This window comes from Ovis aries, chromosome 3, assembly GCF_016772045.2.
Source record: "Ovis aries strain OAR_USU_Benz2616 breed Rambouillet chromosome 3, ARS-UI_Ramb_v3.0, whole genome shotgun sequence".
Taxonomy (NCBI): Eukaryota; Metazoa; Chordata; class Mammalia; order Artiodactyla; family Bovidae; genus Ovis; species Ovis aries.
In genome coordinates this window covers 160,962,000-161,106,178 of record NC_056056.1, presented here as the reverse complement: position 1 = coordinate 161,106,178, position 144,179 = coordinate 160,962,000, and positions in this window count along the sequence as shown.

Below are 144,179 nucleotides of genomic sequence, written 5' to 3'. Positions count from 1 at the left end.
ATTGCTTTTTGTAGCCAGAAAGAAAGAGAGTTCTGGAACAGTGAATCAGAGGGAGAGTAGAATTCCTAGAAGAACTTTTTTTCCCATTAAGATAGAGAATATAATTATATGTATGCATGCATGCTAAGTCTCTTCAGTCATGTCTGACTCTTTGTGACTCTACTGACTGTAGCACTCCAGGCTCCTCTCTTCATGAGATCTTCTAGGCAAGAATACTGAAGTGAGTTGCCATACCTTCCTCCAGGGGATCCTCCCAACCTAGGGGTTGAACCCACGTCTCTTACCTCTCCTGCATTGACAGGCGAATTCTTTACCACTTGCGCAACCTGGGAAGCTCAATTATATATATAGGACAAGAGAAAGGAACCAGCATAGAGAGATATAGAAAATTCAAGAGAGAGATGGAACAATTAATAGATCAATATCTTGGGTGAAGCAAGAGGTGTAGGTCCAAGATCAAGAGAGAAAGTGAAGAGACTTCCCTGTTGGTCCAGTGGTTAAAACTTGAACTTCCAATGTAAGGGTTATAGGCTTGATCCCTGACCAGGGAACTAAGATCCCACATGCTGCATGGTGTGGCAAAAAAAAAAAAAAAAAAAAGAGAAAAAGGAAAAAGGGAGAGAGACAGAGAGGTAAGTGAAGCCATAGAGGAAAAAAGGGAACAGAACAGCTTTTTTCCTCTGAGACAGGAGGAGAAAAGATTAGTGAAGGATTGGAGGCAAGTAAATAGTGAGAAAAGAATTGAGAGGATGCTGAGCAGTAAAAAATTGATGCTTTTGAACTGTGGTGTTGGAGAAGACTCTTGAGAGTCTCTTGGAGAGCATGGAGATCAAACCAGTCAGTCCTAAAGGAAATCCTAAATATTCATTGGAAGGACTGATGCTGAAGTTCCAATACTTGGCCACCTGATGCAAAGAGCTGACTCATTAGAAAAGACTCTGATGCTGGGAAAGATTGAAGTCAGGAGGAGAAGGGGATGGCAGAGGATGAGATGGTTGAATGGCATCACTGACTCGATGGATATGAGTTTGAGCAAGCTCCAGGAGATGGTGAAGGGCAGGGAAGCCTGGTGTGCTGCAGTTCATGGGGTCTCAAAGAGTCAGACACGACTGAGTGACTGAACAACAACAATTTAGTTGATATCAATTTTATCAGGAATGTAACTTGCATAGGAGACAGTTGATCTCAATTTTATCAGGAGGCACCAGAAGATAGTGTGAGAATTTGAGCAGAAGAAATTTGGAAGAGATCCTGGAGAGTGAAACAGATGATCCACCTTAGATATTTGAGATACTTGACTAGCAGCACAGGTAACAAAATGGAAGGGAGAGAGTGTGCCTTTAAAGTGATTCTTCTGTGCTTGTAATTTTCTCAGCAATGCTCAGCCATCTATAAGATAGATTGGATAAAGCAGACAATGGGCTTTTCTAAAGAGGAAGATAGAACTGTGTGATAGAGAAAGAGAGTGAGGGTGCTCAGCACGCTCTTGAGAGCATGGCTGATCATGCCATCCCATTTGTGCGTAAAGAGACATGATCCAGGAAGGGGCTAATGGGCAGGAAGAACAGAACAGGAGGAGATTGGGGTTTGAAGGTGATGAGGATGAAGGTTAGGCTTGGGAACAGTGAGTGAATCATATGTGAAGAATGACAAAGCAGCCTAGAGGCAGAGAATGCTGAGATGTGGCTAGGCTTGAAAGTGAAAGTCACTCAGTCATGCCCGACTCTTTGCAACCCCATGGATTATACAGTCCATGGAATTCTCCAGGCCAGAATTCTGGAGTGGGTAGACTTTCCATTCTCTAGGGGATCTTCCCAACCCAGGGATCGAATTCAGGTCTCCCACATTGCAGGCGGATTCTTTACCAACTGAGCCACAAGGGAAGCCCAAGAATGCTGGAGTGGGTAGCCTATCCCTTCTCCAGTGGATCTTCCCTACCCAGGACTCGAACCAGGGTCTCCTGCATTGTAGGTGGATTCTTTACCAGCTGAGCCACAAGGGAAGCCTGTGGCTAGGCTTATGGAGACTAAAATATAATGAAGACGACAGTAGTGCATGTAGCCAAATTTAAGGACGTGTGGTACAAGAATGCTGAAAGATCACCAGCTTCAACACTGTGGGAGGGTGGGACTGTTAAGGAAATGTTAAAATTATGATGGAAGAGGCAGAGCCTAGAGAAAATGGAAAACGGGAAAAGTGGTAGGCAGCATAGACTTTAAAAGAAAGATTACTGAATGACGGCTTCAAACAAAAGTCTGGAAGTGATCATGGGGGCAAAGATGATATTGATTCTTTTCTTATCCAAAGTTTTTAGAGAGTGCTGCTGCTGCTAAGTCACTTCAGTCATATTTGACTCTGTGTGGCTGCGTAGACGGCAGCCCACTAGGTTCCTCTGTCTCTGGGATTCTCCAGGCAAGAATACTGGAGTGGGTTGCCATTTCCTTCTCCAGTGCCATGCTCCAGTTGCTTCAGTCGTTCTCATGCGACCCGACAGTCTGCAGCCCACCAGGCATGCATGGGATTGCTCTCATAGAATATTGGTGGGTAGGGGATCTTCCCCCGCCAGGAATGGAAGCCACCAGGATGCCCACTTCTCCTTCCTTGGATTCTCTACCACCGAGCCACCAGGGAAGCCCTATGAACTGATTCCTTAAATCTCTCCAAACTCTTCTCCATTTCCCATCTTTTTCACTCCAGTGACTCCATCCTTTCTGCGCCTGAAAGACGCCAGTTGCCCTCCTACCACAGGCCCTGGGACATGGGCCTCCCAGGCCCTCTTGCGCTCACTCCTCTGCCTCCTGTCAGCCTCCTCCCTTCTTTTCAGAGAGGCCCTCATTGATTTCCCTTGCTAGGCTATCTTTGATTCCTCTATCCTACTGTTCACGTCTCATCATCAGTGAGACCTGCCATTTCAGCTTCTTAAATAAATCCTCTCAAATCCATATCGCCTAGGCTATCTTTACCACCACCATGTATCAGTTCAACCTGTCAATGTCTCGTCCAACAATAATTTCTAGTCTTATCATAAAAGACTGACAGAACGTCAACCATCCCTTTTCTAGAGGCAAAGTTTCAAGCTGAGATATCTGATCCTAGACAGACCTTCCTAAGCATGACTCCCAACTTTTACTCAGCAAGTGGCAGACTTGCCCTTGAACTCTCACCTTCCCAATGGAAATGGAACAAGGAGTACAGAATGCCCATGCCTAGAAGTGTAGTTAAAGGTGTCAGGTTAGCATATTGGGTTGTGCAGTGAAGAGGTTTTTTGGGGCTTTGGTATCCAATACATCTGTATTCACAATCTAGCTCTTCCATTGACAAGCTGTGTGAACTTCCACTCTAGTACTGTAGATTCTTGGCATCTTGGTGTCCTCATAAATAAAATGGGAATAAGGCCCTATTTGCAAGACTGTTTTGAAGATAGTGTAAGTATCAAGCAGAGTGCCTGGTCCATCCTGGACATTCAGTGATAAATTCCTTCTATTTTGTTTTTCTTAGATTTTGCATAGGAAACAAGGATGTAAATCCCCATACACTTTGAAATGTGGCCATTACAGGCACAAGGACTGCCCTTTGCAGTGACTCTGAATTCAATCCACATGCTCAATAAAGCAAGGATGGGCAAGCTGAGTTTGAAAGTTCTCAAAAACTGAAGAACATTACAAATGCTATTCCTTGTTTACGCTATTGCATTGTGCTTATTTCTACATTTCCGAGAATGATACTATTTCAGAGATGCAAGAAGAGTCCTTAGAGGGTATTTTGGGGTATAATACAAGTAATTCTGTGCCTGAGTCAGGAGATAAGGATGGGAGGTTTGGATTTGCAGCTAATGAGCCATATGCCTCATAGTCCTGGCCCTGCTTACCTCATTGAGTTGGTAAGCCCTTGGTAGGATGAATCAAGGCTCCCCAAGAGCATGCCCAAGAGCCAGGAAATGGTTATTGTTTTGACCAGTCATCAGGGTTTTCCTTTGTTTAATGTTTTCAGACTTGCTTTTTTTCCAGTTGGTTTTGTTGAAGTCACAAGGGCAGAGTTATCAGTGTAGGAGGTGAGGAAGTGTGTCTGGGAAGCCAAGGAATTTGAGCAAGAAAGATAGTGTGCTTTGGAGACTGTGTGATACCACTTCTTCCGTCAGCCTCCTCTGCAGAATGCCAGTGAAACCACTCAGCGCTACAGTCATTTTGAAAGTCGATTTTTGAACTTTCAGATGTTATGTGCAGTTGGCCACCAGCATAGTCTCTTCCTAGGAAATTTGGTAACATGTGGGTAACTCAAATGGCAAATTATGTAATACTTAAGAAAGCACCTTAGAAGTCCTCATGACAATCAGAGACAAGCTGTTATTCTTTGCTTCAACACATTGACTTTGCAGATGAAAAATCTGAAGTGCACAAAGTTTACATGATTTGGATGTGGGTGTAGGGCTTCCCTGGTGGCTCAGTGGTAAAGAATTCAGCTGCTAATGCAGGAGACATGGGTTCAATCCCTGGATCAGGAAGATCTTCTGGGAAAGGAAATGGCTACCCACTCCAGTATTCTTGCTGGTGTAGTCCCATAGATAGAGGAGCCTGGTGGGCTACAGACCTCAGAGTCGCAAAGAGTTAGACATGACTGAACACACAGCAGCCTTTTAGTACTTTGTATTCCCCTGGCATTTAGGGCCTAGAGATTATATTGAAGGTATACTTACATGACAGGTATACTGTTATGTATACTGATAGGTATACTAAGATTTGCTTAGATGAAATGATTTCTTGGATTGTCTTTTGAGTGAACTGATAGAGAACATAGCTCCCTTCCTCAGTCCCTAGGACTTGTACCTCATGTTTATGGTGGCAAACTAGGAACATGCTGAGTAAAAACTTGGCAAAGGGGTGTCCATACGTTTTTATCTTGTTCAAATCAGCTTAACAAATAAAAAGGGCAATATTAACTTTCTGTTTAAGTAGCATAGAGTTTGGGCTTGCCAGGCGGTACTAGTGGTAAAGAACCCACCTGTGAATACAGCAGATGTAAGAGACAAGGATTTGGTCCCTGGGTCTGGAAGATTCCCTGGAGGAGGAAATGGCAATCCACTCCAGTTTTCTTGCCTGGAGAATCCCCATGGACAGAGGAGCCTGGCATGTAACAGTCCATGGGGTCGCAAAGAGTCGGACATGATTTAGAGACTAAACTTCCATCACCATTTTAGCCTGTTCCATGGAGATTTCTATGAGGACCCAGTGCTGCACTTGCTGGGTTTAGTTGCTTAGTCGTGTTTGACTCTTTGCGACCCCATGGACTGTAGCCTGCTAGGCACCTCTGTCCAGGGGAGTTCTCCAGGCAAGAATACTGGAGTGGGTTGCCATCTCCTCCTCCAGGGGATCTTCCCAACCCAGGGATCGAACCTGGGTCTCCCACAATGTAGACAGATTCTTTACCGTCTGAGACACCAGGGAAGCCCAAGCATTCAATAAGTGTTACCAATTATTATTATCGTTGTTTTGCTGCTGTTGATGATGTTGCTGGTGATGGAGAAATGCCTGTTTGGAGACTGTTTCCAACTCTCAGCCCAGTGCTCACTCCCAGAGTCAGTCTATCATACCTTCTTTCTTTTGCAACTTATTCTTTTGCAAAGCTATTGTTGATTTTATTATATCACAAATCCTAGAAAGGCAAATATGAGGGAATAGATTAGGATAAAACATGTCTGTAGCAAGCTTACGAAATTTTTAAAAAGCAAAATGAAAAATTAACACTCTTGATCTATCTAAAGTTATTACCACCACCAAAAGTGAGAATGATCAAGTGGAACTGACAAATGATAAATAACCATCCAGCCTGATTACTCTTAGTACCCAAACTCTTCCAGGCCCTAACTGAGGCATTTAGTTAGGATTTAGTGAGGTGCATTTCATTCTTCATTCTGATCTTCACTGAGTGTCTTTTATGTGAAGGCCCAGTTCTAGCTAACATTACAGCACTTCTTTTGTTTAGAACTATCCTGTAATGAAATGTGGAAGGAAAATCTTCTGAAGGAGAAGACACAGCTTTGTCTATAACACATACATAAAAAATTTCCTTCCAAGGGGAAAGTGAGAAACATTGAGGGAGGGAGGCAGAGTCAGAAGTCTCTAGAAATCTCTAGAAGTCTTCAGAAATCTCTAAATTTAATCTCCAAAGTCTTCTGGGAGGAGGAGGAATCTATACAGTGAGGCCCTGCAGGTGGTAATGGGCAGGAAATAGGGAGGGATTTCTAAGACAAGGGTATTGCAGGCCTTGGTGGCCTGGCAGTCATGTGGCTACTAGTTTTCTTTTAGTCCTGCACTGTAGAAATTTTCTTTGTTAGAATGTGGCTTCAGAAACGTATTGTCCAATTTTGCACATCTCCCTATCTCTCCCCTAATCTCTTGTGCTGTTCTGAAGAAACTTCCAAAAGCCTGCTAAAGAGAAGTTCTCTGCCTTCAGCATTAGAGAATTCTAACACTCACTATTCATCAATCATTCAAGACTTTTCTTCCTTTCTTCCTTCCATCCCCTTCCAAACTCTCTTCTGCATCTCAGGGTAGAAGCAGCTGAATTAGACCTTTCAGAATTCCATTTCCAGCAGGGTTCTGGGTTAGATTCTGCCAAAAAGAAGGACCTTGCAAGATTTGGAAGATAAGAGAAAGGAAAAGCCATTTTTCTCTGGTGGCAGCTGCAGGTAGACACATTGGCAGGCAGCAGACAGGAGATTTACAGTAGCTTCCAGGAGAGCTCCTGCAAATCACCTGCTTTGGTTTTGCAGTCAAGAGAGATTATCAGCAGGAATATTTCCCTATATTTCCCATTTACCCAAATTTCCTGAAGGCCAGCTATGGCTTTTCTTTTACCTTAGGACCCTAATTCTCTAAGTGTTGTGCAAGGCCTTGATTGTTAGCATTATATTGTAACTTAAAATAAATTTTTTTTAAATCCATCGTGCTAGGCTAAGTCCTAGTAAATCTCAGTGGCTTAATAATAATAAGTTTATTTTTGGATAATGTCTTAGTCTAATGGAGATAGAGGTAGTAGGGATTTGGGAGTGAGGGACTCTGTTTCCAAGAGCCATTAGGAGACTTAAGCTGATGAAGCTCTGCTATGCATCTTCAGCATGGCTCCAGGAAGGCTTAGGCATTAGCCTCCAGCTGAAAGACACGGAAAGAAGGTTGAGTGAGGTGATTTCATGCATCAAGTCTACACTGGCACATATCACTTCTTCCCAGATTCCACTAACCCATCACAAGCCAATGCAGTTGCAAGAAGGGATGGAAAATTTGGAGGAACTGTTCGCAGTGGCTCCTTCCACTTGGCCCAAGCCTTAGACCTTGGTGTTTCTAGGAGTTTTGAAACCAGATCTTTCTCTCTTTTTCTCTTTTCTCACTCTGCCCTTTTACTGCAAAGAGATCTTACCCATACTTATAACTTCACCTTCTACCTCTGCTCTTGCTTTCCTCTCTACCTGGAATGCCCTTTCCCTTTTTGTCCTTCTGGTGAATGCCCTCCAAGGCATAAGTGGTATCTTCTTTTTGAAATTGTCCATGAATATTCATTGTCTTTCTTACACATAGGAATAAAATACAAACTGCACGCTAAGTCGCTTCAGTCGTGTCCAACTCTTTCTGACCTTATGTCCCATTGGGTTCTCCAGGCAAGAATACTGGAGTGGGTTGCCATGCTCTCCTCCACGGGACTCTTCCCCACCCATCTCCTGCAGCTGGCTCCTGCATTGCAAGTGGATTCTTTAATGCTGAGCCACCGGGGAAGCCCATAAAACACAAACATGTAGCTGAAAAACTCAGTCTGATGACAACACATACACATATTTTTTAGACAAAATTATTTGGTGTTTTCTTTTCTCATCAACGTAAGTTCTTTGAGGATAAGGAAGACAAGTCATATATTCTGAGTGGCCCTGCACTGACTTCTCAAAACGTAATAGGTGCTCGTTAAATATTGTTTAAATGAACTGATAGATCTGGCTGTCTAAATATTGACAGATTGGAATAATTGAATGATAGTCCTAGTCATCTTCTCAAATATAATACAAATATTATTAATGTAAAATAGTATCTCTGTGGTTTGGTAATGGCATGTCCACGGTCAGTATTTAAACATGAGTGCAGAATGAATTGACTAAAAATAATTAATACTTTAAAGAATTTGTATTCAAGCGCTAAAATAACTCTCCCATAAATTTTTTTCTACAACTTGCAAGATCCTTGTGCAGTTGGCTTTCATCACAATAGGTCATTGACAAGGTATATATTCAATCCTGGCTCAGAGATTTCCTGCCCTTTTCATCTGCCCTACGTGGATTCCATCCCTTACGTTCTGTTCTCCTCTTTCCTCCTTTAATCATCCCTCCTGCTCTCTCCCCTTGCCTAATTGATCACCATCTTTATTGAGCTTGAAAAGTTGTGACAACAAGAAGAGAGAAAGAAACAGGGGAAATCCATGGATGGACAGACATTTTTCCTTCATAAATTTTTATTCTGGAGTGCTCCTCTCTACCCCTAAGGGTGTGATTTTTAACAGTTTTTTTTTTTTTTTAAGCAAGCTTTGGGTTTATTTAGGTAAGACATTACCAAGAAATATAATTGTGATGTAAACAATGTCTATAATTTGTCTTGGAGCCATTATTTTTTCTCTGAATTAGTACTAGATCAATACCCTAGTAAGTTGTCAGCAGCATTGTATTGATGTCTCTGTAAACAAATAAATTAACATTTTATTTAGTTTCACTAGGTATTCAGCTTGGCAATGGGAGAGGGGTGTAGAAAGAGATAAAAGTAAGTTCTTTGCCCTTAAATAATTTACAGCCTATACATTTGAGATGTTGATAATTTATGCCTATGGAAAAATCACAGCACTTCCTTTACAAAATTCTCAAATTCTGCTTTAGGGCTCATTTCAAATCATATACTTTTCTGTTCCTTTTTGTTACTTCTTTGGCTTTTAACTGCATCTCATCATCAGAACTTTTTCCATTCCTATGCTTGTATTGTCTGATTTATTAACTTACTCTACAAATATTTAGTGGGTGCCTACTCGGTGTGGGCCATTATAGCTTTTAGTGACACAGTAGAAGACAAAGTCCCTGCCCTAAAAAAAGTTGTGTTTCAATGAGAGAGAGAGAGACAGTAACCAACCAGACAAATGTAATCTTGTCAGTAAGTGCCATCAAGAAAAAATAAAGCAGTTTAAAATAATAAAAGGGCCAAAAAATGCTATTTTAGAGAGAATGCTCTGGGAGGTTATCTCCGAGGAGGTAACATTGAGTAGAGACATGATTGAAGCAGGAATTAACCATGACAAGAACTAGTCAACAGCATCCTAGGTAGAAGCAGCAGCAAATGTAAAGGGCCTGGGGCAAGGATGAGCTTCTTACATTTATAGAACAGGTAGAAAGGCTGTGTGGCTAGAGCTTAATTAACAGAACTAACGTGCATGGCTTTTTAGTTCATCTAGTCTTTTCACTGGATGGCATCACCGACTCAATGGACATGAGTCTGAGTGAACGCCAGGAGTTGGTAATGGACAGGGAGGCTTGGCGTGCTGCAATTCACGGGGTCGCAAAGAGTTGGACATGATTGAGTGACTGAACTGAACTGAACTGAATCTTTTCACATCCATTATTTTATTTGTATATCACAGCAAGACAGCTATCATTTTCACTTTACAGATGAGGAAACTGAAGCTCAAAGCTTAACCAATGACTTGTCCAAAGAGGTGGAACGTGGCTTTGGTCCCTAGGCTTAAGACTCCATATCAAGTACTCTTCCCATACTTCAGATAATGCTATTGTGAAGGTTATTTTGGGGTCTGGGATGCCCTTAGGACATGGGAAAGTCTAGAAAGTCACTTCCAGGGAAAAGAGGGCACAGAAGGGTCAGTAGCTAGCCTGATCCTACTTGGATCATAAAGTCAGATTTGGGGAAGGTCTCTTATTATTCCAGAGTTTTCTTGGGCAGTGGGATAATCTCTAGGATGTTATCCTAAAAGGAAGAAACTTCCAGTCTAGGATGGATTACCAAAGTAAATTTAGTGAGCAGATCTCCAGTACTCACTCTGGTACTTTTTGTGCATCCAGCCTGGAAAGGAAGCTCAGCAAGGACATCTTGCTCAGGGTCCAGATAGACATGCTCATGTGGTCCTCAGAGAACTTTAGAGGAGGAATGAAATCATTGGATTTACACCCTTTCCTCACTTCTTTGTTAAATTAAGACAAAATATAGGTGATAAGATAACACGTGTAGATGAAGGCAGACCTGGAATATGATTGTATTTATTCTTTCATGAGTGCTTCCTAGGTAAAGAATTTGCCTGCCAATGCAGGAGACTCAGGACACACAGGTCCAATCTCTGAGTCAGAAAAATCCCCTGGAGTAGGAAATGGCAACCTACTCCAGTATTCTTGCCTGAAAAATCCTATGGACAGAGGAGCCTGAGTGGCTACAGTTCATGCAAAAGAGTCAAACATGACTGAGCACACACACATGGACGCATTCCTTTGTAAAATATTTTTCGGGCATTTACTGTCAAACACTGTGATGGGTGCTGAAGATAAACAAGGTGTAATCCCTCCCTTCAGCGAGGCTGGGGTCTAGAGGAAAATCAAATATATAAACATGATCATCACATGATAAAACTGCCTTAGAGGAGGTGTCTGGAGAACATGTTAGAAGGAAAACAAAAAAGAAAACTTGCCCCCATTCTGTACTATCTTGTTGAGAAAAAAAATCTTGCAGCCCTGTTTCTGGTGGAGAAAGTACTCATTTGACAGAAAATTTATTTATTTATTTATTAGCCTTTCTCAAGTGACTTACTAAGACCTGAAGAATTTCTGAGAGTTCTTTGGATAGCCATCTGTATGTCATAGAAATAGTGTTCTTTCATTAGTAAAAGCAAATTCAAGGACTTAAGTTCATGGAATAAGGACTTACTCTGATAAAACCACAGAAATGAGCTACCAATGGATAGCTTAAACTTTCCACTTTTGGTAATATTTAGGAATAAAATAGAAATATATCTCTGCAGAGTGGGTGGGAAGATTTAAGGGCTGGACAGGCTTCCCAGTTGGCTCAGTGGTAATGAATCCATCTGTTCATGGGGGAGACGAAGGAGACATGGGTTTGATCCCTGGGTCAGGAAGATCCCCTGGAGGAGGGCAGGGCAATCCACTCCAGTCTTCTTGCCTGGAGAATCCCCATGGACAGAGGAGTCTTGCAGGCTACAGTTCATGGGGTCTCAAAGAGCTGGACACAGTTGAGCACACAGGCACACACACAAGGGCTGAACCTATGATTTTGAGATGTTTATGATTTTTATCATTGTCTGTGGTAAACTGTTACCTAGGAGACAAAATACAATTTGTATTTCTTGAAGTCATACAGTTGAGAGTCTATTAAGCCTGAGCAAAACTTCAGTTCAGTTCAGTTCAGTCGCTCATTTGTGTCTGACTCTGCCACCCCATGGACTGCAGCACGCCAGGCCTCCCTGTCCATCACCAACTCCCGGAGTTTACTCAAACTCATGTCCATTGAATCGGCAAAACTTAATGCTTAATAAATAAAATTTCTCTCCAGTTTTGCATGATTCTTTCTAAGTAACTTTCCCGAGCTGGGAACTTACATACCAAATACCTCAGAGTGGAAATTCCAGAGCTCTTTGTTTGTGGTTAAAGACTGATGCTTACCCTGGAAACTCCTCAAAGCCTTGCCTTCCTGTTGTAAATCCTCTCCGCTCCTGCCTCTGTCTCTCACATTTCACCTTCTCCTTACTCTTCAAACTTGACCCTCAGGATGGTTACCTCAGTGACTCCCTGGGCCCCACTGCACCAAGGGATGTTTAGTCTAGCATAAATTCTATGTCAGTCTGCCTTGGGACATGGCTGAAAACTTTGATTCTAGAAACTTCTCACCATGAGTTGCAGGCAGTCCAGACAGGCTCTGCTCATTCCATCAGGTCAGACAGCTTCCAGTCTTGCCATAACACCAAGTTCACTACAAAACAAAGGGCAGGGGATAAGGTGACTTTTATTACAAGCCTATCTGGAGACTCTGGAAGTAGAATGGAGACACCTTTGTGATGGATGAGCTACCAATGGATAGCTCATACCAACTGGCTGGGCTTTCCTCTCTGTTTCCTAAAAACTGACCACTGATTTGAAGTGAAAAATCATCTCCACACTGAGAACAGTGTCTCAGGTGAAGATGGGCATGGTTGATCTTTATTATTTATGGGCTTCATACTTGTGGATTCACCTCCTTACTAAAGTTTATTTGTAACCGCCAACCAATATTCTGACACTTTTGCGGTCATTCATGGACATGCCCAGAAGACTGAAAATTCGAGTTGCTATGGCACCCCACTCCAGTACTCTTGCCTGGAGAATCCCATGGATGGAGGAGCCTGGTAGGCTGCAGTCCAGGAGGTTGCTAAGAGTCGGACCCGACTGAGCGAATTCACTTTCAGTTTCATGCATCAGAGAAGGAAATGGCAACCCACTCTAGTGTTCTTGACTGGAGAATCCCAGGGATGGGGGAGCTTGGTGGGAGGCCGTCTATGGAGTCGCACAAAGTCGGACACGACTGAAGCGACTTAGCAGCAGCAGCAGCAGATGCACTATTACCAGCTAAAGTCAAACAAGGTGATCCTCTGTCTTCATACTGTAAACAAGCGTCCTTTTTTGTGGTCTCCTTAGTGCACATTTGTTTCCATCTGTGTGCTTACTTGTTGGCGATTTCAGTATTTAAAATGACTTTGAAGCATAGTGCTGAAGTGCCGGCTAGTGTTTGTCAGCGCAACAGGGCTGTGGTTTGTCTTAATGGAGGACATAGGTGCGCTAGATATGCGTCATTCAGGCATGAGTTATGGGGCCATTGGCTGTGAGTTGAGTGTTACTGTCAACTGTATATATTACGTAAGGTATCTTTAAACAGAAACACACATAACGAAAGGTTATGTATTGTTCAGTTAACGAAAATGTGGCCAGAGGCTCACAGAAATCTACTTCTGTATTTTGACTTCTGTATGTTGACTTCTGCAACGGGTCAGTATTCACTAATTCAGTGTTTGTAGAACAATTTATAGAACACAACTATAAGCAAATTTATAGAACATAACTGTAAGAGTATAATAAATATTATATGTGTGTGTATATATGGGCTTCCCTGGTAGCTCAGATGGTGAAGAATCTGCCTGCAATGCAGGAGACCTATATATATATACTTGATACTCATATATATTAACATAATATATATTTTAATTTAAGTGCTATTGATACAATACTGTATTTGTTTCAGGTGTACATCATAATAATTCAATATTTGTATAGATTACTCTCCATACAAAGCTATTGTAAGATATTGACTGTATTTCCTGTGTTGTACATTACATTCTTATAACTTATTTATTTTATACCTTTCAGATTGTACCTCTTAATCCTCTTCTCACTATTTTGCCCCTCTCTGTCTACACTGGTAATCACTAGATTGTTCTCTGTATCTGTGAGTCTTTTTCTGTTCTATTACATTTATAGATTCCATATATAAGTGAAAACATACAATATTTGTCTTTCTCTGTCTGACATATTTTTTATATGTTTTTTTGTTGTTGTTGTTAGCACCTAAAAGGAGCCACTTATAAATCTGTTCACTATCACATTAATCACATTCTGGAGAAGAAAATCGTGAAACTTGTGTGATCTTCTCTAACGAGTAAAATAAATGTGATTTTTATGAGATAAAATGTTCACAATTAATCAGAACCTTTTTACTGTATCAAAATTTACTTTCTCTCTATACAAAGAATGTGAAATTTCAAGGCAAGGAGACAAAGGAAGGCCACTTCCTAATCAGCCCCTGCATTTGTGGAGAACAAGGCTCATCCACTCACCACCGAGCTTTGTGGAACATTCATAATTCATGGAAGGGGCCATCTGAAAGCATTTCCCAGAATTGTCACAAAATCCTGTCAGCTCCTGCAGTGATGAAAAAGTTCAGTCTTGTGAATATGATTAAGGTGCATTGGAATCTAAGAAAACCATCAATAGCCGCTCCAGCTCGCTTCACGCTCTTGGAATATAGTCTGGAGAAGAAAGTCGGTTCTGACAGATGATTTCATGGCATTTTACTCAGTATGGGATGTATTTGAGAAGCAGTGTATCAAAATCTTGACCTTTGCTTTATTTTTTTCTCTATTGTTTATTTAAAAGATTAGAAGCACTCCAAAAACCTTTCTTCTAAATGTCTTCCCTTGCATGCAGCACCAAGAATTCTGAGCAGATTTGACACACACGCTGTCGGAGCATAAATCAGCCAAGAGGAGGATCCTTGTAAATTGCTCTCCCCTTTATAATTTCATCTGATTAGGGAAGAAGGGACAGGTGGGTGTACTGGTAGTTACAGATCAGGAATTGTATTTTCTTTTCAGAGCAGTGAGGTTGTTTTCACATGCAACCCCCTTCTGAGAGAACTATACAGGTTTTTATTATGCATAAAAATTCTTCTCTGGTGGCTTTTTGCAGTTTACAGAAAAAAGTGTGAACTAAAATTAGAAACTGCTTAGCTTTTACATATTATTGACTTCTTAGGCTTAGTGTAAAAAGAAATGAAGGGAGCCCACAATAAAATCTCTATTCCTTTGGTGGATTAAGATGAGTATGTAAAGTAGATTTGTGAAATAGACTCATTAATCACTGACACCCAATGTATTTGCTAGATCAAGGATGAAAGCATGTGGTCTAGGAGTTCCAAGGACTAATGAGTGATGTTTACGGTCACATTTGCAGAACCCTATCGTTCACTAGGGGCTTCCCTAATGGCTCAGGTGGTAAAGAATCCACCTGCAATGTGGGAGATCCAGGTTTGATCCCTGGGTCAGGAAGATCCCCTGGAGAAGGGAATGGCTACCCACTCCAGTATTCTTGCCTGGAGAATTCCTTGGACAGAGGACCTGGCAGGCTACAAAGACAAGACTGAGAGACTGACACTTTTGCTTTCATTGTTCATAATGTCTGCTTTCTAAATACAGATCTCTTGCATTTCAACTGTGAGGTCTCTTATAATGCAGAGGGTAAACAATGACTTCAGAATATACAATAATGGTATGATGATGACTGTATGCAGTCATTTTATGTCATGGCTTTTCACCTTTATAACAACCCTGTGGAGGGATCAAGTATTTATTTAAGTATTTATTCAATGCTGTTTTTGAACTCAATTGAAAATTTAAAAATTGTTTTAAATTGTGGTAAAATATATATAATATAAAAATGACCAATTTAACCATCCTGAGTGTACATTTTAGCAGCTTCAAGCATATTCACAGAGTTGTGCAATCAACGCAACCATCCAGTTCCAGAACATTTTCATCATCCCGAACAGAAACTCAGTATCTCTTAAACAACTCCCCCTCCCCACAGCCCCTGGTAATCTTGATTCTACTTTATGTATTTATGAGTTTGTCTACTCTAAAGACCTCATATAAGTGCAACCGTATAGTATTTGTCCTTTTGTAACTGGCTTATTTCACTTAGTATGGTGTTTTCGAAGTTCATCTGAGTAGCATATCTCAGAATTTCACTCCTTTTCAAAGATGAATGAATAATTACTTTTTTAACACCAACTACTATTCTGGACACTATTCTAGACCTGAGGTTCTTACTGGGAAGTGGTTGTGTTTGCTTCTCCCTGGGGATTTCCATACTCTGGGAGCTCTGCCATTTTGCCCTGACTTCTGGTTTCCAGAATCCATCCCCATGTCTTTTCCTTTTTCAAACCCAAACTCCAAACTTGAAACTCAGATTGCTACTCTCTGAGTTGAGCTGTAAATCTATAGTTCAACAGATTTACACTGATCACTTTATACTGATTTATACTGATCACTACACGTTAGCCCCCCAAAAGTATTGTAAAATTGTATGCTAGTGACATCCTGAAACCAGTGCTTCCAAGAGGACTTTTGATGGTATGCCAAAGGAAGTGTCATGGCACTGCATAACAGGGGACAGCCACTTTTAATTTATACCCAGGTCAGGTAGTGGATTTTCCTATCCAAGGGAATAAATCAAACTTTTCTCCCAGGATAAGAGGAAGCATCAAAGCAAATAAAAAAATATCTTATTCCCATGATTACTAAAACAGGCAACTGACATTTCTAGCAGTATACTGAAGGGAGGAATCTCCATGGAATCCAAAATAGACTATTCAAAGAAATCCATGAGAAGTCATTAAAGACTGAGGACTGGATACAAGGATGCAACCATCCTAATACAAAATTTCATGGAAAATACAAGAATAGCTGCTTAGTTGGGACAAAGTAAAGGTTAAAAAAAAAAAATGTGCTGGCAGGACCAGAAGAGGATTCTCTTTACCTTAATAGTCAAATATTTCATACAAATTCCTAATACATAGGCGAGCTTCCATGATGGCTCAGCAGGTAGAGTCCACCTGAAATGAAGGGGACACTGGAGATGGGGGTTTAACCTCTGGGTTGGGAAGATGCCCTGGAGGAGGAAATAGCAACCTACTCTGGTATGCTTGCCTGGAGAATCCCATGGGCAGAGGAGTCTGGTGGGATATGGTCTATAGGGTCCCAAAGAATAGGACGTGGCTAAGCATGCACGCAATACATAGGAACTAGAATTTGATGTAATATTACTATAATATTCAATAGCCTGTCATATTAATCCAGGTTTTTTAACTGTATAGTAAATGTGTTTTAATTCCATAATATTGGCTCAGTAATTCTGTACACATGTTTTGTTGTATTCAGAGAGCTCAAAGTTAAGGAATTCCTGTAGGTCAGGGGGTGGCTCTCAAACTTCAGCATGCATCAGAATACCCTGGAGGGCTTGTTAGAACTAGTTTCCTCCAGATTTTCTGATTCAGTCGGTATAGAGTGAAGCTTGAGGCTTGAATTTATGTCAAGTTCCCAGGTCATCCTAATGCTTTTGGTGCATTAACCCCAATGTCAGGACTACATTTTATGAATTCCTAGGTATATCTAGGTGTATATAACTCACCTAGATCAGATGAGTTAAAGTTTAATTGAAATTCTGATACATAAAGTGCTTTTCAAATCTGCTCATCTTTTGTATTTTCACTGTTATCAGAGATATTCAAACCACCATCAGTCTCTCACCTGAACTACAAAAGCCTCTAAATGGGTCTTCAATTTCCTATCATGTATCCCTCCAATTTCTCCGTTAAAAACAGCTATGGTTATCTTTAAAAAAACTAGATCAGACCATCTGACTCGTCTATGTAATATTCTTCAAACACTTTCCGTAGCACTTACTCCATAACACCCAGCTGCTTCTCATGGCTCTCCAGGGCTTGTTTACCATCATTAGGCTCTAAGTTGCTTGAGAACGGGATCCAGTCAGCATAGCACCTGAGAGGTGGTGGGGGTTCACTTGGTTGGCTCACAGAGGGGACAGGGGCAGGCAAGCTTTTGTTGAATGCAGTGTTTATTGTCTGGGTTCATCGACAGCTTTTAGAGTAAGGAGTCCGTCACTTGGGGCATTTGTTCCTTCAATTAATGCCATTTTGATGCCTTTGCTGTGAGTCATAACCACGCTTTCTCTGACTGCTGAAACTGTTAGTGGGCTGCGTCAGTACGGCCTAGTGACTTAACTAAAGTATAAGGCTTGGTTGGTATCAGCTCTCCTCTTCTACCCCTGTGCTATTTTGAAGAGTCTCCTGAGAGCGCTGCCCAAGGAGCTGAGGAAATGGAGTGAAGCTTTGATTAAATAATTAACCAGTGGTGTGTCCAGATCAAGGGAAGAGACTGTCCTTTGGCAATCTGCATTACATCCAAGGCTACATTTAGGGACTGTATTTAGTTTGGGATAAACTTTTTAAAAGGAGAGAGTAGGAAACTGTTCAGGAGAGGGCAGCTATAGTTTAGAATTTGAAGTTTGTCACAGGAAAGAGCTGTAAATGAACTCAGGAGAAATCTTTGGAGGGAAGCCACCATCTTGAAAAAGAATGATGTTTACTCTAATCGTCCTGAGGGAATGACAAACTTCAGATAAAAGTTACAGGGAAGCAGATTCTGGGTCAGGATAAGGAAGAATTTTCCAGAAAGTAGAGCTACTAAAAAATAGAAAGGAATTATTTTGTGGGGGAGAGAATTCCTCTTATACTGGAAGTGTTAGGGAAGAGATAGTGAGGAGGGTGGGAAGACAGAAGGTAGTAACATTTACTGTGAACTAGTAACTTTACTTATATGATTATTCAGAGGAAACCTTATTTTCTTGGCAGCAGACACTTTCAAACCCCTACCATCTTTCTGAGGGAGGGAATTTACTGAGAAGCCTACAGGGTGGGTATTGAGATGTTCACATGTTGGTGGAGCAGTAGATGGTCCTTGTTCAGCTGTTTAACAGACCTCTTTTTTGTTGATGTTGTTGCTGAATTCCATTTGCAAACTGAGGAGAGAGATCTATATTTATGATAGTGAAAAGAGGGTGGGGGGGTCTGGTTTAACGTGATCGTTTCAAGGAAGAAAAAAAATGTGAGGTAAGGTAGTTGCCAGTGGAAATAAATTTTGAGAGAAGAGCAGAGATGCTGAATGAGGAATTAGATGACCTTTATGTTGAAGGGTTTCCAGTACAAAATCTTTTCCTCCCACCTTCCTACCTAATCTTCTGCAAAATATACATTTCTTTATTAATGAATTGTGGCTTTAGCTATGTTTTTCAGAAACCAATACATGCTAAAATAGCCCTAAAATAGATTCAGAGGAATCATGATGGGTCATGGAAAAATAGCCCCTCCATACTATACATCTGAATAATCCTCATAGCAACAAGAAGCAGTGGGCATCACTGTCTTCGTTAACAGAAGAGTGAAATGGGGTAATGGGAAATAAGTCACTTTTTCTAAGTTACTAGATGATTCATTGGATTTTTTACTACCCCAGAGACAACTGGAAGGGAATTCTTTCTTTAGATATAAAGTTAGGACAGATTATTTCCAATATCATTTTTATCTCTTAAAATTTCATGAAGCAGAAAAGAGAACACGACAGTTATCTCACTTCTCTGAAAGTATAAGAACAGAGAGTTGAAGTAGGATGCAAATAAAGATTATTAGGTGGTTATTTCTTGGGGCTAGGTGCTATTGACAGGGCTTGCTCCACGGCTGCGTGACCAGTGCAATCACCTTGACGTGTGCTTATGAAAACCCCCTACTTGGTTTAATGCTCTACAGTTGCCATCTTGAAATTGTTAATAATGTTTAACCTTTAATAATTTTGGATAAGGAGCCCTACATTTTTATTTGCATTGAGCCCTGCAAGCTAGTGGCTGGTGTTGGCTAAGTTGAAGGAGATTTAGGCACCTGGTGCTGGCACACTGTCCAAAGAGTCTGACTGTGTTTCAGAATCCTGGTCTTGGAAAGGATCTGGAAATTATTCTATTTAGTGGATCTCACTGCTCTCTGTATAGCAGGATCACCTGAGGAACTTTGGAAAAAGATGTATAACCCCAGATATTCAAGATTTAATTTGTCTTGGTGGGGCATCATATTTTTAAAAAGTTCTTTAAATGATTCTGAGAAGCCTTGACCTGATTCATTGGTGCCTACTGTTGTACGTTTAGGGCTTCCCTGGTGGCTCAGACAGCAAAGAACCTGCCTGCAATGCAGGAGACCTGGGTTCGATCCCTGGGTTGGGAAGATCCCCTGGAGGGGAGGGCATAGCAACCCACCCACTCCAGTATTCTTGTTGGGAGGGAGAATTCCATGGTCAGAGGAGCCGGGCAGGCGGTAATCCATGGGGTCGCAAAGAGTCAGACATGACTGAGCGACTAAGCACACATTGTACCTTTAAACCAGATTTGTTACATTTTATTTATTAATTCAACAAATATCTGCCAAGGTTCTACTATATTTAGAATATTATAATACATTTTAAAAGAGATAGAAAAAATAAGTAAACCAAGGTTATTGTTCTTAAAGCACTTCCCTGGTGGCTCAGGTGGTAAAGAATCTGCCTGCAATGCAGGAGACCCAGGTTCTATCCCTGGATTGTGAAGGGAATGGCAACCCACTCCAGTATTTTTGCCTGGAGAACTATGGACAGAGGAGCCTGGTGGGCTACAGTCCATGGGGTTGCAAAGAGTTGGACACACACACACACACACACACACACACATTGTCCTCAAAAATCAAACAGTATAATGGACTTTCCAGTTGGCTTGACCATCCAATTCATTGTCTTGGTTCTCTGGAGATGCTGCTGGTCTCTTTTCCCTCTCTTTCCATACTGAATCTTTAGCACTAGTATACAGCTTCCTCCTCATGGATGATCTTGAAGGCTTTAAACATTATAACAGCACATATATGTATATATATTTTTCAGTGAAAATGTTTACACTCCCAATGTATTAGTATCCATGCTTTTAGACAGTAGTATATTACTGGAAGAATTGGCATATGCATTTAAAAAGGCCCATTGTTGGAAGAAACTTTTTTTTTTTTTTTGCAATATGCAGTCCCAATGTTATATTTTAGAGCAAAGCCTAAATCTCCCGCAAGATATCATCACCACCTGGGGTGTAATTTAAATTTTAGATGTTTTGTACAGTCTCATTTTTCTTAGTCTGAAACCAACAAAGCATGAACTCCAAACATACACAATCATACAAATGCAGTGTGGGTGCAGCAGAGCACCTGTTTTTCATCTCAAAAGGAATTCTTTATTGTCAATATATCTGAAAGATGGGGAACAGGAAATTCATTCTTAATGTTTCTCTTGCTTTGGGATATTTTTGGCAATAGCACCATGAAATGTTCTTGCTGTGGCCAAAAACCGATGGCAAATCTGTTTAGGAATCCACCTGGGTATGTCTTCCCAGATCCAAGTTCACTGAAACTCCACACCCCAGTTAAGAAGTGGCTACTAAAGTTAAAAAAAAAAATACACAAGAAAAGAAGAAAAGCGGCTACTATTCCATCCTTAGGATCTCCTGCTTTACCCACATGTCCCATAGCGGAAGTTCATAGCTTCTTTGAGTTCAGTCAGTTCAGTCGCTCAGTCATGTACAACTCTTTTCAGCACCACAGATTGCAGCATGCCATGTTCCCCTGTTCAACACCAACTCCCTGAGCTCGCTCATACTCACACTCGAGTCAATGGTGCCATCCAACCATCTCATTCTCTGTCATCCCCTTCTCCTCCTGTCTTCAGTCTTTCCCAGAATCAGGGTCTTTTCCAATGAGTCAGTCTTTGCATCAAGTGGCCAAAGTATTGGAGCTTTAGCTTCAGCATCAGCCCTTCCAATGACTATTCAGGACTAATTTCCTTCGGAATTGACTGGTTTGATCTCCTTGCAATCCAAAGGACTCTCGAGAGTCTTCTCCAATACCACAGTTCAAAAGCATCAGTTTTTCAGCGCTCACCTTTCTTTATGGTTCAACTCTCACATCCATACACAACAACTGGAAAAACCATAGCTTTGACTAGATGGACTTTTGTTGGCAAAGTAATGTATCTGCTTTTTAATATGCTGTTGCCACCAGGGAAGCCTCATAGCTTCTTTATGAAGGACCAATTAGATCTCTAAAGAGTATGAAAGGAATCCTGGGTCTATCCAGAGAAAGGACCCATAGTTTAAGTCAGGTGGTAAAGAATCCACCTGCATTGCAGGAGACCCCAGTTCAATTCCTGGGTTTGGAGAAGGAAATGGCTACCTACTCCAGTATTCTTGCCTGGAGAATTCCATTGACAAAAGAGCCTGGAAGGCTACAGTCCAAGGAGTCGAAAAGAGTCAGACACAACTGAGTTACTTTCACTTCACTTCACTTTATTGACTCTCCTCAGTAATTCAGTGCTATGCTTAGTTGCTCAGTTGAGTGTGACTGTTTGAGATCCCATGGACTGTAGCCCTCCAGGCTCCTCTGTCCATAGGCATTCTCCAGGCAAGAATACTGGAGTGGGTTGCCGCGTCCTCCTCCAGGGGATATTCCCAATGCAGGGATTGAACCCAGGTCTCTCGTATTGCAGGCAGATTCTTTACCATCTGAGCCACCAGGGAAGCCCTTAGTCTAAAGTCTCAGTCTGGAAACAACACTGCATTTGACAGTAGAAGGTCCACTTCCCTGCCCTACCTTCCAGCCATGATCCAGGCAAATGATCATGCACCGATGACTCAGTGGTAATTCCAGAAAGGAGGGCAGGGCCGCTTTGTCCCTTAGGTGAGAGTCTGGATATTTGGCTTTGTAGGGCCTGCAACAGATACAATTCTGAGAGTACCCTCTTTTTCAAGAGAAAGAAGACAACAGTATAAACCAAGTAAGTAGATAAATGATAGAATAGGCAAAGAATTCACAGCTAACTATCAGAACCTTGGAGCTCCGGCATTTTAAAAGATCTTTTAAGGTAATTTACCAGAAATGCTTAGGGTCAAAATGCTTCCTGGTTGCAGCCTGGCTTTTTCTAACCACCTAGAATGATGCATCTCTGAGCAGCTCTCAGCACTCATGGGGACCTGAAGCTGAAGCTTCCTTAGCTTCAGGGTGAAGTGGTCCAAACTGATTCTCATCTTTCCTTCTGCCAGAGCTGAAAAGCTGATTTGCTTTGGTATATTTACAACACAGGGTTCCTTGCTGAAGCGAGCGTTATTAGCTTCTGTTAGAGACAACACAGTTGCCTTCCATATAAAAAGACTTGCTCCTCTTAACAGAACTCTAATCTTACCACTGCTTAATTCTTGATCTGGTATAATCTGCTTCTGGCTTAGATCACAAAACCTTGTATTCACTCTAAGTGACTTCCATTGCCACACAGATGGGAAACATCAACTCTTGGCTCCAAACTTTCTCCCTAAAAGGATGTTTCAGTTTTTCCTGCCACATGTGTGACCCTGCCTGAAGGATAAGCATCTGTGAGAAGAGACTGTGGCCACAGAGATATTCTGTGTGGTTGGTGCACCCTAAGGACATGCTGGTAAGAAGCACCAGCAAGCATGTTCCATAGTTGCCATCCAAGTGGTCAGCATCAAGAATCTTGGTGATGGATTCCAGGATTCAAGAACAGCCCCAAACTGCTGTATATTCAGTGTGTGCATGCATGAGTGTGTGCTCAGTTGTTCTGACACTTTGCAACCCCATGACTATAGTCTGCCAGACTCCTCTGTCCACGGGATTCTCCGGGCAAGAATACTGGAGTGGGTTGCCACTTCCTGCTCCAGGAGATCTTTCCGACCCAGGGATCGAAACTGCATCTCCTCAGTCTCCTGCATTGGCAGGCAGCTTCTTTATCACTGAGCCTCCTGGGAAGCGTATTGCATGTGGAAGGCATTTGTTCTGGCCAAGTGAAGCCTGGATACACCTAATGGTTGGAAAGACACTCATGAAAAAAATTTAAAACTAGAATCACTGCTGCATCATGATAAACCTGGAGTTGGTCCTCTTTAAATGAGGCAAAAGCATAGCATCCAGGGTTCATTCCATGCCAAACTCTGTGGAGCATGAGTGATGGTGAGAAAGCCTGTTTAGGTTAACAAGAACATCAAATGGCTAGAATAATTCCATATTTCTCTCTCTCAATGGAGGTTCTGTTTTGTCTGCTTAAGTCGAATAATTACTTGGTGCTGCTCTGAATTTCATCTAAACATGTGTTTTCATGTTAGGTTTGTCCTGTCTCTTTAAGCTTTCACTAGCTTCTCTGGATTATTGGAGAGAAAAGGGGGAAATAGGGTCCTATTCCCAGTCTCTAGAAGCAATAAGAAAAGAATGAAAGGGGGAGGGGGAATGAATGGAATTCCAAGGAAGGCCCAGGGCAAACAAACTTAAAAGAGCTGTTGAGTCCCAGAGCAGGTGCTTCTGGCCTCCAGCCAGCATCTGCAAACAAATCCTGTTTCTGTCCCAAACTTTGACCCCCACCTGCTTTCCCACCATGAGTGTCAAATAACTGGGACAGTTCTTTACATTTTGTAGAAAAGCAAGTTGCTTAATATATGTAGACCAATTGACCAATATAATATCTTGGTCAATTTTGGGAAAACAATGAAAAATATTTAAGGTGCATCAAGAAAGCTTGCTTTAAAGAGAAGCATGCAGAAGAAAAAAAGAAAAACAATTGAGTTTGGGCTCCTGATAAAATAATCATTGCTGTGGACAAGGCTATGAGAAGTAGAGGAAGGCATGGTTGAATTTTAAGTTTGTGCTCAGTATGTGCCATGGAGAGTCCTGCCTATTGTCACACAGCTGTCTCCGGTGTAAGCTACTATTATTCCAGTTCTACACATTATATTGGTTTGAATATACTTTGCGCCCCCAAATTTATATCTGCTGGTGTCTCAGAATGTGACTTTATTTGGTAATGAATCTTTGTGGACAAAATCAAGTGAAAATGAGATCACACTGAATTAGGCTGGATCCCGACCCAGTGACTGGTGTCCTTCTAAGAAGAGGGATATTTGGGCAGAGAGGACACCATGTGAAGACAGAGACACAGGGGGAAGTCCACGTGAAGATGGAGGCAGAGATTAGAACATGCATTTCCAAGCCGGGGAGCAATAAGCATGCTGGCAGCATCAGAAGCTAGAAGAGTCAAATAAGAGCCCAGTGGCTCAGATGGTAAAAAATCTGCCTGTAATGCAGGAGACCTGGGTTAGATCCCCGGATCAGAAAGATCCCCTGGAGAAGGAAATGGCAACTCACTGCAATATTCTTGGCTGGAGAATTCCATGGACAGAGGGGCCTGGTGAGCTACAGTGCATGGGATCGCAGAGAGTCAGACACGATTATGTGACTAACCTTTTCATTTCTTTTAGAGGCTTCAGAGAGAACATGGCCCTGGGGATACCTTGATTTTGAGATATCTGTCCTCCAGAACTGGGAGAAAATACTTTTCTGTTGCTATGGGGCAGCTGGTTTGGGGTAATTTGTTTTGGCAGTCCCAGGAAAGTAATTCACAGATGAAAGACTCCTGGTTCCTAAAGTCCTGCTCGAGTTATTTGTGCAATTTTGCCTGGGTAAGGGATGCTGCACGTTGAACCACACAGAGTCAGTCATGGGAAGTGACTGGCTTCATAATTGACATGCTTGGTTTTGTCTACTTGAACAGATCCGTTGAATTCCAGAGAGAGATGTAAAGTCTGAGGACCGTCATAAATTGCAGCCACAAAATTCATATACCTATTTATTTTTCTTCTCATTGTATCCTAGAAAAGATTCAGAGTGTCTTTCAAAGAGGCTAACAATAGAGCAAGATAAAGTCAATTAAAAAATAAGAAAGATGACACAGAGGGAAGAAAAACAGTGATAGGAAACAGCAGCTATAAACCCACATGACATACTGGCCTTCCTCTCCTTCCTCATCCCTGTCAGGCTGAGAAGGTGGACCCTCTTGGTAGGAGTGAGAAACTTCAAAGTGAGATAATGCCAACTTTGATTTTTTTTTTCTCTAATTTGCCTAAATTCAATGAAAATTTCAAGCTGTTGCTTCAAATAAAAATGAGCTCTAATTATCCTTCTGCTTTTCATATCATTTTCAATAAGTCAGCATTGCTGTTCCAGTTGATCCACCAGAAAGCAGTGAAAGAAACCTCACATTTTCTGGGGCCTCTGCATCCTTTTAAACGTGCACTTCTGAAATGTTTAAAAACAAGTCTGCCTTTGGAGCATTTATGTGGAGAAAAAAAGGGGAGAGTCTGGAATGGTTTAACATGCTGTTGTTTGTGGTTTATCAAATCAGGCACGCACACTTCTATTAGAGCAGAGACAAACCAGCCTGGCAGTTATTGCTTCATCTGATACTGAGCCTTTTCTGGGTTTTTTTGGTCATCTTCAGCCGCGTATGAAAAATTTATCCTGCTCTGTCTAAGGGAGCAACCGTATAAATAAACAAGCCTCCTTTGTAGGAGGCTTAACTCTAGAATAATTCTATATTGTTCTCTGTGGGGCTTCCCCTGCTGAACAGACCCCAAACCATCATCTGGGGACCCAGGCTACATAGACTGCCTTGGGTTAAGTTGTGCTGCGCAGATAGGAACCTCTACTCATGTTTTAAATACCAAATATACAAATGTGCTTTTTTTTTTAAGGGCATCCTATTCATATGACTCTGGATGTAAATGAACTTTATTTGGAGAATATTTTACAAAGGAAGGTCAAGGAAAATGGTCTACTCCTAGCTCAGTGCTTGTTGATTGTATAGTCATACTTTGACAGCGAAGAACAACAATGCCGTAGATGCATTACTGATTTATTCATTTTTCAAAAGGAAGTGTTTTAGATTTAAAAACAGCTCCCCTGCAACAAGGCAAAGTACCCCTTAAGGTTATTTAGTCTGTTGATTGCTGGTGTTAAGTCAATGACGATCTGGGCTTTTCACAGAGTGATTACTCTTAATGAAAAATTAACTGTAGTCTTCTAGTAAAGACAGCACACAAAAGCAGACACACTGGGTGGTATGACCTGACCCCAGATGTGGTGCTCGGGTGAGAGAGTTCCTGTAGATGGCAGTGTAGCACTTCAGCAGTGGATCTTGCTGGGTGTTCCTGGGATGTGGATGAGATGCAAAGGATAAAAGCTGCTGCGAGAGCAGGCTTTGCCCTCCAGCCAGCAATTTAACTAAGTTGCTGGTTCGCTATTCGATTTCATAGTTGCCCTCTAAATGAATCTTTTCTGAACTCAGCGAAAGTACAAATTGTTCCTTCATACACCCCAAATTGTCCTTTTGGTGAAGTGGGTTTTTATTTTTTATGCCTTCTATTTTTTGAATTTCAGTTATTTTGAAAGGGCGATAGGACTTAAACATTCCTTTTCTTGAATTGTAAATGCAATTAGCTTAGCTGCGGAGCACTCTTTGAGAATGAAACTCTCCTCCATTGAGATGATCATAAACTACATTTCGTACAATGCACCAGAGCACAATGCAAAATGAAGATCTTTCTATATTAACCCTATGGCTAGGTTTCCAGGATGATTTTTCTTTTGTTCTGATTGTTTTCCTTCCTTCATTTTTTCTAAAGCCTTTTAAAAAATTGTCCTCCCTTCTGCTCAGAGGAAATGGATGACTGGGAATTGAAAAACAATCTAGAAATCACAGACTTAGGTAATTTATAATAAAATGAAAGTATGATGTCAATTATTTTCTTAATTGTTTTGACCTTTAAAGCCAGATCAGGGTCATATTCTACTGTGGAGTAAGTGAGTGATGGCAGTTGTGAAAGAATTTGTGGAGTTGTGCTAGTCATTCCAGGTTAAGTTTTCCTCTCCCACCTCCCCAGACATTCCTCATTGAGTCAGCAAGCAGCTGTGCACCAGCAGCGTCAACAGCACACAGTCATGACGTACTTGCTCCTGTAATGGAGCTATGTTCCCATGAACTGGAATATCTGTTGTAGCTGATAAAGAGTTTTCATCCTCTAACTTTTGCCATTTAGCCAAAAAATGTATGTATATTAAGAAGTGGCAAGTTTAGATATGAATGATGCATCAGAATCTGTTGTTGATATAATTGGGATGGAAAGTTTATAGGCAGGATCTGGTATGTAACAGGCAATCAATGCCTTCTGTTGAATAAATGAATTCTTAAATGGAAGTAAAAATAATGAGTATACTAAGGGTTGAAGAGACATTGACTAGCTATCTAAAAGCCCAGAAAAACATCAGAAAGGCTTATGAGCAATGGGAATTTAGAGATGAGGAGGCCAAAGTAGGGGGGGGAGGGAAGGAGGTAACCAATGGTGCTGGGCTTATGCCCTTAGATATAGGAAGAGGGCTACAGAGGAGATCAAAGAATCTGGAAGGATGAAGGAAAGGGGGTCAAGATGCATTGAGATGCATCAGAGGAGATTAACAAAAATCTGATGATGCAACATTGAGTGGTGAAAGAAAGATTAAGGAATCTGGAAATTTGGAAACACCATCAATAGGAGGCAATTGCACAGGTGGCAAACTAGGCCTAGAGGAGAGAAAGGCTGAAGGATGTTAGGAAACAGCGAGTAACTCATCAGTTAGGGGCAAAGGCAGTGTTAGTATCACAACCAAGTGTTAGCAGGCCTTCCACGGCAAAGTCGATGCTTTCTTTCAAGACTTGACATGAGGGAATGTTTGTGTGGAATGAGTCCATGAGGGAGCTTTCTTTCTTCCAGGATAAAGAAAAAAGAAAAACAAACAAACAATTCTCCATTTTTCTGATCTGCTAAAGTAAGAAATTACTATGAAGAGGTGACAAGAATATACAGAAGAACTATAGAAAAAAGATCGTCATGACCCAGATAACCACGATGGTGTGATCACTCACCTAGAGCCAGACATCCTGGAATGTGAAATCAAGTGGGCCTTAGAAAGGATCACTATGAACAAAACTAATGGAGGTGATGGAATTCCAGTTGAGCTATTTCAAATCCTGAAAGAGGATGCTGTGAAAGAGCTGCACTCAATATGCCAGCAAATTTGGAAAACTCAGCAGTGGCCACAGGACTGGAAAAATTCAGTTTTCACTCCAATCCTAAAGAAAGGCAATGCCAAAGAATGTTCAAACTACCACACAATTGCACTCATCTAACATGGTAGCAAAGCAATGCTCAAAATCCTCCAAGCCAGGCTTCAGGAGTACGTGAACTATGTTCAAGCTGGTTTTAGAAAAGGCAGAGGGACCAGAGATCAAATTGCCGACATCTGTTCGATCATCGAAAAAGCAAGAGAGTTCCAGAAAAAAATCCACTTCTACTTTATTGACTATGCCAAAACCTTTGACTGTGTGGATCACAACAAATTATGGAAAATTCTTAAAGAGATGGGAATACCAGACCACCTGACCTGCCTTCTGAGAAATCTGTGTGCATGTCAAGAAGCAACAGTTAGAACTGGACATGGAACAACAGATTGGTTCCAAATCAGGAAAGGACTACATCAAGGCTATATATTGTCACCCTGCTTATTTAACTTATATACAGAGTACATCATGAGAAATGCTGGACTGGATGAAGCACAAGCTGGAATCAAGATTGCCAGGGGAAATATCAATAACCTCAGATATGCAGATGACACCACCCTTATGGCAGAAAGTGAAGAGGAACTAAAAAGCCTCTTGATGAAAGTGAAAGAGGAGAGTGAAAAAGTTTCCTTAAAGCTCAACATTCAGGAAACTAAGATCATGGCATCTGGTCCCATCACTTCATGGCAAATAGATGGGAAACAATGGAAACAGTGTCAGACTTTATTTTCTTGGGCTCCAAAATCACTGCATATGGTGACTGCAGCCATGAAATTAAAAGATTTTTGCTCCTTGGAAGAAGAGCTATGACCAAGCTAGACATATTAAAAAGCTGTTTTTAAAATAACATGTCTGATACAGAAAAGTAATCAAATATACTTTGTAGACAAAGTCCCATATACTCAGAGGTACGGTTTTTCCAGTGGTCATGTATGGATGTGAGAGTTGGACCATAAAGCTGAGCACCAAGGAACTGATGCTTTTGAACTGTGGTGTTAGAGAAGACTCGTGAGAGTCCCTTGGACAGCAAGGAGATCCAACCAGTCCATCCTAAAGGAAATCAGTCCTGAATATTCAATGAAGGACTGATGCTGAAGCTGAAACTTCAATACTTTGTCCACCTGATGCAAAGTACTGACTCATTAGGAAAGACCCTGATTCTGGGAAAGATTGAAGACAGGAGAAGGGGATGACAGAGGATGAGTTGGTTGGATGACATCACTGAATCAATGGACATGAGTTTGAGCAAGCTTTGGGAGTTGGTGATGGGCAGGGAAGCCTGGTGTGCTGCAGTCCATGGGGTTGCAAAGTGTCAGACATGACTGAGTGACTGAACTGAACTGTACTGATTATGCAGGGTTCTGGGCTATGCCATGGAGACATGAAGACAACCCAGATTATCCCTTCTAGGAGTTTAGAGTCTAATTGGGAGGAGGTGGATTATTAGAGAATAAGCAAATAAATGCTTTCATTCATTCATATGTTGTCTAGAGTCGACTTTGATGGGCTGCTTCATAATAACTTTCATGTTGGGGGGCCATTCTCCATGGACCACTCTGCGTGTCTCATTAGCAGAGGTACTGACAGTCTTTTTGTTCTGGATTATCTTTTCAGGGATGTTTGTATAGAAAATGGCCTGGAAACATTAGAATTATGTTTGTATGGAACAGAGAGTGTATTTGTCTACTTGTCTGTACAGTTCAGTTACTTAATCGCGTCCGACACTTTGCAACCCCATGGACTGCAGCATGCCAGGCTTCCCTGTCCATTACCAGCTTGCTCAAACTCATGTCCATCAAGTTGGTGATGCCATCCAACCATCTCATCCTCTGTCATCTCCTCCTCCTGACTTCAATCTTTCCCAGTATCAGGGTCTTTCCAATGAGTCAGTTATTTGCATCAGGTGGCCAAATCAACTTCAGCATCAGTCCTTCTAATGAATATTCAGGACTGATTTCCTTTAGGATGGACTGGTTTGATCTCCTTACAGTCCAAAGAGCTCTCAAGAGTTTTGTCCAACACCACAGCTCAAAAGCATCAATTCGTCACCTCTCAGCTTTCTTTATATTCCAACACTCACATCCATACATGACTGTTGTATATACTTTTCTGTATAGTAAAGATAATTTGCTCTTCTGGGGCAAAGGTTGAGCTAGGTTTGCTCGTAGCACTTTATAGAAGACTTGGGATCCCTAAGTCTGGTAGTCCTCAGCTCTGATGTAAACCCACTGCATGCTCAGCATCCACCATGGCCGGTTCACATTGTTTCAATATTTATTTATTTACTTGGCTATGCCAGGAATCAGTTGCAGTGCACAGGATCTTCAATCTTCATGGCAGCATGTGAGATCTTCAAGTAGCAGCATGCAAACTCTTAGTTGCAGCATGTGAAATCTAGTTCCCTGACCAGAGAGGGACCCTGGGTCACCTGCACTGGGAGCTCGGAGTCTTAACCACTGGACCCCCAGGGAAGTCTCCCACATTGTCTGTAGGTGATGTGGGCCTGGGAAGGAGAGCGCACGGCGTGAACGCAAAGCTCATGCTGCTTGTCATGATATGAGTTCTTTGTCTCTGACCCAGGAGTCTGATGTCTTCTGCCAGCACGTACCAAAATGTGACTAGGTAACTTGTTACGCTGCAAACAGGGGGAGAAAAATCTCAGACTTTTCACAGTTCTGGACAGTTCAACCCCTGATTTTGTAATACATTTGAATACTGTAATACTTGAAAAAAAGAACCTGTTAGGGGGACCATATCTTCCAATCTTCCATTTATATTTCATTTTTGGTCTTGAGTGACTGTATCTTCATCTTTGTTGATATAAAATGAAGGTCTGGGCTGCTGAACTTATCCAAATGGCCTCTGTGCCCTTTTCCTGAAGAGCTGGGCTGTAAAACAAACATTTGGAGAGGAAAATTGAATCTCATTATAATGAAATAACTGCAATGTTCTCATTTGCTAATGCTCCCATTCATTTGTAATTCAGCCCACAGTACCATGAGAGATATTCTATTTGGAGGTGTATGATGACAAATTAAATAAGTAGAATATGTGTTTGTTAAGATAAACAAACAATAAAATGTTACTTTCATACTTTACTATTAATACATAATTCAGGAAACTAAAATTGACTTCTTAAAAGCAAAGATTACAGTCTAGTAGTGCCAGATTCTAGAAATCAGGGGTCAATGACCTCTAAGCTTTAATTCTTAATTTACAATTCCCAAGGAATAGTGGTCCTTGTATGCGTGTGTGCTTTCCTGTTTTTTGTTTGTTTTCTTTTAATCATTACTAAATGTGTGCAGGTTCAGATACCTTGGTGTAGAACATAGGGGAAGATACAGAGAATATTTCATTTTAATGAAAATTGCAGAGTTTCTAGGTATTTAGGTAAAAATTGGAGCTCAAACTATTGCTTAGAAAAGGTAGTTTTACCAGGACAGGCAGATAAGGGCTGTCATAACATTTATTTGATGTAGCAATCAAAGCAAAATGATGCATGAGGCTTAGTAAACCACGTGACTCTATATGAGAAAGGAGAGGAGATAAGGAAGTAAGGGTGAGAGCAGAGGGCACCAGCATTAATTGCTAATTGTTGTATATTCCATAGCAAGAAATAGAGATGGCCAGTGTAAAGAAAGCTGAGTGCTGAAGAATTGATGCTTTTGAACTGTGGTGTTGGAGAAGACTCTTTAGAGTCCCTTGAACTGCAAGGAGATCCAACCAGTCCATCCTAAAGGAGATCAGTCCTGGGTGTTCATTGGAAGGACTGATGTTGAAGCTGAAACTCCAATACTTTGGCCACCGGATGCGAAGAGCTGACTCATTTGAAAAGACCCTGATGCTTGGAAAGATTGAGGGCAGGAGGAGAAGGAGATGACAGAGGATGAGATGTTGGATGGCATCATTGACTCCATGGACATGGGTTTGGGTGGACTCCGGGAGTTGGTGATGGACAGGGAGGCCTGGCGTGCTGCGATTCATGAGGTCGCAAAGAGTCGGATATGACTGAACGACTGAACTGAACTGAGGAGTCAAATCTCTATATCTTCAGCACTGCTGATATTGCAGTTTTTCAGAAGATGTATCATCATTTGAGCTGGGGATTTCCCCTCGTTTCTTCTGTAGTTCCCATCATGGAGCTCTTGTTTCTAAACACAGTGGACTGGAATAGAGAAAATGAGAGCCTCCATGGTCCCATTTGTGCGTCTGTTCCAAGATCCTTTGCCAAGAGTAGGCCACTGGGCATTCTCGGCTCCTTTCCTCATGGCCACACCTTTTCTTGACTGGAGTTTTATCATCTTTTGGGTGGCCAAACGATGGATCAAAGGGAAAGAAGGTTCTCATTTCAGCAGAGTAGACTTAAGTCACCCGTTCTGTTTCCTTTACTCCATTCCCTTTTATTAAGGGTGTCCTAGGTAGCTCAGATGGTAAAAAATCTGCCTGCAGTGTGGTGTCTTGATCCCAGAGTTGGTAAGATCTCTTAGAGTAGGAAATGGCAAACTGCTCCATTATTCTGGCCTGGAAAATTCCACAGACAGAAAAACCTGGCAGGCTATATGGTCCATGGGATTGCAAAGAGTCAGACACAACTCAGCACAGAAACACACACCTTTGAGAAACTATTGCTCCAATCAATCATCATTTTTATATATCCATTTAGGCCAAGGAAGTGTGCAGTTTCTATTTCCCAAAACGTCATAAATATATTTTATGTATTTTCTCCAGAAACCTCCCCAAAGCATCAAGATATCATTTAATTAAATTTACTCTGGGACAAGATGTCACATTTCTTATATAACCTCTCAAAGTCCCCAGTTCCCCCTCCATGCTCTACTCCTAGGTTCATCTTTTATTCTCATGAAGAAATGAAAGTCTTTCTTCCCACCAAATGAGTCTCTTCTTCCTGTTACCCTAAATAAATTAGTTACTCAAGGTATATAAGAAACAGTTTCCTCTTTCATTTTTCTTTTTTCTTCTTAATGTCAGCCAAAGGGACTTCTTCCAGCAGCCTGTTAAAATCTAACTCATCTTTGGCAGCTTCTGCTCAGCACCTCTGTGGGAGCTTTTGTAGTTCCTTCTAAAACTCCAAAACAGATTAATTTTCCTCTTTAATATGCACCACTTCTCCACAGTTCCACAGGGTTAACAGGATACATAGGAATGAATCAATGCAAGGCTCATACCCACAACATATAAGAAACTTCAGTATATTTCTTTAAAACATGTGACCAGGAAGCAGTTTATAACATAAACATTAATTCCCATAAACCATAACATTTCCCAAACAAAGTTGGTTTTTCTAAGTTCCATTACAAACTGTATTCTAGACTCCTGCCACACATTAAAATTACTCAAGGAGAGTCTTAAAATCTCCTTATTTTCCAGATCCTACTCCAAGCCAACTAAATATCTAGGGGTGGGACCCAGGTATTGATCATTTTTTGAAAAGGTTTAAGAAATCACTGATGGAAATCCAAACTAAATTTTTTTTTCCAGCTGTAAATGATAACAGATTAAATTGTCTAGAGGAAGAGGATAGAATGACAAAGGAAAGAGAGAAGCAGATAGAGGACTCCTGATTTCTACACTTTTAGGGTCTCATAAGGGCTTCTCTGGTGGCTCAGATGGTAAAGAATCCTGCAATGTAAATCCTGCAGGTAAAGATATCCTGCAAGGAGGGAGACCTTGGTTTGATCCCTGGGTTGGGAAGATCCCCTGGAAGAAGTCATGGCAACCCACTCCAGTGTTCTTGCTTGGAGAATCCCCATTCAGAGGAGCCTGGTAGGCTGTAGTCCATGGGGTAGCAAAGAGTCAGACACTGCTGAGCGACTAAGGACAGCACAGGGTCTCATAAACACCTTGCATTACTCAGAATTTACCACCTGATACCTTAGAAATGAAAACTCACTTGGGATAACTTTCCTAAGAAGAAGTTCATTGTGCATTAAGCTTTTCATATTCCAGAAAGGAAAACAAACCTTTAAGAGCCCCGTGTACCTAATTAAGTACAGCGAAGGCCCAGTCTGCCCAAGCATTCAGATCTCTCCCTGTCTCTCCTCACCCAATTCTCCTTCAGAGAAGGAGAAAATCAATGAAATAGCAAACCCAAATGAAGTAGGATTCAATAGTAAATGAAATGTGTTAATGAAGGGTATTTTTTTAGAGGAACAAAATTATTACAATTCTTCCTTATTTAAAAGCTTGCATTTAAGTTAAAATAGTGTCCATGCTTAATGAAAACTGTCTTAGCGTCCTGCATGTCACAGTGAATATATACAGACATACAAAGATATTTACCTTGGAACCTTATGTCTTTTCTAAGAGTAGTGATATTATCAATTCCTTTATGTAGGTTCAGAAACAGGGCCCTGTGCTCTTTCTTATCCACAAAGGAATATGCTGGTACGGTTCATTTTCCCGACGTGCTAGGGGAAAAAAACAGATGAGGCCTCTCTTAGGCTGTCTCAGGTCTTCTGTGCCAGGGCTACATCCTTCACAGAGTTTACACACGGATTCCAAGTATCTTATTGCGAATTGTCAACATAACCTTTCCATCAGTTGGAAACTCCTTATGCTTGCAGAAAAGGTGAGGTATAACAGTCATTTCTCACCCTTTCCTTTCAAAAGAAATAGCTCCACAGCTGCAAAATTCATTCCTGCACAACTATAAGCCCATAATATTCCTGATTGGTTTGGTAGATTGATCTGCTGACAGACCATAATAGAGGGAAACATTGATTAATTGATCTGTTACTGGCTTGTAAGGCTCTATATGGCAATAAGAATATGTGGTATGCAGATTAGCTTTAAATTATTTTTATTTAGGGGCCCATCAGATGAAATAAGTGATGAGGCAGTATCATCATTGATTTGTGGCACAGAAAGAAACAATTGACATTACACGCTGCAGACTTAGAAATAGTTTGCAATGTTTATTTGAGAAGTCTAGAATGGCTCTTTGGCCTGGAAGGCTGTGACCTGTGTACAATGCAAAGTATGATAACTTGCATTTGTGCAAAGCATTGCAGTTTACAAATAATTTTTTCATGCATTATCCCATTTGACCCTCACAACAAATCTGACTGATATGCTGGACAGGTATTAGAAGCAAAGCAATTAGGGCCAAGAGATTCCACACCCCGCCCGCCCCCCGCCCCCACCCCCAGTAATTTGCCCTATTTTAGTCTCCAGAGTACAGAGAGCAAAGGAGAGTTGGAAATTATTTAGTGGATTCTGGTTGGTCAAACATATTTAAGGTATTAATCACCACACCAAGAAATATCATACTATCAACACTATTTCTTAATATGAAATGTGCTGAAATAGAACCTGCCATTATAATGTGAAGTATATTACATGGATTTGAGTGTGCTAAAAGGAGAATAATCCTTCAATTTGATTACTAAGTACAGAAGAAGCTCAAGATAAAATCCATTAACCAGTGTTGAAGATTTTGCCACTATATTTACAAAACCCATGAAAAAAAAAAAAGACATTGCTGTAACATAGAATCCGGACAAAATTAGTGCAGATTTTTGACACTCAGGGAAACAGAGACTGAGTATGTAATATTAACATTGGACAACAACTTGTGAGCTATATGATCAAATGAGATTTACTGAGTCTTCCCAGGTGGCACTAGTGTTAAAGAATCTGCTTGCCAGTGCAGGAGATATAAGGGATATGGGTTCAATAGCTGGGTCAGGAAGATCCTCTGGAGAAGGGTGCAGCAATCCACTTCAGTATTCTGGCTTGGAAACTCTCCATAGACAGGGGAGCCTGGAAGGCTACAGTCCATAGGGTCGCAAAGAGTGAGACACAACTGAAGAAACTTAGCAACATAATACAGTCTCATGTGTCCAGAAGTATGCCAAGTGCTGTGGGAGTTTGAAAAAGCTCCCTGCCCACAGAGTTCATAGTCTAGTTTGCCATCAATTAATTTATGCATATCCCATTTCTTAGTAAGTAGTGACAAGTTGGGAGCATATGGAATGATAACTGCTCTAATAATATTAAAGGTGATAACAAGCAGAAGTATAGACAGTCTTTCCTGCTCTACTTTTTTGGGCTAATTTGTCAGAGTATCATAGCTTGAGCAAAAGACATGTCATTAGGAAGCTGTACTAAGAAAGCAATATTCTCATCCTTCTTAAAAAGCAATATTTTCATCATTTTTAATGTCAGTCTGCAAACCAAAGTGACTACTGATAACTGTTCAATGAAAGGTCAGAAAACAAGCATACCACTGGATTTGTTTAGGGCTTACCTTATCTTTCTCCAATAAACCTTAAGTCTTATAACCTGAGGCTCTTCACGTTTTACTCAACTGCAGTTGAAGATGATTATAATGATTTTTTTCCTTCATGCCCTTCCCACTGAAATGGCTACATGGTTTTCAAAGACAAGGACAGTTTCCAAAGACAGATGAATTTCCTTTTCACTAGAAAATATGTAGTTTTTCTTTTTATAGGAACTGAAAAAGATTAATAGTAGGGGTGGTTCAGAAATAAGAATGCCTTTGAAAGGGAAAGAGACAAAAGAAGCCATGGCAGGGAAGGGAGATTTGACAGGACTGTGATATCCAGGCTGTCCAGGGAATCAAGTATAGCTGGAAGTGTAATTATAGTTTTGCTTCCCCAGGGAATAATTAAGGGATTAGTGGTCCCAGGGAAGACAAAGACAGTCTCAATAGAGTAATAAAACTCTTTCTTCAATACCAACAGACATTGATAAATAGCTCCCACAAAAGATTAGTCTTTGTTCTAAATCCTAGTATCCCTGGCCCCAGTACCTCCTCTCTATACCTCTGCTCAACTTTACATGTGGCTGAGGTTCCTGCTCTCCTTTTCCTCCACCCCAGGGCTCTTCCATCTTTCCTCTGATTGTGTCCAGATGATTCTTCCTGGTTTTGCTTCTGTCCCCATTTGTCCTGAAGGGAGTTTGGAACTATGACTCACAGGGGGACTAGATGGCCAGCTAGGAGCATGGCAATACTGTGATGAGATTGTTTGAGAGTGGGGAGACCTGGTCAGAACCATTGAGGAAACGAAAAGCTTCAGGGACAGCAGACCATGGTTTCTAGCTCACCCATTTGGTAGGAATCTTCAGGTAGGGCTGATGGGTCAGGTTAGTCACTCAGTCTTGTCCGACTCTTTGCGATCCCATGGACTGTAGCTCACCAGGCTCCTCTGTCCATGGAATTCTCCAGGCAAGAATACTGGAGTGGGTTGCCATTTCCTTCTCTAGGGGACATTTCTGATCCAGGGATCAAACCCAGGCCTCCTGCATTGCAGGCAGATTTTTTACCATCTGAGCTACCAGGGATCCTTACCGGAGCTGATGGGAGCTATCAGCAAAGACCTGAAATTCAGTATAGGAAACCAGTGGAGAGGTTGTGTCTCCCAGTAATGGCCAAGTAGCATGTATTAATCTAATTCTTCTTTTGACCACTGTAATAGACTTTATCTATATATTTATATATATCTCCCCAAACTAGCAAGAACTGCAGGGGATTTAACCCTTGAAAGAAGGAAACTGCTACACTGGGTGAAATCCACATACATAAGACTCTTCTCCAGAAGTCACTTCTTCTGGTCCTCATGAGGCCTATGGGAGATGCACAGAGGTATTGAAGGCAGGGTTTGGGATGCTGAGGTGGATGGAAATTGAGACAAAATATCTCTGAAAGGAAGGAAACTAACAGTCTTGAAAATTTACCTAATTAGATTTCAGAAATTTCTATAAAGCCCACAACTTTCAAAACATAGAATTACCAAGAGAAAACAAGAGGAAAAGAATGGAACAGAATAGAATCTAGAAATAGAACAAGTGAGCTTCCCTGGTAACTCAATGGTAAAGAATCCACCTGCTATGCAGGAGGAGTTGAAGGAGATGTGGGTTCAATCCCTGAGTTGGAAAGATCCCCTGGAGGAGGAAATGGCAACCCACTCCAACATTCTTGCCTGGGAAATCCCATGGACAGAAGAACCTGGCAGGCTACAGTCCATAGGGTCATAAAGAGTTGAACACAACTTAACAACTAAACAGCAACAAATATATGGTCAATAGATTTCTTTTTTAAACCAAGGAACAAATTAGGTTAAGATAGAGATTATTCTTTTTCAGTGAGAGTACTGGGACAACTGGATAAACATATGAAAAAAAATTAACCTTGATCTCTACTTTATATTCTATACAAAAATGAATCTGAGATGAGCTGCAGGTCTAAATATAACTTCTAAAACTATAAGGCTTCTAGCAGAAATCACATGAAAATATCTTTGTGACTTAGGAAGAGGCAAAGATAGATAATTTATTTATCAATATAGACTTGTGGATTTTTATCTTGCTTAGTGATTTATAATTTACTAAACCAATATTTAATTTGATGCCCATTTGTCAGATTTGACGAGAGGGAGCCACTCACACTGAATCCTATGTCCTTTTGATAGATCATCATTATTTTTTGAGCACATCTGATACAGAACCATGTCTATCTAGGCTTATTTTATTCTTTCCTCCCCAAGCTCTAGAATCAGCTATTTCTCCAAGGAGATTTTATTCTTTTTTATTGGGAATGCTATAGATCTAGGCTGTTACTTTGCCCACATGAACAGATGTATTTGATTTTGTAGTCAGTGGGACAATGGCTATCAATATCCATTGGAAGATAGCCACGAAGGATGCTTACCATCCTCCAAGTTCTCTTGGAATGTGAATCTCTCCCTGCAAGGAGTTCTTAGTTTCACTTAGTGGGCTTGAGACAAGGCAAGCCTGTCTAAAACGAGAGAATTCTAAGAGGAATATGTTTTCATGCTCGATGTGTAACCATGGGATCCAGAAAACAGAGGCATTGTAGGGCTTGTCAAAGGATATCAACTTTTGAGATCAGACAGCATGGTATGATCGAAGGCCGTAGAGAATATAGTGCCCTCTGGAGGCAGCCAGGAGATTAGACTGGTGGATAAATAATGGAGACGGTAGAACAAAGTGCTGGGAATAATTTTATTTTAACAGAGAGATGTGAGAATTTTGTTAGAGAGCCAACTGGGTTTACCCCATCCACCTTCCCTCCACCCAAGTAGAAGTCTTGCTCAGAAAGGAGAGAATGGGTTATTCTAGCAAAATCAATTGTTTAGTAGAGATCTAAGGCACACAAAGAAGAAAATAGAGAAACTCCCTACTTGCTATCCTTCCAAAGACAGCTCTTTCCAGGTTAGGAGCTGAATGCTTAATACTGGACATTGCAACTACTAGGCATAGATATGCTAAAGGGGAAACTGAGGGTAGAGAATCAGTTTTCTTCAACTACTTAAATCTTACTTATTTTTTTCTCACCTAGGAGAGGAATCAACAGGTTAGGTAAGGCATTGTCTATATTCAGTGAAGCAAAAATCAGGGGTTAGCTTCAATGTGGCGCATTGATCTCAGCTTTATGATTAAGGTCTGAGGAAAAGAGATGCACAGACAGAAAAGGGGGCAAAGAAGCTGCTGACACCTGGACCTGTGTATCTGACCTACTGGAACACGCCACACCACCTGGTGGTTATTTTGTTTGTTTGTTTTTGTTGTCATTTTTTAAAAACTGCAGTCTCACTGCTTCACAGTGTTGTGTTAGTTTGTGCTGCACAGCTATGGGAATCAGTTATAAGTGTGCATATATTCCTTCCCTCTCCTGTCTCCCTCCATCCCCCTTGCCCACTCCATCCCTCTAAGACGTCATAGAGCACTGTTGCCTGTGGCACAGGGAACCCAGCTTGGTGGTTGTTATCTGAAGGTATATGCTCCATCCTGGAGAACACTCACTAGTCTCACAGCATCACCTCCAAGGTGGTGCCCCAGCAGCACTTTCAAAAGATCATTCCGTTGCTCTATCAGTCCTGCAGCTGCTGTCAGGTGGGTCCCTTGCTATGAAACTATGTTATGTAGAATAACGCTGTGTTAGCCCTAGATGGCGGTGGTTGGGAAAGTCCTTTGGTCAGGAAAGGCAAATCATCCTCTGAAATAGGGCACTCTCTCTGGGAGCATAAAGGGAATTTTACTCACTCAGTGAAGGCAGTGGAAGTTGTGATTTGAGGAAGGCTGGGCCCCAGCAACCCCAGTAATAAATTTTGAGGGTAAATCTGGGGTGGAGGTAGCAGGAACAGGAGAATGCCAGGGACTGCATCAGTCAGATCACTGGATGGCAGAGAGCAAGACCCCTGCAGCAAGTGCCGGTGAGGGCTCCACAGAGAACGGGTGATATGGAGCAGGAATTTCCCTGCCAGAGAAAGACCCAGCCATTCCCCTATAGTCAAAGGCAAGGCTTTTCTTCTTAGTATAGTTATTGTTTTTCTTTGTCATGTGCTTTGATTGTTCTCTTCTGTAAGGTTTTTTTGGGGGATGAATTAGAAACATGGGCTTCCCTGGTAGTTCAGATGGTAAAGAATCCACCTGCAATGAGGGAGACCTGAGTTTGATCCCTGGTTTGGGAAGATGCCTTGGAGAAGGGAATGGTTACCCTTGGAGGAGGGCATGACAACCCACTCCAGTATTCTTGCCTGGAGAATTCCATGGACAGAGGAGCCTAGTGGGCTATGGTCCATGGGATGGTAAAGAGTCAGACACAATTGAATGACTTTCACTCACCCACTCAGAAACATGGGTTACACAAGGGGCTCTTGCATTCAAGTTCAGCCTTGGTGGTGTTGGTGGTTGGGGTATGGGTGATGTTGGTGTGGCTTCGGGGCTGGTGTGTAGATTCAGAGACAGTTGGCCCATCTTACTTGTACTTTAGTTTGCAAAATCACATGGAAATTGAACAGATGTTATTTGGTGATGTTGAAAGGTCTGATTATAACACAAATATTTTCAGAAGGAACATGGGAAATGTCAAAAATTGTCAGTTCAGTGAATATCTCCTGGTGATAATGTTTTCCAGCAGTAAATTTCTACTGGTTCTCTCTCTCATTGTCAGTTGAACAAAGCACTTGCATGCTTTGCTGGTTTCTAACTAATGAGTTGGTTTTGCTCCTTTAAAACAGTAATATATAATAGAGAGTATCTATTGAGTCAATAAACCTTTAATCAGAACTGTCCTAATAACAAACTGCACAGCATCACATGAAATAAGGTTAAAGGTTCTAAACTTGAATCATATTTCTGGCTTTGAATTTTTCCACAGGCAAATAAGAACAATAAAAGGGATTATGTCATATTTATTGTGCCCAAGGAAGTACAAAGATATTTGTTTCACAGTTGCTTCTTTTTAGAATTTGAAAGTAAAATAGTCCCCAAATAATTTTTAAATGATATTTAAATGTGCAATTTTCAATACTGGGAATGGTAAGGTCCAAGTCCTACTCTTTTTCAAATTCTGGTCAGTAAATTACTTCCTCACGACTTCTATGGTTTCTTTGATTACTATAGTAATATTTTTATAATGAGCACATTGGTATCTTGTTTAAGAATTTTCTTTAGAAAATGAATATTTTTCTATTTTCTCAAGCATTGATATTTGTTAAGCAAAGTAGTCTGCCTTCTGCAGTCTGTCTTTATTCCATGGGAACATGTAGGATTTGAAAAGTTTGTTGGCCGTGATGGTATTCTACTCTTATAAGCCACCTAGAGATTTTCTATTTCACATGTTGCTTTGCTTAAGCATCAGTATCAGAGCTTGTGTTGTCATCTTCCTGCTACTGGCACTCCACTCAGTCTCTTTTAGACAGATGTTCTTTTTTATTTATTTTTTTAGCTCTGTTGGGTCTTAGCTGTGGCATTTGGGATCTAGTTCTCTGACCAGGAATCGAACCCAGGCCCCTGCCTTGGAAGCATGAAGTCTTCACCAGCGGACCATCAGGGGAAGTCCCGGGCAGATGTTCTTCTAATAGTCCATATGTGTCTAAACCAGCTCAATGACACATGTCTTTGGCAAGGGGGAAAGTGGGTCAGGTCAGAATAGCCCTAACAGAGGTCCCATGGCCGTTTCCTCCTCTATGGTCCTCCCCTGACTCCCAAATTTCTTCCAGTCTTGAAATGACCTGCTGACCATTCTCCTCTCTAGTCTCTTTCCTCTCCTTTAGTCCCTGTACTTGCTACAAGAACTAGCTTTTCCAAGTGCAATTCTAACCAGAAATCTCTAATGCCTCTGAGAAATGTATCTTAATATTTCTGTATTTTCAAATGTATTTTGATATTGTCTGAATGATGCTTTCCTGGGAGAAGGCTGACTGGAAGAGCAGAAATGAGCCAAGGGTGTTGCCTAAGCATTCCTTAGCCTGGAACATTCTTGGTCTTTCTGTTTTTTGAATGAGAAGGAATTCCAGAAATTCAAGGCCATGTTCAACAGTACATAAACTCTTAAAAGATGATGGAAGCCCACCTCTGATAAGCTAGTTAGAGAAGATCCACCTAGGAGGCCCCACAAAAAACCAAGTCCAAGTGCTGTCCTAGAGCTACATGTGAAAAAGTTGAAGGGTGGAACCAGTTGTAGAATCTCTGTGTGAATGCACTTCAAATAAATTGCACAAATAAAAAGAAATGGTTTAAGGGCTGGAGGTCAGCTTTCCTGGGCTAAGATCAGAGAAATCTCTAGTAGCGGTAAAGGAGAAAACTGTAGGGTAAGTAGAGGGGTAATCTGGTGGCAAAGAACTGCCTGTCTTTGGAGCCAGAATAGAACTGCGTCACCCACAGGAGCAGAGGTAGGAGGACTGAGTGGTTGGGGTCATTTCAGAGCTGAAGTATCGCTTTGAACCTAGGTCTTAGAGTAAAGCCTAAAAGAAGTTGAGCTGAGTTCTGGCAGGGGAAACAGTGGAAACAGTGGCTGTGACTTTAAAATAAAATAAAATAAAATAAAATAAAGCTGTGGCTTTATTTTTCTGGGCTCCAAAATCACTACAGATGGTGACTGCAGCCATGAAATTAAAAGACGCTTACTCCTTGGAAGGAAAGTTATGACCAACCTAGACAGCATATTAAAAAGCAGAGACATTACTTTGTCAACAAAGGTCCATCTAGTCAAGGCTGTGGTTTTTCCAGTGGTCATATATGGATGCAAGAGTTGGACTATAAAGAAAGCTGGGTGCCGAAAAATTGATGCTTTTGAACTGTAGTATTGGAGAAGACTCTTGAGAGTCCTTTGGACTGCAAGGAGATCCAAGCAGTCCATCCTAAAGGAGATCCGTCCTAGGTGTTCATTGGAAGGACTGATGTTGAAGCTGAAACTCCAATACTTTGGCTACCTGATGGGTAGAGCTGACTCATTTGAAAAGCCCCTGATGCTGGGAAAGATTGAGGGCAGGAGGAGAAGTGGACGACAGAGGATGAGATGGTTGGATGGCATCGCTGACTCAATGGACATAGGTTTGGGTGGACTCCAGGAGTTGGTGATGGAAAGGGAGGCCTGGCATGCTGCAGTTCATGGGGCTGCAAAGAGTTGGATATGACTGAGCGACTGAACTGAACTGAACTAAGATCTACAGAAATGTGACCTTGTTTATAAGTAGGATCTTTGCAGATGGGAGTAATTTTTTAAAGTCTTTATTGAATTTGTTACAATATTGTTTCTATTTCATGTTTTGGTATTTTTGGCTGTGAAGCATATGGGATCTTAGCTCTGTAAACAAGTATTGAACTGGTGCCCCCTGAATTGGAAAGAGACGTCTTTTTTTTTTTTTTAATTTATGTATTTATTTGGCTGTCTTGGGTCTTAGTTGTGGCATGTGGGGTCACTGCTGCCTCATGAGGGATCTCTCGCTGCAGAACTCTCTAGCTGTGGAGCTCTGCCCCCAGAGCTCGAGGCCTCAGGATTGCAGGGTGCAGGCTCTTTCTGTAAGACATGTGGGATCTTAGGTCCCCAACCATGGGTGAACCTCGCATCTCCTGCATTGCAAGGCAGATTCCCAATCACTGGACCACCAGGGAGGTCCCACAGATGCAATTAATTAAGGTGAGGTCATACTAGATTGGGCTTCCCAGGTGGTGCTAGTAGTAACGAACCTGCCTGACGATGCAGGAGACATAAGAGATGCCAGTTCAATCCCTGGGTCTGGAATATCCCCTGGAAGAGGGCATGGCAACTCACTTAAGTATTCTTGCCTAGAGAATCTCGTGGAACGAGCAGGCTACAATCCTAGGGTTGCAAAGGGTCAGACACAGCTGAAGCAACTTAGCATGCATACTAGATTAGGGTGGGCCCTGAGTTCCAATGACTAGTGTTTTTATAGAAGGCCATATGAACACACAGGGACATAGATACATAGAGAAGAAAGTCACGCGATGACAGAAACAGAGATTGAAGTGATGTGTCAGTAAGTCAAGAAATGCCAGAGAGAGTCAGAAACTGCCAGAGGTTAGTAGGAAACAAGGAGGCTCACGCTTCCCTAGAACTTTCAAAGAGAGCAGGGCCCTGCCGACGCCTTGACTCTGCGTTTGTGGCCTCTCGAACTGTGAATGAATAAACCTCTTTTCTCAAAAATATTTTGAAAAAAATTGTGGTAAAACACATGAGATCCACCCTATTAACAAATTTTTAAGTGTATAATGTATATCAGATCTGTGAAGTTTTTTATTTTGCATGACTGAAACTCTATGTGAGTTGAATAGCAACTTTCTGTTTTCCCTTCCTTCCAGTCCTTGGTAGCTCTCATTCTACTCTGTGTTTCTATGAATTTAAATATTTTAGATACCTCATGTTTGTGGAATCAGGCAGTATTTGTTCTTCTGTAGCTGGCTTTTATTACACTTAACACAATGTCCTCAAGATTCATGTTTTAGTCTGGAACAGGATTCCCTTCTTTTTTTATGGCTGGATATTATTCTGTTTTATGTATACACCAAACTTTCTTTATCTATTCATCCATAGATGGATATTTAAATTATTTCTACCTCTTGGCTATTCTGAATAATGATGCTGTAAACATAAAAGTGCAAATAACATCTTCAAGATTCTTATTTCAATTATTTTGAATATATACACAGAGGTGGGATTGCTGGATCATTTGTTCGCTCTATTTTTAACTTCTTGAGAAACCTCCATATTGTTTTCCATAGTGGTTGCAGCATTTTACATTCCCACTGATAGTGCACAAGGGTTCCAATTTTTCCACATCTTCAGGCCAACACTTCTATCTCTTGTCATTTTGGTACCTGACATTTTAATAGCTGTGAGGTAATATCTCATTGGATTTTGATTTTCATCTCCCTAATGGATAGTGATGATGAGCATTTCTTCATTTTATATCTTTGGAGAAATGTCTATTCAGATCTTCTGCCCATTTGTTAAATTGGCTTATTTGTGTTTTGCTGAGTTGTAAGAATTCTTTATGCATTTTGTATATTAACCCCTTATCAGATATATGGTTTGCAAATATTTTCTCCCAGTCTGTAAGCTGCTTATCTCTGTTATTTTAAGCCCTCTCAGTTCAGTTCAGTTCAGTTCAATTCAGTCACTCAGTCATGTCTGACTCTTTGCGACCCCATGAATCGCAGCATGCCAGGCCTCCCTGTCCATCACCAGCTCCCGGAGTTCACTCAAACTCACGTCCATCGAGTTGGTGATGCCATCCAGCCATCTCATCCTCAGTCGTCCCCTTCTCCTCCTGCCCTCAATCCCTCCCAGCATCAGAGTCTTTTCCAATGAGTCAACTCTTCACATGAGGTGGCCAAAGTACTGGAGTTTCAGCTTTAGCATCATTCCTGCTAAAGAAATCCCAGGGCTGATCTCCTTCAGAATGGACTGGTTGGATCTCCTTGCAGTCCAAGGGACTCTCAAGAGTCTTCTCCAACACCACAGTTCAAAAGCATCAATTCTTCGGTGCTCAGCTTTCTTCACAATCCAACTCTCACATCCATACATGACTACTGGAAAAACCATAGCCTTGACTAGATGGACCTTTGCTGGCAAAGTAATGTCTCTGCTTTTGAATATGCTATCTAGGTTGGTCATAACTTTCCTTCCAAGGAGTAAGCGTCCTTTAATTTCATGGGTGCAGTCACCATCTGCAGTGATTTTGGAGCCCCCAAAAATAAAGTCTGACACTGGTTTGTAGCAATTTGTAACAGCAAATTTTAATTTGTAACCCTGGGAAACTGATACAGGTATGGAAGATAATTTCAATTATGTAAAATGGCTCTATGTTCTACAGAAAAAAATGCATAAGGGAAATAGATCAAACTGTTCTTAGTTCTTATTCTGAGTGTGGAAATAAAGGTGATTTCCATTTTCTCCTTTGTAACCTTTTGTATCTTCCAAGTTATTTGAAATGGGAATCCATTGCTTTCTTTTAAAAAATAAACAATATCTGTTTTAACCTAAACTTCAAACTTCATAAAAATCTTCAAAGATATTTTGAAAGTCCATCATGTAGTAAATACTTATTGAATATCTATGATTTACTTGGCATTGTTCCAAATGCTGGATTGAGTCAGAGTTCCTACCCTCAAACTACATTCACATATGAAGAAATGGACCAAGCGTAGTTAAGGGAATAAATCAATAAAATAATTTTTGGACATGTGAGAACTAAGTAGAAGATAAAATGAGAGAACATAATAGAGAGGATTTAGAGAGGGATTGGGGGCAGGAGGAGAAGGGGACGACAGAGGATGAGATGGCTGGATGGCATCACCGACTCAATGGACGTGAGTCTGAGTGAACTCCGGGAGATGGTGATGGACAGGGAGGCCTGGCGTGCTGTGATTCATGGGGCGCAAAGAGTCAGACACGACTGAGCGACTGAACTGAACTGAGAGTGGTAGAGGAGCTGAAACTGATTATTTTATTGAGATCTCAGTGAAGTGAGGGCAGGAGCTATGGTGAGGTTAGAATGGCCTTGAGTAGGTCATTTCTCTTTTGTTCCCTTTTATTCTCAATCACAATGGATTGTTGAAAGCTACCTTAACCCTAAAGGAGATTAGTCCTGGGGTGTTCAATGGAAGGACTGATGTTGAAGCTGAAACTCCAATACTTTGGCCACCTGATGCGAAGAGCTGACTCATTTGAAAAGACCCTGATGCTGGGAAAGATTGAGGGCAGGAGAAGGGGACGACAGAGGATGAGATGGTTGCATGGCATCACTGACTTGATGGACATGGGTTTGGGTGGACTCCAGGAGCTGGGACTCAGGGAGGTCTGGTGTGCTGCCTCCCTGAGTTCAAGGGGTCACAAAGAGTCGGACATGACTGAGCGACTGAACTGAATTGACTGAAGAGAGATCATGAACTTTGAAGAGCTTGTTAGCTCTAATTTCTCTTCCTATTAAGCTATGGGTTCTTGGTAGGCATATTCTCAGCATTTCTAGCATCTACATACAAGGGTAGGAGTCATGTCCAAGCCTAATCAACTGTAGTGCTGTTGCCTGTCTGCCTTTCCTGTGGGTCCTGGAACCAACTGTTGGAGATGCCTTAATGTGTACTGAAGCTCTTTCGTCATGTCAATGTACCCATGTTACATCTGTTTCATGGACTCTGTTGATCATAAAACTGGTTTTTCTTATTTGGGGTGATAACTGATAACTGACTCTTCACTCCCTTTCCCCTGTTTCTCTAATCTGATGGGCTGGTGAGACACCATTTATTTGCAAGTTTCCATTAGAAGCAGTCTAGGAGGCCAGACTCATGAATCACAACAGAGTGGAAGGTGCCCAGGGACTTCTGATGGGAAACTGAAAAGAGCAAAGTTGAAAGCCATTGTGATTTTTTGCTCTTCACTCTGCAGTTATCCAAATTAGCTGAGTGGGTGAATACTTAATGTTACCACAGCATATACGTAATTTGTCCTGTCTGCTTTTAATCTTTATACCAATTTTATAATCTTAATAACATTTTAATTAAAAATAAATGAACTGAATACTCCAGTGGAACATTTTAAATGGAGACTATGAGGTTGGAAGCCCAAGCTCAGCTGGAGAGACAAACAAAATGAAAATATTTCAAAAATATATATAGCTGAGGTATCTCTCCCTATCTGCCCACAGATCATAGTATTTCAATGACCAAGGCATCCTAAAAGTATTAAAGGCAGGTCTCAACTCACAAAGAGAGGGAGATCCAGACCACCTTTGGTTTTGGAGACTGTTCCTTGAATGTACATATTCCCATCTCCCTTTGGTCATTAATCTCCCAGGGCTTATTGGCTTAGAGAACTTTCATTTTTCAAAAAAATATTTAGTTTGGGGAGCATTGGGTCTTTAGATGCAGTGTGTGTTCTCTCAAGTTGTGGCACGCAGGCTGTAGACCATTTAGGTCCAGTAGTTACGGCTCAAGGGCTTAGTTGCCCCATGACATGTGGGATCCTTTTTCCCTTGATCAGGGATTGAACCCCTGCTTTGGAAGGTGGATTCTTAACCACTGGACCACCAGGGAAGTCCTTAGAGTGCTTTCTGTCCTGAGCAAAAATTTGAGCTGGCTGACTCAGACTCAGACCTTCCCCTGTTATCTAGTAAGTACCAAAGTCATATGCCCTTATTTGACCAAATTCATAATATATATATGAGTGTATATAAATGAATAATTCCTTGTACTTCCTAGAGAAGTTTACTTAAAAAAAAATGCCATTGGTTCAAACACATGTCTAAAGGAATTTCAAACAGTCTCAGAAAAAAAAGTACACAATCGAAGGAGTGTGAGTGGAGATGCTTTTGAATTCAAGACCCCAGTGCCCTAGAATTTCTGGGGCAGTTCCGGTTTCAAATAGGTTATGTCATTGTCCATGGAATGTTTTAATATTTGTTTGAAGTACACGACCAATCAGCCACAATGTATGTGCCTCAGTCCCTAATCACTGCATTTTAAAATTATAGGGAATCTCTGGTGGTCCAGTGGTTAGGACTCTGCATTTTCACTCTCGGGACCCTTAGATTCTATAAGCTCTACAGCATGGCCAAAAAAAAAAAAAGGCTCAGTTGTTAAAAAAATTATACTATTGTTAAAGTTTTGGACTATAGTTTTGGGGAAAACAATATTTATATTTTTAGAATCTCATTGACAGTGGGATTGGGTTTTTATTCATAGCCTATTTCTTCATTATATCTTAGGATTCTAATTCTATTAGAATTATTAGGCACAAAGGAAAAATGACCATCAAATTAAGAACTGAAACAAAGCTGAATTTATTGATTGCTTGACAAAATCCCATCAGTCAGCTACGAGGACAGTGAGTCTCTCCAAGTGGAAATTAACAGGACACCAAAGGAGGAATCACATTGAATATGTCAGGCAGGATTCTGAGTTCAGGGCTCTCACTGCCTCCCATGGCAGAGACACCATTTCTTTATAAATGGTTACTTTCAGTTTTCAGAGGACTGATGCTGTTGCTGTTCAGTCAGGTCTGACTCTATGTGACCTCATGGATTGCAAAACACCAAACTTCCTTGTCATTCACTATCTCCCAGAGTTTGCTCAAACTCATGTTCACTGAGTCAGTGATGCCATCCAACCATATGCTGGGAGATCAGATTTCTAGCCAGTGTGAGATGAATTCTGTAAGATATCAGTGGTCTAAAGTCATGCATCAGACATGCTTGTTGTTGCCCATGTCTGAGGCTTAGCACGGTTGCTTTTGCTTTCTCTTCTTGATGAAATACATGTTGAAGGCTTTGAATTAAACAGTAATGGGGACTGTTTATTTTCACTCACTTATTTACTTATTCATTCTTTTTTGTAAGTATTTGTCAAGTTCCTACCACATGCCTGCTATTGATGAATGATAAAAAGTGAAATTGCTTAGTCGTGTCTGACTCTTTGTGACCCCATTGGCTGGAACCTATCAGGCTCTTCCAACCATGGGATTTTCCAGGCAAGAATGCTGGAGTGGGTTGCCTTTCCCTTCTCCAAGGGATCTTCCTGACCCAGGGGTTGAACCCAGGTCTCCTGCATGGCAGGCAGACGTTTTACCGTTTGAGCCACCAGGGAAGCTGGTGATAGGGATGAATGATAGGGATGACAGATATAAGCCAGATGTCACATGAGATAAATTTTCTATCCTAAGGACTCTGAGAAATCTAATATCTTCTGCAGGGTTTGTATTTACTGGTTACTCAGAACTGAAACCTGCAGCTTACTGTCAACCTGAGCATGACTTTACTACTCAACACTCCTCATTAATCAGACTTTATTTTTTCTGGGAAATTCTTATCCAGGAAGATGTCTGTCTCATGGACTTTCTGAAATCCATTTATTTCAATAATGAACTACCCAAGTAGCCTTCATCAAGGTAAACAGCTTCCTCCCTAGAACAATGGATTTATTCTACTGGATTTATCAAAGGACTGTTTATTCTTCAAGATTTCCTTTAAAACCTTGCTCTGTCTGTGTCTGCCGATTCTAAACTATTACATCACAAATTTCACTCAATTCTCCATTTACATTAAAGGAATCATCTTAAATCAGACCCTTATCTTTCCTTTGTATTCTGTTTAAAGATGTTGTTAAGAGTCTGTCAAGGTAATGACCTCTTTTATTGGGAGGAGCAATAAACTTGGCTTTGCTTAATCTATAAAATTTTGGTGGGCTTTTTGGGTAGTTGGCAATCAGAAGCTCAGCTGTTAAAGAATCTATCTGCAGAGCAGGAGACCCTGGTTCAGTTCCTGGGTTGGGAAAATCCCCTGGAGGAGGGCATGGCAACCCACTCCAGTATTATTGCCTGGAGAATCCCAATGGACAGAGGAGCCTGGCTGGCTACAGTTTATAGGGTCACAAAGAGTCAAACACAACTGAGCAACTAAGCACACACACACACACACACACACACACACACACACACACACACGGGTTATATCCTCAAGGTGGATCTGGGTTTAGTTTGTAGTCTCATTGAAATTTTATGTATCGCCATCTATTCCCATCTCTTATCTGCTCTATGCTGACAAGACATAAAATTGCCTCCCTTTCTTGCTTTCCAAAATCCCTCAATCCCCCAGTTTGACCAACACAAAATCCATTTGTGCAAAGCATTTAATATTCTGGTGACATAAATGGCACATGAAAAGTGAAAGTGAAGTGAGAGTGTTAGTTGCTCAGTCATATTTGACTCTTTGCGACCCCATGGACCGTAGCCCACCAAGCTCCTCTATCTATGGAATTCTGCAGGCAAGAATACTGGAGTAGGTAGCCATTTCCTTCTCCAGGGGATCTCCTTGATCCAGGGATCGAACTTGCATCTCCTGCATTGCAGGAAGATTCTTTGTGATCTGAGCCACCAGGGAAGCCCTAAAGGGGTACATATATATCAGCAATGACAGCTTAAATTGAACACTAGACAATATTGTCTTTGAGAACCCTTCAACCTCCCCACCTTCTAGACCAATGCTACTCAAATTAGTGGACTCATCAATTCACTGTGAGGTAATCTTGGAATTGAGAGTAAGCATTTACAACAATTGATCAGGGATGGTTGAAAACTACCCCTTTCCAAAAAATACCACACTCCAACAATAAAAAACTTAAAAAACCCCAAACCTTGTCCCTCACCACAGAGAGTTTGAGAAATACTCTCCAGAATCTCCAGCTTTTGATTTAGTGGGATAACCCCACATTCACCCTTAAGCAACTCTGGGAAACTCAGTTCTCCTTATTGTGTTACATAGAGTGATTTATAGTATTTCCTGTTCCTCTGCTTTGGATTTACTTCTGAATATGTGGAGATGCATCTAAGGCACTCTACTAAACAATGGTAGTGTACTCTAGTTCCCACTATGAAAGAGCACAAAAGAGCTGGATGCAGTCTTGCAATTTTAGTCTTGTCTTTTCTCTCTCTCCAAGAATCTCTGAGAAAGAGAATTGTTGTTGTTGGCTGATCACTAAGTCAAGTCTGATTCTTTTGTGACCCCATGGACTGTAGCCCACCAGGCTCCCCTGTCCATGAGATTTCCCCCAGGGAATGGATTGCCATTTACTTCTCCAAGAGATCTTCCTGACCTAAGGATCAAACCCAAGTTTCCTGCTTGGCAGGTGAATTCTTTACCACTGGGCCACCAGAGAAGCCTGAGAAAAAGAATACTGTACATCATAAGTCCTTTCTGTCTAAGAGAACTATGACATTTTTCCTAATGGGTACAAGTTGGCATAGTCAGCTTTGGTTTACATGTTTTTTGTCCCATCATAGTAGATTAGATATTGTCTCTGACTTTCAATCACGATGGTGTGATCACTCACCTAGAGCCAGACATCCTGGAATGCGAAGTCAAATGGGCTTTAGGAAGCATCACTATGAACAAAGCTAGTGGAGGTGATGGAATTCTAGTTGAGCTATTTCAAATCCTGAAAGATAATGCTGTGAAAGTGCTACACTCAATATGCCAGCAAATTTGGAAAACTCAGCAGTGGCCACACGACTAGAAAAGGTCAGTTTTCATTCCAATCCCAAAGAAAGTCTATACCAAAGAATGCTCAAACTACCACACAATTACATTCATCTCACATGCTAGTAAAGTGAGGCTTAAAATTCTCCAAGCCAGGCTTCAGCAATACGTGAACCATGAACTTCCAGATGTTCAAGCTGGTTTTAGAAAAGGCAGAGGGACCAGAGATCAAATTGCCGACATCTGCTGGATCATCGAAAAAGTAAGAGAGTTCCAGAAAAATGTCTATTTCTGCTTTATTGACTATGCCAAAGCCTTTGACTGTGTGGATCACAATAAACTGTGGAAAATTCTGAAAGAGTTGGGAATACTAGACCACCTGACCTGCCTATTGAGAAACCTGTATGCAGGTCAGGAAGCAACAGTTAGAACTGGACATGGAACAGACTAGTTCCAAATCAGGAAAGGAGTATGTCAAGGCTGTATATTGCCACCCTGCTTATTTAACGTATATGCAGAGGACATCATGAGAAACGCTGGACTGGAAGAAACACAAGCTGGAATCAAGATTGCTGGGAGAAATCTCAATAACCTCAGATATGCAGATGACACCACCCTTATGGCAGAAAGTGAAGAACTAAAGAGCCTCTTGATGCAAGTGGAAGAGGAGAGTGAAAAAGTTGGCTTAAAGCTCAACATTCAGAAAACTAAGTTCATGGCATCCGGTCCCATCACTTCATGGCAAATAGATGGGAAACAGTGGAAACAGTGGCAGACTTTATTTTTCTGGGCTCCAGAATCACTGCAGATGATCAGCCATGAAAATAAAAGATGCTTACTCCTTGGAAGGAAAGTTATGACCAACCTAGATAGCATATTCAAAAACAGAGACATTACTTTGTCAACAAAGATCCGTCTAGTCAAGGCTATGGTTTTTCCAGTGGTCATGTATGGATGTGAGAGTTGGACTATAAAGATAACTGAGCACCGAAGAATTGATGATTTTGAACTGTCGTGTTGGAGAAGACTCTTGAGAGTCCCTTGGACTGCAAGGAGATCCAACCAGTCCATCCTAAAGGAGATCCGTCCTGGGTGTTCATTGGAAGGACTGATGTTGAAGCTGAAACTCCAATACTTTAGCCACCTGATGGGAAGGGCTAACTCATTTGAAAAGACCCTGATGCTGGGAAAGATTAAGGGCAGGAGAAGGGGATAATAGAGGATGAGATGGTTGGATGGCATCACCGACTCAATGGACATGGGTTTGGGTGGACTCCAGGAGTTGGTGATGGACAGAGAGGCCTGGTGTGATGTGGTTCATGAGGTTGCAAAGAGTCAGACACAACTCAGCAACTGAACTGACCTGACTTTAAAGAACTCATCATTTTGTGAGGAAGTAGGCAGGTAGGCACGTCATGGTAGCACTACAAGTAAGTGCAGAGTGAGCTCCCAAGTGTCAGAGGGATGCTGAGGGTGGAGGGCCAAGTGTGCCTGGGGATTCAGGGGACACACTGCTTTATATCACTGATAAGATGAGTGAATGAAACATGGGGGATGAAATGTTGCTATGGCATGGATCTAAAGTAGGATTCACGCTATTTCCCTTCTCTAGATGACCGTAGTTTACCCTCCAGTGGCACCAATATGCAGTCGAGATAATACTGAGAGTGGAGGGATGGCAGGAGCTTCATGGTTATAGAAACTAAAAGGCATTTAATGGAATTTCCAACAGATGGGGAATAATGAAATCATTTATTATCATTTCACAATGAGTTAATTCATAGGTAAACCTCCAATGATCAAATGGTTTTTTCCAGCCTCCTGCTAAAGATTTAATATTTTCATCTGATTCAACTCTGTTATTTCCTGGCTCAATTTAGTGATTAACGTGGCATAAAAGTAACAATTTCTTGATTATTAAAATCCTATTTGCTGTATATTATAAAGAGAATCTATTTTAAAGCCATTACTAAATAAACAGGGTGTAATAATAAATTAACATGGAACAATCATCTTCTAAAACCTTAATGACAAGTTTATCAGAGAATTTTAATTCAAAACAGCATCACAAAAATAAACTCAGCTGCTAATTTTTTCACAACTTTTTGATGTTGAATAATACATCAAATAACTCACTTTGCCAATAACAGTGTATGGCATTTCCTTCTAAATTTCATGAGCAAAGCAGGGCATTTGCACATAGAATGATTAGGAGTTCTAACTATGGTGGTCCTGAAGTGGCTTAGCCAGGAGCTCAGTTAAAACTGTCAACAGCTTCCCAATGTCCAAATTCAGGGCTAACCCTCACCTTGTATTTCTGACCTTGCGAAGTGCTCATTTATGAGAATAAGTGTGAAACATTTGGCCATGAATCAGCATCCTCAAACTAGTCCCATGGAACTGGCCTTTCCCCTGGAAGAAACATATGGGGGTGTTATCCAATGGTACAATATTCACAAGTTCACATTATTTATTTCTAAAATTATCTATTTCATTTGAGACAAGGAACACATAGAATTAAAAAGTGTTAATCATATCACCATTCAGAAGTGGTCACAGTCAATAGTTTGATGTGCATTCTTTTTGATCCATGTCTGTTTATCACATACTGTATATCTAAAAGTCAAGGAAGAAAGGCAAATATTTAGATATACTTTTCTGAATGTGCTCCTTTGTCTTTTACTTTTATTATTCAAGTGTTGTATATTCCTGGTGGGATTAGATCAGAAAACATAGCTTGATCCTATGAGAATCAAAGTTTCCTACTATTTTTCTCTTCCAGAAGTACTAGCACAAAAGGTACAGACCACATATCACATAGAGGAGACAAAAACCTTACCATAAACTTGTCATTTAGTCAGTAGGCTTCAGTATCACAATTTTTTGTCCTTACACACTATTTCATTTGGGGTCATTTTAGGGAGAACCATCTTGGCTTCAAGAAATACCCTTGCTCAAGGCTCCTCAGTGAAAAAGTGCTTCATTGCAGTGATACATGTGGGCTGGTGCTGGACCCAGAAAACTGTGGCCATTTAAGGCAGCCCTCGGACAGTTGCTTTTCTCTGCACATCTGTTGCATTCTCTTCTTTTTACTACCAGCTTCCTAATAACTCTTGTCTCTGTTATGTGATGACCGTCTCTGCCTAGATTAATGCACTGTGGGAACACTTAACCCATCATTTTGGTTCTGTCTCTGTAACCAACAGCTCTAGTCTCTTGATTTGCTGTTGTCTGTGCTCATCAGTTTATGCCTGACCATTCAGTCCGTTCACTTCTGGCAAGGTGAGGTCAGGTTCATGTGGTGTAAAAGTTGGCCTCACCGCTCAGGAAGAACTATAGGTGAGGCAGAAACTTTAGAAGGGCATATGGTCAAGCATGCAGTAATCAACAATTCTAATACAAATGTCTCTGCAGTTGGCTAATACATTCCCAAAAGTCAAATCCTTGACCCAGACTATACACATTTGAAGAGCTTCTGGTGTATATTGCCAAATCCCTCTCTAAAAATGTATTTATTTATATTCTTACCTGCACAATTACTTACTTTCCCCTGCACCTGCATCAGTGTTGTGTATTGTACTATCACTATTTCATTTTCAGATTTTTTTATTTTTGAATTTTTAAGAGAGAAATTTAGTAGGTAAATAATTATGAGACATAAATTTTGTTTTACCAATATCCTTGTTGAGTGCATGCTCAAAGTGTCCAACCCTTTGCGACCCCATGGACTGTGGCCCACCAGGCTCCTCTGTCCATGGGATTATCCAGGCAAGAATACTGGAGTGGGTTGCCATTTCCTCCTCTGGGGAATCTTCCTGACCCAGGGATTTAACCTGTGTCTCTTGTATCTCCTGCATTGGCAGGCAGATTCTTTACCACTAGCACCATCTGGGAAGCCTGTGTATAAGTAAGGGACAATTAAATCAAACCCACTAGCTAGAGTTGTGATGTGGATTCCATGCACTGCAACACACAAAAACCAACATCATCAACCCACTTTAAAATGACAAAGAAGTGTCCTAGATTCCTTAAGAAATGCATTCCCTATTTACTAATGAACTGGAAACCCATTTTATATGTTTATGGGCCATTTTTTTTTCCTTTTGTGATATGTTTGGTTATATTTTTCCTAATAAGTTGTTTACGTTTTTTCTCATTGATTTGTAATTCTTCATCTGCTATTCTACTCCTAAGTATATTTTCCAGAGAAATTCTTGTATTTGTGCAACTGTTCATATAAATGTATATGGTGGTTTTAGTCCCTAAGTAGTGTCCAACTCTTGTGACCCCATGGGCTATAGACCTCCAGGCTCCTCTGTCCATGGGATTTCTCAGGCAAGAATACTGGAGTGGGTTGCCATTTCCTTCTCCAGGGGATCTTCTCAACCCAGGAATCGAACCCAGGTCTCCTGCATTGCAGGCAGATTCTTTATCAACTGAACTATGAGGGAATCCCATAAATGTATATAAATGTTCATAAGTGGCATTTTTCTTAACAGTGATAAACTGAGAACCAATACATGGAAGCAACCTAAATGTCCATCCACAGATGAATGGATAAAGAAAAAGTGGTATATATACACAATGGAATATTACTCAGCCATGAAAGAGTGTAATAACGCCATTTGCAGCAATATAGATGTACCTAGAGATTATCCTAATAAATGAAGTAAGTCAGAAAGAGATGTATGATATCACTCACATGTGGAACCTAAATTATGGCGCAAATGAACTTATCTACAAAAAAGAAACAGATTCACAGACATAGAGAACAGACTTATAGTTGCCAAGGGGGAGGGATGGATTGCGAGTTTGGGCTTCATAGATGCAAACTAATACATATATAATGGAAAAACAGCAATGTCCTGCTGTATAGCACAGGGAACTATATTCAATATCCTGTAATAAACCATAATGAAAAAATATATACACATATATATGTAACTGAATCACTTTGCTGTATACCAGACTAACATACTATTGTAAATCAACTACACTTCAATAAAATAAGGAAAAAAAGAGAAATGAATTTTTAAAAATTGTGACGTTATTCAACCAGATAGCCATAAAAATAAGTGAATTGCAGTTATGTTTTAGTTATCTACAGTTGTACAACAAACTACCTCGATACTTAGTGGCTGAGAACAACAGGAACCTTTTTAAGCTAGAATTATTACTTTTTATAATTTTTTGTGTTGACTTGTTTATCTGCTAGTTTTTGCCTGAGCTCACTCATGAGGCTACATGTAGCTGGCGGGTCAGTGGGGACTGGACTCAGCAGCCACAGCTGGGATAATGGGACCTCTCTTTCCACATGCCTGGATTTCTTTGCAGCATGGTGGTCTCAGAGTAGTGTAAAGAGAATGAAAGCAGGAGATGCAATCCCTGGAAATTGTATAGCATTAATTCTGCTGTGTTCTGTTGGTCAAAAGAGTTACTAGATAATTCCAGGTTTAAGGAGTGAGGAAATGGGTTCCACCTTTGCATGGAAGGCACAGTAAAATGACATAACAAATGAGAATGAACAAAAGGAGGACTGACTCATAGAGGCCATTGTTTTAACACTCTACTATAATCATGTTTGCATGTTTTGTGATCATACTGTTCTTACTCTCTCAATTCTGTCCAGTTTTCTATAACTCTCCTGAAATTCAAGGGATTGTTTATTTTTTAATATGGACTTTCTGAAATGGCAACCCACTCCAGTACTCTTGCCTGGAAAATTTCATGGACAGAGGAACCTTGTAGGCTACAGTCCATGGAGTCACAAAGAGTTGGACACGACTGAGCGATTTCACTCACTCACTCACTTCTGAGTTTTAGGAGGGTGCCTCCCAATAATTTCCTGGATCCTGACACGCTGGAAAGAAAAATCACTAATATCTGCATTTCGTATCTGCCTGGCTGTATTTTTTAAGATCTCAGTAGTCCCTGTAATGGTTTGTTTTAATGTGTCAGCTTGTCTAGGCTGCAGTACCTAAATGTATGGTCAAACATATCTGGATGTTGCTGTGCAGGTGTTTTTTAGATGAGATCAATATTTAAATTGCTTCCCTCGTGGCTCAGTGGTAAGGAATCCACCTGCTAAAAGGAGACATGGGTTTGATCCCTGGACTGGGAAGATCCCTGGGAAGGAAATGGCAACTCACTCCCATATTCTTGCCTGGGAAATTTCACAGACAGAGGAGCCTGGTGGGTTATAATCCTTGGGGTCACAAAAGGGTCAGGCATAATTTAGCAACTAAACAACAATAACATTTAAATCGGTTGGCATACAGTAAAGCAGGTTATCCTCCATAGTGTGGTGGGCCTAATCCCATTAGTAGAAGACCTTAAGAAAAAAATCTGACATCCCTTGAGGAGGAATTCTACCAGCTGCTGATCTTTGAACTCAAGTTATAGCATCAACTCTTTCTTGGATTACAACTGATTCTGTTTCTCTGGAGAACCCTGACTAACATATTCTCCTCAAAGAAACTGCTTTTCTACTCTAGTTTAATCTCCTTATCTTTATGTTATTTTATTCTTTCCCTGCTCCTGCTCTGATCGTATGAGTAATGAAGCCCTCCAGTTCTCTCTTATTTCTGTGAGTGAATTTGGTTCCAGGCACATACCCATTTAATTTCCTTTTAATGTTAACCTTTGGGTATGCAATATAAATGTGAATTATGAGTGTGATATGAGTAAAGGATCTCATTCTTTTTGTTTATTAATAAATTGACCTTTTTTTTTCCTGTGGTAGAATTTATAATTTGTATCTTGAATTCTAAATATATCTGGAAAGAGCTTCTTTTCCTGAAGTATCTGACAAAACTTCAGAAATATATCTGCCTGGAATGTGGATGCAATCCCAGTGGTGATGCAGCCACTGTATGATCATGAAGAAAGAAACCAAACTCTGAGTTTGGAGTGGCAAGAAGATAGAGTTGACCTGGTCCCTAATAGAAATATTGAGCCTTAGACTACCTACTCCCATATTTTTTGTTATTTGGCAAAAATAAGTATTTTCCAGTTAAATCAGTTTAGTTTGGCTTTTCTCTGGAAAGCAGACTAATAGAATCTTAGCTGACATAAAAAGATGTTTCAGAATCTAGAAAACAAATAAATGAACAATGCAAACATTGAAACCAAGAATTTCAGTGCTAGTCTTAACATTCATATTTTTGAAATTTTTAATTATTCGCAGGATTTATGTTTATTGTCTCTTTTCATCTTTGTAGTAGTCCTGGAGAGAAAAACAGTTTTTATTATCCCCAGAATACAGACAAGGAATACGAGGCTCAGAAAAATCATGATTTGTGATTCTTTTTAAAACCAGGCCTGTTATTATGCAGAGATCAGACTCTGGCTTCTCAGTGATTTATTTGACTATAATTCCTGGCACATGGTAGGTACTCATTAAATGAATGAATGAATGAATGGTGTACATAAAAACATTAGTTCAGAACCTGGCATATACTGTGTGTTAAATAAATAGATGTTACTAACAATAGTAATAACGGTATGTTAACTTTGTGCCTCTTAACTTACAGAAGCCTATGGATTTTTCTTTTTATTGTTTTATTTTTGAATGCATTGGGTCTTAGTTGCAGCATGTGGGATCTTTTGTTGTGGTACATGGTCTTCTCTCTAGCTGTAGCTCATGGACTCAGTAGTTGCCAGCTCAGGCTTAGTTGGCTGCGGGCATGTGGGATTTTAATTCTCCAACAGGGGATTGAAATCATGTCCTTTTGCAAGGCAAGGTGGATTCTTAACCTCTGGACCACCAGGGAAATCTCAGGCCTATGAATTTTTTCTCTTTTAAGTACAGACTGCAAGCTTGCCTCTTGTGCATAAACAGCACCAACAAAGGCTTCCTTTGCCAAGTGATAAGAGAAATTAATTTATTCATTCTCCAAAGAAAGCAGCAACAAACACATAAAGCTTAGATAAGAAATTTCAAAGATAGGTCCCTTTGGATTAAGAATTGGTGTTGTTTAGTCACTAAGTCATGTTCGATTCTTTGTCGACCCTGTGGACTATAGCCCACCAGGCTCCTCTGTTCATGGGATTTCCCAGGCAGGAATACTGGAGTGGGTTGTCATTTCCTTCTCTGGGGGATCTTTCCAACTGAGGGATTGAACCTATCTCCTGCATTAGGCCACCAGGGAAGCCCTTGATTTAAGACTATTTCTTAGTAAAAGTGTTTATTTAATTAGCTAACCTCTCCTCCCCCCAACTCCGTTTAAGTGTCTGACTGTCAGAATATAAAATGTAAATAACTATGACTCGATTCTTGACTAAGTTTCTTCTATGCTTAAAGGCAAAGATCTGGGTGTGATTTCCTTGTAATAATGTCTCTATTAAAATAATAATTATTTATTTTGTAAACCACACTGCATACGCTATTTTATAAAATTGGAATACCAATGCCATGAAGTAGCTGCTGTTACACTGTTTGACAGTTGTTGCTCAGAAACCTGGTCATGTCTGACTCTTTGCGATGCCATGGAGTGTAGCACACCAGGCTTAGATAGTTAAATGAACTTAAAGAGCTTGATTATGGGATCAACTCCTACCCTGAGCAAGTGGTCACCAGGGTGATAAGAAAGAGGAAATTAGTTCAGTGAAATTTCACCCCTGCCCTTGTAGGCGTAGTTCAAGCTCATGCCCTAGTCTGCTGATTAGTCAATGGTGGTATCTTAGGATAGGAAAGGTGAGGACTTTGCAGTATCTGCTGGAGAAAGTATTGATCACAGAGCAAATCAGGAGCAGGCTCAGTCCATACACTGAGAGCATTAAGCAGACATTACACCAATTTCAGTCACAGAACATGTAATCTGAGTCTTTCAGACAAATTCGTTTACCAGCTGGCCTCTAAAGCTGTGACTTTCCCCTGGGTTTGCTATCAACTTTAGCTACATCTATAATGGTAAAAAAAGTAGGAAATAATGTAATTACTTAGGAAAACCTGACCAAAAAATAACCTAGGAAATTACAAATGCATAGGTTTCCTTCCAGAGCTTTCTATAATGTTAACAACGATGTCTTACATTTGTAATATGCTTACAATAAACCTGGCAACTTTTTTTCAAGGACAAAGATCTAGGTTAATAAAGCTACTCCCTTGATTAGCTGAGTTACTTAAAGTTAATCAGTTAAGTTTTAAGTCTCATCTATACAGTAATAATAGTGCAAGTAATAAAACACCTCATCCAGCTGTAAGGATGCCAAAAACAGATGTTATATGGGCAAGCCCTTTATAAATTTTTGTTGACCAAAAATAGTCACAACCTGAAAGCAGAGAGTTATTTGGTGGGAATGTTAGGATGTCTAGCCCAGGAGACAGGATCTCAGTAACTCTGAGAAAACTGTTCCAAGGAGGCTGGAGGGGGAGTCAGGCTATATACAAGCCTGCAACAAAAGTGAAAGTGAAAATCTCTCAGTTGTGTCCAACTCTTTGTGACCCCTCAGACTGTCTGGTCCATGGAATTCTCCAGCCTAGAATGAGTAGGTAGCTTTTCCCTTCTCCAGGGGATCTTCCCAACCCAGGGATTGAACCCAGGTCTGCCCACATTGCAGGCAGATTCTTTACCAGCTGAGCCACAAGGGAGCCAGCAGGCAATCTGCACATCAAAGGTCAGATATCAAGTTAAGGAATTTAGTGTTCTCTGTGTGGGAAGATGCCAGCTTCTGGGCTCCCTGGATTCATTCGTTTCATATGCACCTAGCTTTGGGAGCCCTCATTCACATTTGGAGGCTAGAAATTGCTGATGGTTGTGGCATTTCTTATTTATTGATGTGGCAGGGTATATTTTCATTTCACAATTTTAAAATGCTATAGAAATGTGGCACATTGTTCCTGCTCATCATTTCATCCTCACAGCGCCTCTGTAAGGCAGTTAAGGTGGACATGTCATACAAGCCTGGCAGCACTCAGCCACACTGCTGTGATAAACCCAGTCTACCCATGCAAGGCAATAAGGACACGACAAGAGCCACGGACATTCCCGCGATACAGAAACTCTCAGTCATGGTGGCACAGACTCTGACTCGCGTAATTACCATAATATGACAAGGCCAGTTAGACACAGGGACATGGCAAATGGAAGGTATAGTTCGGGCCAAGGCAGCAAAGAATGGGAGATGACCTCAGTGGAGGTAGATTACCTTTATTCAGGCAAGGAGGGGTGACAGTCGGCCTAATAGGAGAAGGATCAGGGAGGCTTCATATTTAAAGGAAGGTTTGTGGAAGTGATAAGGGGAAACGTTAGTCAGGTGGGACGTTTTAGGTAGTCAGTTGAGATGGCATTTGTAGTTGAACAGAGGGTGGGAGGTTTTAGGCAGGGGATGATAAGCCCTCTGGGCAGGGAGTGATAAGTCCCAGGTAGATGCAACAGGCCCAGAGCATCAGGGTGGGACCTAAAGTTTGGTTTTGTTTTCCCTGAAGTTAGATGATTCAGCATGGGTCTTTGAGACCGTTGTTTTCTTTTTCAGGCCCAAAGACTCCTTCACTGTTTCTCAAAATTGACACAGCCACCCCATTCACAATATCACAGACAAGAAACACAAATACACATATATACTTGCACAAATGAGGGAAACTGAGGTTAGATAATTTAGATGATTTGCCTAAGGCCATCATAAATAATAGATCCAAGATGTGAGGTAAGGAGTTGTACTCCAAAGAACTGAGCCTTTATTGCATCACTAGCCTAATTTCAGAAAGTATCATATACCCCAATACCAACCACTGTTCTCATGTATCATGTAAATCAGCATGCTCTTTGCTGAGGTGTGGGAAGATCTGCTGGAGAAGGGAGAGGCTACCCACTCCGGTATTCTTGGGCTTCCTTTGTGGCTCCGCTGGTGAAGAATCCACCTGCAATGTGTTAAACCTGGCTTTGATCCCTGGGTTGGGAAGACCTCCTGGAGAATGGAAAGGCTATCCACTCCAGTATTTTGGCCTGGAGAATTCCATGGACTGTATAGTACATGGGGTCACAAAGAGTCAGACAGGACTGAGTGACTTTCACTTGTTGACCAGAGTTTACAGTGTAAGCTTCTTGCCATAGATACTCTATTCTCTTTCTAAAATACTTTGGCCAGAGAAGTCGAATGATCATGAAACTAAGAGTAATCATCAGTTAGGTCCATTAAATTACAACTTGCTTAATAAGTAACGAACTGTAAACTGCTTTCACTGATTAAGTTTGCTATGATTGTTTTTACAAAAACTTGTATGTCTTTCAAGCATCATAAACCTGGTTTGGTAACTATCACAGAATTTCAAAACTAAGAGATGATCTTTATAACTCCCTTATATTAGAGAAGAATTCAGAGGAGTTAACTGACTTCTCCTAGGTTGCATAGCTGATCTGTGACAGAGCTAGACCAGAACTAGGTCTTGGATAGTCATCTAAGATGCCTTTCACTCCCTCTCCTCAACTGTGCATCCTCTTTAGAATTCAGCTAATGTGCCAATGGGGGGCCATGTCCTTGATGGGTGTGACAGGGAAGGTAAGCCTCTATAGCTCAGTATACATGTTGAAACAAAGGGATATTAGGTGGAAACAAAGGGATATTATTTAGACCCTGAGAACACAACAGAACTGTCCATTCTGAAGTATTGGTTTGGCTTTTCTGTAGTAATAAGAGAAGGAATAAAAAGAGCCAAGAGGAAAAACCATTTGTTGCCAAGTTAGTAACTCACATCATATGACATTTAAACGATGAATGCAATATTTAAAAGAGAGGTTGTAGCCTTGCATGAGGTGATCTATTGGCTAAGTAGGCTCTATGACATTTTGAAAAAGCAAAGAGTAGTAATTATCATACAGTAGGTTTTTAATGGGGGTCCAGAAGGTAGCAGCTAAAAAGATACAGGAAATCAGCATTAGCAAACTCACTGCCTGTAACCATAGCTGGATAAACCAGGAAACTTTAGCTTCTTCCCTGGAGGAGGGCATGGCAAACCACTCCAAGTAATTCTTGCGTGAACAATTCCATAGACAGAGGAGCCTGGTGAGCTATGGTCAGTGGGGTTGCAAAGAGTTGGGTGTGACTGAAGCGTACCCACCCCCCACCACCTCTGAAAGAAGTTGTGGGTCCAACGCAGCTGAACCACGTTAGGACACTCATCCTTATGAGAAGAACTTGCATTTCCAGTTGGTCTGTTTGACTTAGAGTTGCATGACGTGCTATATACCTGGACAAAATCCAACTGGCTACCTTTCCTGTTATCAAATAGAAAGGCAAGGATATGACCCCCCAAAAATAAAGTAATATTTATCTTTAAGATACAGAGTTAGAGCTCAAAGGATTATCCTCAAGCCTGATGCTTTTTAATGAGGAACACAGGAGAGAGAAAGGTGAGTTGAGCTCCTTCCATGAGGACGACTATGTGTGAGCAAAAGACAATTAAGAAAAATAAATGACCACTTTTATTCAGAGCATTCTACAACTTTCAACTGAAATGAACCACCAGTCTTGCATTGCAGGAAATTAAGGACCAGGGAAGAGAAATAACTTGCCCAGATTCTGGACTGCGGGAACCCAGGTGTCCTGCCTCCCAGCTTAGGGGTTTTCCATAACTCTACAAAAAGATTCAAAGCTTACTTAGGGAAGATACTTTGTCCTTCCTTCTTCCCCTGTCCCCTTTCCCCCTACTTTCTATTTACTCAGCATTTATTGAGAACTTAGTGTGTACTGGGCACCATTCTAAGTTCTAGAGACACTGTGCTTGATGCATAGTTCCTTTCTTCCTCTCTCTCTTTCCCTAGTATGTGATAACTACCCACACATTTTTTACATGAAATAATTATTTTATTGAAGAATTAATTTGCAATTCATGATTACTAGTATATGTAGATTTTCCATGTTTTATTGGTCATTCTGATTTTCTTTTCTTTGAATACTTTTTGCATATCTCTTTCTCTCTTGGTTTCGATGCTTTTTAAAAAAATTGCAGTATAGTTAATTTACAATGTTGTGATAGTTTCAGGTATACAGCAAAGTGATTCAGTTAGTTCAGTTCAGTTCAGTCTCTCAGTCATGTCCGACTCTTTGCGACCCCATGGACTGCAGCACGCCAGGCTTCCTTGTCCATCACCAACTCTCAGAGCTATCTCAAACTCATGTGCATTGAGTCGGTGATGTCATGCAATGATCTCATCCTCTGTTGTCCCCTTCTCTTCTTGCCTTCAATCTTTCCCAGCATCAGTGTCTTTTCAAATGAGTCAGTTCTTTGTATTAGGTGGCCTAAATATTGGAGTTTCATCTTCAGCATCAGTCCTTCAATGAACATTCAGGACTGATTTCCTTTAGGATGGACTGGTTGGATCTCCTTGCAGTCCAAGGGATGCTCAAGAGTCTTCTCCAACACCACAGTTCAAAAGCATCAATTCTTCAGTTTTCAGCTTTCTTTATAGTCCAACTCTCACATCCATATGTGACTGCTGGGAAAACAATAGGTTTGACTAGAAAAACCTATTTTGGTAAAGTAATGTCTCTGCTTTTTATATGCTCTCTAGGTTGGTCATAGCTTTTCTTCCGAGGAGTAAATGTCTTTTATTTCATGGCTGCAGTCACCATCTGCAGTGATTTTGAAGTCCCCACAAATAAAGTCTCTCACTGTTTCCATTGTTTCTTCATCTATTTGCTATGAAGTGATGGGACTGGATGCCATGATCTTAGTTTTCTGAATGTTGAGTTTAACTTTTTCCACTCTCCTTTTTCACTTTCATCAAGAGGCTCTTTAGTTCTTCTTCACTTTCTGTCATAAGGGTGGTGTCATCTGCATATCTGAGGTTATTGATATTTCCCCCAGAAGTCTTGATTCCAGCTTCATCCATCCCGGCTTGTCACATGATGTATTCCACATATAAGTTAAATAAGCAGGCTGATAATATACAGCCTTGACATACTCCTTTCCTGATTTGGAACCAGTCTGTTGTTCCATGTCCAGTTCTAACTGTTGCTTCCTGACCGGCATACAGATTTCTCAGGAGGCAGGTCAGGTGGTCTGGTATTCCCATTTCTTGAAGAATTTTTCACAGTTTGTTGTGATCCACACAGTCAAAGGCTTTGGTGTAGTCAATAAAGCAGAAGTAAATGTTTTTCTGGAACTCTCTTGCTTTCTCTATGATCCGGCAGATGTTGGCAATTTGATCTCTGGTTCCTCTGCCTTTTCTAAATCCAGCTTGAACATCTGGAAGTTCACAGTTCATGTAGTGTTAAAGCCTGGCTTGGAGAATTTTGAACATTACTTTGCTAGCATGTTAGATGAGTGCAATTGTGTGGTAGTTTGAGCATTCTTTGGCATTGCCTTTCTTTGGGACTGGAATGAAAACTGATCTTTTCCCATCCTGTGGCTACTGCTGAGTTTTCCAAATTTGCTGGCATATTGAGTGGAGCATTTTCACAGAATCATCTTTTAGGATTTAAAGGAGCTCAACTGGAATTTCATCACCTTCACTACCTTTGTTTGTAGTGATGCTTCCTAAGGCCCACTTGACTTTGCATTCCAGGAATTCTGGTTCTAGGTGAGTGATCACACCATTGTGGTCCTCTGGGTCATGAGAGTCCTTCCTTTGTATAGTCTTTCTGCATATTCTTGCCACCTTTTCTTAATATCTTCTGCTCCTATTAGGTATGTTAGATACCATTTCTGTCCTTTATTGTGCCATCTTTGCATGAAATGTTCCCTTGGTATCTCTAATTTTCTTGAAGAGATCTCTAGTCTTTCCCATTCTATGGTTTTCCTCTATTTCTTTGCATTGATCACTGAGGAAAGCTTTTTTGTCTCTCCTTGCTATTTTTGGAACTCTGCATTCAAATGGGTATATCTTTCCTTTTCTCCTTTGCCTTTCACTTCTTTTCTCAGCTATTTGTAAGGCCTCCTCAAACAACCATTTTGCCTTTTTCCATTTCTTTTTCTTGGGGCTGGTCTTGATCCCTGCCTCCTGTACAATGTTATTAACCTCTGTCCATAGTTCTTCAGGCACTCTATCAGATCTAATCCCTTGAATCTATTTCTCACTTCCACTGTATAATTGTAAGGGATTTGATTAAGGTCATACCTGAATGGTCTAATGATTTTCCATACTTTCTTCAATTTAAGTCTGAATTTTGTAATAAGGAGTTCATGATCTAAGCCACAGTTAGCTCCTGGTTTTGTTTTTGCTGACTGTATAGAGCTTCTCCAACTTTTGCTGCAAATATAATTAATCTGATTTTGATAATGACCATCTGGTGATGTCCATGTGTAGAGTCTTCTCCTGTGTTGTTGGAAGAGGGTGTTTGCTATGACCAGGGCATTCTCTTGGCAAAACTGCTATCCTTTGCCCTGCTTCATTTTGTACTCCAAGACCAAATTTGCCTGTTACTCCAGGAATCTCTTGATCTTGCTTTTGCATTCCAGTCCCCTATGATGAAAAGGATATCTTTTTTGGGTGTTAGTTCTAGAAGGTCCTATAGATCTTCATAGAGCCATTCAACTTCAGCTTCTTCAGCATTATTCATTGGGGGCATAGACTTGGATAACTGTGATATTGAGCGGTTTGCCTTGGAAACGAACCGAGATCATTCTGTCATTTTTGAGATTGCACCCAAAAACTGCATTTCGGACTCTTTTGTTGACTATGATCGCTACTCCATTTCTTCTATGGGATTCTTGCCTGCTGTAGTAGATATAATGGTCATCTGAGTTAAATTTATCCATCCCAGTACATTTTACTTCACTGATTCCTAAAATGTTGATGCTCACTCTTGCCATATCTTGTCTGACCACTTCCAATTTACCTTGATTCATTGACATAACATTCCATATTCCTATTCAATATTGTTCTTTACAGCATCAGACTTTACTTCCATCCATTGGCAGTTATATATATATGTTCTATAAATACATATATATTAGATTATATATAGTTTATTCAGTTATATATATATTTATCACTTTTTAAAGACTTTGATACATTTAGAGGAAATAAGTTACTTTCCAAAATTTTTTGAAGACGTAGTGTCACATCTTGAAATTGTCAAGGATTTCTAATAGGACTTAAAGTGGACATTAGTTTGTTGGATTCATTGTAACTACCCTAGTGTCACAACAAGAAAGGCAGCTAGTAACAATTTTAAAATAATTTTAATCCATGACAGCAGTTGATACTTCCTGCATTTATCCTGTAGCTCCAACAGTACAGAAAATTTTAACAGGGAACAAGGTAGAGTGTCTGCTTAAAATTTCAGGACAAATGACTCATGAAGATCAATTCATAATTTGGATTAGGGCAATATTATCTCTGCCAGCATTCACAGCCAAGGTGAATGACTTTGTATTGGAAATGTCTCCTTGAAGAGGGTGATATAAACCCAAGATATGACTGCCAGCACTATTTTCATATTTCAGATTAATATGATCTTGGCATATTCAGAACAATAATGCTATTTGATTTTTCCAGTTAACTAATCCCTTATATTCTCTCTACTGCTTCCCAATGCCATCACACTCTACTATTTCATTTTCTGTCTTGATTTAGAAAGTTTTTTCCCTTCTCATCACATTACTCAGGCACATTACTGAGGCACATTACTCAGTACTAATTTTAACTTTGATGAAAAATCATGTGATGAAATGAATAAGCAAAGAGCCTCATCATTGAACCAGGCTTGATTTAAATTATTTAGTTAAAGCTATTTAATTCAGAAAAATGACCCACATAAAAATTGGCAAAGAGAACAGGTCCAAAAATAAATATTCTAAGTTGTATATTGATTCTTGCCCCCACCTATTGACAGTATTAATTTCTTATGGTTGAGATTTTCAGACACTTTGTGCTTTTTAAAGCAATTTTACACTTGTTTAAATTTTAAAATTGTTTCATATTTTGCTGCTAATTAATTTCCTAGGAATCATGCCTACTCTGCATTATTTTCTCAAAGATGGAAATAACCTAAATGTAAAACAATAAAGAACTGGTTAAACAGAATTATGGGCATGCGTAAATGATGGAATACTATGTGGTTATTAAAAATTAATTTTCAGAAATATATATCTATTTCAAAAATATACATATCTATGAGGTGTTGTTAGGCTTAAAAAGCAGTTTAAAATATAATTTTTACTGTATGACTCTGTTGAGAATAACCTAACAAGTACAATAAAACCTAGAAAAGAGTCTAAAAAATTCTACATTTGTTCAAACCTGTAGAATGTACAATACCAAGAATGAACTATAATATAAACTCTGGACTTTAGGTGAATATGATGTGTTAATGTAGGCTCATTAATTGTTACAAATATACCAGTCTGTTGGGGAATGCGGATATGGTGGAGGATACACATGTATGGGACAAGGGATAAATGAGAAATCTATATTGCTTCCCTTAATTTTGCTGTGACTGATCTTCAAAAAGTCTTAATACAAAGCACACCCAAAAAACCTACTGCAAACATATTGCCTTTTCCTAAGGGCAGAGACTTGATCCCAAGCATAGAGTCTCAAGTCCCAGAGGTTTATTCTCAGACCTTGAAACCAAATGAAATTTGCTTGGCTAAATTTCAAAATTTCTTGGGAATGGTGACTTATTTTCCTTCTATTTTCTCCCTTTTTGAACCAGAATGTCTATAATTGATATCCTATTCATTGTATTATGGGAGTAGATAATTTGTTTCTTGAGTTCTACAGGCTTAAACAGGGAGGGAAATTGTGGCCCTGAATGGATAATATCCACAACTTTACCCAACCATACCTGATTTAATAAGTAAAGTGCTTTGCTCAGTTCCTGGCTCATAGCAAGTGCTTGGTAATCTTACCTGGTGTTAATGTTGCTCTTGTTGTGAAATCACACTGGCAGGCTACAATCCCTGGGTTGCAAAGAACTGGACACAACTAAGTTATGATTAACCTAGACAGCATATTCAAAAGCAGAGACATTACTTTGCCAACTAAGGTCCGTCTAGTCAAGGCTATGGTTTTCCTGTGGTCATATATGGATGTGCGAGTTGGACTGTGAAGAAGGCTGAGCGCCGAAGAATTGATGCTTTTGATCTGTGGTGTTGGAGAAGACTCTTGAGAGTCCCTTGGACTGCAAGGAGATCCAACCAATCCATTCTGAAGGAGATCAGTCCTGGGAGATCTTTGGAAGGAATGATGCTAAAGCTGAAACTCCAGTACTTTGGCCGCCTCATGCGAAGAGTTGACTCATTGGAAAAGACTCTGATGCTGGGAAGGATTGGGGGCAGGAGGAGAAGGGGACGACCGAGGATGAGATGGCTGGATGGCATCACGGACTCGATGGACGTGAGTCTGAGTGAACTCTGGGAGTTAGTGGTGGACAGGGAGGCCTGGCGTGCTGCGATTCATGGGGTCACAGAGTTGGACACAACTGAGAGACTGAACTGAACTGAGCTGAACTGAAGTACCTGCTGATATTGTTGGATTTTTGCAGGGGACTGAGAAAGCCAGGGAACCCTCAGGCTTTCCTGCCATTTTGGCTAGAAATGTACTCCGGGGTTGTTATTGTAGAGTGTCATTGTTTATTCCCTAAACTAGTCTGGTTGAACATTACCATTCCTCTATCATTATCACTTAATCATCATCCCTATCCTCATAATTGCTTTGTGAGAAAAGCAAATTCCCATTATTTTACTGAGACATTATTGGATATTGACATTTAAGGACTTTCAACAGTGAAGATAATAATGTAATATCTTATGATAATGAATTGGTCCTTTATGTTGCTCCTTGTAATATTTCATATTCCAGTTTTAAAGTTATGTTTCTATGTTTTTTCAGGAGGCTTGAGAACTCTATTATCATAATTTCTTTAACTCCCTTTGGAATCATAGCTTCAGGTCATAGTTACTATCCTCTTACTTGATGTTCTTCCTGGGAGGCTAGTCTTTGTCCTATACTGAATGACAGCAGGCACCAGCTATGTACAGTCCATAGCAATAAAGGCTACTACAGCTGTTTGGTTTTATATTCATTTCCCTTCCATCACATCAGCAAGCATAAATATCCCCTATAATCATTTAATTCTGTCTGTTATCAAAGTTATCCAATGATGAAATAATGAGCCTTTCCAGTTATGTTAGTTTTTCCAATGTTTTAAGCCTATTTCTATTATTGCACTGTGATCCTGGGCTGAAACTAAGTTTCCAAGTTTATTTCTCAGGCATCTATGGTATGTGTTGGAGACTCTTAGAACAAAGAGCCGCAAAAAGAGGCCTTTGTGGGAGATTTTGTGGGTTTATATCAGTTTTTCTGAATTTTGTTTGATACCCTTCTCTCCTCACTGTGCTCTGAAGCAAAGTGATGGTGCCTTGTACATGGCTGAAAAGGACACCTGGAGAAGGGGGAGGAATAAGCCCCCAGAAAGCCAGTGGATATATGTCTTGCTTCAGATATGAGAAATGGTGATAACAGCTGAGAAATTATATAATATTGATGGTGTGATAAAACAACTAATCTTGAATTTATTGAGTGGCTTCTAAGTACTTCACATGTGCAATAACCTTCCACGACCCCAGTAATTAAGTGTTAGTATGAATCCAAATTTGAAGACGAGGATTGAGGCCCAGGTAAATTACAGAACTTGCACCAGATCACCCAGTGAGTAATGTTGGAGGCTCTTAGCCATTGTGTAGATAGCCTCCCTTTTGCTTGCTGGCACTGTGCCACACCTACTGATGACAACTCATTCTATTTATGCGTGCGAGCGTCAGTCACTGCAGTCATGTTTGACTCTTTGTGACGCTATGGACTATAGTCTGCCAGGCTCCTCTGTCCATGGGATTCTCCAGACAAGAATACTAGAGTGGGTTGCCACGTCTTCTTCCAGGGGATCTTCCCGATCCAGAGATCCAAGTCTCTTGTCTCCTGAACTGGCAGGCAGGTTCTTTACCGCTAACGCCACCTGGGAAGCCCTGATGACAATTTATTCTATTTACAAGAGTTGAGTCATTTGGAGTTGCAGAAAGATCAGCTGCTTTTTAGTCTGATAAATTCCAAAGAGTCTGTAGACACAAACCAGAGTGAGGAGTGCAGTGCACAAAGGGATGAGGACATCAGGGCCAAGTGGTAGTCCTTCCACAGCAAACAACCTGAGTCAGACCAAGAAGTTTCTAATACGTGGGGAGAAAGAAGAAATCTGTTTTTTTTTTTTGTTTGTTTGTTTTTGTTTTTTACTAGCTGATGATGTTTCCTGTGTGAAGAGAGTGACACAGTTTCCACAGGCTTAAAGCAATGGTTATCAATATTTTGGTGCAAGTAAGAGGATCCTGACTGGGTTGTTGTTTTTCAGTCACTCAGTCATGTCTCTTTGCAGTTCCACAGACTGCAATGTGCCAGGCTTCTCTGTCCTTCACTATCTTCCAGAGTTTGCTCAAATGAGTTGGTGATGCCATCTCATCCTCTGTCATTCCTGTCTCCCACTGCCTTTGATCTTTCCTAGCATCAGGGTCTTTTTCAATGAGTCAGCTCTTCGCATCAGGTGGCCAAAGTATTAAAGCTTCAGCTTCAGCATCTTGTTTCTGTGAATATTCAGGGTTCATTTCTTTAAGACTAACTGGTTTGATCTCCTTGCTGTCCAAGGGACTCTCAAGAGTCTTCTCCAATATCACAGTTCAAATGAATCAATTCTTTGGTGCTTAGCTTTCTTTATAGTCCAACTCTCACATCCATACACGACTACTGGAAAAGCCACAGATGGACCTTTGTTAGCAAAGTAATGTCTCTGCTTTTCCATCTAACTCCTCCATTCAGGAGCTTTCGTTCTTACCGGCACTGGGGATGCACCCTACCTCCCCTCTCCCCACCTTTCCCTAGGTGCTCTATCAAAGGAAGAAATGAACTTCCTTTCCACTCCAGTCACATTTCACAGACTCTGTCATAGAGACCAGAAGCTGGCATGGCCACAGCTCACAAAGCAAAGTCGAGAAGGGGGAGCAATTTTGTTTTCCTTTTCAAGGGGTGCTTTTTGTAATAGATGGAAAAGATCTCTCTTGATGGAAAAATTTTGCAAGATATTTCACCCTCTACTCCAATTTTTTTTTTCTGTATCAAATTTAGTAAAAAAATTAGGACCAATAATTAAATAATACATTTATCATGTGATCTTGAGATGGTGACCTCTACTCTTGCAAGGTACCTGAAATGCAAGCAGATAGGTTGCACAGAAATGCTAAGTCCTTAATCAATACAGTGAAGTGTTTTTGGACTCCCCAGCTTGATAAAATCAAATGATCAGTTGCTTTGTAATATAGGTCTGGTATGGACTTCCCTGGTGGTGCAGTGGTAAAGATTTGCCTGCAATGCAGGAGATGCAGGAGACTTGGGTTCCATCCCTGGGTCAGGAAGAACCCCTGGAGGAGGGGATTACTGACAACCAAGTCCAGTATTCTTGCCTGGGAGAATTCCATGGACAGAGGAGCCTGGCAGGCTACAGTCCACTGGGTCACAAAAGAGTCGGACATGACTTAGCAATTGAGCACACCTGCACAAAGAAGATTGAAAAAATTATATATATATATATATACACATATATGTATATATATATATATATTTATTTATTTAAAAGTCCTACCTCTTGATTAACCATTGCTGAATGTTCTTAGAATCAAGCCTTCTCTCTTTCCTCTCACTCAAATACCCGCGACTGTTGAATCCGCTAATCACATTGCACAAGGGCAAGAGAGCTTCCAAGTATAGAAAGGAAAATTATCTGTCATGTGCAAAGGCAAAAAATAAAGCCACCTCTCTTGCTAATTCCATTCCTAACAGTCCCAAGATGCTGCTCATATAGAAAATTATGCTCTAAAAACCCCAGAATGAATTTGAAAACATCTCATGCTCCAGAAATCTGCTTCTAGAATTATTACAGAATTCTGCATTCTACAAACAAAGCCCCATTAATCCCCCTGTTGACTTGCTTCTTGCTGCATTTCTCTGGAGCTGTTTCGAGTGTGCACACACACACACAAAGCACTGAAATATTTTATATAAATAAAGCAGGACTGGGTACCAAGTAGTGTCAAAGATCTTTACTCTTTGGCTGTGCTAAATGCCTATGACAGTTTGGTTAGCCACTGAAAAATCACTCTAATGATATATTTGCTAGAAATGTCCCCAGTTGCTTTAGAAAAAAGATCCAACCAGAAAAACACTCGATATTCCAGCCCCATCATGAAAGTAGATAGAATCCACAGCTGAAAGATGCTTATAAGACTACATGAGAAAGTCTGCAGAAAAAGTTCAGACAGAGATGAATAAAGTGTTCTGAGCAGAAAGGAATATAGAGGTAGAGATCCAAAGACTGCTCATAGAAAAAGTAGAAATCTGAGTGCTTATTTATTTCTTCATTCAACAAGTCAAATACTTGTTTTTTACCAGGTGCTGCCCTAGGATAAAGGTTACAAGATGAATAAAACACAGCCGTTGGAACATATGCACTGAAATGTTACAGAAAACCCCAGATCGGATTAAGAGAAATAAAATGGAAGAAAACCTAAATGAGAAATTGGGTCTGGACAAAGGAACATATTGAGGGCCATTTTTGCACAGATCTCACTGTGGGACAAATCTTAAAAGCTGCACAGTCTATAGAAAAATGAAACAGCACACCAGGTCTTGTACCACTTATTTGGGACTTTTTGTCTTAGAAGAGTGTATAAGAAGTTGATTGGGTGGAGCCTGATGGTGAGAAAAGACCAGCAGGGCTATGCACAGGCAGGATGGTGAGGAGGGTTAAAGGGTGGTATCATGAGCTTTCCTACAGCTTCTAGGTCTCCATGGAGATAAAAAGTTTTGTCAAGATCTGACTCTCTGGTTCTCATACACTGGACTGTGATGACTCAGCCATGGATGGCTACCACTAAAATGAAGTCACTTTAAATATCTATTCAAACCACTTATGTAATCAGGTTGAATCTATTTCTAATGAAGAGAGGAAGGCTTCTAGCTGTGTTGACAGCTCTTGAACCCTGATAGCACACTTATCACAAAGATTCCCCAGAAGCTGGCTCTGAACAACTCTTTGCATTTGCCATTTGATTAATTAAAGGCGAATGGCAGAGAAGATTCACCCTAGCTGGGTTAATTTAAGAGCTATTGGCTAATTTTGATTGGATTCTTTAGTACGATAGGGAAGAGGAGAGGAAAGAAAGGGACTGGAAGCAAGAGGAAGAGAGAAGAAGTGTAATGTAAGAGTGGAGAACAAAAAGAGATCATTGGGTAGCAGGTTTATCTCCTGTTTATTTGAATATGTGATTATTAGATCTTTAAGCTTCAGATGACTTTGATTTGATTTCATATCATCCTTATCCAATCCTCACTCCAAATAAGAAATTTCATTCAACAGTTGATGGGATTTTTTTGTTTTCTTAAAATCTGGTTTCTCTTGATAAACTCTGGGCAAATCTCAACAGGCTACCTCATATGTACAATACAATATTAGTTGTAATTAGATTAGATCAGTGGCATGACTTAAAAGAGTTTGAACACTAATAAAAGAATTGTGAGACCTTGGTTGGAAAGCTTCTTTACCTGTCTGAGCCTCAGTTTCCTAAGAGGGCTGGCTTGGATGATGGCTCACAGCTCTATTAACACAATTGTATGATGTTCATTTCTGGGACACCGAGTGCAACTGATACCCTTTGTCTTTTATATCAATTATGAGTCTTTGTTTTGGTACAGTATTTTTGCAGGTCCTAACAACCTATTTTGTTGCCATAATACAATGCTGAAGAAAAAAATAAGCAACCATAATTCTAGGGAGATTTAGAATATTTATTTATCATGAAGCTAATTTTGAGTTATTATCTGGTTTAGGCCTGTAAGTTTTACCTGGCCAAAATGAATTTACAAGGTTGTGGGAAAATAATTTTCTGACTGCTTGCACAGGTATCCTTTGATATGACCCATCATTCTCCCCTGCTTTATTTAAAATTTGCACCACTTGTAGTCTAAGATACTAAGCCTCCAAACAAAAGCAAAGATGGAAAGCATGCTCAGGCAAAGAATTTGAGATGGTGTGAACAGGACTGTGAGAAACAGCATGCCAAGGACAAATTCAAATGTAAGCATTCGGAGGATTAGTGTCCCAGGGAAAAGCTTTTTCATCGTCTCCATTTTTGACTAATCAAAAGAAATCTTTAAAATAACACTGTAACTGAGAATTCATTTTCCCTCCCTTTGGAGAAAAACAGAAAGAAAAATCAGAAGCATCCAGAGGCAAACTACAGCAACAGCGACAGATATGAATCGGCAGTACACAGGATCCTTCAGGGTGGATTCCAGGAACCAAGTGCAGGTCAAGAAGATCCTGAACTTGCAATTAATTATGTAGAAAGTACTCTCCTTGCTGCTAAGCAAGGGAATTTGAATTCTCAGCTCTGAAGTGGTCAGGCCGGGCTGCCACATACATTTCAAACTGTGAAATGAAGAGTTTCCTAGGAGAGGTGCCCCTGTTTTGCATAAGGGCTCTGCTCTAAGGATCTTAGCCTAAGGAAGGGGAAGATGTTGGATCTTTGAGGCTGATGGGAAAAGTGGTAATTAGAAAGAATTGATTTGCAACCTTAAGTGAAAGGGAAAAGAGAGATGTAAACATGACTGGTTAACTGAAATTTCTTGTCCTTTCTCAAAGGAGAGTCCTTATTAGGGTGAGCAGTGCTGGGCTAAGTTGCCAAAGGGAGCCAAGCTTCTCAAAAGGGGATGATGGAGACTCATTGAGCCTGGTGACTGTTTGGGTAATAACAATGTAATAGGAGACTCATGGAGGATATTCTAGGTCAATACAATGAACAGTAGTGGGGAGGGAGGCCTGTGGCCACATGACTGATTATCTCTACAATGTGTGCACTTAGAACTATACTGAAAGACAGGGCGATGGAGGGATGAGAAAAGAGCAGATGAAGTACTCACAGAGCACAGAAGCGAAATCTATGATCTTACTTTGGGAAAACCAAGAGAAACATCCCAAAGGAGGACCTGGAAGGAAGAGGGCAAGGACTTGGTAGGAAGAAGAGAGGCAGTGCATTCCAGGTGGGAAGGACCATAGAGGCAACAATAGCACTAAAGCAGCAAGTCTGAATAATAGGAGTGACTTGGTACAGCTGAGAGATAGCACATGAGACAGGAAAGATAGGAAATTGAGAAAGGGTATTTGGGGTTAGAATGTTATGAATTTTAGATGCAAAATTTATTCGCATTTATTTAGATGCTTTGTTTTGGCACCAACAGAAGGAGCATACCATCAGAACTGAAGGACATAAGGAGACTGAGAACTGTTAGAGACAACAGTAGAGGTACGAGTTGACGTTGACCATCACAGAGCAAGTTAAACAAGAGGGATGGATGTGGGAAACATCAGGGATCCGAGTGTGCTGGATCTGATGGCTCATCCCACATGGGGAATAGAGACGGAGTTTTAAGCCTGGGTGCAGGCGGACCGCCATGGCATGAGCAGAGGTAGAGAATACAGAAAGGGGAGGAGGGTGGTCTGAGGATAGAGTTACATTCTGGGTGGGCTATGCGTATGAAAACAGAGATATATACCCAAGAAACTGTTTTGGTTGCATAAATGCAGACCTAGGAGCCATCCCAGAAGAACGACCTGGAAGTGGAATTGGAGACACCCCTCATAAACGTGGTAATTGACGTCAAGATTGAAACAACAAGCACAGGTTAACCGAGGGAGAAGGGGAGAGGAATGTGGACAACATCCTGGGGATGATAACATGTAGGGAGCAGGAAGAGGAAGGCACATGTGCTGAAAGGTGGGGAAGAGGGAGCGGAGAGGATGAGTAACCAGAAGTCCAGACTTCAGGAAGCTGAGGGAAGGGACATTTTGAGGAGGGCTGAAGATGTTCACCAGGACTCTACTGGGAAGCCAAGGGCGCTGAATTGAGGTCCTAAAGAGGCATCAGTGATCTTCTAAAGAGTGGTGTCCGTTACACAGCAAAAGTGAGTATGGAGCTTAGACAGGGAAGCAGCATGTGTTGTAATTACAATATAAAGCTTTTGTCTTTATTTGTGGAGACAGTAGGTTAGCAATTGATATGCCATGGTAATAAATAAGGGCTTGGAAAGAGTAAATATTTATTCAAAATGGTACCTTTTTGTTTTCTTATTTCAAACCTGGAAATCCACTTATGCTCATATAATCCAAAGCAAACTGAACCAATAAACAAAACATTAATTGGGTTAAACAAGTGTTCGTGCCTCATTCAGCACATAGGATAAAACCAAATACACCTACAGAGGTGCTGTATTTCCATGGCTCAGATTTGCTGAATTCTATGTGTTGCATTTAGAAATGAGGATAGTAAGTAGTGTGGAAAATTCTGAAAGAGATGGAAATACCAGAACACCTGACCTGCCTCTTGAGAAATCTGTATGCAAGTCAGGAAGCAACAGTAGAACTGGACATGGAACAACAGACTGGTTCCAAATAGGACAAAGAGTACGTCAAGGCTGTATATTGTCACCCTGCTTATTAACTTCTAATGCTGGTCTGGAGGAAACACAAGCAGGAATCAAGATTGCCGGGAGAAATGTCAATAACCTCAGATATGCAGATGACACCACCCTTATGGCAGAAAGTGAAGAAGAACTAAAGAGCCTCTTGATGCAAGTGAAAGAGGAGAGTGAAAAAGTTGGCTTAAAGCTCAACATTCAGAAAACGAAGATCATGGCATCAGGTCCCATCACTTCATGGCAAACAGATGGGAAACAGTGGAAACAGTGTCAGACTTTATTTTTCTGGGGCTCCAAAATCACTGCGGATGGTGATTGCAGCCAGGAAATTTAAAGATGCTTACTTCTTGGAAGGAAAGTTATGACCCACCTAGATAGCATATTGAAAAACAGAGACATTACTTTGCCAACAACGGTCCATCTAGTCAAGGCTATGGTTTTTCCAGTGGTTATGTATGGATGTGAGAGTTGGACTATAAAGAAAGCTAAGTGCCGAAGAATTGATGCTTTTGAACTGTGGTGTTGGAGAAGACTCTTGAGAGTCCCTTGGACTACAAGGAGAGCCAACCAATCCATCCTAAAGGAGATTAGTCCTGGGTGTTCATTGGAAGGATTGATATTGAAGGTGAAATTCCAATACTTTGGCCACCTGATGGGAAGAGCTAACTCATTTGAAAAGACCCTGATGCTGGGAAAGATTGAGGGCAGGAGGAGAAGGGCACGACAGAGGATGAGATGGCTGGATGGCATCCCCAACTCAATCGACTTGAGTCTGAGTGAACTCCAGGAGTTGGTGATGGACAGGGAGGCCTGGAGTGCTGTGGTTCATGGGGTTGCAAAGAGTCGGAGAAGACTGATTGACTGAACTAAGCTGAACTGAACTGGATTACTGTGGGTAGCAGACTGTCCCTGTCTGCCTTTGTTGATCTCACATTTTCTCCCAGGTGTGGTGTGACTGGCATAACTTAAAATGCTCAGAACCAGTCTTCAAATTCAGGTCTGCAGGGCCGAGATGGGAAGGAGGAGGCACCCACCATGAAATCTGAAGGTCTGTGTTTAGGTTCTAGCTCTGCTATTGACCTGCCACTGACTCCAGGTTAGTTCAGTCTCCCCTGTTCTTTTTTCCTTTGTCTACTAATTGAGCCCCTTAGTACCTTCCAGGCACTTAATCAAGGACTATACAAAATTTCACTTCACTCTGTCAACAAACCCAGAAAGGAAGTGAAACAATCTTCATTTCACAAATAGAAACTTAAGTTAATTTGATCTGAAGTCAAATAAAATATGTGGGATTATCTTTCTCTCTGGTTACCTACCTAATTCTTACTTTTCCTGCAATATTTTTCTATTTAGTTTTCTCTTACCTTGGTAATAGTCCATCTTCTCCACTAGACTGAAAGCTCTCATAGGGAAGGACATTTCTTGTTTTTTTTTTTTTTATATGCTATATCTTCAGAATGTGGAACACTTAACTGAGTTCTTGATGAATATTTGTTAAATGAAAACCTGTGCTGAACATACGAATACACTTACATTGACATGTAACTGATATGAATATGTGTATTGGAATAGATACATAGGTATGTGTTAGATATAGCATTCACATCAAATAAGACTAGATCCTCAAGCTTATTTTGTTCTATTCCTTGCAATGTGTAGAATTACAAATGCAGAAATGGAACCATAAGTATTCTGATGTCCCATTGGGATTTTTCCATGGCTATACTGCTTTGTCAACTATCTCGGGAATTGTTTCCTTATTATTTTCCAACTAAGTCCATGAAGGGTTAACATTTGTGAAATCCTGTTGTTCTGTTGACCTGGGAAGCCAAAATAATCCCATTTGAGCCACTGAAAATTATAAACCTTTACAAATGGAAGATAGGTTTTTTTTGTTGTTGTTGTTGTTGTTGTTGTTCGAGTGAAAGAAGAGGGAAAGAGAGAGAAGAGGCTGAAGACATTTTATGGAGGAGGATACTCAAATCCAATGGGCTAGATAAATTGTTCAAGGTCACTGAGCAAATGAGTGTGGAGTAGAGACTAGCATCAGTTCTCAGTCTTAAACTCCTTGAGTGTGATGTCAGTGCTCCTTAATCTGTTGCCTAAGAGCATAGCCCAGGAGCTTTGATAAAATAAGAGTGACTCCACATTCATGTGTTATGGGTTAATTGGTCTGCAATGGGACCTTAGCATTTGTATGTTTTCAAAGTTGGGTATACATCCAGGGTTGAGAACCACTTAATCATATGTTGCCCCTTCTCAGTACATTACCCAGATATTGCCGTGTCTGGATCTTTGAGGATATTCAACTTGCTTATCCATATTGTTGCAAGAACAGGCAAACTCCTTATCTAATATCTATGGATTAAATCTATATTTCCCAAAGCATAATTGGTTCATGCTGATCATACAGACCAGGAGAAATGTCGGGTTTATTGTCAATTGGAGGAGCACTGGATTGTCATTCCCATGGCTACTGGGTTTTACTTTTTTCTCTTGGAGCTTCTGGGGGGAAATTTTAAAGAAGAAGAATGGTGAGAAAAGAGACACAAGATTAGGGTAGCAGTCGAGTATTTGTGGGAGGCTGGTATGGAGGGACAGTAATAGTTGGGAAAAAAGCTAGAAAAAAGTTCCATTGAAATATATTGTAAGGGCTCTTTCCTACCTTTCTTCTCCAAGATGGATAATGTTTTACATGATGTTATTACGGGAGCAAAAGTTATTATGTGGAACAGAGACAGCCTCCCAGCACAGTAAAGGAAAGGTCTGAAAGTAACATTAACAGGAATATCATTACTTTCTTTTTAAATCCTATATATATGCATTGCATTAATATACTATATTGGTGTTTTCCTTTCTGGCTTACTTCACTCTGTATAATAGGCTCCAGTTTCATCCACCTCATTAGAACTGATTCAAATGTATTCTTTTTAATGGCTGAGTAATATCCCATTGTGTATATGTACCACAGCTTTCTTATCCATTCATCTGCTGATGGACATCTAGGTTGCTTCCATGTCCTGGCTATTATAAGCAGTGCTGTGATGAACATTGGGGTACATGTGTCTCTTTTGATTCTTGTTTCCTCAGTGTGTATGCCCAGCAGTGGGGTTGCTGGGTCGTATGGCAGTTCTATTTCCATTTTTTTAAAAATAAATTTTTATTGGAGTATAGTTACTTTACAATGTTGCATTAGTTTCCATGAAAGTGTTAGCCGGTCAGTTCTTTTTTTTTTAATTTAAATTTATTTATTTTAATTGGAGGCTAATTACTTTACAATATTGTATTGGTTTTGCCATACATCAACATGAATCTGCCATGGGTGTACACGTGTTCCCCATTCTGAAACCCCCTCCCACCTCCCTCCCGGTACCATCCTATTTCCAGTTTTTTAAGGAATCTCCACACTGGTCTCCATAGTGGTTGTACTAGTTTGCATTCCCACCAACAGTGTAAGAGATACAATATTGTAAAGTAAAATTAAGAATCGAATCGCCAGTCTATGTTTGATGCAGGATACAGCATGCTTGGGGCTGGTGCACGGTGATGACCCAGAGAGATGTTATGGGGAAGGAGGTGGGAGGGGGGTTCATGTTTGGGAACGCATGTACACCCGTGATAGATTCATGTCAATTTATGGCAAAACCAATACAGTATTGTAAAGTAAAATAAAGTAAAAATAAAAATTTAAAAAAATAAAAATAAAAATAAATTAAAACAACAACAAAAATATAACTAGTACCTGATTTTCTAGGATGAAAAATGCAGGTTAAAAAAATCTTCAATGATTTTAACAATTTTTATGAATGGTAGAGAATATGCAGAGAAAATACTAGTTTGTACATAGAAATAAGTCAGTTTATGAATATTTTAGAGTTGAATGTAGAACATTTAGAGATTTTGAATGATCTATTTTTTATCACAATCTGTAAAAAAAAATCATTAAAGAGTACTTATTTGCTGAAAACAAAAACAAAAACAAAAACAGGAATATCAGACAAGGTGGAGAGAAGGAAGGCTTTGGACCAGAATCAGAAAACAATTCCCATCTCCAAGGCTTCCAGACCAAGGCCCAGATTAAGAGAAATGATGCTTAAATACTGAGTTTCCCAAGAATTCTGTGTTTGCATGTAGCTTATAGAAACCATTTAGCATTTCCTTAATTAACAGACCAGATACAATTTCTAAGTGTGCTGAATTAACCTACTGTGTTCCTTGTTTTCTCTGGACATTGTGTTCAGTCGCTAACCACTTACCTCATAGGGCTGACTTTTGTTTTGTCCTGGCCTAAACCCTTCAGTGTATCTAGCTTTTCGCTTCAGCGTCCTTCCTTGTCATACTTTCATCTCTTCTCCTGGGGAATCTTATTAAAAATTCCCTGAGTTACCTCATTTCTTGAGGCCACGCTTCACTTTCTCATATACTAACCCTTTGAGGAATGCCAATCAAAGGCAGAAACTGAACAATCGGGCAATACAGGATGATATCTGCAAGTTATTTTTTTTTTCCCCCTTGAATCAACAAACTATTTTATTGAACTAGTTATTTTGGCAATTGATGGACATCCCATTACTTCTTCTTTTTTTTTTTTTTTAGTTTTTAGTTTTTAAATTTTAAAATCTTTAATTCTTACATGTGTTCCCAAACATGAACCCCCCTCCCACCTCCCTCCCCATAACATCTCTCTGGGTCATCCCCATGCACCAGCCCCAAGCATGCTGTATCCTGCGTCAGACATAGACTGGCGATTCAATTCTTACATGATAGTATACATGTTAGAATGCCATTCTCCCAAATCATCCCACCCTCTCCCTCTCCCTCTGAGTCCAAAAGTCCATTATACACATCTGTGTCTTTTTTCCTGTCTTGCATACAGGGTTGTCATTGCCATCTTCCTAAATTCCATATATATGTGTTAGTATACTGTATTGGTGTTTTTCTTTCTGGCTTACTTCACTCTGTATAATCGGCTCCAGTTTCATCCATCTCATCAGAACTGATTCAAATGAATTCTTTTTAACGGCTGAGTAATACTCTGTGTATATGTACCACAGCTTTCAACAAACACATGAAAAGATGCTCAACATCACTCATTATTAGAGAAATGCAAATCAAAACCACAATGAGGTACCACTTCACACCAGTCAGAATGGCTGCGATCCAAAAATCTGCAAGCAATAAATGCTGGAGAGGGTGTGGAGAAAAGGGAACCCTCCTACACTGTTGGTGGGAATGCAAACTAGTACAGCCACTATGGAGAACAGTGTGGAGATTCCTTAAAAAATTGCAAATAGAACTACCTTATGACCCAGCAATCCCACTTCTGGGCATACACACTGAGGAAACCAGAAAGGAAAGAGACACATGTACCCCAATGTTCATTGCAGCACTGTTTATAATAGCCAGGACATGGAAACAACCTAGATGTCCATCAGCAGATGAATGGATAAGATATCTGCAATTTAAAACAGTGCTAAGTAGATGAATGGATAAGAAAGCTGTGGTACATATACACAATGGAGTATTACTCAGCCATTAAAAAGAATTCATTTGAATCAGTTCTGATGAGATGGATGAAACTGGAGCCGATTATACAGAGTGAAGTAAGCCAGAAAGAAAAACACCAATACAGTATACTAACACATATATATGGAATTTAGGAAGATGGCAATGACGACCCTGTATGCAAGACAGGAAAAGAGACACAGATGTGTATAACGAATTCAGATCTGATAGGAAACTATTTAAGTTAAATTCAAGAGTCTTTCTACTCTTCTTGGGTAAATGAACAGACTTTGGCGGTTGATTTCTTACCCGTTAAGTCTCTAGAGCACCAATGAGTACACTAAGCCAGACATGTGTGTCTATCAAATGCCCCCTGCCCCCACCAGGGCTAGTTATGAGGCTTTCCAAGCTCTCATCTTATTCCCAAGGATCAGCCAAATCCTAGGAGGCTGTGGGTCAATGTGTCACTCTGCCAGCTTGAGGTGGCAAGAATCTGTCATCAGAAGGCATTTTCTCTGAGTCAACATCACCCCTCCCTGGAGTGTTCAATACTGACAGGTGCTCCCAGATGAGGTCCTTAGGAAAAGTTAATTTGATGACACTACTGAAACTTGGTGATTAGAGGCTCGAGGTGGAAATGCAAATTTATTAACATAGCCTGAAAGCCCAGAAAACAACGTCAGGCTAAAAAAAGCTGAGGTTTACCTCGTTGCTTGTTGTCTTGGGTCTTGAATGCTGCCTTCATTGATCTCGCTCTCATGCAACTGTCACGGCCAGATTCTCGGAGAATTGACCTGGCTGTGCTTTCCTTTCTCCAGAGCCCTGTATCTCAAACTCATTTCATTTGATCTCTGTTGCCATTATTCTTTCAAAATTCCACCTTAGGGAATAAGAGCTGCTCTTAATGCTGCTTTGAGCCTCGGTCAGTACTTTGTACATGGTAGGGATTTAATGAATGTTTTAATTTTAACAAATGTGTTGGCTATTCATTATGTTATCAGAGGCCACTGATGACTTCCTAATTAATACGTTTTTTTTTTTTTTTTCTTCACTGACTGTCTAAGAGATGCTATCACCTCACCTGTCGTTCTTGAAACTGCCTCTGTCTCCATGGAGTGTGTAGTAAAATGACCAGGAGGTTGTGAAACCAAATACCCTTGTGGAATCCTCGATACAGTGCTTACAATCTGTGTGTGACTTTGGTGGAGTCATAATCGTTCTTTTATTATTATTAACTTTATTTGGAGTATAGTTGCTTTACAGTGTTGTGTTCATTTCTACTGTACAACAAAGTGAATCAGCTATATGTTTACATATACTCCCCTCTTTTTCGGATTTCTTTCCCATTTAGGTCATCACAGAGCATAGAGTTCCCTGTGCTATACAGTAGGTTTTCATTAGTTATTTTATAGATAGCAGTGTATATATGTCAATTCCAATCTCCCAGTTCATCCCACTTGCTCCCTTTGCACCTTGGTATACATATGTTCACTCTTGGTGTATTTGTCTCTATTTCTGCTTTGCAAATAAGATCATCTATACCATTTTAGCACTCATCTCACATGCTAGTAAAGTAATGCTCAAAATTCTCCAAGCCAGGCTTCAGCAATACATGAACTGTGAACTTCCTGATGTTCATGCTGGTTTTAGAAAAGGCAGAGGAACCAGAGATCAGATTGCCAACATCTGCTGGATCATGGAAAAACCAAAAGAGTTCCAGAAAAACATCTATTTCTGCTTTATTGACTATGCCAAAGCCTTTGACTGTGTGGATCATAAGAAACTGAAAAATTCTGAAAGAGATGGGAATACCAGACCACTTGACCTGCCTCTTGAGAAATCTGTATGCAGGTCAGGAAACAACACTTAGAACTGGACATGGAACAACAGACTGGTTTCAAATAGGAAAAGGAGTATGTCAAGGCTGTATATTGTCACCCTGCTTATTTAACTTCTATGCAGAGTACATCATGAGAAACACTGGACTGGAAGAAACACAAGCTGGAATCAAGATTGCCAGGAGAAATATTAATAACCTCAGATATGCAGATGACACCACCCTTATGGCAGAAAGTGAAGAGGAACTAGAAAGCCTCTTGATGAAAGTGAAAGTGGAGAGTGAAAAAGTTGGCTTCAAGCTCAACATTCAGAAAATGAAGGTCATGGCATCAGGTCCCATCACTTCATGGGAAATAGATGGGGAAACGGTGGAAACAGTGTCAGACTTTATTATTTTGGGCTCCAAAATCACTGCAGATGGTGACTACAGCCATGAAATTAAAAGACGCTTACTCCTTGGAAGAAAAGTTATGACCAACCTAGATAGCATACTGAAAAGCAGAGACATTACTTTGCCGACTAAGGTCCGTCTAGTCAAGGCTATGGTTTTTCCTGTGGTCATGTATGGATGTGAGAGTTGGACTGTGAAGAAGGCTGAGCGCCGAAGAATTGATGCTTTTGAACTGTGGTGTTGGAGAAGACTCTTGAGAGAGAGTCCCTTGCACTGCAAGGCGATCCAACCAGTCCATTCTAAAGGAGATCAGCCCTGGGATTTCTTTGGAAGGAATAATGCTAAAGCTGAAACTCCAGTACTTTGGTCACCTCATGTGAAGAGTTGACTCATTGGAAAAGACTCTGATACTGGGAGGGATTGGGAGCAGGAGGAGAAGGGGACGACAGAGGATGAGATGGCTGGATGGCATCACTGACTCGACGGACATGAGTCTGAGTGAACTCCCGGAGTTGGTGCTGGACAGGGAGGCCTGGTGTGCTGCGATTCATGGGGTCGCAAAGAGTCGGACATGACTGAGCGACTGAACTGAACTGAACTGATACCATTTTTCTAGATTCCACACATATGCATTAATATACAATATTCATTTTTCTCTTCCTGTGAAGTCACAATCTTTCCAATCTCACTTCTTTCCTCTATAAATTTCTTTCTACCTGACAGAATTGGGATGAGGATCAAATTGGGGTGCGGGTAAAATTAATGATAAGTGTATATGCAAGTACCTAGCAAGGGGCAGCTTAGATGAGGAGAAGGGATGGGTCATGCATCCGTGGAGAGAAACACTCCCAAGAACAGACACAGCTAGTGCAACAACACTATGGAGAAAAATGATCTGCTTACACAAGGTGAGACAACGGACTGATGTGGTTTGAGTAGGGGAGCAAGGGCAGGAGTGATACACGATAGTCTGAAAAAATAAACACGGGACAGATTATATAGGAACGGTAGAAATTTTATTTTTATTCTAAGTGCAGTGGTGTACCATTTGAAACTTTAAAGTAAGGGAAACCATTTAAAAGCCATTTAAATTTTTAAAATATCACAATGGCCACTTTGTCAGGAGAGACAAAAGCAGTGAGATGATTTAGGAGGTGTTGCAGTCATCCCAAGGTTGATTGAAGGGGGCTTCCCTTAGGGAGGCAATCATGGAGATGAAAACAATGGACACAGAAGGATATGCTGTTGAGGAGGAACCAACAGTCAAATATAAATGCTTTTACTGACATTTAAGGCTTCCCTGGTGGCTCAGCAGTAAAGAAATCCCCTACAATGCAGGAGACACGGGTTTGATCCCTGGGTTGGGAAGATCCCCTAGAGAAGGAAATGGCAACCCACTCCATTGTTCTTACCTGGGAAATTCCATGGACAGAGGAGCCTGGTGGGCTACAGTGGAGCTGCAAGAGTCAGACACGACTTATCAACTAAGCCGCCACCACCACCAGACGTTTAATACTCCTCACGATTTGGCTACAAGTGTCTATTGTAACTTTTACTTACACTTCACTCCTTACATGGCCCTTGGTGCCACCCAAGCTGTGGTTCAATTAATCCCCTTTGTCATTCCCGCACCCATGTCTCCTTAACATCTCCTCATTAAAATGCCCTTTCTATATAAGTACTCTTCAAACTTTCTAATTGTGAACATGCCCCCGTAATATGTGCATGTTTATTTTATAAATTGTATGCATGTATATTATTAGTTCATATGGTAAATATTAGTTAAGCTTTATTTTTAAAAAGTATAAAATAAACAGTGAGTACACATGAAAGTTCTAATAATTTCTCCCTCCTCTCAAAGGGATGTCCGGTGAAACTTACCCCACCCTGCCTCTGGCTAAGCACTTCTCACTTGGTGAACACATCTCTAGGCTATCAATTTCTATTGACTCTTTAAGATTTAATTCAAGCTGCCTTTCCTATGGAAGTACCTACTCATTCTTTCACTTTGAAGTCCTATAAACACTTGAATTCTACCACCTTCATTAAACTGAGCATTTATCACTCACCATTTGTGGTACTGTACCCTGTCTTGTCCTGTCTTTCCTCACCTGGACTACAGGCTCCTTGAGACCACTGACTAATGTCTTAAACTCCTTTTAAATTACGATATTTATTGACTGGAAGAAGACTCTAATAATAAAAAGCAAACTATTTTAGTCATGGACATCAAAGGTCATTCATTAATTCAACAAAAATGACCACCGGATGTCTAATACAGAACAAGCATCCAAGTTGCTGGGTATCAAGAAACGACCTGAGTGGCAAGGTCTCTTTTCTCATAAGAGAGAAAAGAGGGAGACATTTGAGAGGGAGGGTGACAGCAGATAAACAAACAAGCAAACAGATAATAGTCTAAGATAATTTAAAATGAGTGATTAGTTCCACAGAGAATATCAGGTTTTAGGAACAGTGATTGCGGTTCACATGATGTGATGACTGGAGTTCTATGAGAAGGTACCGTTGTACCTCTTTGTCCTATACAGTGGGCAGATCCTGAAGGGTTAAGCTTACCTGAGGTGAGTTAAAATGCTTGCCCTTGCAGGTATGCAGTTTACTTTCACCATCTGTTTAGTGCTATTCTTACTTCCATGGTCATTAAGATTATTAAAAAAGTTTTTTTGCCATAGTGACCAATTCTACTTTTGAAAGGTTAGGCAGTAGCTTAAACATCAATATCATAAATCAGTAAAGTTAAAGCTAGCTGCCATCACAAACTAATCCCCCAAATCTCAGTGGCTAAACATAATAGAATCTAATTTCTTGTTTATGTAACTGTTCAATGTGGGTGTTCTTTGCATGTGACTTTTTGAGATTTAGTCTTCTTCTGGCTCCCTCCTCCTCTAGGACCTCAGAGTTCTTCACATTTAGCCAGAGGACGGGAAAAGAATGGAAAAGATCACATGTGGGGGGATTTTGCAAATAAGATCATCTATTTCATTTAGCAATAAAAGTGGTGATGTGCACATTCTAGCACGTGGCCAAGTCTCAGTGCAAAAGGGACTGGGAAGTGTAGCCTCCTGTGATCCTGGAAGAAGACGAAATTAATTTTGTAAAACGCTGGTTAGTTTCTGCCACAGTCAGCTTTTCCAAAGCTCTTTTTTTCTAAGGCCTGAAAAATAACCAAATTTACCCACCACCTTAAAGCCAGAAAAGCATAAATGATAAAATGGGCCTTTGACAATGAATTTATCTCTAATGATTATTTTCCCCCTCACTCATTTTAGATACTGTTAATATTGTACATACTATTTATCCCCACAAACTGGCCCATTTTCACCAATCTCAACAATAAATCATGATTCAATCTTGAATTCTAAATGTAACCCTGATGGAAAACTTGTCACAAGTAAAAATTCACTGTATATACTCTCCAGCTTATTACACTCAATGCCTCAAAATGACCCAGAGCAACACCTGTTCTTCAGATAAGGAAACAGTTGGCTACATTAGCTGGTAGAATGACTAACAGTAAAATGTGTACATTTATTCAGTCATAAGTTCTTTGCTTTTATGGTGCTAAAATCATCTTTGTTGCTCTCTTTACTTGTTACATGTAATTTGAAAAATCAGGTTGGATTACTTCGACTTCTGAATGCACATAGGGGCTTTCCTGGTGCCTCAGTGGTAAAATCTGCCTGACAGTGCAGGAGATGGAGGTCCCACTCCTGGGTCAGAAAGATCCCTTGGAGGAGGGCATGGCAACCCGCTCCAGTATTCTTGCCTGGAGAATCCCATGGACAGAGGAGCCTGGTGGGCTATAATCCACAGGGTTGCAAAGAGTCCAACAGGACTTAGTGACAGAACAACAACGATGCACACAGACTTTTAGTCCTCACTTCTTTTAACGTGGAGGTGGGGAGGGCAAGTGTCTAGGAGCTCAGGAAGCCTCGGTGCCTTGACATTTTATTTACTGTCTTTTTTGCTTATAGCTACACCTGCTCATGGCTACGTGACTTTTGCATGCATGAGGCACAACTTATCCTGCTTGAATGCTCTGAAAATAAATGATGATGCACTGAACTTACCACTAGCCCTGGACTGAAGGAAAGAGGGAATTATAATACGAATTTTGTTAGGGTTAAGCTAGGTTAGGCCAAAATTGGTACAAACATGTCCAGTTCTGACTTCTGCAGCTGGGAGGAGGGAGGTTGTGGCACAGGTCGGAAGGGCAGCAGCAGGATTTCTGAGGATTGAAGTTAGCCAGATTTGAGTCGGGGAAGCTGGGGTAGGAAACCAGAGGGTAGCCAAAGAAATGAAGCTAAATGTGAATTCAGGAAAGAGAGAGCTGATCAAGAGTGTGGAAGGCATGAGATGGGAATGAAATCTCTCCAAAAGACAGGGTGAGGAGAGCAGTTGAGAATAAATTATCCCTCTGCTCCTCACCCCCCCTTCACCCCAGCCACTCTAGGCACCCTTGTCCGAGCTCCCATAAAATTCTGTGTTCTTTACGAAGCCTCCTCCTCTGCATAGCACAGTGGAAGTGCACTGGCGACTGCGGAACTTTCCTCTCCTATTGCTCTGCAGCAAGTTCAAGAGATGACTGTTTCCTATGACTTGGCTATGCACACTGAATGTAGTAAAATATCTGTTTACAGCCATTCTACCTAACTTAATCAATTATGCATTAAGTAACCTCTATTTTGTGGATTCTATGTGTCAGGGGCAGGTATATAAAAATGAAGTAATACAGAGATCTTGGCATCAAGGGGCTTGTAATCTAATGGGAAATATAGGCATAGAAATGAACAGTTGAAATGTAATTCAACACTCACAGACTTAGAAAACAAACTTATGGTTAAAAATATGGATGGGGGAGACAAATTAGGAGTTTGGGATTAAAATATATATACTACTACATATAAAATAAACAACACGAATGTACTATAGAGCACAGGGAACTATTTTCAATATCTTATAATAATCTATAATGGAAAAGAATATTAAAAACTATATAAATATGTATGTATATATATAAAGCTAAATGACTGTTGCATATCTGAAACAACATTGTAAATTCACTATACTTCGATTTAAAAAATAGTTATAAAAAAAGAAAAAATCTTAATTCAACAACTCCTGTTAAAGATGTCTGATTAAGAAAATCCATTTTATTTCTCTGTGATACTACTGAAATGATAGGAAAAAATATAAAAATAAGGATAAACCCATTGTGAAACTAGAAACCAAACAAGGGTAGAGCCACTGCATACCACTGAGAAGTAAAAAAAGAAAAATGCATTTTTGGAAGCCTTTGGAAAATGCACTATCCATAGGCCAAGAACACTAAGGAATTTCTAGGAGGCACATAGCAGATGGGCTTGGATTGATAGAGGGCTGCCTGTGGCCCATAAAAACAAAAGTGAGCATCATTCAAGAATGAATTGTCCCAACTGCATTCAGAAAAAGTCCTTAGATCAGAAATTCAAGACTTGCAAATAGAAATAAGCCAACGGATGCTTGAAGTGAAGTGAAATTGCTTAGTCGTGTCCGACTCTTTGTGACCCCATGGACTGTAGCCTGCCAGGCTCTTCTGTCCATGGGATTTTCCAGGCAAGAATACTGGAGTGGGGTGTCATTTTCTTCTCCAGTGGATCTTCCCAACCCAGGGATCAAACCCAGGTCTCTCGCATTGTAAGCAGATGCTTTTACCATCTGAGCCACCAGGGACGTCTAAGGGATGCTTATGTGGTGATTACTAAAAGGCCTGTGGGACCAACTGCTCAAGTCTCCACCGTTAAGTGGCTGAATCAGCATTTGCTGCAGTTTAGCGATGCAGGAAGAGTTCTTTAAACAAATGAGGCCATTGATTTATGGGAAAATCCAGCATGAGTATTGATTCCAAGGGAAGTGGTGAAATAAAGCAGTGGACACGGAGCTCCAAGGCTCAGGAGTCAAGCTCTTTGTTCACTTTCCCTCACTCACTGTGGTCAAATTTTCTGTGATTAGCAAATCTTCACTGCTGAGGGAGAAAAAGGTTGTCCCTTTTGCTGAAATGTGGAAGGTCTGCTGCTGCTGCTGCTAAGGCGCTTCAGTCGTGTCTGACTCTGTGCGACCCCATAGACGGCAGCCCACCAGGCTCCCCACTCCCTGGGATTCTCCAGGCAAGAACACTGGAGTGGGTTGCCATTTCCTTCTCCAATGCATGAAAGTGAAAAGTGAAAGTGAAGTCGCTCAGTCATGTCCGACCCTTAGCGACCCCATGGACTGCAGCCCACCAGGCTCCTCCGTCCATGGGATTTTCCAGGCAAGAGTACTGGAGTGGGGTGCCATTGCCTTCTCCATGGAAGGTCTAAGATAGTCAGTATTTGTCTTATAATACTAAAAGAAGTAAAGAAAATAGAGGATGAATGAGCAAGGAAGATAAATATAAGTAAAAATTTCTGATATGAATAAAAACTTGACAGGGAAGGAGGAAACTAAAACAAACATAAAAAGAAACACTGATAAGAACATGTTTATGAAACCTATGAACGAAAGTAAAAAGAAAATCCTGTGAGTTAAGGGGGAGAAAAGTTGCTTACACAAAGCAAAAACTGGGCTAATAGCAGAAAGCTCTGTTGCCTCATGGTATGTTTAAAAATAACAAGACAGTGTGTACAAAGTTCTGGAGGAAAATGGTTTTGAGATATCCTGTATCTGCCAACTTATCAAGTACTAAGGCAAAAAAGAAAGCCTTCAAAATTCATCGCTCATGTCTTTCTTTAACTTCCTTCCTCCCTTTCTTCCTTCCTTTCAGATTATCTTCCTTTCTCCTGTGTTCCTTTATTTCAACCATCCTTCATCACTTCTTTCTCTCCCTCTCTCTTTCTTTCCTATTCATTCTTCTATCCATCCATCCAAAGTGAAAGTGTTAGTCACTCAGTCCTGTCCGACTCTTTGTGATTCCATGAACTGTGGCCTACCAGGCTCCTCCGTCCATGGAATTCTCCAGGTAAGAATCTGGAGTAGAGTGCTAGTCCCTTCTCCAGTGGATCTTCCCGACTGGGGGATCGAACCCAGGTCTCCTGCTTTGCAGGTGGATTCTTCTGTATGAGCCACCAGAGAAGTCCAAAGAAACATGAAAAATATAAAATGTTTTTCTCTGGCTAGAAATATTATAGTATATTTGAAATTTTCTTCTACCATCCTGTATTTTATTTTTTCTCTCCCTCTTTTTTCTAACAACTCATTACTATTGCCGCCACTATATTACTAGCCCAATCACCAGCTATTGAATATATTTTATATGAAAGCTGTGGTCTGTACTATTGATATTGATCTCAAATGATCCTTACAATGAAAATGAAACTCAGATATTTTATTTGTGACATTAAAGTAGTAATAATTTATCATTTAACCCCCTACTCCCCAGAGATCCTTTCTCTAATCCTCTTCTTGCTTCATCAGTCTCTTAAGCATGGGAACACAAAGCTTCATCAGGCAACTCGTTCCTTTGACGGGATTTTTAAGATGCTCTCTCATAATGTGCCGTAGTTTGAAGTATGTTCTGCACACTGTGCTGTGCTTAGTCGTTCAGCCGTGTCTGACTCTCTGTGACCCCATGGATTGTAGCCTGTCAGGCTCCTCTGTCCTTGGGGATTCTCCAGCCAAGAATGCTGGAATACCATGCCCTCTTCCAGGGGATCTTCCCAAACCAGGGGTCGAACCCAGGGCTCCCCAGTTATAGACAGATTCTTTACCACCTGAGACCCAGGGAAGCCCATCACTGGCCGTACTCTTATTGATCTTTCAGGGTCTCATGTTGTCTCTTCTTCCAGGAAGCCTCTCTCACTTCCTCTGCCTCTGGGTTAGTGCCCTTCTCTGGGCTTCTGCAATATCTTGTACTTCCCTCCATCAGAGTGCATACGCTACAACTGTGCTTTCCGGAACTCTATTCCCCAAGGGTGGATGTGAGAGGCTATAAAGGCAGGATGGAGTTGGCACTGCTTCTTGCTGAACCCTTAGTGCCTGACACATTATTCAGCAGAGTTGGTCATGCAAAACATGTGAATATGTTAATGAATGCATGTCTTCCTAACTAGGTTAGCTCATCCAGCTAATAGCTAGAAATGAGGAAAGGAGAGCCTAAAATACTGGGCAATGAGCCATTTAAAATTCTAAATGTGACATTAAAAAAAAAAATCCCTCTCTCTGTCACTAGCACCAGAGCCCTACAGCAGTATTTCTCCTTCTGTCTTCTGGTCCCCAACAGTCAGAACTAAGCCCGAGAGGAATTTATTTTAAAAAGAAAAAATTTGAGGTGTAAGCTATTGCATTTACCTTCTTAGAAAGAAAATGGAATTAAAGCTGCTTGTTTTGATGCTCCTTGGTTATTACCACTGCCCACTGCTGATAAGAGATAGGTATCAGATATTGTTAAGAGTTTGATTTCACCTCCAGATATCCTTTTCTGAAAGTATTTAAGTCATTCTCTTCTCTTCCCCCTTTAGCTTTGTGTTTTTAGTTTCCAGTGACTTAAATTCACTCTTACGTAAAAGCGGAAAAAAAGAGCAAGAATTCAAAGCAATGTGTCCCTTGTGTGCGATTGATTCTCAGCAGTTTGTTATTAAATCTTTAAATAATTAAATACAAGAGAAAACATTAAAGCAACATTATAAAGCCAACCATATGTTGAAAATATAAATGGAGAGGAGGGGTGTGGACAATTAGAACTGCTCCTTGTTAACCTTGCTGCATGGTGCCCATGCTGATCATTCCAATGCATGGCCCACACACAGGATCCCTCTGCTGGGAGGGCTGAGTTGAAAGAGAAGGTGAGCGCTTTGTCTGGAGCAGTTTGCCAAGAAGAAAGGTCAGTGAGTAAGGAGAAACACGAAAAGACAATAGGAGGGTAGGAAGGATGAGTGAGTCATCAAAGGGTCCTTCAAACAATTTGTTCTGTTTGTTCTTTATAATCTGGAGGGCTCCCAAGATAGCAAATCTCCTTCCCTTCAGAGCACAAGGCCTGAATTATAAGGTGCAAAGTCAGCAAAGAATACAGAGCATACAGAGCAGTGTTGTAGGTGCCTTCTGGGTATGGGCTTATGAAACATCAGTTTTCACCAAATTGTAGAAAACAAGGAAGAGGAAGGCGGCAGGGAGCCAAGGTCCTGGACAAGGAGAGCACAAAGGACAATGTGGAGCGTGACTGTGCCATGGGTTTAATTGTGTTCCCCCAAATTCGTATGTTGAAGTCCTAACTCCCCAGGACCTCAGGGTGTGTGGCTTTATTTGGAAATCAGTTTATTTCTGTATGTAATTAGTTAAGATGAAGTCACACTTGAGTCACAAAGGTCTGTCTAGTCAAAACTATGGTTTTTTTCAGCAGTCATGTCTGGATGAGAGAGTTGGACCATAAAGAAGGCTGAGTGCCAAAGCACTGATGCTTTTGAAATAGGGTGTTGGAGAAGACTCTTGAGAGTCCCTTGGACTGCAAGATCAAACCATTCAATCCTAAAGGAAATCAGTCCTGAATATTCATTGGAAGGACTGATGCTAAAGCTGGAGCTCCAATGCTTTGGCCACCTGATGCAAAGAACTGACTCAGTGGAAAAGACCCTGATGGCTGGGAAAGATTGAAGGTAGGAGGAGAAGGGGATGACAGAGGATAAGATGGTTAGATGGCATCATCGACTCAATGGACATGAGTTTGAGCAAACTCTGGAAGATTGTGAAGGACAGGGAAGCCTGGTATGGGGTCACAAAGAGTCATGCAAGACTGAGCGACTGAATAGGAACAACACACTTGACTGGGAACCCTTACTCCAGTATGATTGGTGCCCTTATGAAAACGGGCAACTTGGACCCAGCTCCACTGGGGAGACCACTATGTGAAGATGAAAGCAGAGATTGGGGTGATGCTTACGAGGTAAAGAATGCCAGGGATGGTCAGAAAATTCTTCACTGCCCTCAGAAGGAATCAGCCCTGCTGCCATTTGATCTTGAGCTTCTAGCCTCCAGAACTGGGATGATACATTTCTGTCATGTAACCCACTCTAGTCTATGGTACTCTGTTGTGGCATCCCTTCCAAATGAATAAACTGAGAAAGACCCAAGTTGTGAGGCTCACGTTGTTTTTTCTCACTTGTATAATTTAGGGAGTACTTCACCTGCTACTGCTTTGCAGCTGGCCAATCAGCAAACCCTCCCATATCTCCCTGCTTCATGCCAATGTGCAAATATGTTCCTATAACTTTGTTGCATGTGAAATAGCAAACACAGCTTCCACTCTGTCTAGCACTCAGCACAGGGCCAGGCACTCAGGGAATGCGAAGAGTATAAAAACGATTCTTGTCATTTGTGACACAGACCAGCAATCTCTGTGAGAGTACCCTGCATAGTAGGCATCTGAATGAGCGAGGCTGGCTTGCAGAGCATGTGAGAAGCCTAGCAGAGCAAGTGTTGATAACAATGGCAATAGCACCAACTAATTTGTTTGTTTGTTTGTTTTTTTGATGTACCACATGGCATGCGAGATCTTAGTTCCCTGACCAGGGATTGGACCTGTGCCCCTTGCAGTAGAAGCACAAAGTTCTAATCATTGGACACCAGGGAATTCCAGAACCAGCTAGTTATTGAGAACTATGCATCAAATATCACATCACATCATCATCTTCAATGACAGTTCATTGAGTTACCTGGTATTATCACTCAGAGTACACAGAGGAGGGAACTAGGTCAGGAGCACAAAATGAACTTGCCCAAGGTCACACTGCTAATAAGTAATGGAACTATTGTTTGAATCCAGATCTATCAAACTGAATCTGAATCTAATTAGGAAAAAGTAAACATTTGTATTGGGCTTCCCAGGTGGCACTAGTGGTAAAGAACCTGCTTGCCAATGCTGGAGATATGAGACATGGATTTGATCCCTGGGTCAGGAAGATCCCCTGGAGGAAGCATGGCAACCCACTTCAGTATTCCTACCTGGAGAATCCCCATGGACAGAGGAGCCTGATGGGCTACAGTCCATAGCGTCTCAAAGGGTCAGATACGACTGAAGGGGCTAGCATATATTTGTATTATATTGTTGTAGCTACTCTGGCTAATTGGCTCTGAATTGCACAGTTTACAGCAGCATTGAGATTTCAATCTTGGCCTCAATGAACCAGCCAGAGATAATTTCACTGGATGATGCCCTGCTTAATTTTTTTCCATTTAAAAAGTCGCATATTTTAAAAACTGTGTGATTTGTAATTGATTATCCTTTAAACATTGTTGTTTAATTTTTCCCACTCCTCATTTGGATCTGGCTTCCCCAAATGGTTCGTGAGTTCCTTTGAGGTCAGAAATCATGTCATATATATTGGGAGTTTAATAAATCATTTTTTAGGAAAATTAATGCTAAGTTTTATCTCCTCAATTCTTCCCCTCCCAATTCCCTAACCTTCAAAAGAAAAGTCAAATCATTTCATACTCATCTTATTCTCTGCATCTCACATGAGCAATCCTGTTGGCTGTATCTTAAAAATATATCCAGAATCACTATTTTCATCATCGCCTCCCTAATCCAAATCCTCATGAATTCTTGGTGCTTTACTGGAAAATGCTTCTAACTGGTCTCTCTGCCTCCATCCCTGCTCCCAAGATCTACCATCCAGTCTGCGAGTTCCTCTTAAAAAGACAAGTCTTGTCTCACTCCTCTCCAAAACTCTCCAGCACCTTTCATCAGACCCATGACAATCGTGAGTCATACTTTGACTATGCTTCCTGGCCCGTTACCACCAGACTATCTCTGCAACCACTCTGATCCGTGCTCACTGGGCTCCACCAATCTCCTTCCTGTTCCTGAGAGCACTGAGTATGTTTCCTTCTCAGGGCATTTGCTTTCACTGTCCTTTCTGTGCAGAATACTGCTTCTCCAGGTAGTCTCATGGCTTTGTCCCTTGTTTTCTTCTGGAATCTGCCCAATTGTCACTGCATCAGAGAAGCCTTCCCTTCCTACCCTATATGTAATATAAAGTGAAAGTGAAAGTGAAAGTGAAAGTGAAGTCGCTCAGTCATGTCCAGCTCTTTGCAACCCCATGGACGGTAGCCTACCTGGCTCCGCCATCCATGGGATTTTCCAGGCAAGAATACTGGAGTGGGCTGCCATTATGTAATATGCTGCTGCTGTTGCTGTGTCACTTCAGTCGTGTCCAACTCTGTGTGACCCCATAGATGGCAGCCCACCAGGCTCCCCCATCCCTCGGATTCTCCAGGAAAGAACTCTGGAGTGGGTTGCCATTTCCTTCTCCAATGCATGAAAGTGAAAAGTGAAAGTGAAGTCACTCAGTCACGTCCGACCCTCAGTGATCCCATGGACTGCAGCCTTCCAGGCTCCTCCGTCCATGGGATTTTCCAGGCAAGATTACTGGAGTGGAAAAAATAAATAAATAAATAAATAATTAAAAAAAATTTTAAAAATTAAAAAAAAAAAGATTACTGGAGTGGGGTGCCATTGCCTTCTCCATTGTGTAATATATTCTCCCACAAAAATCGATTCTATCCACAACACTGCTTCATTTTGCTTCATAGCATTTAACTTCAAATTTATTTTTAATTGGAAGATAATTGCTTTACAATGTTGCATTGGTTTCTGCTGTAGGACAATGTGAATCAGCCATAAGTATATAGATATCCCTTCCCTCTTACCTCCCACCTCACCCCCATCCCACCGCTCGACATTATCACCGAGCTCCAAGCTGAGTTTCTTGCATTACGCTTATCATTTGGCTGTCTCCACTAACATGCAAGCTTCATGAAGGCAAACATTTTGCTTTGTTTACTTCTGTATCTCGAACTCCTAGAACACTGCCTGGCACATAGGAATTCAATACTTATCTGTTGACAGATTAAATGAATAAATCAGCGAATGAAGAAAGAGAGTCCCAGTGGTTACAGGACTGTTGCCTCATCTCTGTACATAGCAGAGTAGAGCCATTGCCTTGCATGTGGGTAGCATTTCACAGTTGTTGTTTGTTTGTTTGTTTGTTTCTGTGCATTAACTCACCAAATCCTTAGAAGATCTATGAGAGTTTGCAGAACACATGTTCGCTCTGAAGAAAGAGGATTATACACAGGTGAAGTGACTGGCCCTAGGACACGCAATTAATAAGTGACTTGTCAGGTCTGAAAGCAAGAGTCTTTAATCCAACGGTCTTTTCACAAACCAAGTTACCCTTGTCAGTCCTGACAAAGCTGGGGAATTATTTCACTCCTTGACACACTATACTTGTTTAGTATATCCTCTGGCTGATGTCAGAGTTGAGGGACTGGGTGTGGGCTGAGGAAATAGCTCACATTGAGGATTCGGCTTGAGACACCTGTTTCAAGTAGAGTGTCCTTCAGGCTTGAATGAACGGTTTACATGCCTGCTGACAATTCCAGAAGAATGTACCTGGGACTGTTCTTATAGGGACACTGTTCTCAGAAAGGTTAATGTGACTTTGAATGCTTTCAAGTGTGCCAATTCTGAAGGAATCATTTGAATCTCAGCAGATTTAGACTTCTCTTTGGCAGTGATATGAGATTTTTTTTTTTGGGGGGGGAAAGAAAAACAAAAAACTTTCCCTGGTAGATATTTCAAAGAGTGTAGGAGGGCAATAAGGTGATGAAAGGTGGACTCCTATGCTTTCAAGAAACTTCCATGGAGCCAGCCAAAAAGATAGACTCACTATGCAGGAAAGGGACCCAGTAGGTGGGAGAAAAGTTTGGCTTACTGTGATGAGTGAGGGAAGAATTCCAATGTGTGTTTAGTTTCTATTCTTCATCAGACACAGTTCCTCTACCTCAGCAGTGACAAGTAGAGGAGGGGCTGGGACAGAGAGGAGGGGACAAAAAGAGTGGAAGCAGCTGGGTCTCAAAGCCCCATTGGGGACCAAGCCATATTTTCTCTTTGGGTTTGTGGGTTTGACATGTGTGTTGACACCAAAGTTCCCTCTTGCCTGTTTTCTTCCCATTCTTAATTAGCTAACAAACATGCATCAAGCATGTTCTGAAGTTTGTGGGAGCTAAGGAGAATACACAGATTTATGAGTTATATAGCCTGCCCTTGAGAAGCTTAACATTGCTAGCGTAAGAAGCTATTTCTAAACAGATTGGAGGAGGGAAGTTAGGAATATATATTGAATTATGTTTCTCTGGACAGTTTTGAAGTTCTATAGAGTGGATACTGCCATGGAGAAGCTCCATAGGTTTATCACGTGTTCTTTTGGCGTCTGAACCAACCTCTGTGCACACCAGTATGGAGAAGCTAGGACTCATTCAGCATTCGTCAGTGAACAACAAGCATGGCCTGCCCCTACGTGGATTGCTACCTTGTCCTGGCAAAGGGGCTTGGGTCATTTAATGAAACTATGAGCCATGCCGTGTAAGGCTACCCAAGACAAAAGGGTCATAGCGGAGAGTTCTGACAAAATGTGATCCGCTGGAGGAGGGAATGGCAAACCACCCCAGTATACTTGCCGAGAGAATCTGATGAACTGTATAAAAGGACAAAATGATGACACTGAAAGATGTGTCCCTCAGACTTGAAGGTGTCCAAAATGCTCCTGGGGAGGAGAGGAGGAGTAGTACTAATCGCCTCAGAAAGAGTGAAGCAGCTGGGCCAAAGCAGAAACGACTCTCGGTTGTGAAAGCGTCTGGTGATGAAAGTAAAATCCGATGCTTGAAAGAACAGTCAAACTCTGGGAGATGGTGAGGGACAGGGAAGTGCTGCAATTCAAGGGGTTGAAAAGTGTTGGACATGACCAGGCAACTGAACACCAACAACAAAGGCTGTGTTTAGTGTCTGCTGCTTGCCTTACACAATGCTGGGCACAGAAGCACTGTGTAGCCAGATCCACTTTCTTAACAGAGGCGTTGCCCCAGGTTTTCCTTGCCCTTCACTTCTGCTTGTCACTGGTACCTCTACCTCTTAGCCTTTTAGTAAACACAGGAGACACATCCCATATACCCATGGGACAACATTTTTTGTTCCTCCACTTCACACCGAACCTGGGGGCTGGGAAACAGACCTGGCCAGCAGCCTGCACACAGTAGAAAAATTTATTACTATTTCCTATTTCCTCTACAGGATTAAAAAAAAAGAGCTCTAGCCTGTATTTTGACATTTTAAGAAGACTTACAGGAGTTATGCCACATCAAATAAGCTGACGTTATGACATGCTGACACTAATGTTCAACAAAGTGCATTTATTGCAGAATTTAGAGCCTGGTCACATACCTCCAAGCTGTTTTTATTACTATTATTTCTTCTTGAGCCTGCCTACCTTGGTATTTTCAAGAAAGGAAACTCTTCAGTTTTATTTCTGAGAATGAAGCTGATGTGAGCAACTTGTGCCCATTCTCTTATCTCAGTTCACCAATGTGGTTGATAAATCATACATGGGCTTATAATTATTTCAGTATTTTCCTCTGAAGGGTAACGCAAAGTATTCTAGCTTCAGATGCTAATATTAAGGGCATTTTGAGAAAAACACACTTACCTTTAAAAGTTGAGCAATATTTTGCCTGTTTTGCTGCTTTGCATATTGTCTACTGGAGACAATGATCCTCGGTAGTTGACATGTCTCATGTCAATCAATGCTGAGCACTTACTTTGTGCTCATCTCTGTAGAGGAATTCTACTCTAAGTCCAATAACACTTAGATGGGCACCAGCCATGTGTACAACCCCACAGCAGTCGCTGCAGGGCACAATAGATGGATTTACAATTTAAGAGAGAACACAGGACATACACAGAAATAAATTAGACAAGGTCAGTGTCAGGAAAAAGGCATAAGTCAAGTGATGCAGGGGTTCAAAGACATAAATCTGCTAGGCTGTAAGCTCCATGAAGGCTGTGTTCCTTGGGGCCCAGTATCACCAGTGTTTTCCCTACTACCAGGCACATTATAGCTTCTCAGTAAATATCTGCTGATTGAGTGAATGAAGATTCCATAAGGGGATGAAGGAAGGTTAGGTGAGGCTCTGATGTAGAGTTTGAGTTGAGTCTTACAAGATGGTAAGAGTTTTCAGAAGCTAATCGAGGTAGGAAAAGGGTGTTCTAGGTGGAGGGCAAGGCATTTGTTAAATCATAGAGGCTGGAAACCTATGGCAGAGAAAATGATGCATACATGGGAGCAATGGAAAGAAAAGTAGATAATTGTTGGAGCTAAATTTTGGGGATCTTGGGACTTCCCTGGTGGTCCAGTGGCTAAGACTCTGTGCTCCCAATGCAGGGGGCTTGGGTTCAATCCCTGGTTAGGGAACTAGGTCCCACGGGCCACAACTAAGAGTTCAAATGCCTCAACTAAAAGAAAAAAAAGATCCCGCACGCCACAACTAAGGGTTCACATGCCTCCACTGAAAAGAAAAAAGATCTGACATGCCTCAACTAAATAGCCCACTAAGATCTGCCTGGAGAAGTCAAATAAATAAATATTAACAAATTCTGGTGCTCTTAGGTATCAGGTTAGAGATTTTGAATTTAATTTGTAGGCATTGGAGCAACATTAAGGTATTTTGAACAGGAACTTGGCATGATCTGAACCATGATTTCGGAAAACTGAGGTGGTAGTGATTATGTAAGATGTAGCAGCCAGACTTAGATGTACTTCAGGATTATCTGGGAAGCTTTTAAATCATGCACATCTATATACCAAGACCAAATGAACTGGGAAATCCATAATCTGTATTTATCCCAAGTTATCCAGGTGACAGTCAACCAAGTAGTTCATAGAATTCCAGATGCCCTGTGTCTGGGGGCAGCTCTTCTGGGAGCAGGGCCTGGGAAGAGGGATGTGAAGAGAGGTGTGGGGGGGCCAGACAGAAGCCTTCACCAGTCAACCTGCAAGAAGAGCTCAAAAGAAGGACTGTTCAGAGATGATGGGAGACTACGGAGGCCTGTAGTAGAAGGATGGGGCCATGTTTTAGCCAGGAGTCGAGGAAATAATTCTCGAGGGAAGAATCAGAACCGAAGAGGATTCACAGATGGGAATCTAGCAACATGAGCAGGTGCCAGGACCGACAAGCAGAGGCGTGTTGCATGGCTGCCAGGAGCACAGACATGCCACTGTTCCCACCTTCACCTGTCAGGTGAGTCCTAGGGAAGAGCTCCCTAAAAGCAATCAAGTGCATCAATCATTACCTCCCCGCATCAGAATTTTCATTACTCTCTGGTACCTGAGTCAAATTTTCGTATGATAAAACATCATATATACTCAGATACAGTATCAATGAAAGATGGTGGTAAGAGGCCTTAACTGCACTGAGTTTTTTTCTATCTTGAGAATCCTGCAATAATAGCAATGTGAAGGCTTGATCTTATTTCAAGAGCAACTGAGGACTGCAGAATGAACAGCAGCACTGTTCTAAAGTCATAGCATGCACTTTCTACACGTAATGAAAGAAACCTGAAACACAGCTAGAAAAATAAAAGGCTTTGAAGATTTATTAACTCTTAGAAATGGTATTCTAAGCACTACATTTAGCAGTCTATTGTAGGGGGAGTTATTAAAATTGGGGAGGATTATATATAAATTTTTTATTTTATTTTCATTTTCCTTCCTTTAAAAGAACAAAGATTTATTTAGGTACCAACAGCCAAATAGCTTAGTTTTGAAAAGAGGGACCTGGGTAATATAAAATAATGGAAAAAATAATGCACAGGAAATCAAAAGAACTGAATGTTTTCATAAATAACAACAATAGTAGCAATAAAGCTACACTGAATTTAGTGATGTCTGTGTACTAGCTACAGTGCCTAAGTGCTTTATATATATTATCCTTTGTGATACTCATAATTACATAAGTTGGTATGATTAACATCTTCATTTCACAGAGGGAAACTTGTATTAATTGTCGAGAGGTGGTAGGCAGTGTTGAGTGGCAGCACAACTTGGATTTAAATGCACACCTCTACCAAGCACTTTCTGTCTCTACCAGTCACCAGCTATTGTATCTTGTACCGCATGAAACACTCACTGAATCCTCATAAAAACACTAGGAGTCAAGTGCTATTATTATTTTATTCCTGTTTGAATTCCCGTTTTACAGATGAGACCACTGAGGCATAGGAAACTTGACTAACTTCCCCCAAAGTTATGCCATTAATAAGTGGAGAAGCTGTAACTGGAACAAGATAACTCTCATTCAGAGTCTGATTCTCAGTCTAGTAACACAAGGAGGACGAAGAGGAGGAGGAGGAGGAAGAGGAAAATGGAAGAGGAAGAGGAAGATGAAGAAGAAAGAGGCAGGGAAAGAAGAAAGAAAAAAGTATTTTCCAGTAGGATGCCACCACTTTCTCTTCTCATTTCTATTCTATTCAATAATTTTTACTAATGTTGTGTTAAAATGTTGAAGTCACAGTTCTGTAAAATTGTAGCAATTGCACTGGGTGAGAGATTTGGGATTCAAGTCCAATCTAAGGAGCAGGACAGATTAACTAACAGAAAGATATGTGAGTGAGATAAATACCAGATTTGACTCATGGATCAGGAAGCACAGGGACTTGGTGAGATGGTGCCAAGAAAGAGAAGGGGATCCTTTTGTACATGATAATAGGGGAGTTTTAGGTGACAAGAAGCACCATAAAAATGAATCACTAGGGGCTAATAGCACTTTGCTCCCAACCTTTCTGTGACAACATAAACAAAACTATGCCAACTTAGGACAGTAACAGAACCCCTCTGTTTGATGTGGCTGATTAGAAGAAATCAGGAGAGCTGCATTTTGTTCTAAGTGCCAAAGTTCAGTGGGGGCTTCCTAGTGGTAAAGAACGGATCCTCCAATGCAGGAGACGAAAGACAGACGGGTTCAAACCCTGGATCCAGAAGCTCCCCTGGAGGAGGGCCTGGCAAACCACCCCAGTATTCTTGCCTGGAGAATCCCATGGATAGAGAATCCTGCAGGCTACACAGTCCATCGGGTTGGACACAACTGAAGCTACTGAGGCACACATGCACGAGAGGGTATGGCAAGAAAGATGGCTGCCAGGAACAGCAGATTCTTCCACCACTAGCGTCACTCGAGAGGATAGAGAGATCTTTCCATTGAAAGCAGCAGCTGAGTCATGTGCTCATATTTAAACCAATCACTGTGTCCAGGGGAGGTGGAGACCAAGGTTGATTCAGAGGGGATCACATTCTTTAAAACAGAATTTTTAAAAAAATTTAGCAGTGAGGATAAGTAAGAAAATCTCAAACTCAAAAGCCATAAAAGAGAAAAGACTGAAAACTCAAAATTCTTTACAGAGAAAAATACTATAAGCAAAACATCAAGAAGAAACTGGGATAAAATATATATAAATTAAATTCCTTCAAATAATATTCTTAACACATTACAAACCATTTTGAGAAACAAAAATGACCAAATTTTAATATGTACAAAAAGGATAGGCTATTCATACAGATAATGCAAATACCAATCATAATGAAAAACACAGAAAGATCAATATAATTTTGTGATGATAAGTGGTGAAGAGAACTCTGTTATTGTTGGGGGAAGAGGATTTTGGTACAATTCTTTGGGAATAATTGATCAATATCTCAACATTTAAAATGCACTTACCCTTTGATCTAGCAATACCATTTTAGGAATCTTAACTTGTACGTGTAGGTGTAAAAAGAAGCTGTTTGAAACATAATTTGTTCGATCAAACATTTAGAGAAAATGTGAATACCCATTAACAAGGACTAGAGAAAAGCAATTATGGTGCTTCTGAAACCAAGCAGGATCCTGTAGGGTCCTTCTGGGTACAAAAGCCCTCCTTGACTGTTTCTTGTTTGTAGAAAAAGGGATTTAGTCTCCTAGGCCTTCCCTGAGTCCCAAAGAGCAGAATCAAGCAGTTAATAGCATAAGAGATTCACAAGACTTTAGTTCCTCCTGAAGGGACTTAGATAACCATCTGGTGCCAGTCTTTGAGTTGTTCTACAGGGCTTCCCATGTGGCTCAGTGGTAAAGAATCCTCCTGCCAATGTCGGAGACAGAGATTCCATCCCCGAGTTGGGAAGATCCTCTGGAGAAGGAAATGGCAACCTACTCCAGTATTCTTTCCTGGGAAATCCCAGGAGTTGGACATGACCGAATGACTGACAACAACAGAAACTAGGATCCCTCATGGGGTGGAAGATGGTGACTACAGGCTGACCACAAGGATCTGGACCCCAGACTGGTTGGAACCAGAAGTCGATCTAGACTCCAGATATACCACCCTCTTACCTCACCATCAATCAACCAGTAGAAAGTCACATACCCTGTAGCCCTCATCCCAAATTTTGCCTTTAAAAACTTTCCTGAAAACCATCCTTGAGTTTGTGTCTTTTGAGCACGAGCCATCTGTTCTTTTTGCTTGAAACCCTGAAATAAACCTTTGTCTGCTCCAAACCCCGATGTTTGTGTTTGTTTGGCCTCACTGTGTCTCGGACATATGAACCTGGATTTGGCAACACTTCTGTATTATTCAGGGCTTCCCAGGTAGCTCAGTGATAAAGGATCTGCCTGCCGAGGCAGGAGCTGCAGGAGACCTACTTTTGATCCCTGGATCTGAAAGATCCTCTGGAGGAGGAAATGGCAACCCACTCCAGTATTTTCGCTTGGAACATTCCACTGATAGAGGAGCCTGGAAGTTTGCATGCTATGGGGTCACAAAGAGGTGGACATGATTGAGCATTCATGCAGACCATATTATGCACTACTATCAATGAAGGTTTTTTTTTAAAAGGAATAAAGCTGATCTTATAGTCTATTTCTCAATGTACATGAAAATATTTAAATTTTTTTCTTTAGAGTTTTACAAATACAATTAATTCAAGTTTCGTTTGGCTACTTTCTTCGATATTTATAACACTGTTTTAAATCAATTATTGAAAACTTGGAGGTAGTATCTTCACATATATTAACAAATAGTGATATCAAGATATGCCCTTTGCATACAGATGGCTAACAAACACATGAAAAGATGCTCAACATCACTCATTATCAGAGAAATGCAAATCAAAACCACAATGAGGTACCATCTCATGACAGTCAGAATGGCTGTGATCCAAAAGTCTACAGGCAATAAATGCTGGAGAGGGTGTGGAGAAAAGGGAAGCCTCTTACACTGTTGGGGGGAATGCACACTAGTACAGCCACTGTGGAGAACAGTGTGGAGATTCCTTAAAAAACTGGAAATAGAACTGCCTTATGACTCAGCAATCCCACTGCTGGGCATACACACTGAGAAAACCAGAATTGAAAGAGACACATGTACCCCAATGTTCATCGCAGCACTGTTTATAATAGCCAGGACATGGAAACAACCTAGATGTCCATCAGCAGATGAATGGATAAGAAAGCTGTGGTACATATACACAATGGAGTATTACTCAGCCATTAAAAAGAATTCATTTGAATCAGTTCTAATGAGGTGGGTGAAACTGGAGCCTATTATACAGAGTGAAGTAAGTCAGAAAGAAAAACACCAATACAGTATACTAACATATATATATGGAATCTAGAAAGATGGTAACAATAACTCTATATGCAAGACAGCGAAAGAGACACAGATGTATAGAACTCTTTTGGACTCTGTGGGAGAAGGCGAGAGTGGGATGATCTGAGAGAACAGCATTGAAACGTAAATTATCGTATGTGAAACAGATCGCCAGTCCAGGTTCGATGCATGAGACAGAGTGCTCAGGGCTGGTACACTGGGATGACCCCAAGGGATGGGATGGGAAAGGAGGTGGGAGGGGGGCTCAAGATGGGGAACACATATACACCCATGGCTGATTCATGTCTATGGCAAAAACCACTATAATATTGTAAAGTAATTAGCCTCCAATTAAAATAAATAAATTAAAAAAATATGTCCTTTGAAGATATAGCAGAAAGAAAAGATTTGAGGCCCAGAATTTTATCAGAAATGAAACATTCTTCTTTTTAAAATCTCACTGAAGCTGGTAGAAATATTTAGCTCCTCGGGCAGAAAGGAATTCATGGAACCATTCAATTCTAGCCTGCTCTATTCACTAGAGACTGTCATGTAAATGCCTGACAGAACTCAGAGTATGAGAAGCTACACAACATCAGTATTCATTAAGATGGGTCATTCAGTACAAAGTGAGCTCATTTTACCAATATAAATTTGCATGGATTGAATGAAGGGAAATCAAAGATGAAGGAAAATCCAAAGTGTGACCTTGAGTCATTGCCTGTGGGTATAGTCTTGTTTCATCAGTGTCAAGGAAAGAAGGGGTAACTTTTAAGCTGTCTTGGAGCATCAGAGCATGCAAATTACCTCCCAGTTCTCTCCCCTGATGAGAAATCAAACTAATACATACCTGCCTATTTCATACAGAAGCATAATCTCTCACCTCACACTAATGACAGGGGGACCCAATGTGGGTTACAAAATTTTGAGCTCAGAAAGCATGCAAAAGAAAATGACAAGCAAGAGTCAACCACAACATGTGACAGGATTGTGCTAATCGACTTGGACAGAATTTCTTTAGAATAAGTTACATACGGACACTAAAGTGCCACAGACGTATCCAAAGGGAGAATAGCAGGCAGCATGTAAATAAAGTGGAGTGGTTTGTTCTTATCCCTGCCCCAACTAAGTACTTTTGCATCCCTGAATGCTGGGACTAATAGGTTAATAATAAAGTATCCCCAGGGGGCAGGTAAGACTGGTAAAGAAAATTAAAATAAGTATCCGATTTTACATCTAGCATTTTCTTAGGTTATTCTCAAGTTAGCCTGTATCAGGGCTCCGTGTAGATCTCTTGCATTCCTTCCCTTTTCACTGTTATTTTCTTTTCCCCTCCCTCTGGTCCCTTTTTTCTTGTCTTCTCTTTTTTCCCTCCTTCCCTCTCTCTCCCTTTCTCTCCATTCCTTTCACTTTTTGCTTTTTTTCTCTCTCTTTAAAATACTCCTTCTTGGTAATTCCCTGGCCGTCCAGTGCTTAAGATTCCACTGCAGGGGGCACAGGTTCGATCCCTGATTGTGGGGCTAAGATCCTACATGACTCCCAAAGGACCCTCCTAAAAAATACTCCTTCTTTTCCAATAGCCAGCATCTGTCTTTTTAATTTTTCTTTCTTTCTTTCTTTCTTTTCTTTCTTTCTTTTTTTTTTTGTAGCCCATCTTCAGGCTATCATAGGACACTGTCTGTATATCCTGAGAGATAAAAGTACCTAGCAATGGGGCCCCACTCCAGTACTCTTGCCTGGAAAATCCCATGGACAGAGGAGCCTGGTGGGCTGCAGTCCATGGGGTCGCTAAGAGTTGGACATGACTGAGCGACTTCACTTTCACTTTTCACTTTCATGCATTGGAGAAGGAAATGGCAACCCACTCCAGGGTTCTTGCCTGGAGAATCCCAGGGACGGGGGAGCCTGGTGGGCTGCCATCTGTGGGGTTGCACAGAGTTGGATATGACTGAAGCGACTTAGCAGCAGCAGCAGCAGCAGCAGCAGCAGCAGCAGCAGCAAGTTCCATATGCCTCTAGGTGGCCTAATTCATTGGGTATAACAATGAATAACAAGGTATGAAAATCCACCTTCCTGTTATTTTCAGGATAATTTTAGGATAGCTCACGCTCCACAGGTCTCCTGCAGCAGCCCTGACTGAGGCACTCTGAAATGGCACCTTCCTGCCTTCTTCTCTTCATTTTTTTTTTCTGTTCCCATCCATAGTTTTCCCAGACACTTACTTAGTCACTTGACCACACATTTTTGTCTTGGGGCTGCTTCTCTTAGAACACAGTTTCATCTGTCACAAAAGTTAAGTTGACAAAGAGATAATGAAATGTGACTTTTAAGATCTTAAAAGAAATTCCACTTAAATTTGTTTTTCAGTCTTCAAAATTCCTGTGCCAAATGATTTATCTAGTTGAGAAATAGAGAGCCATCATCACAGCTACATGCACATATGCTAAGTCTTTTCAGTCGTGTCCACCTGTGGAACACTATGGACTATACACTGCCAGGCTCTTCTGTCCATGAGATTCTCCAGGCAAGAATATGAAGTGGGTTGCCACACCCTCCTCCAGGAGATCTTCTGACTGAGGAATAGAACCCGCATCTATCCTGGATTGGTAGGCAGGTTCTTAAACACCAGTGCCAGCTGGAAAGCCTTATCATAGCTACAGGTAACACCTAAAATAATTACGTGTGACAGGTAATAATTGGAATCTGATGAGGATGAAGCTTAATGAAGGAAATGCTTGTATTACTCCAACCCCAACATTGTTAGCAGAAATCCAGTTTTCCATATGGTATTTTTCCCATTCACTTGGTTTTTACACACACATGGTAGGATTTTGTTTGTGATTTCCTCATGAACTCAGTTTATTTTGTTGAGGTTACTAACCATTAATTCCAGTCTTTACTTTATAGACTTTGGTACCATCCAGTAATGAGCAAAATTACTAACATGAGGTAAGATCTCTGCTGTTGCTGCTAAATCGCTTCAGTCGTGTCCGACTCTGTGTGACCCCATAGACGGCAGCCCACTAGGCTCCTCCATCCCTGGGATTCTCCAGGCAAGAACACTGGAGTGGGTTGCCATTTCCTTCTCCAGTGCATGAAAGTGAAAAGTGAAAGTGAAGTCGCTCTGTCATGTCCGACTCTTCACGACCCCATGGACTGCAGCCTACCAGGCTCCTCTGTCCATGGGATTTTCCAGGCAAGAATACTGGAGTGGGGTGCCATTGCCTTCTCCGGGTAAATTCCATGGACATAGGAGACTTGTGAACTACAGTCCATGGGATTGCAAAGAGTCAGACGCCACTGAATGACTGAGCGTGCACACACTTGTGCGTCTTTAAAAATAGGATAATATCTAGCCCTGACAACTATAGCATATGCTTTTCCAGAGGGCCAGATTTTATAATTGTATGCCAAGGAGCATTAGATTTATCAATTCATTCTCTCTGTACCCTCCAAATGTAGGTATTCTGTCACAACAGGGTGTCTTACTCAGAAGTGAAGTGAAGTGAAAGTCGCTCAGCTGTGTCTGACTTTTTGTGACCCCATGAACTATACAGTCCATGGGATTCCCTAGGCCAGAATGCCGGATGGGTGGCATTTCTCTTCTCCAGGGATCTTCCCAAGCCAGGTATAGAACCCAGGTCTCCAGCATTGTAGGCAGATATTTTACTGCTGAGCCACAAAGGAAGCCCAGGGCATTTAATTACTGTGATAATTGAAAGATTATCTAGTTCCCTTGCAGGGTCCTTTCCAAACAGGGACTTGTGTGACTGTGTTTCCATTCAAGTATGAACAGAGAAAGCCTCCATGCTCAGAAGAAAGTGGCCACTGGGAAATGATGTATCCAGGCCGAGAATTAAAATACTAGGGAAAATGTATCCACTTTTGTGAACTTCCTTGCTATTTATAATTTCTCCGTATCCTTTGGTCTGGAGTGATCTCTTTCTCACTTAGCAAACTATCAGCATCCAATCCTGGAAGTCCCAGTCCCAGTGTCTTTTCCTCTGTGATGCTTTCTTGACTCTTCTTGACAGAGGGAGGTTTTCTGACTTCTGGTCCTCTTTTTATATTATATATAATATTCTATTATAAAGCAATTACTATTATGTAATTTAATATCCTAGATTTTAGCACGATGATGGATATATTGAATGTACTCAGGACACATTTATTAAAGGTTGAATGAATGAATGAGGAGGTGAATAATTACCAATGAGCAGATAATAAGTCATTAATTAGGTTATGGAGAATAAAAGATAAAAACCAAGTGCATGGGCAGAAAATGTGTACTCTAAGACATTGGATGTCTTTTAGTCTGGAGTCTTTTAGAGACAGTTCTGTAGAGGAGATTAGATTTGAATTGGACTTTAAAGGATGTTAGTCTAGGGATCAATACTATTATTCATAAAAATGCTTTCAGAAGCATAGAAAGTGCTGTAAGTTGCAAAAACTGCATTAGTACTTATTATAGTACATTGAGTATACTGATCTATTTGTAACTGATACTCTAGAGAATATTTACAATTAAAAAAAAGAAAAAGAAAGCCTTAAAACCACAGATGAAGTAAAGTATCTTTTTAATAATAATAAACTTACATACTAATAGATATTTTCAGAAGTGAAAAAGAAGCCCTAAAAAGTTTTTTTTTAATTTTAGTTTTTAACAAGGTAATTATTTGATTTCGTAATTTTTATCTGTAGTAATATTTGCATTATAGTCCATTCAGGGACTGAAATTAACTTTAAGCTATATGGTTGGAATCTAAAAAGTATAATACTTTCATATACCACATGGTCCTCTTCCATCATTTTTTCCAGTTTCTTCATTTGCAAAATACGTTCATAATTCTTCAATTCTAAAAATTAGAATTATACTGGAGAGGAAAGAAAGACACATCACTTACACTAGTGCTGATATATTCTAATTATTATTTCTAAGCACATACTTAGAAAAATGCCAGAAACAGACACAGAATCAGACATAAAGGCTAGGTTCAGATTAGAGCAATTGTCCAGTTACTTTCATATTTATCTAGAGGACTGGCTCCTAAATCTCAAAGCTGTCAGATTTAACTAACAGCCACTTTATTAACATTTTCACAAACATTCATCTGCCTATATGATAGAGCTGCTGTGTGGCTTGTTTAGAATAAGCTGATCTGAGGAAGCGGAGTTGACGTGGTATGAATGGCAGTCTTCTTCTCAGTCAGTCTTTAAGTGTCCAGACTAAATTTCAGATCACTGCTTGCCTGACCTCAGCTAGGTAGTTCATCATATGATTTCCATGGCTGATGCAAGCAGTCCAGGACAGCTTCTAACACACTGAAATAATTTTGCTAGTGATAATTTTGTAGTGAGCCTTAGGACAGAACTGACTACCCAATTAAGTGGGCAGAAACTGGGTTGGCTGATCCAATCTCTAATTTCGGGCTTCATGTTTGCAATGCCATTCAGAAAGGACACCTTGCATTTTACTATGTCATCTAGAATTTAGTAGACATGTCAAGGGGGAATTGAGGGACCTTTGAAATACTGGAACTTTTACCATTAAATGTACTCTGCTACAGATGTGGGTTTGTTTCTCAAAGGAAAGCAGTCAATCATTTTGGCTTCAGTATGGCAGAGGGAGACATTAAGAGGATTGTTTTTGAACACTGGCAATCAATTATCTGAGTCATGGCTTTTTTTAAAAAGATACTAATTGTTACTCATTTACTGTGTTCTAAGTGCCATATTAAGTGCTTTACATAGATTATCTCATTTAATCATTTCTATAACATTATGAGGCAGATCCAAATAGAATTTCCATTTTATAGATGAGTAAATTCAGGCTTACGTAACCAGTCCAAGGCCACACAGCTGGTAAGTGGGGATACAAGCCCAGGAAATTTGGCTCTAGAATTCATGCTTATTTGTACCTTATATTTATTTATTTTTAGGAATGGTATCAAAATTAACCACTGTAACGGTGCAGTTGAACTGCCAAAATAATGGCTTAGAATAAAGTATGACTGGGTCATTTTGGGGGCATTTATCGCATTGGAACCACTGCATTCAAAGATCTGTTCCTACCGATATAGTTTAGCAACTGATTCATATCAACCAACCTCAACAGAACTGACTATACCACCCAGAAGGACCATTTAATAGTTTTCAGTGGGTGGTTATTTCTTTCCAGTGGCAAGAATGATCAGAGGTTAATAGCATGAGTATTAGGATCAATCAGTCTTGAACTTACTAGTTGTATAACATTACATAATTCTGTAAGTCTTGGTTTCCCCATCTATTCAATATAAAATGAAGAAGATAATTGTCCCATTGCATGAAATTGTCATGACAATTTATATAAAGTGCATTTTATGCAAGTAGAGTCAGTCAATAAGCAGTAGATATTATTAATGAAGTTCATGTGAACATGATCTGTTTCCGTTATCCTGCTGCTGCTGCTAAGTCGCTTCAGTCATGTCCGACTCTGTGCAACCCCATAGACGGCAGCCCACCAGGCTCCCCCATCCCCGGGATTCTCCAGGCAAGAACACTGGAGTGGGTTGCCATTTCCTTCTCCAATGCATGAAAGTGAAAAGTGAAAGTGAAGTCGCTCAGTCATGTCTGACTCTTAGCGACCCCATGGACTGCAGCCCACCAGGCTCCTCCGTCCATAGGGTTTTCTAGGCAAGAGTACTGGAGTGGGGTGCCTAGTATCTAGAAAATCATATGAATAATCAGTAGGTAGTCTGATGAATATCAAATATGATAAAAGAAAGTTGTTAATTATTTTTACTTTTTCTGTTATTATAGGATATTTTAATCAAACTTGAAAAGTATTTGTCCATTCCTGTGTTTACTATACCAGGCACTGAAATACTCACGTTTGTCAGAGTATACTCTCCTTTAAACAGAACTGGATAAACACAAATGCATCCCTAAGCTTTAATTCTACTTTTACACAATTTCTGTTGAAACAAACTTCCTCCTGAAAGGAATACTATGTTTCCTCAATTCTTAGATGCCATCTATAGTAAAACGACACCATAGATTATATAATAGTTTTAAGAGGAAAAAAGGCTTCCCAAGTGGTGCTAGTGGTAAAGAACCTGCCTGCCATTGTAGGAAACATAAGAAACTCCGTTCTGTCTTTGGGTCGGGAAGATCCCCTGTAGGTGAGCATGGCAACCCTCCCCAGTATTCTTGCCTGGAGAATCCCATGGATAGAGGAGCCTGGCTGGGGTATAGTCCACAGGATCACACAGAGTCGAACACAACTGAGTGACTGAGCATGCCTGCCTGTTTATGATCCCTGCTTTGTTAGTACTTTTGGGATTTACAGTATAATTTCAAGCCACATTTAAAGCATATAAGGATTTATGATACATTTTCACTTTGGTTTAACTCACAGTTTGCTTTCTTTTTTCTTCATTTGAAGTAACTGTCCTTAAAGTTTAGACAGAAGGCTTCCTAATGGCTCAGCAGTAAAGAATCTGCCTGCCAATGCAGGAGACTCCAGTTCAATCCCTGGGTGGGGAAGATCCCCTGGAGAAGGAAATGGCAACCCACTCTAGTATCCTTGCCTGGGAAATCCCATGGACAGAATAGCCTGGTTGGGCTACAGTCCATGGGGTCTCAAAGAGTTGGACATGACTTAGTGACTAAACAACAAGAAAAGTTAAACAGCTCCTTTTGGAAGTCACCCAAAAACTTTTGGCAAAAATATATTTGATCCTTTGGTGATGTTTAGTGGCTGAGTTGTGTCTGACTCTTTAATGATACCATGGGCTGTAGCTCAACCAGACTCCTCTGTCCATGTGATTCCCCAAGCAAGAATACTGGAGTGGGTTACCATTTCCTTCTCCAGGGGATCTTCCCGATGCAGGGATCAAATTAGTATCTCCTGCATGGGCAGGTGGGTTCTTTACCACTGAGCCACTGGGGAACCCATTTGATTTTTAGGTTGTATAGTTTGTTACATAAAATCTCCTAGATTTGGAAATCTTATGATCCAGTCGAGGGGTTCAGTTCAGTTCAGTTCAGTCGCTCAGTCATGTCCGACTCTTTGCAACCCCATGAATCGCAGCACGCCAGACCTCCCTGTCCATCACCAACTCCCAGAGTTCACTCAGACTCACGTCCATCGAGTCGGTGATGCCATCCAGCCATCTCATCCTCTGTCATCCCCTTCTCCTCCTGCCCCTAATCCCTCCCAGCATCAGAATCTTTTCCAGTGAGTCAACTCTTTGCATGAGGTGGCCCAAGTACTGGAGTTTCAGCTTCAGCATCATTCCTTCCAAAGAAATCCCAGGGCTGATCTCCTTCAGAATGGATTGGTTGGATCTCCTTGCAGTCCAAGGAACTCTCAAGAGTCTTGTCCAATACCACAGTTCAAAAGCATCAGTTCTTCAGTGCTCAGCCTTCTTCACAGTCCAACTCTCACATCCATACATGACTACTGACTGGAAAAACCATAGCCTTGGCTAGACGGACCTTAGTTGGCAAAGTAATGTCTTTGCTTTTGAATATGCTATCTAGGTTGGTTGAGGGGTTGGCAAACTACAATTCACAGGCCAAACCTAACCCACCTAATGGTCTTGTAAATAAAGTTTTATTGGAACATAACCACGTCCATTATTTTCTGTATTGCCATGGATACTTCTACATTTGTTGTTGTTGTTGTTGTTCAGTTGTGTCTGACTCTTTGCGACCCCTTGGACTGCATCATGCCAGGCTTCCCTTCTTTCACCATCTCCAGGAGTTTGCTCAAACTCATGTCCACTGAGTCTGTGATGCCATCCAACCATCTTATCCTCTGTCATCCCCTTCTCCGCTTGCCTTCAATGTTTCCCAGCATTAGGATCAGAACTGAGTAGTTAAAATACTAGGCATTGTTTCAGGCAAAATCATGCTTACTGGAATAACACAAGAACATAAACCTGAAAATAAACTGTTTTTTCATATGGGAAAGTCCCAGCTTCATTCCACTTTCTTGTTACATTATTATACATCTCTATTAACATGTAAGCTCCATGAGCACTGGACTTCCTTTTTCCACTGTTTTATCCTCTGTGCCTGGAATAGTAGATACTCAGTAAACAAGTGCAGAATAAATGAATGAATATGTCATTGACTTTGGAAACTGTGGTGAAAGGGACAAGGCAAAGACATCATCTCTGATGAAACTCCCTTTGAGTATTTTCATATATTGACAACTGAAATTTACCAAATAAATAACAAGAGCGAAGAGCTGAGGAAGTCATAAATTGAGGTTCCCACAGCGTCAACTTTTTATTGTAATCCTTGGTTTAAGACCACTTGCTCAGGTTTTTCTGCTTGTATTATTCAAGGACACTTTATTACAAATGAAAATAGAAAAAAAAATTGCAAAGAGGAATTTGCTAGCAGCATTTGAACAAGGATTCTCATTTCTGTTTCTTTCTGAATATTGGTGTCATTATCTTCTAGTGTAGACTGGCCTCTTCTTAGATTAGAGGACAAAGTTGCCAGGAGTCTCAGATTCACATCTTAGTCCTCCACAGCCAGAGAACATGTTTCTCTCAGTCCATTGGGAGAGACGTTCATCTAATCCAGCCTCCCCTCATCATCACTGGAATTACCATTTCCTTTACTTCATTTCTCACATGGATTCTATCTGCGGCCTTCCTCATCCATTCTCTGCTCCCCTTCCAATTCATTTCCCCAAGCTTACAAGGTCACTATTTTGCTTAAAATCTGCAAAGACTCTTCTCATTCCTTACATATCAGCACCCAAGCTACTTTCATAGCACACACAGCCCTCTTTAATTTCTTCCGACTTGGTTATCCAAGTTCATTTTTTAAAATCTCCACCTTATTGCCCTCATTAAACCCTGAACTCTAGCCATACTGAGTTATTTACTTGAAATTCCCCACTAATGGCTTTCCCACCTTCATCTGATGCATTGACATCTCGGTTCAGTTCAGTTGCTCAGTCATGTCTGACTTTTTGTGACCCCATGGACTGCCGCATACCAGGCTTCCCTGTCCATCAGCAACTTCCAGAGCTTGCTTGAACTCATATCCATCGAGTTGGTGATGCCATCCAACCATCTCATCCTCTGTAGTCCCTTTTTCCTGCTTTCAATCTTCCCCAGCATCGGGGTCCTTTCCGATAAGTCAGTTCTTCACATTAGGCAGCCAAAATATTGGAGTTTCAGCTTCAGCATCAGTCCTGGCAATGAATTTTCAGGACTGATTTCACTGATGTCTAAGCATCCTTAAAGATCAGCTCAGCCATCACTCCTCCTGGGAAGTCTTATTTTCCCATCTGTGAGATATCCTTCATATCTGTTCCCACAGAATTTTGTTTTAGTTTGTCATACCAATTAGAGTATTTTTATTATCTGGAATCAATTGTCTCACAGATGAGACTGTGAACTTGAGGCCAAAACTGTGTTTTCTATTTTACCAGTACCTAGCATATATTCTTATCAAGATTTATTGGGCAGGCAAATAATTACAAGCATGAATGACTTAGCAGAGTTACATTAACAAATGAAAGAATTTTATCTCATAGACTATAAATATCAGCATTTCCCATGATTAGACAGATGTGGAAAGATATATTCGCATGTCTCAGAAGTCTCATTTAAAACAAAAAAGTATGAGAAACAATTGGAGATGGGCATTAAATGCAAACTGTATGGGCATTGAAACCTGACCAACTAGGTTGGGAGGGCTTCCCTGGTGGCTCGGATGGTAAAGTATCTGCCTGAAATGCAGGAGACCTGAGTTCAAATCCTAGGTCAGGAAGATCCCCTGGAGAAGAAATGACAACCAACTCCAATATTCTTCCCTGGAGAATTCCATGGACAGAGAAGCCTGGCAGGCCATGTACAGTCCATGGGCTCCCAAAGAGTCAGACACAGCTGAGTGACTAACATACACACACACCCCTAGGTTAAGAGCTCACCTCTTTTGCCTACTGCTGCTGCTGCTCACTTCAACTGTGTCTGATTCCTTGTGACCCCATCGACTGTAGCTCACCAGGATCCTCTATCCATGGGAGTTTCCAGGCAAGAATACTGGAGTGGGTTGCCATGCCCTCCTCCAGGAGATCTTCCCGACCCAGGGATTGAACCCACATCTCTTAACATCTCCTGCATTGGCAGGTAGGTTCTTACCACTAGTGCCACTTGGGAAGCTCTTCTGATTACTACTTACATGATTTGGGGCAGATTACTTACCTCTCCATGCCTGTTTCTTCATTTATTTAATATTTTGTTAATAGCGATAGCTAGTTTATAGGGTTGTGTGTGCATTAAAACAGATAGATTGTGCAAAGAACTTAAAGTGTTGTGTGGCACATAGTAAGGTGCTGAATAAATGTGAACTTTAATAATATTGTTTGCTATTGCCTAACTAAATTTTATGCCATGGCCAGAGTCTGTGGTAGTGAGAACTATCTTCTATAGATATAGACATGTTCAAATCTGAATTTTAAAAAGTCAAACAAACAAACAAATTAACAAAACTTCACAGAACTACTACTTCAAAGTTACGTGACATATATGCTGATGTGGCAGAAGAAAATTAATTCTTAGATTGGCACAAAAGTCAATTAACCTAACGGTCCTAGTTAGTATGCAGATCACCTCCAAATGGCAAAATGTATCACTGCAGCAGTTTAGAGTGGGGATACTGCTTTCTTAGTTATAGTTTTAAAGTGAGTTTAAAATATATCAAAATTTATACCAAAAGTTTGCAGAATGTTCCAGAATGTTTGAATAAGTTGGGGATTTTAAAGATCATGGTTGGAACTATTGGTCTAGATGAGCATTATCTTTCAATCAAATGCTTTTGTTTAACCTCTTAGTATTGTGTGTATGTGTATGTGTGTGCTTGTGTGCATTTTGTATGTACATTTAGTCAGAATTAGCCACTGGTAACACTCTCTGGCTTTTAGTGCTCTTTAGTGGCATCATGTTCAAATTGCAGGAGCAGGTATAGAGGAGAAAATATTACCTTTAATGTACTGAAGACAGAATAAAAGAAGTTTTGAAATTTGCATACCTGGTGATGGAACTGAAGTGGGTTGCCATGCCCTCCTCCAAGGAATCTTTCCTAACAGGGATCGAACTGGCGTCTCTTATGTCTCCTGCATTGCAGGCGGATTCTTTACCCACTGATCCACCTGGGAAAGCCAGTATTCTTGCCTGGAGAATCCCATGGACAAAGGAGCCTGAAAAGCTACAGTCCAGAGGGCTGCAAAGAGTTGGACATGAGTGAAGTGACCAAGCACGCACACAAAATCAAAATGGGACTTTTCATGTTAATGAAACTGAGTTTATAAAAATCATGTAAAAATCCTCCCTATAAACCATATTATAAAGTCCTCTAACCCAAAGTCATTTGTTAAGAAAAGTGTAGATATTTGCTTCTGGGTAAGTGACTAGGAAATCTACTTAAAGTGTTGTCAATAAGGAGTTAAATTTGAAGCTGTTTTGTTTTAAATGAATGAAGCCAATTATTAACTTCAGAGTTTTGTCTTCACTTTGCATTGCAGCACGTGCATTAGAAAACAAACATAACCTTAGGTGGTTAAGGCCATAGGTATTTATATTTTCAAAGGAAAGAAAATGCTTTTTAAAATCAGATATATACACACAAACATTATATAAATAAAATGCTTACTGACTATGTGAAAAGATTGAGCACTTATTTAATAAGTCTGAAAATGCACAATGGATGATATAAAATGCATATAAAATTAAACCAAGCAGGTACATTAATCACTGCCACCAGGACAAATGAATTCAAGCAGCAATCATTTATTTAAATGACCTGCAGCAGGATGGAGGAGAATAGCAGAAGATAAAAAGCACTAGGAAAAGTTTATAGGTTTTTCACTCACCAAATACCTTAGGGGTTAGGGGAAATATAGTGGGAAATGAGTAGACCTATTTGGCCTTCTTTCTGACAGAGATGGAGAAAAGGGGTTAGAAGGGCGGCCATCTTCTTAATGACCTAATTGTAAATCCATTTGTTTTAGATGGCTAATCTGTTTTTATTGTGTCAGTATAGATGACTTGGATAATTGCTGGCCCCGTGGCTCCAAAGTCATCAGATGGCACATTATAAATTGGAAGGTAGCCAGGTCTTGCCCAATATAGAGTTGGTTAAAACCCTTGATGACATAAGTGTCTGATAAATAAAATATACCTCATCAGTGAAAGCTTAGCTTGATAATTAGATTAGAGAGCAGGTTGTTTCATGTTTGAAATCCTCCAAGCTGTGAAATACTCGGAGTTTAATCCAACTCAAGAACAAATTCTAGTAAGTTCGGGTAAAGTCTATTTTTTTCACTTTCAAGAATTACCTCTTAAACTGGCTTAATAAAGAAGCCTGTCATCCGTCTGTTATCTTAGAATTATCTGAAAAATGTGGCTTTGATAAATTAAGTGTAAATGAGACATAAATGCATCATAAATTGTGGGATTAGTTTTCTCATGAAAGATATACAGAATCCAGAGTTGAAGATGAAAAAAAAATATTTTTGGCAATCAGTTTTTGCCTTGGGGTTTCTATAATACCTTTATGATAGTCTGTTTCCCTCTCACCCTTTCTTCTCATGGGATTTGTGTACCTAAGAAGTGTTAGGGGTTTCTTGTAGGGCTGTGGAATGACACTGACCGTATTTAAATGAGCATTAAAAGGGGATAAGACAGCAGCTTTCACCTTCTTTAAAATAGTACGTAAAATTCTCATACATTAATCCTCCACCCATTTTACACTGTCCCTTAGTGGGGTGATTAGGAGAGAAAAAAGAAAACAACCCTAAAAGTAATCTACAAATTTTATCAATACAAATGGTGTTCTTCATAACCAGAAGCATATAGCCTCAGCAACCAACCATGTCTTTAGGGAATTCACCTCCATGCCGTTGTCTTCAAACCCTTCCCCCTCCAACTAACAATTCAACATCGCAGAACCCTCACATAGTTGATTCACCAGTATATTTATGGGTGTCTGGGTGAAGTTAGAAGCAGCAGGATGCACATTTCTGAAAAGCACTGTTCACCTTGGCCCTCATTTGTGTCACACTGTTTCCACACCAAGGACTATTTGTCCCACCAGGATCTCAGAGAGAAGATAAAGGAATCTAACAGATTCCTGCTCTGTCCTGCCACTTGGTCCTCAGATTCATGAAGAGCACATGCGCCCTACTAAATGCCTCTACATCACTACTGCCCATCAGAAATGCCACTTTGCTAATGTCTTAATCTGCTTCCACAACTTTCCTTCTCAATAGATCAACTCTTCCTATTTACATATTCCTATCTTCTCACTTTTCCCTTTCCTTCCCTCACTTTTTTTGCCTATCTCCTTACGTCATTTGTTCCATCATTGTTACCCTCCTTCTCTCCATTTTTTGTGACACATTTAGTGACAATGGGAGGAACTTTATGACTATTACACTTTGGGAAGAGGCTTTTGGAGAAAAATACCAAATATATCTTCTTAATGAACTTGAAGTTTTCCCATCACAGTCCCCATGGCCCTTAACTGATCATAAGGAACCAAATGGGCGCTTGTAGCTCTATTATTGGACCCTCGTGGTCTCAGAAGATCTCATCAACCCAACCCACTCTAACCATCTCCTCTCTCAGATGAAGGAAACACAACAAAGTCTAACCATCTCTGTTACCATGGAAACAGAAGTTTGCTCCCCTGTCCAAGAGTAACAGAATGAAAAGAGATAATGCCATTGACATAAGGATGGATTGCCATTGGCAAGAAAATAAGCAGCAAAAGAAGTGATTTTCAGGGAAGCCATATTTTGACAAATTCAAGGGAGAATCCCTGAGACATAAAAGGTCAGGAAAGTGGTCTGAGAGCTACGACCTGACATAGCTTCAACTGCAGAAGCAGTGACTAACCGTTGTAACCTGGTTATATTTACTCTTCTCATTAGGACAAAACCCTGAGGGAAACTGTACCTTCCTATTACATGGTGGTTCCACATTTAGGTGGACTTCCTGGATTCTGGTGTTTCTTGTCTGCCAGTAGTTATTCCCAAACAGGTAGCGGCTTCCTACAGGGAGAGAACGAGACTGGTGGTCAATCTGGACTCCTCTTCTGATCTCCTGTACCTCCCATCAGTCAACAGATCTTTTAAATTCTACTTCTGCTAGCCCCTCCCACCCAGCCTAGTGCAACATCTTTCTGCCTCGTCCCTGTGACTCTGTTGACTGCACATCACCCCCAGATTGCCTTTCTTTAATTTGTCGGTCATATCTGTCCATTATGTGCCTGACCAGACAACTTGGTCATTTTGCATTTTCTGCCTTGGTTCCTACTTCTTCAGTATTTAGACTCTTTGTTCTGAAAAATTTTTAGTTTTTCTATCTTTGAACATCTTATATAATATGAGACTGTGGGATACTTGAAAGCACAAAATATATTTTACCCATTTACCCAATGTTTTCCAGCATTACCTTTACATCTCTAAGAGTAGTTCTTAGCAAATGTGTTGCAATATTTGTTTAAGATATATAGAAAACCTCTGTTTATTTGGTGAAGGAATTAAAGTTGTGGGAAATGGACTATCCCACTATTCCCTAATCTGCATAAACCAGTGGAATAAAGTGTTCTTAATACTAAGCACTTAAATAAAGAGAAGAGGATGGGAAAAGGAGAAAAAAATGAACCTCCCAGCTAGTGAATCTCTCCCACCTCTGGATGCCAAACTTGATGCTTTCAAGATTAAGGCATTTACCTTTGGCAGTAAAATGGTTGGCATGGAAAAGAATTAATGACTCCTCCAGACAATGACTTGAATACTGCTGGGTCTAGCTTATTTGAAGAAGAAATTCAGAAGGACCGCATTGAATCTCAGGGCATTTACTGAAAAAATTAGATGTATACCGCAGCAATTCCATTCCTTATCTTGAAACTGAGCAGGACACTGCAGGGTCTTCCTAGGGACAGGACCACCTCTCCCTGTGTCCTCTACCTCTTGTTTGCAAAAAAACTTTGGCCTCGTGGGCCTTCCCCAAGTTCCAAAGAATAAATTTAACCAGAGAAGTGAGAAAATGCAGAAACAAAGAAAAGCAGTCGAGAAAGACACAATGCTGATAGCCTAGTCATAAAACAAAGTCAGAGCCTTCTACTTCCTCCTCAAGGACTGTAGATAGTATCCTGAGACATATCCTTGGGCTGTTTGGCAGAGATTAAACCCCTTACCAGGTGGAGGAAGTTAACTGCATGCTGATCACCAGCATGTGGACCCCAGACTGGTTGGAACAAGAAGGTTGATGATTGAGTTTCTTGAAACATCACTCTGTTACCTCACCATCAACCAATTAGAGAACTGAGCAAGAGCTGATCACGTACCTCACAACCCTCTTTCTCCCTTACACTGTCTTAAAAAAAACCCTTTCCTGCAAGTCATTGGAGAATTTGGGCCTTTTAAGCATGAGCTTCCTCCTCTCCTTCCTTGACTTGCAGTAGATGCTTACTTTGCTTCACCTCGACCTGATGTTAGTAGACTGGCTTTCCTGCATGTCAGGTGAGTAAGCCCAAGTTCAGTTTGGAAACAGTATGGGGATTTTTCCTGTGATTTTTTCTTCCCCTTACCCTGCTTCTGGCTAAACTATAGATCTCACTATTTGAACCTGGATCTTAAGTCTGATTGACTTAGCTATCATTCTATTGAGTGTTTCATCTGTTTATATAGACTATATAAATATTTGGTGCCTCCCCCCCCCCCCCCCCCCCGGGCAAAAGGATGATACTGAGTTGGCCAAGAAATTAATTTGGATTTTTCTGTAAGATGCTATGAAAAAACTCAAGTGAACTTTTTGGCCAACCCAATACATCCCCATTCTGTTGAGCTTGGGCAGTGATCTGACTTGTTTTAGCCAATGAAAAGAGAGCTGCAGTGACATGAATCACCTCCTGGTAGAAGCTTTCAGAGTCAGCATGCTTTGTCCATTATACCTTCTTTTTCCTGATCTTTAATCAGGGAAGCCTGTGTCAAGATGAAGCCTTCATCAGCCCCAGTCCCTGAGTGACTACCACAAAGGGCCCTTTTGGTCAAATATAATTCACATAAAGCATGAACAGAAATAAACTTGTTTTTAAACCACAAAGATTTTGGAGTCATTTGTTACTGCAGAATAACATCCTATTTTGATTGATATAAATATGTAACAAAGATAATTAATAACAAAAGCTGAAATATTTGTGTTCTAGTCTCAATAATAAGTATGAAATTTCACCTAATCTGATACATTTGAACTATAAAAATATATTCCATATGATATTTACTTCTACTAAGGTAAAATAGTCATTAATCATATTCTTTAGGAGATTTCCACAAATAAGCTTCTACTCTTTCCTTTTTAAGGTGAGATTCTTCTGAGCAAGGGCTTCCATGATGGCTCAGCAGTAAAGAATCTGCATGAAATGCAGGAGACACAGGAGTTCGGTTTGCTCCCTGGGTTCCGAAGATCCCCTGGAGAAGGAAATGGCAACCAGCTTCAGAATTCCTGCCTGGAAATCCCATCGAGAAAGGAGCCTGGAAAGCTATAGTCCATGGAGTCTCAAGGAGTTGGACACGACTGAGTGACTGAGCACATGTGTATGCACACAGGTACTTCTAAGCAAAACTGTAACTCCACAATGTTCCTTCACTGGTTTTCCCTGATGAATGAGTCCATATTATACTACATTGCTGTTCTCCCAGTGCAACCCCTGACACACAACAGAAAATTAATAAATGTACATTCAGTTAATTATTATAGCAATGATGCAATATTTATCCATGCTGCTGCTGCTGCTGTTAAGTCGCTTCAGTCGTGTCCAACTCTGTGTGACCCCATAGACAACAGCCCACCAGGCTCCGCTGTCCCTGGGATTCTCCAGGCAAGAACACTGGAGTGGGCTGCTATTTCCTTCTCTAATGCATGAAAGTGAAGAGTGAAAGTGAAGTCGTTCAGTCGTGTCTGACTCCTAGTGACCCCATGGACTGCAGCCTACCAGGCTCCTCTGCCCATGGTATTTTCCAGGCAAGAGTACTGGAGTAGGGCGCCATTACCTTCTCTGTAGCAAATGCTAAATAAATGTTTGTTGAAGTTAGTTGAACTACATTGGAATATAATTCTAAAATATTTTGGAAATGTAAGCATTTTGTATTTTTGTGATCAATCTAACACATATCAGATAAATCTTTTCTTCTCCATCAAAATGTATAAGTGCATCTTTCAATGTTTAGACAGATTTGTATGGTTTTATTGAAAAGTGATTTTAATTCTATAATTAGATAAAACTCCTTCATTTCTAGGCAGTGTGGCAAAGATTTTCAAATGTTAGATAGTATATGTATCACCTAAAAAGCTTTTTATAACTGGATATTCCTGGGTTTGATACTCAGAAATTATGATTTTATAGGTCTCGGCTGAACCTTCATTTTTAACTAGTGCCCCATGGTGATCTAATGCAGGTCATTTGTGGACTCCTTTGAAAAATAATCTACCAGACTTGTTGCTGAACCACAAAAGATGCTGGGATTCTTGGGCTCTGGAGGAGAATTCAATCCTGGGCCAGAGACAAGGCTTGATCGCTCAGAGCTTTTGTATAATAAAGTTTTATTAAAGTATAAAAGAGATAGAGAAAGCTTCTGACATGGACATCAGAAGAGGGCAGAAAGAGTACCCCCTCGGTAGTGTTAGCAATGGAGTTATATACTTTTTAATTAGTTATTACAATGAATCAAAAGAATGTCTGGAGGTTGTAAAGATCTTACTAGACCCACTCCCATAATTTACATTTTAAGATTACAGGATTAGCCAGGTTTTTTCCAGAAACTGTCCTCAAGCAGGATACATTATTGTTATATAATCTTAAGGAATGTAGAGGGAAAAAAAAAAGTTTGTCCTTTCCTCCTCCTCGAGAATTCCAGACCCCTCTCTCCTTGGGGACCCCCGGACTTCTTATCAACCTGCCTAGGAATTGACTCTCTCAGCATCCTGATGGCCTAGGGGCCAGGTTAAAATGCAGATTCTGATTCAGTAGTTCCAGGACCAGGCCTGAGAATGTGAATTTATTAATTTTTCTCATTAATAATTTTATTATGAATATATGCAGAAAATATAATACTCAATAATTTATATAAGGAAAATATGTAATTGAATTTCATTTTCCTTGTTTTATTTCAAGTTTTATTGGTACTACTAGAAAATTTTAAGTTCCTAATTTGGGTCCATCATATTTCTTTTCTTTTTTTCTATTGGAGTATAATTTCTTTGAGAATCTGCATTTTAAACAAACTTCTCATGGTTGCTGGTGCTGTGAATTCTCAAGCCACACTTGGAGTAGGAAAGAAGTAAAGAAAAATACATTTCATTTTTCCCTAAGCTTGTGGATAGAGATTTGCACCTGTTCCATAATTATTTTGAATTTTAAAATCAGTTTGTGCTTGTCAGTCAACTGCTTAACTAGATTCCACACTGCCTGAGGCCAGGAAGCAGATTAATTATACTTTTTCTCTCTTCCCCCCTTAGCTCCCATCTTAGCGCTGAGCAATCCCCTAGCAGGCACTCAATAAGTATGGTTGATTGATTGATGAAAGTACCAGAGAACAGCTGTAGAGCAACATGAAGTACATAATTATACGCAGTAAAATACCATTTTTACAGAATGGGTTTGGATCAATGTCAAAATGGATTTTCAGGGAAAATGAAAATTGACAGCATGCATTACAATTTTTGAAAAACATCTTATTTGATTTGGATATTGCATCAAACATGCCAATAAATCTGTTTCCCATTTATGAATGATATGGATTATGCAGAAACTCAATTTAAGGTTATAATTAAAAGTATACTAAGACTTTAATGTCACTTGAGGTTGGTATTTTTGTTACAATAGCATTGCACAAAAACTAGAAACCCATTATTGTGTAAACAATATACACTTGTTAAGGAGATGTAGTACAAGAAAGCGATCTTAGCTATAGATCCTAGTTTAGACATAATTTGTTAGTCACTCAGTCATGTCTGACTCTCTGTGACCCCACGCACTGTAGTCCACCAGGCTCCTCTCTCCATGGAATTCTCTAGGCAAGAATATTGTAGTGGGTTGCCATTTCTTTCTCCAGGGGATCTTTCTGAGTCAGGGATTGAAGCCCAGTCTCCTACATTGAGGGAAGATTCTTTTACCGTCTGAGCACCAGAGACAGACTCCAGACATAATTTAGTTGAGATGAAAATAGTCTTGGAGAAATGAAGCAGAATGGGGTTAATATTCTTGTAGCTACGTGATGCACTTTGCAGCTCTGGGTAGACTCCTCACCTATATACTCACTCCTTCATCCACTCATATATATTTATTGTGCACTTGCTATGCTGGTGCTGTGTCAGCAACATATGCTGCCACCCTTGAGCTAACAGCCTAGTGCAAAATTCAGGAGGACAGGCATCATAATACGACACAGTAATGGCTAAGAATGGAGAAATTCAAGTTCATAAAGAGTCTCGTGACTATGACCTGAAGCCATCAGGGAAGGTTCCTGGAGAATGTGACTGTAAACTGAAATATGCCCTTTGAGATATCCCATTTAGACATTGGGACTGAGGTAGAAACTAGACAAAGAGGGAGGAGCCGGGGGGGCGGTGAAGGAGGGAGCACTGGGGGAAATGTTTCTATGGCTAAGGGAATACCTTGTGCTAGGGAGGTGACAGAGAGCTCAGTGGATTTGGCAAACTGGAACTGAATGATAAGGGTCACTTGACTATTAGCTGTGAGGTGAGAGAAGGTCAAGATGGTGCTGGATGCTAACCAGGAGCCAGATTATGAAGTTCACTTAAACCATATTGAGGTTTGTACTTTATCCTGAAGACCATGGTTTAGATGGGAGGAGCATGTTCTTGTTTTTGTTGTTTAGTCTCTGAGTCATGTCCAGCTCTTTTGCGACTCCATGGACTGTAGCCCTCCAGGCTCCTCTGTCCATGGAATTTACCAGGCAAGACTATTGGAGTGGGTTGCCATTTGCTTCTCCAGGAGATCTTCCTGACTCAGGGATTGAATCTGGGTCTTCTGCATTGCAGGCAGATTTTACACACCTGAGTCATGGGGGAAGCCTGGGAAGAGCATGGCTGTGTTTTTATTTTTATATAATATCATATAAGAAATGAATCGCCAGTCTAAGTTCGATGCAGGATACAAGATGCTTGGGGCTGGTGCACTGGGATAACCCAGAGAGATGGTATGGGGAGGGAGGTGGGAAGGGGATTCAGGAGTGGGAATTTATGTACACCTGTGGTGGATTCATGTTGATGTATGGCAAAACCAATACAGTATTGTAAAATAAAAGAGAAAAATAAAATTAGAAAAAAATAAAGAATTAAAAAAAAATTAACATATTTGTTGTATAATATTATATAATTTACAGATATCCAATATGGTTATTTGAAACTTTTAAAGTTTATATGTCATTTATAGTTATGCAGGTCATGAAGCAACAGTTAAAACTGGACATGGAACAACAGACTGGTTCCAAATAGGAAAAGGAGTACATCAAGGCTGTATATTGTCACCCTGCTTAACTTCTATGCAGAGTACATCATGAGAAACGCTGGGCTGGAAGAAGCACAAGCTGGAATCAAGACTGCCAGGAGAAATATCAATAACCTCAGATATGCAGATGACACCACCCTTATGGGAGAAAGTGAAAAGGAACTAAAAAGCCTCTTGATGAAAGTGAAAGAGGAGAGTGAAAAAGTTGGCTTAAAGCTCAACATTCAGAAAACTAAGATCATGGCATCTGGTTCCATCACTTCATGGGAAATAGATGGGGAAACAGTGTCAGACTTTAGTTTTTGGGGCTCCAAAATCACTGCAGATGGTGATTGCAGCCATGAAATTAAAAGACACTTAGTCCTTGGAAGAAAAGTTATGACTAACCTAGGTAGCATATTCAAAAGCAGAGACATTACTTTGCCAACAAAGGTCCATCCAGTCAAGGCTATGGTTTTCCAGTGGTCATGTATGGATGTGAGAGTTGGACTGTGAAGAAAGCTGAGCACTGAAGAATTGATGCTTTTGAACTGTGGTGTTGGAGAACACTCTTGAGAGTCCCTTGGACTACAAAGAGATCCAACCAGTCCATCCTAAAGGAGATCAGCCCTGTGTATTCATTGGAAGGACTGAGGTTGAGGCTGAAACTCCAGAACTTGGCCACCTCATGAGAAGAATTGACTCATTTGAAAAGACCCTGATGCTGAGAAGGATTGGGGGCAGGAGGAGAAGGGGATGACAGAGGATGAAATGGCTGGATGGCATCACCGACTCGATGGATGTGAGTCTGAGTGAACTCCAGGAGTTGGTGATGGACAGGGAGGCCTGGTGCTGTGGTTCATGGGGTTGCAAAGAGTTAGACACGACTGAGCAACTGAACTGAACTGAACTGATAGTTATAAAATTGGCTATGTTCCCCTTATTGTACAATATATCCTTGTAGCTTATTTTATACATAATTATTTGTATCTCTTAAGCCCCACCTCCATGTTGCCTCTGCCCACATCTCTCTCCCCATTGATAGCCACTAGATTTGCCCTCTATGAAGAGTCTCCTTCTTTTATGTTATATTCATTAGTGTGTTGTGTTTCTTAGATTCCACATATAATATCACATATGTGGAATCTAGATTAAAGTTTTCGTGTTTGTTTTGCTAATAGTTTTATTACAGCATTAACCTCCTTGTTATATAAAGAATCTGTGTGCAGGACTCTGAGAAAGTATCACCTCTGGAAACAGCACTCTGATCTTTGGCTACCCAGCTGGGCTCTAGTTTCCAAGGTGCTCCTGATGAATGCAGATATCTGAACCAATATCACTGTATGCTGGCCTTTATCATAGAGATCATACTTTCGCCACCAGCGTTCTGCCTTTCATTTCTGTTGTTCATTGTTTAGCCCCTAACTAAACAAGAGTGTCTGACTCTTGGAGACCCCAAGGACTGCAGCACACCAGGCTTCCCTGTCCTTCACTATCTCTTGGAGCTTGTTCAAACTCTGGGAGTCAGTGATGCTGATGCCATCCAACCATCTCATCCTTTGTTGCCCCTTCTTTTCTTGCCCTCAATCTTTCCCAGCATCAGGGTCTTTTCCAAGGGCTGCCTTTCTTACTACATGCAGTTTCTTCCCTCTCCTGGGTTAGAGTGTGTCTTCATTTTAGGAAGTTCATGCTTGGAGGGTGTTTGTGTTTAGGTGATATATGCATGCCCTGCATTCTCACTGTCTATGTATGGTCCAGCTACCCAGCTAGACTGTGACTTCCCACAAAGCATGGTTGTATCTTTTTCAGCTTGGTGCCAATCTTAGAGCATGTGTGCTCAGTTGCTAACTCATGTCTGACCTTTGCAACCTCATGGACTATAGCCCACCAGGCTCCTCTGTCCATGGGATTTTCCAAGCAAGAATACTGGAGTGGGTTGTCATTCCCTTCTCTGGGGGATCTACTGACCTAGGGATCAAACCTGGGTCTCCTGCATTTCAGACAATTCTTTACCCTGAGCCTCCACCAGGGAGGCTCTTTCTGGGGCATGACACTTACCAGTAATAGACTGAATAGAGAAGCTTGTTTAACAAAGTGAAGGTTTTCCCTCTCTCATTACATATATTTGGGATGTGGGTACTGAATAAATTCTCACTGACCGTAAAACAGAGGATGGTGTCAAATAAAATCTGGGATTAGGAAAAAGTATTAGATCTTTTCCATAGTCAAAGGATGAAAGAATGCAATTTAATTTAAATCCTTCTTGTCTTCAGGGGAGAAGTCACTCTGGCAGGTACTATAAGCAATCTGAAGTCACCATGGCACAGCTGACTCAAAACAGTCATACCCATCCTACAAATCCAATTCAATTTTTCCTTTTGTCTGGCTTAGCAAGGAAATTAACCAGACAAGCCACTGGGGTTTGTTATAATAATACTTCTTAGCATCTATATGGTTCTTTCTGGTTTAATGAACTTGACTCACATTAATTACTTAATCACATAGGCCACCATGAGGTGGAGAACCAAGGCTAGTTATCCCCATTTCTTGATAAGGAAATTGAAAATGCAAAGCGGTCACTAGCTGCAGATTGTTCTGCCAGTCTGCCAGTTAAACTCAAGATTAACTCCCGGAAGGCTACTACACAGTTCATTAGCCCAAAATGTCTCAAGCTGAAAACTGTTCCGGGAGTTCAGGAAGAGAAAGGGCTCTGCATAACTGTAAGGGAGAACAGACATAGTAGCCGGAATCATTGCCTCATTTGTCCTTTTTCCCTCTGAGCACGGAAACAATTTCATGGAGCCTTGAGGTAGCGTTTTAACCTTGGGGCCAGATCCCGTGCCTGGGTACCCTGTTCCCCAAGAACTTATTTTTGCAGGTGCCTTCATTTCCCGAGGATACCAGAGCTTAATTTAGCAGATTCTTGCTTCTGAGCACTCAACAGTACCCTGGTGGGTCAGAAACTTGGCCATGGATAGGATCTTGCTCCAGGGATCATTTCTCTAACCCAGCTGGACTCCTGGCTATTCAAAATTAGAAGTCACCCACTCTCTCCTTTGACTGATAGGCCGTCTGTGGATTGAGAATACTTTGCTACATGATGTGGCAGTGTTTATTTCATAATGGGCTTTGGGAGAAAAACTCGCTTGGGATTGTGCTTATTTGGAAAACTTGGAGCAGCTAGTTGGGTAAATTGGTATATGTCACATCTACAGCTACAGCATCCGAGCATTTGGAAAACCAGCAGGAATTAAAAAGCAATCCCAAGGGTTGCCTTGCGGTATACATCCTACATACATGATAGGCAAGATGGGAATATTAGCTGCATATTAGCTGCTCTAAGCTTAAAGTGAGGTCTAATTAAACATAGAGAACCCTCAGAGTTGTATCAGGCCTTCCCTGGGTGTCCCTGGGCACTGCTAATTGAATACTTAATGTTTTCTATCCCTTGGGTGATTGGAAGTTACTTGGAAACCCCCAGAAATTCGTTTGACCTCTTTAATTAATCTGAGTAGTCGACTATTAAAAGACTTATCTTTAAGTATTTTCTTTTTTGCTATTTATTATGAGATTTCTTTCCATTTCTAACACCTTCTCAGACTCACCCCTCCCAATGCCTCCACAGCTCCACGCCTTCCTTTGTTCAAGCCTCTCCTGCCTTGGTTTGCATTTTCAGTGTGGAGAACATTACTAGGGAGCGAGGTGAGCCCAAGTCCTGTAGGAATTAGCAGAGAAGACTTTTTGGCAAAGGAGTGAACGTATTCCTGCTTCCTCAGGAAAAAATGAGAACATTAAGAGCTACCGCGTATGGAATATCAGGCATTTTTAGGTCTTCACACTTAATATGACATGAACAATGAAACCAATCATTCAGGAAGGATTAGAAGATAAAATATAGAATTCTACATTTTTCAAAATAAGTGTGTATTCTTTAAATTAAAAATATGCAGCTTTCTGTCTAGAACACATTGAATGTTAATGTTGGAAAGGACGTCTGGTCTAACCACCATTGTTTCAGGGGTGGGGAAACTGAGTCCCAGAAAGGTCACAGGGTTGGTGGAAAGTTAAAGACCACGTTCTGACTCCCAGTCCAGGTTGTGGGGCAGAGAGAACAGATAATGGATGTAGAATCCTAGGACTGGTTCTGTTGATAGCTGTTGCTCAGGGATATTGTTTAACCTTGGCAGGCTGCTTCTGTGCACCAAGGAATTCAACTATGTGCTTTCTGAGGTCACCTGCAGCTATGAAAACTTTGTCATCTCTACTAGATTATCCTGCGTCTTATAATAGCAATAATTATATTCAAAAATATGCTCAACACTAGAAAAACATTGGATTATGCACTTACCTGCACACACTTTTATTCTCTCCATCCCCACCAGTGCTTTTAGATTTTTATTAGAAATGAAAAGACTAAGAAAAAAATCCTACACAAAACATATTACCCCAGAAGCTGAAACTGCAGGATCTCATAAAATGAAAGCTACCTGGTTATGTACCTTTGATGTTCAGCTCATGTAAAGTAAAAAGTTTTAGAGTATGAGGAACTTCTGATTTTGGGCTTTAAAAATAAATATCAGGAATTCCTGTTGAAACAGGAAACTCTGGTTCTGAAACTCTGGTGTACAGAGCTTGAAACTGTAGTCCAAAGAGGTACAATTACGTCTTTTTGAGAAATGTAGTTGAAAATAAAATAAAATGGGCTGTTTTGGAAAAAGGAGGGTCAGCAGGGGAAGCTTGGGTGCAGACCATCAAGGCTTGCTGGTTGCTGTCCCAGGCTGCCTCCACGTCACTGTACTGCTGTAGGATGTCAGGAGGTGTGAAGACAGTGACAAAGTCTGAGCTTCAACAAACAGCTTGCCACTGCAGACAAACCCACCTACAGAATTTTAGTAAATATACGGAGGTGTCTTCGTTGCCTCTTACATTTTTTTACATTGATAAAGTATGCCTCTGTCTTCTATTTTTTTCTTTTTTGCTAGTAATTGCTAACATCAGTCTATTTATTTGATACTACATTAAACGAATAATTTACGCTCAGATGCCACACTGAATAGACCATTTGATTAGTGGTTAAACTTCTCTGACATAAAAATTGTAGAATTTTTTTCAGAAAGTATAGTTGGCATTAAGAGACACAAGATAAACATACCATATCAGGGAAGATGGTTCATTGGTGAACATATATATATATATATATGTATATAGTAATGGGAATATATAATATATGCTTATTATATTGGGAATGTTGTGTTCTTTGTTAATTTTCACTATGAAGTATTTCAGGTGGTTTAAATGGTGGCACTAAAAATAAAGCAGTGGGCACTGAACAGATGGGTTGAATTAAGAATGGGTTTAATGCCAAGTTCACTCATGTCTGAATGGTGAAAAGAGGTATTCATTTAAAAGTCTTCTTATTACCTTTTCTTGAAAAAAAAAACAACTCAGTGTTTTTTCCTCCTTTCCTTTTTGATGACAAATCCATTTTAATAACTATAATATACATATTCTAAAGGATTCTGAGAAAATGTAAAATAGAATCACTGTCTGAATAGCACATAAAGAGTTGGAAAATATTTTAAATGGAGAATAAGTTTGCCTTAGTAGAAATGAGAAATGTCTGTTAAGTTTGGAATCCAATAAAATATTATGAAAACTAGTTTGAGACGCACACAATGATTTTTTAGAGGTAATTTATTTTATCTTAATGAACTACGATTTCAACTTTTAGGAGAAACTATTTTGAAGCCACAGTGAAGTATCTAAGCATCAAATGACTATTGAAAAATAAAAGGTTGAGTTAATTGTAAATAAATCAGAAGCATATGTTTTAATTCTTCCTTAAAATATATATAAATTAAAATAAAATGTTCTTCATAAATATGACTTATATCAAGCCAAACCTCAAATATGTGAAAAGTAGTTCGAGCTATTTGACAAGTCTGGAATTGAAGTAGACAAACTGAAAATTAAATATATATTACAAAGTAAAAGAAGCACTGGCATATCTATTTGCTCAGGAAGAATGAATGTAGTCTGTGCGTTGCTCTTGGGTCAGAGGATTTTGGTTCTAATATTAATTGTCTAAGCAAGTCAGTCTCTTCTTTGTTCATTTATACCCCAGTGGAAGGGTGATCTCTGGATCTCTTTCAGCTGGAAATCTGTGAAATGCTGAGGAACAAATGCGATAGTGCATGGAAAGAATCTGCAAAACACATAGCATCAGACTGCTGCTTGAAAGTGTATATTGTGTGTTTCTCAGCAACATTTTAATTTCCTTAGGCACAGAAGTCATTTAGTTATGTACCTAGCATAAGGAGATCTAAAAATAACTAATCAATGAATGATTACTTAATGAATAAATACGTTCCCTTCAAAATAAAAATAATTGCATAACTATAAAGTCATATATAAGCATATATATATAGCAGTTTTTGATTCTGAAATGATTTCTGAGGGTATTATTTATATAGATAAGTTGAAACCAAGCAGGAACATGTAGGGGCTTTCCTGGCTACAGATCCCTCTGCATCCCGGCTTATTGTTGACTGAAAAGAGGTTTTAGAGATACACTGTACTGCAGATGGTGATTGAAGCCATGAAATTAAAAGACGCTTACTCCTTGGAAGGAAAGTTATGACCAACCTAGATAGCATATTCAAAAGCAGAGACATTACTTTCTCAACAAAGGCCCGTCCAGTCAAGGCTATGGTTTTTCCAGTGGTCATGTATGGATGTGAGAGTTGGACTGTGAAGAAAGCTGAGTGCTGAAGAATTGATGCTTTTGAACTGTGGTGTTGGAGAAGACTCTTGAGAGTCCCTTGGACTGCAAGGAGATCCAACCAGTCCATTCTAAAGGACATCAGTCCTGGGTGTTCATTGGAAGGACTGATGCTGAGGCTGAAACTCCAGTACTTTGGCCACTTCATGGGAAGAGCTGACTCATTGGAAAAGACTTTGATGCTGGGAGGGAATGTGGCAGGAGGAGAAAGGGACGACAGAGGATGAGACGGCTGGATGGCATCACTGACTTGATGGAAGTGAGTTTGAGTGAACTCCGGGAGTTGGTGATGGACATGGAGGCCTGGAGTGCTGTGATTCATGGGGTCGCAGAGTCGGACACGACTGAGCAACTGAACTGAACTGAACTGTACCCTCCTAGGTTCTGCATGTGGAGCAAAGAACAGGGCCCAGCAGTCAATATTTGGGGAAGTAAAAACTGCAGGAGCAGAGGACAGTCATGTAGGAAAGTAGCGATAACTTAATAAATCAGTCAGAAGGACCCTCAGTTCTGTTTCAAAGGTAAAACTACGTCTGACATATATTAAGTTGTTCTATAGATACTAAATCCCCCATCTGGGCTTCCCAGGTGGCTTAATGGTAAAGAATTCACCTGCCAAGCAGGAGACACGATTCCTGGGTTGGGAAGAACCCCTGGAGAAGGAAATGGCAACCCATTCCAATATTCTTGCTTGGGGAATCCCACAGACAGAGGAGCCTGGTGGGCTATAGTCTATGGGGTCACCAATAGCTGGACACAACTGAGTGCCTAAACAACTCAACCCCCACCAGGTGGAGGAAGTTGATAATGTTGACTGAAATACCACCGTGTTCCCTCACCATCAGCCAATTAGAAACATGTCCATGAGTGGATCACACACCCTGTAACAATTGTTGCCTCCCCAAATCAGCATTTAAAAACTCTTCCCCATCTTGGTGGTGCCATCCTGGCTGCCCAGAGTACACGCTGCCTCTACAATGACTCTGCTGCAAAACAAATGCTGAATGCTATTTTCATTTCTCACCTTTTTTTGTAAATAAGAAAATTCTCTTCAGATTTCTTTTGGTTAGTGAAACAGGTACTACTGTAGGTCTTTCATAAAAGCAAAGTGATGTGAAGTGAGCTTTTGAAAAGTGGGGGATACCTATACACATTATCTATATTTCAGTATGCTGTTCTTAGTTGCTCAGTTGTGTCCAACTCTTTGTGACCCAAGGGACTGTAACCCACCAGACTCTTCTGACTGTGGGGATCCCCCAGGCAAGAATACTGAGTAGGTTTGCCATGCCCTCCTCCAGGGTATCTTCCCATCACCGGGATCAAATCCAGGTCTCCCACATCACAGGCTGATTCTTCACCTCTGAGCCACCAGGGAAGCCCAAGAATACTGTACTGGGTAGCCTGTCCCTTCTCTAGGGAATCTTCCTAACCCAGGAATTGAACTGGGATCTCCTGCATTGCAGGTGGATTCTTTATTAGTTGAGTTACCAGGGAAGCCCATATATATGTATATATATACTATAAGCCCATATATATGTGTGTATATGTATGTGTGTGTGTGTGTGTGTGTATATATATATATATATATATATATATATATATATATACACATAACATGATGTATGTTGTTATGGACTAAATGTTTGTGTCCTCTCCAGATTCAAATATTGAAGTCCCAATACCCAATAAGATGGTATTTGGAGGAAGGGTCTTTGGGAGATAACTAGGTTTAAATGAAGTCATGACAGTGGGACCTCCATAATGGGATTAGTATCCTTATATGAAGAGAGACCAGAGTCACTCTCTTTGCCATGAAACGATGCAGTGAAAAGGCAACTATCTTCAAGTCATTAAGAGGGTGCTCGCCAGGAACCAAATCAGCTAACACCTAGGTCGTGAACTTTTCAGCCACCAGAGCTGTTTAAGAAATAAACATGTTGTTTAAGCCGAAACAAACAAAAACCCCCCTTTCCCCAAAGCCTCTGGGGAGCTCAGATCTTTCGAGCATGAGCCTCCTAGTCTCCTTGCTGGGCCCTACAGTAAATGCTATACTTTCCTTCACCACAGTTGCTGTCAGTAGACTGGCTTTGCTGTGCCTTCAGTGAGAAGACTCAAATTTGTTTGGTAACAAAGCCACTGGATTGAGGCCCACCAGTGTCCTAAAAAACAAATATGCCTTCTTCATCTTCTTCCTTTTGTTGGGTAGAAAAACTAAGGGCTGAGCCTGGGCTGCCCTGAAAATACCACTATGACTCTATATTGATTCATTCATTCTCTGCTTCAGAATGGAAGAGAAATTAATTTTCTGAAAGTTTCTCCTCATATCATCATGTTAGACTTCCTCACTCCAGAGTGTACCATGTGCTTATAAGCCCGGAGTCCTTAAAAACTTTACCAGACCAACAAACACCATTTCTAAGCATAATTAGCTGTCCATCCACACACGATTTGTGTCAGACATGTTCTACTCTGCCTCTGCGTCTTCATGCCATCAAAAACAGAACCTGTTACTAACCTATAATTTTGAGCTCAGGAATGCCCTCTGTTTGGGAGTATGACCTGCTTTGGGAAGGAAAAAGAGAAAGACTTCCCATTTTGTATGAAATTTGCCATATAATAAGCTACTTTCTTCCTTGCTGATGCCTTTTCCTGCTATCAATACCCATGAACTAGATTTCAACTTTTGTTTTCTTAAGCTTTTGATCCCTGCTGCCTGACTCACTCTCCCACCCCACACTTGTTAGCCTGAACTCTTTTGAGAGCCAGCGCAAACTCACTCCAGGTTTTCATGAATCTCAAGTTCAAATCCTGCCTCAATCTGACTGATAATACTCCATATATACTCTACAGTTGTTGCACTCTTTGTCAATAGATGCGTCACTGAATAGAATATAGTAACATTTAAATCAAGAAACTGGCTCCTACAGATATAATCCTTTCTAAGTTTTGCAGAAATTTGGATTCCTAGAACTAGAAAGGTTCTTAACGACAGTCTGGTGCTCTAGTTTTCAATCCGCTTCCCACAAAAACCATAAAGTTACGGAGATAGTTCAAGAACTCTAATTGTTTGATTCAAAACAATTTTGGGGGCTATACTTTATAAATTTGTAAATTACTAAAAATAAAGCTCTCCTCAAATAATGCCAGATATGTAAGTTTTAAACATATTGGGGACCACCAGTTTTCAAATTTTCTCATGAATGGTTTCACAATAAATAAGTGACAAAAGTTGAATGTACTAAATCACATTTATGCTAATAAAATGCTGCTATTGTTTACATAGCGTTCACACAAATTTGCAGGTAAGCTTCCAGCTGAAAAACAGAAAGCTTGAAAAAGTCTAATCTAATCTATTCCCCAGCCAAAATAAGAATCTCTTCTAAAATACCTTGGACATGATCTTAGAGGGAGAACAGTGAGCAGTCCTAAAGAAAGATCTTAGTTCCTTGGCCAAGAAATGAACCCGGGTAGCCTGGACAAAAATGGAATCCTAGATATCAGACTACCAGGAGCTAGAGGTTAGAAGCAATGTGACCCTGGCTCTTTCCCTCATTTGAAAGCAAGAATGCTTCAGAGGGCAAAAACTGTAAAAACAGGTACAAAGTTTGTTATTAGAGACATAGCATAACGTGTGGGAAAGCATACATAGAAATAGTTTATTTAAGACAGAAGCAAGGCAGAAATACATACCCAGAGAGAAAGGGTATGAGCAGCCTCTCTAATAAAGAAGAGCACAATAAATCAGATGGTAGGCAGAGATACACACCCAGAGAGCAGTGCTTTGAGTACTGCATGAGGAACTCTGTAAAGAGGTGATTTAAATCATTTATATAGGATAGTCCTTCCTGGTCTTTGTTCACAATTGGCCAATTATCTTTTTTTTTTTTTTCACACCTGATTGGCCATAGGAGCCTCTCCAAGATGTGTGCTCAACTTTTTCTAAGATGGATCCCACAGCAGAGGCCTATGGGGGTATGTGCTGTGCTTAGTTGCTCAGTCATGTCTGACTCTTTGCGACCTCATGGACTGTAGCCCCCACAGGCTCCTCTGTCTCTGGGGATTCTCCAGGCAAGACTACTGCAGTAGGTTGCCATGCTCTCCTCCAGGGGATCTTCCCAACCCAGGGACTGAGCCCAGATCTCCCACATTGCAGGTGGATTCTTTACAGTCTGAAGTGTGGGTGTATGTCCATAGTCATTATGAGGTGGCACCCCCTCCCTTTTTGACTGCCAAGAAGCCTTCCTGCACATGTGCAGACAGGGAAATCTTCCTTGACCTCAGGAGTGGTCATCTTATCTCTTTACTTCAGTAGAGCTCAGTTTTTCCTTGGAGGGTCTGGGTGAGGACAAACCTTCAGTTTTACTCCACTTAACAAACACCAGCTGTCCGAACCAGGGGCCCATCTATCTCCTACCTCAGACAGTCTTTCCAGCCTCTGCTTGAATCCTAGGGCCATGAGCTCCTCACTCTACAGCTTTGCCTATTCCACTGTTTCAAAGTTTGCATTGTTGAGTGGACAGACATCTGTTGCCTTGTAATTTCTCACCATCGGTCCAAGTTCTGTTCTAGAGAAAACATTGAACCATTATAAATCGTCTTCTACATGGCAGCTCTTTGACTATCTCCTGTCAATTTGTGTTAGGACTTCAGTACAGTTTCAGGTAAAAAGGAAAACTAGATGTTTGGCAAATAGGTAGGTGCATGGATAATTTAAAATGGATGCAAGGGCAGAAAAGATGCTTGGAAATGTTAAAAGTGGACCCAGTTTTAAGGACCATGCCTCTTAATGTTCATTACAGCATTGGTTGTAGTAACAAAACAGTCGGATGTAACATAAATGCATGAGGTTAAGTAAATTACAGTAGCATTGTACTGGAATATCATGTGCCATTAAAAATTAAGCAGTGGAAGACTAATGTCATGGAAAGATAAAAACCATGTGTTGGTATGGAAAAATAAAAGCATGTTGTAAATTTTTATACTTTATACTTTGTGTTATTAATATATATATACTTAAAATTAATGACATACATGTATATTGAAAAGACATTAGAAGGATATTAACCAAACTATTTAGAGTCTATTCGAATGATAAGGATGGCAGGTGGTTTTTATATCCTTCTTTTTGCATTTTTGATTTTTAACAAAGGTGTATCTCTTTATAATAATAAAAAGGAACAAACGAGTATTCTCTTCTCTTTTTCTAAGGGTGATAAGAAAGGCTTAATCTCCTTCATTGTCAGAAAATACCAGTCTGCACAATTCTATATGTTTATTCAACAACCAGTCAAATAAAGAAATATTGGGCTTGACACAAAACTATGAAACTCTTGAGTTGGGTGCTAACTGTGAATAGAAGTTTTATATTAAGCTGGGTACGCCTGTTGAGGTCAAGCTCCCTTCCCCTGAAGCTCATGGGTTGCTCTCCAATTCTCCAGTTCAGATACCTGGCTGTGTTCTTTCTGCTGAGCTTTGCATGTATTTGGTGCACTTAATCTATAAACCATTCTCAGCTTCCAAATGTGTTTCTTTCTGTTTGTAAGCTTTGACCTCCAGGGAGGTCTCCATTGAGATGGTCTATATCTCTGAGTATTGGCCACTCATTAATTCAACTCCTGTTATTTGCTACAGTTATGAATACAGAGCAGACATTCTGTAAATGTCAAGTGTGTTCATTGCCTTTCCAGTGGTGGCCCAGTGGACCTAAAGTACCAACTGGAAGTCCAGCCCTCTGTGCCAGACTCTGGCTGTGAGAGGAAGGACATGAAAGAAAGTTGAGACGGGGAAGCGCCGCTGTGTGTCTGGCAGGCACATGCTCCTCTAGGACTAACTTACAATCAATCTGCTATTGGGCACCAGTGTTGACAGCCTAAGTGGGGCTACACTGGGTGACATATAAGCTTCTGTCTGCTATACAGATACAAATGAGCGCTAAAATACCATACCATATAATCTATCCAGTTCCTTAACAATCCCCTGCCTCCCCAACCCTGAAACCCACAAAGGGCAAATGTGCCCAACTGACTGTGACGTCCAAGTAATTTAGCAAGCTGAAAGGAAACACAATGCAGCATCTCAGAAGATGAATATAAAATTACTATGAAAGCTCCAAAAGGGAAAATAATCATGAAAATTGCTGCAGCACAGAGTAGCTAAACCAAATATGCAAAGGACATAAATATCATGAACATTTTAACATTTAAATATGACTTAAATCACGATGGGTCTGAAAAGGATTATATGTGGCAAAATATATTTGTGTGCATCTTAGTTAAAAATCATCACATAAAAATCAAGCACCCTAGAATCTTTAATCATTAAATCTATTGAATTATCAGATTTTTGTTGTTGTTTGCTTGCTTGTTTTAATCACTCAGTGATTACCTATCAGAATTCCCAGGCACGAGGTGCTAGCAGTAAAGAACCTGCCTTTCAGTGCAGGAAATATAAGAGATGCAGGCTTGATCCCTTGATGGGGTAGATTCTCTGGAGGATGGCATAGCAACCCACTCCAGTATTCTTGCCTGGAGAATCCCACGGGCAGAGGAGCCTGGCAGGCTACAGTCCATAGTGTCACAAAGAGTTTGAAAGAATGAAGCAACTTAGCATACACGCATGAAGTCTTTATACAAATTAATTTTGATCAAGGTGTAAAACTTACTTTGGTTACCAGTGATTATACACTCTACCACAGTAAGGCCTGTTGAATGAATGTGGGATTGAGGAGTTCATGCATATATCTGCAGAAGAATATACATCTCAGTGGGGTTACAAGTAGGAGGCTCAGCATGCAGGCTAGCCAGGGCCAAATCTGGAGGACTTGTTTACTGGAACATGCAAGAGGAGAACTCAGCCTACTGAGTATGTAAGAGTGAGGTCAAGGCAAAAGAAATAGTTCTAGTCACATGAGACCTCAGTGCAGTGCTTGCTGACGGTCCACTAAGTGCGTGTTAGTCACCAGGCTCCTCTGTCTGTGGAATTCTCCATGCAAGAATACTGCAGTGAATTGCCATTTCCTTCTCTAGGGAATCTTCCCAACCCAGGGATTGGACTCGGGTCTCCCTCATTGCAGGCAGATGCTTTACCATCTCAACTACTACTAGGGAAATCAACGAAGTGAGTGATAGGGTAACTCACAGATGCTTTCACAGACAACAGGAGACACCGTTGGACTGTAACAACTGTCTTGTCATTGCTGATAAATTTTTGAAAGCTGTCTTGAGTTTCTAAACCTTTTTGAATGTGTTTCTAGAAATTCAAGCTTTGTAAGTGTGCTACAAAGCCCAACAGGCTGGCATCAGTAGAAGTCGGACAATGAAACTTACCTGCCATGGCTCCTGTACTTCCATAAGCAGGTTATCCCTCAATCTTGGGCAGTACCATGCCTTGCAGAGGCTACTGGAGTGATAAGTATGCTGTTTAAACATAGTTTTTCTACCCAGATAAAGATGTGAATGAC